Below are 116,612 nucleotides of genomic sequence, written 5' to 3' on the forward strand. Positions count from 1 at the left end.
ACCTGTGACTCCTTAAATGTGCTATGGTGTGGGGGAAGACTTAAGTATCCTTCTCTAATATGTATTCTGTGCTCTGTGAATGACAAATTCCACAGTTTGAGGGGCCTAAACTTGCTAATTTTACTAAGTATATGAAACACACTGGTCAGCAAATTAAATTGACAGTTGAACTGCTTAAAACCAGGGACTTTCCCACACAGCCCTATTTAACACTGGAGATCTTTACAGATGTCAATTACTTGGGTTTTAAAAAGTGATTGGGCAGGTTTGTGGAAGTAAAAAACAATGAAGGGCCATTGACTACTGAGACAATACTTTTTGCTTAAGAAGGTCCTGAGCTGCAAATCAGTGGAGAACGGGGAAGGACTGAAAGTTTGATACCTGCTGGCGCAGCTCTTCCATCTCTTCCGCAGGTATCCACTAGTGGCTGCTATTCCCCGCCGTCGGAAAAGCGCAAACACAGCGCCACCACCCCGCTCCCGGCCATGCAGTGATACAGAAGCATTTCTTGCTTTGTGGGAAATAGCGGAGGGCGGCTCACCCCCAGGGCTCTGGACAGGAAAGTGCCTGTCTTCATCAGGATGTCACCCTTGCCACATAATAGGAGAGGGGTTCTGTTAGCAGGACTTTGGGGGAAGTCCTGGCATGGCTGTGTTCGCTTTGTGAAGGTCACACTTCATACTCACCTGGCCATACCAGCAGGTAAGACCTGAGCAGGCGTAACTTTATTATAAACCCTGCACCTGGAATGAAAGGGGGGAGTAGTGCTAAACTTGGTGCTCATTTTGCCATAGAATTAATGAGAATGACCATAAGCATCAAATGCCGCAAGGAGGGGTAATTCCCAAACTCCATCTCTCCCTCAGTGGCCACCCACCAGACTTTCCACTGCTATGGCAAAGACATGGTAGGTGGCAGAACCATGTCTGCCACCTTTACCTCTTGCACCTTCCTAGGCATGTGCACAACACTAACTGTAAATCTGAGCTGGGAAAGCACAGCACAGATTCTGTAAATACCAAGTAGGCTTTTTCCTGGAAAACATCTTCTGTCTTATGATAGTGCATTTACTTTCGCTTTCTTAAACCGTCACAAAGGCGATATTATGATATGTCTCATAAACCCATTTCTATTGTTTATTAGGTAATCAGTTAATAACATGAGAAGTACATTCCCAAGGAGGTGGACAGCTCTTTCCATTCAGAAGTACACCTTGCTAGTTACAAAATCCAATTGCTTCTCACTGACTTGTTAGGCATCATGATGCATTGGCTACCAGCAGTCTTGTGCAGAAGGTGCCCCACATCCGTTGGAAGGCCAACAGCAGGATTTGGTAAGTCATGTTGGAATTTCTTGCCTGTTAGAATTTCTTCTAATGCTGTAAGCAAAAACATAACATTGATAAAAGAACAAGCAGCAGGATCCTTGTGAAATGATATAAACATTGCAAATGGAACCCCAGATGGGCTCTTGGGAGGTATCAGGTCTATTTTTTTGTTCTGTACGGGGAATGCTAGAACAGTGAAAGGTGACAGTGTCTTTTACGAGCAATTAGATCTGTCAGAAAACACAGTGAGTAGTCTCTGCCTCCCCTGTTAGCAAGTCTTCTGTTTCCAGCTAGCCACTCAGCAGTGAAACTCAATGCCTAGCAGCATAAAAGGATCATTTAGCTTGAAACAATAATCCAGTGCAGGTTTAACCTTTTATGTGTTGTTGGTTGTTTGTTGGGTTTTGTTTCTCTTTTAATTTGGCCCAGCTCAGCAGCGTTGTTTCTAAGCAACAGGAGAAATCTACAGTCTGGTGTGAAGCCATAGTGTAATTACCCTGGCATACAAACTGAGTGGCAGAGGGAAGAAAGGAACAGCAATATCAAGAGGGAATTCCTCCTCATAGATACCTGAAGTCAGAGGCTCCAAACCGCGATCCTGAGGCCTTTTCTGAGAGTTGACACAGGTATTGTGTGATTTCATGTATACATGTATGAGAGAGATAGTAGGGGAACAATATCCAGTAACACAGAGATCTTACTAGATATGTTATTACTTTGTGCATAATGGAGCAAAGGAGTGAAGCCTGCACTTTAATACTACAATAAATTGACGGGTCAGGTGCTTCTCTCTTTGCTGTGTTCTGTCAGGCCAGCTGTTATATCTTCCACTCTTTCCTCTTTCCAGTTCATCCCTTCTTTTTACCATATAGATTTCATTAATACACATACAGCATCAAGAGCAAGCCATGTGCTAAGAAGCTCAGAAGCAGCAGCAGATTTATAGATTGCATTATATGTGAGTATATACATGACTGTTGCAATGACATGAATATACCTGACATGTTGCAAGCAACCTGCAAGTTGACACTCAGATCAATGTTTATTTTAAATGGGCTTATTCTGCCCATTTCCCATTACCAAACTCCTTACCCTCAGTTTCAGTATTTTGCGTGTTGTCTTCTCTTTCTTGACTAGATTTTCCTCATCCTCTATTGTAATCCGACCTGGGAAATGGGTTTAACTGGATTTTTGTAGGGGGTCTCCAAGTGTCCCATACTCTTTATCTATGATTCCTGTTCACTTACTGACAGATATTTTGGTAGGATACACTTTCCTCTCTCCTAGATCCCATTGAGTTGAGTATCTGCTACAGGAGCTAGAGTATGGAAAGAAAACACCTGAAGAAAGAGGTTGAAAAACTCCTGTAAGTAGCAACTGCCCACAACTGCCTTCATTGCATTTGAGATGGACTTGGTTTTGTGTCAAAGTGTTGCATGACCTAGCTGGATGACAACTCTAAAACCGTAGTCTTTTCTTGCTGGGAGGTAGGAACAGACATCCTTTGAGACGTTTTCATTTTCTCAAATGCGGTCAGCAGTGTGACACTTGACTGTATATGTGACAGTAGAGATGTCACAGCCTAGAACTTGCTCTGTGTCAGTGGGAGTGACCAGGGAGGTGCAGAGTTCTTCCCTTGCCATGCAGCCAGTGCAGCTGCTGTAAGGTGTCTCCTTGTTCACACATCAGGATCTCATGCTCTCAATTCAGACGCACCCAGCAGACAACTCCTAGAGGATGAAAGCAATGTCGCATCTAATCCATACAAGTCCTGTGCCCATCTTCTCTAGGACTGCTTGGATGGATCAGTAGTATTTAGTCTAAGGACAAATTGCAGAATCAGACCTCCCCTGAATGAGAAGAACAAGCACCAGGAAAGCATCTCTTTCAGTCTCTTTGCCACATAGTGAAATCCTTCTGTGAGTCCCCAGACTTTAAATACTTAATTAATATTTGTACTTATTCCTGTACTTTGGAGCCTTTGTGGAAGACAGCAGTGTGGTTGAGTGAAGTTAATATTAGCAGTGATGCAGAAAATGAACAGCTTTCCAACTTAGGAGGTGTCTGTGAGAAATCCTGCAGCAGATTCCTAGCCCTGAATCATAGCAAATTTAGCCCCAGTCTTGCACTAGGTTTAATCTATTGCATTTCTTATGCAGTGGATTGCTTAGAACCAGTTGTAATTTTGAGTTTTCTTGCTTTAAGGGGAGATTATGTTGGCATCAGACTGCAAGAAAATAAATTTGATCCAAGAGGACAAAGGCAGCCCACTTTTCTAGATGACATGGTAATCACCAGACTTCTTCTTATCCTTTTTAACTGCATGGCTACTGAGAACTCTGAAGGATGGCTGTTTGGTACAGCTAAATAATCTGTTCCTACAATCATCAGTAAAAGCCTATCACTGAAATGAGTATCAAAAGAGACTGGCTGTGAATAGCATCCAGGTGTAATGTATCCAATATAATTCAAGCTTTTGCTGATTTTTCGGCAAGGCTGAACTTATCCACAGGGAACATTCAAGTCAGCTAACCAAAGGGAATTCTTCACAAACTAAAGCTGTCTACGTATAACCAAATGTCTTTCAGCTAAGATGAGAAAACCTTCCTGGTATGTTTAAAACCCCTCAAACTTCAGCAAGTGTCTTACAACTGCTGAGGTACCCAATGTAGTTGAGACAATACTGGCCTTCAGCTCACATTTCCCTGCATTTCTCTGGTCTTTCTGTCATCCCTAGTTAAGCAATTACAGTAAAACAAAACACATAAGGTTATTCTGCCTTTCCAGGTCCATTACAACTTAGCCCTCAGCATTGCTTTGCTGTGGCTATCTGACTTGGGTGTTCAAACTGCACTGACAAGAGAGAAAACGTGAGTATTGCAAAGCTAAGGTCCTGCTGTTGCGGTGGGTTACACCAGTGTGAAAATGGAGTAAAAGCAGCAGTGAATCAGGCTCAGGACTAGTTTTTGGATGTATAACACCAGGCTAATAATCTTCTTGTTTAAAACACCGTACAGGAATTTTGCAGCTCACAACCGATACGCATATCCCAACCGAATTGAGAGAGAAGCTATGATATTATCTTCGTATGCTGGAATATTAATGGTAAGCAGGCAAGAAAGATATAAATACCTTTTGCTCTATGCCATCTGTTTAGGAACACTCCTTGTATTCTGAATGACTGTGTTCATTGAAAGCACAGTATACAGACAGTGCTGATATTACAAATCTGTCTCATTTTTATCAGGTAGCCATTAACTTTTGCTCAGTCTTAGAAAAAAGAAAAAATAGGCAGTTTTGGTAGGTGATCTGTGTGCGTTTATAGGCTACTTACCTTTTTTCACCCAAGTCCAGAACAGTGAGCAAGTTTCAGAACCAGATCTCAATAGATTTGTACTAGCAGCATGGAACAATACTAGGAGCTCACATGAAGGAGATGAAATGAAAGGGATATAAGCTGGATTTCATACATTCACTTTAAAGAATGCTTCTTCTGAGAGCTGAGCCTCCTTACCTGCCTTTCACAGAACAGCATTCCTGTTGAAGAGATCTTTGAGATTTACAGGCCCTCAGCAACACACTGTCAAAGCTCTGCAAAGGTGAGTGATTTATCAGTTTTTCCTCATGCTCGCAGGCCCTTGTTCTCATGGGTGACTTCAACCACCCTGACATCTGTTGGAAGGACGGTACGGCCCGGCACAAGCAATCCAGGAGGTTCCTTGATTGTGTAGAAGACAACTTCCTTCTGCAAGTAATAGAGGAGCCGACAAGGAGAGGTGCCATGCTTGACCTCGTGCTCACCATCAGGGAAGGGCTCGTTGGAAATGTGACGCTCCAGGGCAGCCTTGGATGCAGCGATCATGAGATGCTCGAATTTGAGATCCTCAGGACAGTGAGAAGAGCGTGCAGCAAGCTCACTGCCCTGGACTTCAAAAGAGCAGACTCTGGCCTCTTCAGGAACCTGCTTAGGAAGGTTCCATGGGATACAGCCCTAGAGGGCAGAGGGGCCCAAGACTGTTGGTTGATATTCAAGGATCACCTGCTGCAAGCTCAGGAGTGTTGCATCCCAACCAGAAGGAAGTGCAGCAGGAGGGTCAGGAGACCTCCTTGGATGGATAAGGAGCTTCTGAGGAAAATCCAATTGAAGAAAGAGGCTTATAATAAGTGGAAGCAAGGACAGGTGGCATGGAAGAGTACAGGGATGTTATCTGAGAAGCTAGGGACCAGGTTAGGAAAGCTAAGGCTCAGTTAGAATTAAACTTAGCTAGAGGTATTAAAGGTAACAGGAAGGGATTCTACAGGTACATAGCAAATGAAAAACAGACTAGGGAGAATGTAGGCCCCCTCAGGAAGCTCTCGAGAGAACTGGCTACGCAGGATTTGGAGAAGGCTGAGGTTCTGAATGACTTCTTTGCTTCGGTCTTCACTGCCAAAGGCTCTGACCAAACCACCCAAGTCTTGGAAGGCAGATGTAGGGACTGTGAGAATGAAGACCTTGCACCCACTGTAGGAGAGGAACTGGTTCGAGACCATCTTAAAAATCTGAATGTGCACAAGTCCATGGGTCCTGATGAGATTCATCCGCGATCCTGAAGGAGCTGGAGAATGAAGTTGCGAAGCCGCTGGCCATCATATTTGAGAAATCATGGCAGTCAGGTGAAGTTCCCAATGACTGGAAAAAGGGAAATATAACCCCCATTTTCAAGAAGGATGACCGGGGGAATTACAGAGCAGTCAGTCTCACTTCTGTGCCTGGCAAAATCTTGGAGCAGATTCTCCTGGAAGGCATGCTAAGGCACATGAAAATCAACAAGGTGCTTGGTGACAGCCAGCATGGCTTCACTAAGGGGAAATCCTGCCTAACCAATTTGGTGGCTTTCTGTGATGGGGCTACAGAACTGATGGACAGGCATAGAGCAGTTGATGTCATCTACCTGGACTTGTGCAAAGCGTTTGACACTGTCCCACACAACATCCTTGTCTCTAAATTGGAGAGACATCAATTTGATGGATGGATCACTCGGTGGATAAAGAACTGGCTGGATGGCTGCACACAAAGAGTTGTGGTCAATGGCTCAATGTCTGGCTGGAGACAAGTAACGAGTGGTGTCCCTCAGGGATCGGTGTTGGGACCGGTCTTGTTTAACATCTTTGTTGCTGACATGGACAGTGGGATTGAGTGCACCCTCAGCAAGTTTGCTGATGACACCAAGCTGTGTGGTTCGGTTGATACCCTGGAGGGAAGGAATGCCATCCAGAGGGACCTTGACACACTCGTGAGGTGGGCTGATGCCAACCTCATGAGGTTTAACCATGGCAAGTGCAAGGTCCTACACCTGGGTCGGAGCAATCCCAGGCACAGCTACAGGCTGGGCAGAGAAGAGATTCAGAGCAGCCCTGTGGAGAAGGACTTGGGGGTGTTGGTCGATGAGAAAATGAACATGAGCTGGCAGTGTGCGCTTGCAGCCCAGAAAGCCAACCATATCCTGGGCTGCATCAAAAGGAGCGTGACCAGCAAGTCGAAGGAGGTGATCCTGCCCCTCTACTCTGCTCTTGTGAGACCTCACCTGGAGTATTGTGTGCAGTTCTGGTGTCCTCAACATAAAAAGGACATGGAACTGTTGGAACAAGTCCAGAGAAGGGCCATGAAGATGATCAGGGGACTGGAGCACCTCCCGTATGAAGACAGGCTGAGGAAGTTGGAGCTGTTCATCCTGGAGAAGAGAAGGCTGCGTGGAGACCTCATAGCAGCCTACCAGTATCTGAAGGGGGGCTATAGGGATGCTGGAGAGGGACTCTTCATTAGAGACTGTAGTGACAGGACAAGGGGTAATGGGTTAAAACTTAAACAGGAGAAGTTTAGGTTGGATATAAGAAGGAAATTCTTTCCTGTTAGGGTGGTGAGGCACTGGAATAGGTTGCCCAGGGAGGTTGCGAATGCTCCATCCCTGGCAGTGTTCAAGGCCAGGTTGGAGGAGGCCTTGGGTGATATGATTTAGCGTAAGGTGTCCCTGCCCACAGCAGGGGGTTGGAACTAGATGATCTTAAGGTCCTTTCCAACCCTAACAATTCTATGATTCTATGATTCTATAAAAGTGTAACTGAGCAACCAGATGGATACAAAAAAAAAAAAAAAAAGGCCTTCAGTAGACAAAAAGGAGATACTTTGTCCAGCCTTAATAATCAGGTCTCATCCCTGCAGAAATTTCACCAGTTAAAGCTTTTCAGTTATACTCTGCCCAGGAACTAATTCTTACCTTAGCCCCAAGTCTTAGCCCCTTAGTCTTCAAGTGGTATCCCATTCCCAAACATACTTAAAAGGCTTTCATCATTGCCAGTGTCACACATTGTAGAATCTATCCCACACTTTTTGACATCTTCTGCCCTTTAGGTCCACATTTGGTGGTACTAGTGACTCTTAGCTTTGGCCATAGCAATGATACACTCTTGGTTTCTTTTCCCACCAGCCTACTGCCTAGACTGGTGGGCTACAAGCAATGAAGTGGAAGGAAGCTCCTGCTGCACAAAGGCCTAATGCAATTGGATCCTATAATATCTTGTGCCTTTAAAAGATGTTACATTTTAAGTCATTTGCTCCTTTTGCCCCATTAGTAATAACAAACTAGCTCCAGCTTTCTCTCTTTGAACAGAGCAAAAAGCTGAACTAAACCTCCTCCTCTACCTCACAGTGTGCCAGGCAAGAAAAGGGCAGCCCAATTATTCACAATCACACTAAGATGTAACCCAGCTCCTGGGCCTTTGGCATAGTGCTTTACAGAGCAGCATTCCCACTAGCATGCTCTGATTACCGCTAATGTGGAATGGACAAGAGGCTATGAAGATCCAAGGAGATACAGCCTGCTTCAAAAGGGCTTTGCCTGTGTTCAGAGCAAGTTTCTCTAGCAGAAGAGCTTTAGTCATGTAAGTGTAATTGCCCTTAAAAAAAAAACACCAAAAACACAGGGGAGGTATTATACTCTTTAATTCATGACTCAAATCAAAAGAAAGTATTCTATATGGCCCAGCTATTTAATGAAAGAGCATTTGTAGCAGGAATATATAGGTTTCATTTCCAGTAACACAGACTTTATTGATGTTTCCCAAGCAACCATTAAAAGTTGCTGTGGAATTGTAATCAGAGTACAAAAGATGATTCACATGTAATTCACAGTGGTTCTCGTGCACTTAGTTTATTTTTTGTTTACTTTAGTCATGCTTAGCCATAATATTAAAAACAGACTGCCACCCGATGTCCAGAAAGGGCTAGAGCACACTCCAACTCACAGTTACATGCGTCAGAACAGCCTTGGGCGTAACCTCTTAGTTGAATTTTCCCATGTCAAGAACTAGAAATGCCACTAGATGCCATGTAGGGGCATTTCACATGTTAGGTTGAAGGAGGAATCTTCCACTCTGCTCCTGAGATAAGTGGGTGGATCAGCTTTCCCTCTTTTTCTGTGGACATTACATTGTGCATTTTTATTGTCATGCTTCTTATGGGCAAGAATCCTTTTCTCTAGGAATTCCCAACCCAGGATATTTTTTGAAGTCTCCATGTTGAGTGCACAGCATACAGTGGAGAGGAGTGGTGTTTTCTTGAAGGTGTTCCACCTACTCATGCTGCTTCCCATGGTGGTTTGTGGGGTTTGTTTGTCAGTTTGGGTTGGTTTGGGTTTTTTTCATGGTTGGGTTTTGTTTTTTTTTCAGTTTTGTTTGGTTTCTCTTTTGGTTTGGATTTGGGGGTATTGGGGGGGGGGGGTTCTTGTGTTTTTTGTTGCTTGGGGTTTTGGCTTTTATTGGGGGGGGAGGAGGTAGTGGGGTGTTTACCTTTGATTTATATTCTGATGTTATGCAATCAGAGACAAAGAAAGAACAGAAACAGTCTTTCTGTTCATCTCATATTACGGTGCACTTGCCTAGATCCTGTCCCTAGTGGACTTCTGGATACTTCCCTGCTGCTCATAAGATAGCTGTCCTGGGTTCAGCTGTAACAGGGTTTTTTCTCCTTTGTAGTAGCTGATGCAGTACTGTGTTTCAGCTTTAGCCTTGGAACAATGCTGATAACACACCAATGTTTTAGTTGTTGCTAAAAAATTATTACTCTGATCAAGGACTTTTCAGCCTCATGCTCTGCCAGTAAGGTACAGGAAGCTGGGGGGAAGCAGTGACAGGACACCTGACCCAGGCTAGCCAAAGGGGTATTCCATACCACAGCACATCATGCCAAGTATATACACTGGAGGGAGTTACACAGAAGGCCCAGATTGCTGCTCAGGTTGAGCTAGGTATCGGTTGGCGGGTGATGAGCAATTGTATTCTCTCCCCTTGTTATTTCCCTTATCATTATAGGCGGTAGTAGTATTATATTTTACTTTAGTTATTGGACTGTTCTTATCTCAACCCATGGTATTTCCATTCTTTCAGTTCTCCTCCCTAACCCGCCTGGAGCAGGGAAAAAGGAAGGGCGTGAGTGAACAGCTGTGTGGTACTTTGCTACCAGCTGGACTTAAACCATGACAACAGCAGAGTTACAAAATTTTCTAAAGAGGAAGATAAACCATTGCTATCAGGATCTCCAGTTTCTATTTCAGACAACAGCACTGCTTAGTTTTAATCATGGGCATAAGATCATTTCCACTTTGGGAAAGGAATGGAAATGCTTTGCTGAATTTGGGAACTGAGGGTAATTTATTTTGCAAAGCCTTAATTAGTTTAAGAGGTTAAATCTACTGTTTTCATTAACTGTAACTTTGGAGCACAGCTTGTGCCTCTTTAAGAATCCTAGACTCAAAGAGCTGGAATCCAGCCCATCTCAAAATTCAGTTTCTGTGGCTCTCTAGTTACCTTTTTTTTTTTGTTCCCTGTTTCCCACCAAAGTAAATTGGTGGAGAATCTCCATCAATTCTGAAGCCTTGGCTTAGCTCTCCTTGAAAATCAAGCACTAGCTACACAAAGATATGTAGATACTTAGATATGTCATATCCTAGTGGGATTCTGATTCATAAGAAGGCACATCCTGACCTGAAATGGATGTAATGGTTGCTATCCTGACTGCCTGTCACTTCTCAGTTTCCTATTCTGTTGTCTGGCTATTTCAGGAGCTGCTATATGAACAGCTGAGGAGCTGCAGGCTGCTGCCAGGATGCTATTCCAGACCACAATCCCCAGGCTGCACCAGCACACACATGGCTATAAAATGCAGCAGCTCAGCTACTATGCGGATAACTGAAATGTCTGGCCAGTGGGGATGGGCACTTCAAGAAGCTGGGTGGATCAAGCAGCCAGGACAAAAACTGTCAGCAAAGCTGTCCTTATTTATCTACCAGGACCTCTTAAGCAGTTATTCTGTTTTCTGCTGACTCCAACAGAGACTGCCCATTTGGCTAGGCACATAGTTTCTGCAGATATACTAATCCATGAATTGTTGTCTTTCCAGAACCACTCGATTCAGCCTTTCAAGCTCTCCCTGCATCCGTTTGCCATGCTGACTGCCCCTGAAGCTGCACAGTATGCCTGCAAGCAAAGTGAGCACATTTTACCCCAACTCCCAAAAGACCAGGGCAGGGGTATGTGGGACAGCAGTGCCTGGCCCAGCAGAGCCACCAAGTTACAGCCTGCTGAACTGCAACAGATGCCTTTGTGCCTATCCTCTTGCAGGGAGGGAAGGTACAGGCATTTTCTCATTGTATCCTAGAAATAGTGTCTAGCTCAGGCTCCTAAAGCTTATGGCAGTTGCAAAGGGAGCATTTTCCTCAAGTTGAGGTAAACAGTAAGACTACATGTTTCTAGTAGAATCAGCCTTTATGTCTGACAGTCACTTGTTCTTAAGCTTCAGTTAATAGCAGGAATTTTGCAAACGTCAGTTATGTTACTGGCCAGTGAAAGAGCCGCCCTTCCCTTCCCTGCTTCATTTCCAAGTGCAGCAAAAATGAGAGTAACTTCAGGAGCATTAGAGAATTTGAAGCTGGGACCCCTTACCTCCAACCACGTATTGCAGCTGATCCCATGCAGTAGGTCTGTAAACCAGTCTCATGGTACTGTATAAGCCCAAGGTGATGCGAGACTCTTTCTCTCTCACAAGGCACCAAGTTCAAGACAGCAGCAGCATATCAAAAGACCAGCCCTGGTTCAAGGAGAGCTAAAAAGAACAGCAAGCAACTGGACTCACTGACCAAAGGAAAACAACAGGTTGGCAAAGCAGGTCTGAAGAATTCACACAAGCCAGTGAAACTATTTTTGCAACGCTAGCACTGACTGTCACAGCTAGAGCACACCTCAGGCCACCCAGAGCCCACAAAACCTTTTTTGTCTCATGCTAAAACATGCTGAGAAGTGCAGACATTTCATACTAGTACTAATTTATAACAGTCAATCCTAAATTGTACTTTAAAGGCAGCTGTATAACAACTTGTCAGGAGGTGTCACTCATGAGCTGGAAAATCAATTCCAGTAATATTAAACAAAGACATGGAAGCCACTCTTCTGGCTTATGTCCCTGCAAAACACATTCACTACTATTATTTTTAGGTTTAAAAGAAAAAAAAAAACAAACCCAAACCAAAAAGTTGAAACTATATTTTCTTTAAATAACAAAGAATGATTGCATAAAGAAGCCAATAATATCAGATGAGCCTAACATGCACATGAATTGGGCTCTCCCTTTCCCTTTGTCCACGATCTGCTAAAGCCTATTTGATGTAGCTTCCCCTGAGCTAGAATGCTAACATTCCAGCAGCAGGGCTGGATTTTACCAAGTAAAGGGGCTCCCCCACAACCCTGAGTTCAATGTGTATCACATGTTGCACAGCAGGGGGGAAGCTGATCTGCCAGGCAGTCCTCATCTCTCCTGATGGATTCAGCCATGCATGCTGTGCTTGCATTTATTAACATTTGCATCCAGCAGGGAGTTACAGAAGCAAAACAAGGAATCCCTCTGGAGAAGCCTGGAACTGATTCAAAAGCAAGGAATGCAAAGGAAACAAAGACATAAAGACCCAGACTTCATGTACCTCACTTAGCTGTAGGTGAGCTAATGGATGTTTGCTGCCTTAGCTTTGGTAATACATTTGCAACTCATATTTTGTTGTTTTTTTTTTGTTTTGTTTTGTATTTAAATCTTAGCAGTCATTCCTTCCTTCCCGCCTCTTATAACTTATATCCAAGACTGATATTCACTCTTCTTCCCTTAGCCACCTCTTTTCTGCTTCCCTGACAGTGTGTTGGGAGCTTACATTTTCCCAATACACCCCTACTGCTTCTCAACACACCATGCTATTTTTATGGAGCCAAAGAGAGGATCCAGCACTTCAGAGACAGGGAGTACACACTTCCCGTTGTCCACAGTGCTGTGCAGCTCCCACGTATGATCCAGAGTGGGGCAGGAATGAGCTTCCCTGCATGTGACACAAGAGTTGTGCCTCTCAGGATGATCCCATTTTCTTCAGCTGTCCTCTAATCACCCTGCTTTCTTATTTCCTTAGAGGCCTCAGCTAAAGAAAAAGCCTCTCTCCGTAGTGCCAGTGTAGCACTGAAGCCTGTCTTCCATTCCCTGCTTGCTGGTCTCGCTATGCTCGTGCTGTGTTGCCCGAGAACACTCTCTGTTTCCTAAATGGACTGTCACAACCCTCATCCTTGTACTTATTCTACCTTGGGTTACGAGTTGGGTGCATGCAGTTCTGCTTCCACATCCCTCTCCTCCTCTGCCTGGAAGCCTAGGCACACAGCTTGGGGTGTTTCTATAGGATTCTTTATACTTAGTTCCATACAAGTTTCAGGACTCAGTGGAGTCGTAGAAGTGTTCACTGCTGAGAAGCGTGTTTAACTCCATTAGATATCTTTACGTATGAAAATGATAGAAATAAAGATTCCCAGCTACATCTAGCCATGAAATAGATATTAATCCAAAGTATGGTCTCATTGTACAGCTGCATTAACCCATGCCCTGGAGATGGTCCTGTACTCTAATGCAAAATATCTGCTTAAGGAAAAAAAGACAATAAACACTTGTGAAGCAATACTATTTTTCTTCTTCTGCCTGCTGATTCTTAGTCAGTCACTGAGCTGATATATGGAGATGCCAAAAGACAGCACTACACAAGAAAGAATGGTTATACTTAGTGACTCAAAGGGTCTTTTAGAAGTCATCATGGACTCAAAGCTTGTTTTCAGTTTACCATATTCACAGCTATTTATTTTAACATATCACATATTTCCTGTTTAAAATCAGTCTAAAATAAAATGTAGTTGCTGCAAACACTTGGCCTTCCAATTTTGAGCTCTCCATAGGGAAAGACCTATTATTGGTACATTCCAAACCAACTGAAATCCACATATTGGTACATTCCAAAAAATTACAGATTAACTGGTGAGTCTTTGTGCTGATATTGATGGGTCTTCTTGGCCATATAGTGCATCCCCCACTTGCCTTTCAAGCCATGTGAGCCAAAGTTGAAGGTCTTAAGGGTGTCAGATGAGAAGGCTAGAGGGGTCTTAAGATCAACAGCAACATCACTCTCACACAGGAACTTTTCAGCCATGGATTTGTTAAGCATCACCTGTTTTGCCCTGGCTAGTTCACTCTGCAGGAGCAGGATTACTGCAACACACTATCCAATCCCATTTAGCAGCTCCTACCTCTCCTTCCAGGCCCTGTGTCACAGTCAGCACAGGATCATTCCTAGAGCTTAGACCACCCATCACTTCTAAACAGTCTTCTCTTCTTGCAAACAAATTCAGTAGAGCAGTGCCAGGACCTGACCAAATTTAATTTCGACTCAAACAGCATCAGTGTGACCTCTTTAAGCCAAAGCAGAGAGAAACTTTACTTTGAAATGAGGTCATTACAAGAGGGGAAGAGGTGTTATTGCTGCTAAGCACATGAGGAGAACAATGGTGAGGGGGTGGTTAAGATTAAACAGCTAGAGAGATTAACATCTCATGACTGCTTTTTGTTCACTGACCGGCAATAAACAGTAAGACTCTAACAAATAGGTGATTAGCCACGTTACTCCAATGCTGCTTTTGTTATTACAGTGCTGCCATGGTCTTCACTTTTCATTGGCTAATACTTCCGGGATTTTAGATAAGGCTGGTAGAGTTAAGACAAGTAAGCAACTGAAATGTTGCTGTGCTAATAAGCACAAAAACAGTGTTTCATTTTCAGGGTGCATATACCTGCCCCTTTTGCCACTCCCTCTCCTGCTGGCTGGCTTGTGTCAAGCCCAGCAGATCAGGTGGTTTGCTGTTCACGTTTTCAGACAGCCAAAATCAGGAACCTGAAAGGTGCTTGCAGATGTGTGCACAGTGAGATTGATAGCCTTCTGTCACCTTGGCTGAAGTTTCCTCTTTTCCTGAGGAAAGGCTTTGCTGTGACCAGCCCAATTAGCCAGGACGCTTCAGACTCTCTTCTTGGCTATGCAAAAAAGCAGTGTACATAGTTCAGAGCTCAGATGAGATGCCAAGTCATGAATTTGTTCTACAGGACCCAGAAGAGACCTCTGATTATATGTGCACACTTATCATCTGTCACATGCATACAGTTTGTGCCTACCACTGCACTGTAATACTATCCAGAGTAGGAAAGATAAGAAACCATTTTGGGTCTGTTCTTTCCAAACGCCTAAAATCATGGTACTGAGGTCTTGTGCAGCAAGTGGGGAACTGAACGGGGTATCATCCACTTTCCTTCTGGCAATTTAAGAGCTGCCCATTGTACCCCAGAGACTGACTCCAGTAGCAGAACTCATGGTGGCAACTTGGTGCTGCAATTCACAGCCCAGTTTATGACACTGAAATCAGAGAGTTTCAGCTAATGCTCTCGACTGTGAACAACACAGTAGCTGAGGCACAGGCATACTGCCTGAAGGACCAGAGGTGCTGACTTTTTGAACTTCCCAACACAAGCTTATGATTCAGTTTCTAGACCTTAGCTAGAGTTACTAGAGCTCTGTGATACAAGCAACCCCTATTTCTGCTACAGTAATCCTGACTTTAGACATGTCACTACTGATTCTCTAGCTATTCCTGAAATTCTCACTCATTTTGGTGAAGAGTTTTTTCCTAGGCAAATGTTGGGTGGAAACATTTAGCATCCATCTTGGAATGGCAAAACACCCTTTGTGTGCAAGAGATCAGTTTATCTGTAGGAGAAAAGTATAACCAAACTGTTAGGAAAATAATCAATTTTGTCAGGATGGAATGTAATTGTCTGAAGACTTAATCTATTAAGTTCATAGGACCATATATCTTCAAGAGGCAGCCAGCAGCAAGAGCAAATACCAGAGTCAACAAAATGAGAAATTCACTTTTACTCAATCTTTCTAAAACAATGTAAAGGATGGTGGCTCCATGAGGGGTGTTCTGATTTACAATCAAGCATCTCTGCTGCATTTTCTACATCTTAGAATGGCTTCAGGTGCTCAGAGCAGGAACTAGCCCAGGCTGGCTCCAAAAAGGAATTTGTCTGCAGCAAGGCTGAGTCAGAGAGAACACCAACTGCCAAATCTTGCAGACTGTCACCAGGTTGGGTGCTGTTATGGAAGTGATCTGCCAGGTTCTTGCACACAGGTATTTGCACTGCCAGAGACAAACACATAGTCCATTTATGTGAAGCAAGTATGTGATGTTGTCGCCAAAGACATCCAGGGCTAGACTTCATGGCCTTTTGTGGGGACTTGCATTAACATCTGTTGTTCAAAGAACTCGTGTGCAATCTATGCAGCATATAACCATTTCTCTAGACCATTCAACATCCCAAAGATCCACCATCAGTTTACCATATGGCTGGACTCAGTCATAAGGGTCTTTTCCAACCTAGATGATTCTATACACAAGGGTTTACACTTTGAAATAGAGGCGGATGTGACACTAGAGCACTGTGACAACTTGGCACTAATTTTTGGTGTTAGGTATTTCTTGCATGCTCACACTGCTTGTTGCCAGTTCCATCAAGTCCAGGTCAGCAACCCCTCCAGCAAACAAAAATAAAGCCCTGAAGAGTGTACTTGCAGTGACAGCAACAATAAATCTAGTACAACAGTCAAGCAAACATCATGACAAACAAATCCATCGGGATGAACACAAGTGGTCTGAGGTAACCAAGAAAGCCTGGAAGAAAGGGTCTGAATATAAAGAGGAAAGGAGAGTATCTGTTTGGAAATGGTGAGCGCACATTAGCCTCTGTCATCTAATAAGGATACAGTTGGAAACAGCATTAGTGAAGTGGCTTGTGATGGAAGGACAGGAAAGCAGAGGTTTCATATTCTCCCTATCCATTTCCCCAGAAGACACTCTTGTCTTTACTTCCCTGCTACAGTACTGAAAGCCCTTTTCTTTGGCCAGAAATCTTGTAAGCAAAGCTGTGCTTCACTAAGTCTCCCAAACCTTGCTCTGCTCTCCCTTCTTATGTCACAAACACTCATTTGTTCCACTGAGTGGAGTCTATGTAGTTGCAAATAGAGAACTCTGAAATAAATTAGATCTGCAAAGGTGTTCAGCTGCATGCCAAGTTAACTGATGAATCATATTGACAAGGTCTTTACATGCTTGAAAGAGTTTCCCCAAATACAGAAGATTATAAATCTCTGTTTTGGAGTGCTGTAATTTCTTTTGATCTGAAGCCTCACCTACTGGCGATATAAGACCTTTGTATAACCAGCTTTGCAAATTCCATGAAGCGCTTTGTTTTTAAGAGCCTAAGATTTAGGTGTGAGAAAATGATAATTAGAATAGAACAAGTCACAGTTTGTTCCAGTTCTGCACCAAACAAGGGAAAAATAACAGACAAGAAGTTCCAAAACAGAGGAACACAGTTTTCCATAACCTGCTAGCTGGGCTTTAGTATTAAAGCACTCTACTTTAGCACTAAAAACCAATCCTTCGTTGCTTCAGATAGAGAGTAAATTAAGTTCTGCTTGCTCCCTTTGACTTTTTAAAACAGACTTTCAAAGAGAGAGAAATAAACCAACTGACCCAAACTGATTTACAATGTTAGCCAGTAATTTGGATACGCTGATAAACATCTAATAAAGAACCACTTGACTGCTAGCCTTCAGGAATGCAATAGTTAACCACACACCAGGAAGAGACTGAAACTTTTAGTCACTGTTTCCTCCTATCATGTCTGTGCTAAAATCTGTACATAATAGAGGGGATTAGTAAGGAAAAGCTAACAATACCACATGACAGGGAGACTTTTCCTGTTTCCAGGATAAAGCTGGTGACAAAGAGTTGAAACCAAAGCAAAGTTCATCTGCTCTCAAAAAAGGAAAGATTACTATAGGGCAAAATTAGGTAAGAGGTAATCAACACAGTGGGAGAGGAAGAGACCTATGTGAGAAATTGCTCAGGTCCGCTGAGTTTGAGAGCTTTCAGGCAAAGGAGGTTGTGTAAAGAACTGTGCTTATACATATATCCACCACTGGGTCAGGTGCACCACATGAAACTGCTGATACCAGATGAAAATATAGTGCACTCCACAGCTGCACAGTATTTCACCTGCACATAGCACCAGCAAATGCAGCCCAAACCCCAGAAAAATAAGAATCTTACATGGTAAATGCAAATAATGCCATAACTACAATAAAGACTGTCCTGGTTTCAGCAGTAGCAGTCATGTTTCTCCTTCATAGTAGCTGGGGCAGTGCTGTGTTTTGACTTCCAGCCTGGGAACAGTGCTGGTGATACCGATGTTTTCAGTTGTTGCTAAGTGATGTTTACCCTGACCAAGGACTTTGCGAAGCTTATGCTCTGCCAGGGAGGAGGGGAAGCCGTGAGGAAGCAGAGACGGGGCGCCTGACCCGGGCTAGCCAAAGAGGTATTCCATACCACAGCACGTCATGCCCAGGGTGGGGGGTAACTGGGAGTTACCCAGAAGGACAGGGGCTTCCGGGTAGGACTCGTTTCTTGGCCGGTGGTATTGTATTCTCTTCCCTTGTTATTTTCTCTTATCATTGTTGTCGTTGGTGGTAGCGGTGGTGATTTGTGTTGTACATTGGTTGCTGGACTGTTCTTGTCCCAACCCATGGGAGTTGCACCCTTTTGATCCTCCTCCCCGTTCCTCCGGGAGCGGGGTAGGGGAGAGCCCTGGGGGGTGGGTGGGGGGGGTGGTCCTCGATTGCTCTCAGCCCGGCACCACTCACTGGGAGTGGCTGAACAAGCTGTCTGGCTAGGGTTTAAACCACGACAAAGACAAAACATAGATCTCCGCACAGCTTACAACGTGCCTTTTTGTATTACTTTTTACAGGTGCAGCATTAGGACTATGGTATATAAAAGCAACTACAGTGTTTGCTCATAGCTCTCAGCTTTCACCTCAGCAAACTGCCAAAAATGGGAAAGGTAAGTAGAAGCCCCAGTATGCCAGTACCCTGTTCTGACATAGACACTTGGATGGATTATGAATCTTTGCAAATGTTTATATTGGAGATCATTTTTTTTTATGAAGACAAGAGCTTCTAGGGTCACTGCTATGAATGTGGCAGTGATCACCTTGATTCGTGGTCATATGTGAAAAAATACGATTCCATCCAAGTAGAAAAAGGCAGCTGAACAATTTCTGAGAACCCCAATTACTGAGAACACCAGTACTGTAAAAAGGAAAGACTGTACTAACTTTGAGAAGTTGTTCATTATCTATGACTCCATCAGGTCTTGCCATGTAATCCTACAAATAATTTCTACTTCACAGTGTATCACAGTTTAAGAAGTTTGGTATAGTTTATCCTTTAAGAATATAGGTATACAGTCTCTTCAAGTTACTTGAGAAACAGGCAAAGTTCGGCAAGGCAATGCAAAGTTTCACTGGAAATGAAGGAAATAATCTGTTTAATATCAGTGCTATTTCCAGGGCCTGTTCGTAACTTGGAGATGCTAAAAGAATGCTGAGTGACTATTTCTAGGTAGAAAAGTTTTTGACACTATGCAGGGAAGGTCTAGCAGGGCCAGCTGATAAAGTTCTGCTATAGGTTGATGTATGCAACTTGCTCATGACCATACTATGTTATGATTCAGTGACACAAGAACATGTTAAATCAGGTTTGCAATCAATACAGCTTTCCTGACACAAAAATTGTGTTGGTTAAAGTCAGGCAAAGAACTAATACTTGCTGAAATACTTCTCTGGTTAGTAAGGTATACCAGACTGTGTAAGCTATAGCAGCAGGAACACTCCCATGCTTCACACTGCTTAGCAGTTTGCCACATGGTAATTGCCTGTGCACCAGTGTATAATCGGAGCATATGGAATAACATGTTTAATGTTTTTTAATAGCGTAATTCTGAAAAGGCCACAATATTCATGACTGGTTATGAGTAAGCACCACAGATCATCTCAAAGTCACCTGAATACATTTGCTCCTATTACCACAAAATAGAGTCCTTACAAAATCTATAAATCATAAAGCATCCTCCATTTACTTCCTACCACACGTGATCATACCCATTTGCTGGCACACCTGAGCTCCTCCATATGGGTGAGAGCTTCAAAAGACTGAACCTCTTCACAATCCCATCTCCAGAACACAGTTTCTCAGAAATGCTCCTAGCAGCTCTTTATGTATGTCTTGTTCAGTAATGTCAGAATCAGTTAAATTTCTGTCTTTCCTATATTTTTACTGTGCTTGGCACTGCAGAAATCTGTTTCCTACAGGATTCAGCTCTTTGAAAGAGAGAAGCTGCAAGGCCAAAAGTTGGAGCTCACTAATGATTGCCTATCAGTCCCAGGCTACATCCATCTCCCTAAGATCTGCTCTCAATATTTTAGGTGGTTCTTGGATCTTGTATGAAATACCCACCCTCAGGAGCCAATAGTGTTTACTGAAGCCCAGGGAATACAGAAGATTGCTTGACCAGGGTGTAGTAAACACCAAAATTGTCTCTTTGCAGAGGCTGGCTGACTTGCACTGAGTTTTTGCTCACACAATAAACAAATAGTGAATGCATTTCAAAATCCTTGTTCAAATGAATCTTCCTTCAGTACTACAAACAAATTAAAACTGTGCAGTCCAGAGGGAAATCCAATTTCTCTCACACTTTAGGGGGAGATGGGATATACTTTAAAAAAATATTCACATTTATCCAGCTGTTGCAAAGTTACATGATAATTTAAATAATTGTTAAAGGTCCAGCTGCATATTTCTAGCCCTGGTAAGTGTAGGAGGAGGTCTGATTCTTTCATCAAAGTTTTCTCCAGTTTTACAGGTTTTGATCTAGGAATAGATTACAGTTCTGCACTTACCAGGTTAACAGTATGCAGTTGGACCTTTAACATTTAAATTATCATGTACTGTGGAATAGGAAAATAAGTCCCATTAATAGTTATATCCAGCGAAGTACTGACTGAGGAGGAAAAGGACAGAAAGATGCAGACAAACTCAGAACAAGGTGAATGCTGCATTTGGCATCAAATTCTTCATGGAAACAAGCTGCTCCATGCTACCACTGTTCCAGCAAAACTTTCCAGTCTTATCCCAGTTGATTCCTCCAGAAATACTTTTTCCAGATCCTTAAAAATCACACCACCTTTATATAGCACGTTTCAGTGAATCTCTACTTCATGAACTAAATGTTCAGCTGGTGTCAGTTGCCCTGCCCCTGCTAACTTCAGAGCTGCACTGATCTGCTGCAGCAGTTAGAGATCGAGCTAAATCCCTCAATTGCCAGGCTATTCTGCATGCAAAAGGAACTAAATAAGCACACCAGTGTGGATTAGAAACAGGACAACATCTTCTTGTGCTCAAAAAATCCTATTGCAGCATTAATTATCATTGAAATAATTATGTATATGCCTACTAATCATCACTGAATCCTATGCCAGCAGGCACTCTGTGCAATAATGAATGAGAGCCATAATAAAATACAAAACAGTTAAAGGATCTTACATCTTAACATAGATCTCATTTAGGTAGTGGAGTCTAGAATTTTTTTCCCAGGCATAGTTAGGCAAATATACTACTGCTCTTCAGCAAGGTGCTGGAGACTTTTGGAAAGAGAAAGCAGTAGAGAGAGCATAGAAATACTAGAACACTCTGCAGCCTTATCTAGTGCATGTTTAATTTTAAGTCCTTCCATCTGAGCTTTAAATGTTAGGCTGTGATTTGGTTTTGCCTAATAAACATCCTGATAATGGAGTCCTAGAATAAAACTCAGCAACTTCTATCGCAGTGAGGTAGACTTCTTAAAATTCAACATCTCTACTTGCTAATGTCAGAGACCTCATTTAGCCATTATTTCATGCTCACGTGACCCATCAATAATAGCCTGCTAGTGATCCTCTCCAGCCTTTCCCTGACAACACTGGAGAGGAAAATAGAACCCTTCTTTGCCCTTCTTATCTTTTTTTTTTTGTACATGGGACACTTTGTGCCCTCCCACCTGTGCTTTACTGCACAAAGTAGGTTGTTGAACTGCTGCAAATGTCTGGTGTGCATAAGAACACCATGCTTCAGCCAGAGAGAAATGGAGCATGAACAATTTAGCTCTCAAGGCAGAAGTGTACAAAAGCATGTTTCCTCTTTTTCACAAATGCTTAATATTTGCATCTATAGGAACTGCATCGTGTAAGTAATATGTGTGTTAGCATGCTTAGGTTAGCGTGCTAACCAAAGTTTGCAAAATAATACAGCACTTCAAGTGCAGTATCCACTTGCCTGCTTAGAACAGGGAACCAAAATATTTCATTTGCCTTCAGTAAGAAAAAACAGACCAGCCCCCAAACAGCAATTAACATATGCATATGTACTTCAACAAAGTAGCTAGTTCAATTAGTGCAATTGAGAAATATGTGATGTATAGTACTGATGTGTAGGTTACATGCTGGCATTCCTTTGGTCAAAGGCAAGAATGAACAGAAATATACTACAGTGATCAGAGCAATATTTAGGATGTCTGGATTCTTGTATCTGCTGCATCCGAGAGTTTGGGGATGGCCAAACCTCTCCAATTTTTTCCACCCGAGACAGGAATGTTTGGAATCCCTAGTTTTCAAGGAGCACCAGAAGGTTTTAGTTGCTTTTGCTTGCAAATGCTCAGAGAACCTCAAACATACAGTAAGCACAAGGGTGTCAGAGGAGAGGAACACTGGAAATCCACAGAGAGCATCCAAGTTTCTGCTGACATGTCTTCCAGGTTCCTGTGGATTGTTTTATGGTTGGTAGCAGGCACTCCAGTTGCTGGCATGCAGGGTAGGTTTCTCTACATAAACACTCGCTGCTATTTACAGAGTATCCCTATGCTTGAGTTTTTCCGGGGTGCAGAATCAGGCAATCTCCATGTAAAAGCAGCTGTTCTAGCAGCATCGTAGATGAGAGCAGTTGAAACAGGCATGAATAACCTGACTCCTCAGATCACGGATACCATTTGGCTAACAAGATATTTTGGCTCTAGAGTTTAAAAATCAAACTGAAGCCCTTCCTGCAGTGCCCAGCCCATCTGTGTCATAGGTTCCTGGAAGGGGAAAGTCTACAGGATTCATGGAGAAGCTGGATGAGTACTTGTAAGACAAATCCACTGAGGATTATTAACCAGAAGCAGCCTCATGACCAGGAAACCTCTTGAGCTAAAATTACTGCAGTCTTGAAGTCTGAAGAAAGTATCATATGTATTTGCTTCATATCTACCCTTCCCATGATGGCTACTCATGGTCACAGCTGCTGCCAAGTTACTTGATTAGCTGAACCACTGATCTGACTCATGATGGCTGCTCTACATTTGTAGCTATAAGAAGGAATTCATGTATCACTGCCCCTACTCTCATCTCTCAAACTCCAGGCTTCATAACCAAGCCCTGTGCCCACTGTATTAACTATGAAGGACCATTCAGGACCCAAAAGGAAAACTGGCTCCACAAAGCAGGCATGACCACAGAAAGAACCAAAAGAGTCTAACACTTCTGAGCCTGTCAAAGACCTGTGAGAAATGCAAGCACAGGCCTGCACATAGTTGTTCCTGTAAGTTAATTCAATTTGCTTAGCGTTAACCATCAGGAAGAAGTTATTTTTGCTCCAAACAAAGCATGGAGGTATTCAAAAGCAACTGCCAGACTTTAATTCACGTTCTTCCTTCATTCTGCTTCCAGTGTTAAAGGCTACAATTTCCTGCCTGAGGAAGCACCTCCAAGAGAGAGGCTGGCAGGAGTGATACCATTTACAACACCCATCAGGAGCACAACTAGAGTACAAAACCAGACCAGCTAAAGATTCACCCCTAAAGTTTTGTAGCTTCATGAAATCACCATACAAGACTCATAATGAAAGACTTAAGCAAGAAAGTACAACCATGTTGCTTTTTGTTTGAACAAGAAGCCAGTGAGACAAAAAGATCTACTGTTGCTCCATGCAGTATGAGCAGGAAATATGAAAACGCACTTTTTTTTGGGTTACCTCCCATTACTCAAATGAGACAAACTAAGAAAAAAGTTCCTGCTAGAACCCAAAGATGGCCATCAGCAGAATACCTGCATAGCCCCAAAGTACATCAGCTTCAGCCTGCCCTTCAAATAAATTCAAACCAGCTCTGACTTTGAGGCTACCTATTGCCCAGGCTTCTAAAGACAACTACAATGTTTTGAATTGAATGAGAATTGTACTACACCTCACCAAGCAAAGGCCCAGAATGAACAGCCCTGAGCATCTTTGGGATTAATCAGATCAGACTGAAAACTTAGAGCATTCTTCCTAAACAGCTTTTTCTTTATTTACGTTCAACTGCAATTAAAGTTTCTTCAGCTGAAGAAATTAATGTGCTGTTGCATTTCACCTCAGTGACTAAGATATCGGTACATCTCTCAAGTAAAACAGAGGAGAGTAAAAACAGTGACATGAAACAATTCTGCTGAAGCACTTCCAGCACTATCACTTGCACGTCTTCCATCAGTAAAATAACTAAAAGAAATATTACTTGACCTCCCCTTTAGTCTGATTCTCTGCTTACTGACAGTACCAATAAAGTGTGTACCCCCCAGACTACTGCTATTGACTTTTGTTTAGAGAATGATAATGGAGAAAGGGAAGGGAAAAAACATCCATTCTCTTTGCTGATCAAAAAATTACCTTTCATCCAATTCCTGTGGATGTAGCACTGTGTACAAAGGACTGCTGCAACTCCTGCATGCTGAGAGCTCACAATTAAATCATAATAAAAACTGCAAAAGTAAGAAAGGCTGAATGATTAGAGCACTGACAACCAACCTAGCACCTGCATAGCTCCTTATAGGCAAGTATGTTTGCAAACATAGCTTGGTGATCTACCAACAAATTACCTGTGGGGAAACCTCAAGTGGTGGTTTTATTATCTAGGTCTTTGATAAGTTTCCTAAAGAAAGCCTATATTGTCCTTGGAAACTTTCAAATGCCAAAACATTTACGCATAAGAAATCTTTTGGCTTTATTTTTCTGTCTTTCTAGTTTCCCTTTGAGTTTGTCAGATGCTGAAAGAGACCTAAAATTTATATAATCTTAGACTAAGATGTACAGGAAAATAAGTTTTAAGTACTCTATCCCCCAAAATGTAACAAATATCACCAAACAATGCCACTGAATTTAAGTTTTTCTTACTCAGTTTTACTGCTGTTAAGATACAGCTGCCCAACATGACCCAGAGTGCTTAATGATTAACTTGGGTTATGCATAACAGTCTTGTTTTGTTGCTGTATCATTAAGAGAGGTGAAAGCTTCAGTGTAATCCAGCTGTAGGAAAATTATTTCTTCCCTTTTCTGCGTTCTACATTACAGAAGATTCCTAGGAGCCCAGGACAGGGTGCAGGAGATGGGCAAAATTTGAATGGCTGTGTGATACACAGAAGTCATCCATGAAGCTTTCAGTCAAAGAGCAATTTGGGTTTCACTTTCTCCAAATGCTAAAAAAACTTGTCATAAAACTGCTGACAGGCTATTTCCAGCATGAAATCATCATGATGAGAGATGCCCCCCACTTCCCAGAGTCCCAAAGGGATATCCACCTGTCATTTGTAGTAATAGACAAATGAAAACACCACTGACTGTCTGTTCATCCTATAGAAAATGAACATAAAGGCTTTGCTAGTCTTTGGGCCTGGTACAAGTGTCCCTATGGATCTTTCAGGTCTTTGGATTGTTTTGTACAATCTATGCAAACAAAGCCAGCTTTCAAATACTTTCCAGTGTGACAGGGCTACTTTTGTTTTATTGCAGATCACTTTCTTTGATGACAGAGACTTTCAGGGCTGCTCCTGTGAAGCCCCACAGTCCAGCCACACCTGCGTGCCCACCTCAACCATTGCAACTCTACCGCAATGGAAAATGGCTGCTGGATGATGCATGCATGTCCCAGCTACATAGGCCACCTGTACTTCTGAGACGATGGGATGGGCTTCAATGACTCCATTAAGTCTTGTATCATTACAGGAGTTCTCCATGCCATCTCCATGTATGCTACTGCCTATATTGGAATCAGAGCACTACACGCCATTTTGACAACTCTGGCACAAGTAACAACTTCCCCAGACACCTCTGTGTTAGAAGGAGGGCAATAGAAAGGACACTTACAAAGTTCACCTAATGGGGTTTAGATTCCCAAAGAGGTAAATAAATCAGTTAGGATTCCCAATCAAATGATGGCTGATTAGTGCTTGCTAGGGAGCAGATGAGGAGTATATCTATTATCTTATATATATAAAACCACTTTGGCTATACATGATCTAAACAAAGAAGTTTAGTACAGAGTTGAGAACTAAGCATCTCCATACCCCAGTCAACGTTTTTCTTTCAAGGTAGGCAAAGATAGTGACTATACTACTGCAGAGGCAACTTGACACATCCCATTGTAGAAACACCACCATGTATTTGAGATGCAAATGAATGCATGTTTGCCTCATGATAGATTTTTCTGAAGAATTCAGCACAGAATAAATCTGTGTTTTTTCTTCTAGACTCATTCCTTGGAAAAGTTTTACTAAGAGGGAAAAGGTTGCCAAGATGTGAAATATTTCAGTACTCTCACATAAGGCTAAGGGTCTGAGATTTGGCCCAGGAATAGCCTTCATGCTGGAATGAATCCTTCCAATATTCATGCAAAATTAAGTTCACCCATGTTGTAACCTTTATGTACAACTCAGTTTGCTTGTCCAGTAGAAGCTTCATAAACCATCACAGCAAGTTTCCAAATACATTCCATCTGCATAAGATAATGCAGCTATTGTTTTCACTGACATGCAGTTCTGGGTTTCACTTAGTTAAGCCAAGTTCTGGATCGAAGTGCTGAAAGCTAGTGCAAGCACTTGTGTCCTTTCAAGCTATAGAGGGAAAGAAGTCAAAGATGATGAGGGTGAGAACAAGATGAACTGAAGGGAAGTTGACTTGGGAGGCTTCTGGGAAGAGACTAAGGAGCTATTTACCACAATTTTCTGGGCGCAGAGACCACTCATCAAGGCCATAAAGTGTTAGTTTCTCTAGGAGGAGGCTGTGGGAAACTATCAAAAGCCTTGGAAAGATCCAGGTAGACAATGTCCGCTACGCACCTCACATCAAAAAAGCAGGCTACTTGGTCATAGAAAGTGACACTAAAGTGGTGTTGGGCTCAGTTGTGGTAGGTTTTTGTTTGGTTGGGGTTTTTTGTTTGCTTTTTTAAAGCAATTAAGGTGTTGGTCTTTGTACAGCAGCAGTAATCTTGTGTCTATACAACTGCACTTGAACACCGGCAGAAACTGTGTTGAGCATTAGCAAGAAGTATTTTTCTACATCAGATCTTAGCTGTGCTACATACAAGAGTCAGAGACAGTCTTCAAACAGTTTATCATCTTAGAGGAAAAGCAGAGAAAAACCTGCCACCTAAGGCTCCCTTTTCTTGCAATGCTTTTAGCTTTTGATTTAAAATCCACCAGTCAGTCCTGACTATAGTGGGCTTCAGAGCCTGTATGCTTGCTTTACTGGTAGGACTAATTCCCCAGAAGTCAGAGGAAATGAGCTGGTAACACCCAAGCTCAGAGAAAACCTGCATCTAAATTTCCAAACTGAATTTTTATTTGCAGTCTCAGATAATTTAAAAATAGCATCTTTGAAGGTAAGTATTATTTCAGACCTTAGAGGAAAAAATGGAAACCATTCATTTATGATAACAAAAATCCAAAAATCCACCTGTCACTGATTCCATGGGACAAATCCTACACTTTAATTTATTATAGGGTGTACCCTGCATCTTGAATGTCCCCCTGAAAGCAATGTCCTTCTCCAAAGTAGTTCTCCTGTGAATAGGCTGGTAAGCTCACAGTCACAGTATCCTCATGGAGGTATTGCATACCAAACCTGCATCTGTGACACTAGATGACTTAAGAAAAAGCAAAGCATTTACAGTATTTACCATGTTTATTAATTAGAATTATCTCTGTCAACTACTATTTGTAGTGTTACAGATATCAAAATAAATCTCTCAATAGCTTGTTCACTTTGTGATAATAGAGTCCTGGGGTCCAGTAGTTCCTGTTGCCACTTAGCATTAAGTCCAGAGTCCTGCACAGGATTGAATGGCTCCTATTTCCAGCTCACGGCCTACACTATGCTCTTTTGTTTAGCCAGGACCTCACACTGTCTGTAGTCATGAACTCATGTTGACCCACAGCAGCACAGAGAAGTAGGAGCTTTCTCTAATGTCTGGGGTTAAAAACCAGAAGAGAGACCCATTATGTTAAAGAGTCTACAATTCATTCAGTGTGCAAGTGGCCCCCGCCCAAATCTCACACATACTTTTAAGGGCACACTGTTGTTGACATAACTTTGCAGGATCTTTAAAACTCTGTTTTCATGTCTCACAACACTAGCCATCATTCAGGTCTCTATACTTTGCCTGTGTCAGGACTAAGCTAGCAGAGTCCCTGTAGGATTCACAAGGACACAGGGAATGGCACACCCTCAGTTTCACATCCCACTCAAAAGCAGGCACTGTGCTGCAACCAACATCTAACTTCTGGGAGGTCACAGTTCTAACATTTTGCAAGAGCCCCAGCAAGGTCGGAACAGTCTAGCAGTGGTCGGAGCTTTCTTAAGCCCAATTCCCTTCAGTTATTTCCCTTCATTTGCATTCTTCCCCACACAAAGAGGAGTTAGGCCCCAAGTTGCTATAGCATCCATTCTCAGGACATGCTTACCATGTCAGCTGAGAGGGAATTAAGTACAGACAGCTCATCAGAGACTACCAACACCTACACATCTTTAAACCTTGCTTGCTGCCATGTTAGTTTTTTTTTCTCTCCTGATACAGATTGCTTTGAGGAGTCATGCTGTAGATCCAAATCTGCTGAGCTCTGCAACATAATGAAAGCATTTGTTAAACAGCTTCTTAACTAAAGCACTATCATTTGAAGTCCAAGTACAGTAACTTCACTGATCACTGGCCATAAAACAGTGACGAGTAAGGGCTTACTTTGAGTGAAAAGTGAGTTTGGTGAAGGAAGGAGAACACTTTCACAACGCAAATTTGTGCACTAACAATTGATATCTTTGAGAATCTGCAAAACAAAGACAGCTATACCATGAGGTTGGAACTAGACGATCTTAAAGTCCTTTCCAAGCCTAACTATTCTATGATTCTATGATTCTATAGCGTGAGTCTACACATGCTAGCTCTAGCATAGATAACCTAAATGACAGCAGAGGAGAGGGGAAGTTCTAAGCCTTAACACCCATCCATGAATCTTTACTGGCTATTACAGCCTGTAAGAACCTAAGCAGACAAAAGCATATTATTTAATTAGGCTGTAAGAATCTTTAATATGTACCTTAAACAAGAACATTCCTAGCACAGCTGCAAACCTAAAGCCTCTGCTAAGGGAGCCTATGTTATAGAAAAGCAGCATAAGAGATCCTGGGCCTTTTACAGCAGGGGATTCATTATCATGAAGGCCCCCCTTGGAAACAAGCTGAAAGGACAAAGAACAACAAAAACACTCACCATGGTCCCAGGCTACCCTGGGCTAAATTCCTTCCTGAATTTGAGTCTGGTTAATGGTTTAACCCTGCATATATGAAACAGAGCAGCCAGGGGCCAAAGGGGCTTAATGCTATTAGAGAGACCATCACCTCCCAGCTTTAGCTCTGGCCAATCTCCAACACTTTGAAAGAAAGCAACTAAAATGCCTAGATATCAGCTTATGTGTCAAGGGGCAAACAAATTCCTTCCCATTTCCAAATTTTGCAAGCAGCTAACAAGCCCTGAGCTGCCCAGGGTACAATGTGAATATGGTGACAGAACAAAGAATAAACACCAATTAAGTGTGCTGCCTTACCTAATAGAATAATTGCACACTCATTTTGTGCAATCACAGTCAGAGAAACTCAAGGCAAGCTGATCCTGTGCTACCCTCTGCAAAACACCATCTCAGAGGCTGTAGCATCTTGCAAGGGCCAACTTCCTCCTTTCTAGTAGCCCACCAAATGCAGTCTCAGGTTAATTAGGTTTGAATGGCTAGAAACTCGTATATACAAAGCCCTACTTCTTTACATACCCAAGAGGTATTTTGATAGTGGGAGTTTTAAACACAGCTGCGAAGGCCACTTGCTTACTTGGAATGTACAGACTACACCTTGCTTCTGTACAAGGGTCTGTTTGTATAGGAAGGTGGAAGAATTGAGAGGCAGGTTCAATTCTAAGCATAATTCAGGTCTTCATTGTTAGTAAACAAAGCATTAGCCCCAAGACATCAAGAAAAACCTCAGATAAAAGCTTTGCCATTGATGTACCCCAGCATGATTTTTGCTGCTCCTGGGCATGATCTCAGTAGAAGCCTTACAGTCAAACAACATGTTTCAGAGTATCTGAAAGTCAGATACAGATTTGTATCTGTTTCATTACCTCCTATGAAAAATAAGTATAACTTAACAAAAGCTTTACTATAAAGTGTGGGTTTTTTCCTGCCACTTCAGAGGTCCCTGATCTCAAAGCTGCAATCCAATGCAGTCCACTCCTCTATTGTCTTTCCTTAACGTCAAACTCATGCTTCCTCCCTATTCACACCCTTCTCTGTAACCTTTCTGTTACCTGAACTTGCTGACTGACAAGTTCATAGCAAGATTAAATTACTAATATGCAGCCACTGAAAAGAGATAAAGTACAAAACCACAAATAATGTACAACATATGAAAAACAACCAGTGCTGTAAACAGACAGCTACCACAAGACAGCAGCTAAGGGACAATGAAATACAAATGAACACTGCCTACCTGGCTATTTAAGATCCATGAAACAACTGATACATAGTTATGGAAGAAAAGATGATGAAAAGTCAGGTAATTAGTTTTCATTGCTAGACCAGTTCATACACAGTCACACTTTAAAGTACCCATACATAGCTAGTAATGCTTTTTTTTACATCCTCCTTCCATTCTTTGACTCCCGCATCCTTAGCTGAATCTTTATCACAGTAAGCATATGGAATTATAATTTCACTCTGAGTTATACTACACCTGTAGGGACAGAGCTGTAGTTCACCTTTCCCCACTAACCTCTCTTTGTTGCTCATATTTACATACAAGAAAGAACTCAATGAATACTGCCTGTTTATCTATACTGACAGGGAAATATTAAACTTGTCCTATACCTGGCAACACAGACATCTAAAAGTCATCATAACAATTCTACAGTGAGCAAGCTGTTTAAAGAAATACCTTTGGAAGATCAGATCAGTGGACTACTCACCCTGGATGCTGCTGGAACAGGCTATACATGTTTTACTCTCCCCCCAGAGCACCTATAAAAGGCAAGAACTATCTACACAAGCAGCAGCAATTGTTTAAGCCCACTAGGATAACTACAATTCATTACAATTCCAGCAGAGTAGGAAATGGCTGGTTTATACTCTGTGAGCATCCCAATTAGGTAGGCAGCAGCACTTAAGAAGGAAGGAGTCTCCCATCTCTATCAGTAGGTGGTTTTTGTTGTTTTAGTGGAGTCTACTGTAGGACTTCTTTATGTGGGAGCACCTCCTAGCGCTGGTAAAAGCTAATAATGCAAGAATACTGAGCTGTATTTCAAGGAAGGATTGGTGGTTTTGCATGGTTTTGATTGGGCCTGACTTTTTCAATGGGAGCAAATTGTAAGAGAAGTTTGAAATAAGACTGTTGTTTAGCATAGGAAAGGCTATAAGAAGGTGTGATAGGTAAAATATAACTCAAAAAGTATGGTACAAAGAGTGTCCTTTTTCCATATTACTATGGAGAGGACAAATAATATTTGAATTTGCTTCAAAGGTGATACAGGCTGGCTGTTAGGGAGAACCTCCTAGCAGTTAACTTGAGCCCTGAGATAAGTCCCTCAAGAACGAGGCAGAATCTTTTCTGTTCCTGGAGGAACAGGGTGCTTTAAGCTTAGCAGGTCCTGCCCTGGGACTGAGCTTGTCTCTGAGCTCCTATTTTTTTCTTAATGGAAAACATCATGTTGCAGCCTTAAGCCAGGAGACCATGGTGGCTAGCAGTAAGTACCACAGCACGTGTCTCACACAACTAAAAATATTACAGACTCCTTTTTGTCAGTGTCTCTCCATTCGTGCTAGGAATTATGTTTAGACACTGCAGTAAAAGATATTTCTCCCACTATCACAATACTGATCTAGATCATACAACACCAAGCACACATTAGCCCTTAAATTTCTCCAGGGAAAGTTCACTCATCTAAAAACAAAGCGATATCGCAGGGACCAATATCAGACTATCTCTGGGCTTTTGGTGACATTTCTCCATCCCTAGCAATTTTTCATACAGCAGGCAGTACAATGACATTGCACAGTCAATGCCTTTGCAAAGGACTTTCAAAACTCACGTGAAATCATTGCAGTGGTGCGGAAATCCCCTGCAAAGGAATCAACAGTGCAATGAATGCTTCATCACCTGATGCGGAGCAGGGCTGTGTTCAGAGGTTGCAGGGCCTCACAGCAACCTGGAGGAGAAGGCCCAGGCCTCCTTAAATCTCCTTCTCCCTTCATTGGAGCCTGACACAGCATTAATTTCCCTCCCCACTTTCCGAGGGAGGCCTGTTCCCTGGCAAGCCGTGCTAGAATGATCCTACTATTGAGTGAGCAGAGCAGGAGGAAAAGTCCCTTGCTGGAGCACTGTGCCTTCGGGAGGGTCAGTGCACTACCCACACGTTTGGGAAGAGCAACACCAGCAAGCTGAAGAATCTTTTCACATTCCTCCTTTAGAAATCTGACTTTATTTTAGGAGTGTTTTCTTAGTTCTACTCAAGCTCTGCATATGAGCTACAGACTTTAAAGCAGTAGCAGGTTGTATGTGCATACATGTCCACACTCTGGCTACGGAGGCAGGCCTCTCTGGACTGTGTGTAAAACACATGTACGTGCTTCCTCAGCTTTACTGCCTACAAAGCAACGCGGACGTTTCCTGAGGTGTTCGGTCTCGCAAGGACTGGGAATGCCGATCCTTTTACAGGCAAGGAGACCCCTCGGGCAGGAGAGGGTCGCGTCACCTTACGGGGACCGCCTGCTCCTCGGGTGAAGTGGCGTGTGCTGAGTATGGCTCTGCCAACACAGCTATCGCAGCTTCCACAGCGGCCCCAGTCCACCCCACAGGCCTCCCCCTGTCCAGCCAGCGGCCCCGGCCTTCGGCGCTCCGCCGGCACTGGCGGTACTGCCCCTGCCCGAAGCCAAGATGGCGCTCGCGGCCTCCCCGCCCCTCGGCAGCGGCCCGGGGCGTGTGCCGGAATGCGGGCGGGGCGGGCGATGTGGCGACGTCCGGCCCCCTCCGCCGTCCGGCTGCCGCGCGGCATTGCCCGGCCGCCGCCCGCAGTGGCCCGGGAAGGCTGCGGGGAGAGAGGCCGCGGTAGCGCGGTGGGAGCTGCGGGAGGCTGAGGGCGCGGTAGGTGGCGGCACGGGGCAGCTGCTTTCGCTCGGGAGCGGGCGGCGGGGCAGCACGGGGCCCTGCGGGGAGCGGAGAGGCCGCGGGCAGCGTCTCTTCCTAGGCATCCCTCGGGCTGCGGGAGACCACTCTGCCTGGGCCCGCCGGGCTCCGAGGCCGCTGCGGAGTCCGGGCCTGGGGCGAGCAGGGCAGCGGTTGTCACTGACGGGCTGGGGCTCAGGCGTGCAGGCGGCTTCCGTCCCCTCCGGGTATTACCATAGCCACCTCAGAGCTCCGCCGGGACAGCTGCCCTGCTGCTTCCCTGCAGGAAAGGAGAAAGCGTCACGGAGATCAGAAACCAGAGTTCTCCGTCGTAGGGGTGGTAATGTCAGACACGAAAACGATGCGAACTGCCGCCGCGTAATTCCCGAGGTCGTCTGTGGGCTTTAAGTGCGGATTTGTTATTTCCTTCCTCCGCCAAAGGCCTGAAGGGTATGTTTTCACTTTCAGAGATTAAAACCGAAGAGGCGCTGGCGAAGAACGGACATGCTTGACCCTTGCCTGCAGTTGCCTGTGTTGTGCTACGTTTTTTACCCGATAAGGAGAGACTGAGACGCTGTTATTTTCATCTTTGACTCTTCGGGTTATGATATAACTGTAATAATAAAGTAAAGTCTACGGAAAAAGCACCTGGGAACCGAGCATGGTAGGATCTTGAACAAAAGTAGCTGCTATCGCGAAAAGAGCAAGGGAAGGAATGGCATCCCGAGAGAGGCTGTATGAGCTTTGGATGCTTTATTGCAATAAGGTAAATATTTGGGGGAGGGTTGTTTGTCTATTTCTTCTTCTGTTTGGAAGTCAGGTATTTAAAATGTGTCTGTAACATTTTTTAGCCTGTTATTATTTTTTTTTTTTTCCTCACAAATTGCATAGACTTGTCTGGTTTCTGTAAGGATATAACTGCAGACTATATCCAGCTAATATTCTTAGACTGCATCTAACCTTATCTCTTATTTGCCCTTAAGGTTGGGCTTTTTTGTGTGTGCGGTGTGAATTGCACAGTGTTTGCGGCTCAGTTTAAGCAGTTATTCTAGGTATATCTTTTAACTATGTGAATGCATATGTTCACATAATTCTTTGTACGGCCGTGGCATTAAAATGTATTCATTCAGTGCTGTCTGGTACTTAGCTTTATACTTTTTGTGTGAAGCTCCAGTTTCTTTTAAACTATATTAGTGAAAGCCATCCCAAAGAGCAGATTTATCAAGTTACTTGCAAGTCTTCCTTTGCTGGTTATCATCAGAACATTTAAGTATTCCATTAATAATAATGAATTTCCTTCATCTGGCAAGACTGTTATTAAAATACTGTCCTGTTTCCATTTGCATTTTATAGTGTAAAGCAATTGATATGTTTAAAGAACAGAGCCTAATTGCTTCTGGGTTGCCGAGTATGTACACAAATTGGATTGCAGATGATCTGAATAGATATCTGTAAAATAAAAACAAAAAAAAAAATGACTAAAGGCAGGGGAAAGGACTGGCCTACTGTCATATAGACACTCAGTGGCAAGGCTAGCTTTTGGTGGCCTTAATCATTGGGTTTGTTTTGCTTTTTCTCTTCGCAGTCTCATGCTTCATAGGTATCTCAGTTCCTTTAACTTTTCAAACCAGTAGGACACCAAGGGTAAAACAGACATTCTCTTGTTCTTCTTCCCAGTTCATTTCTACAGAAGGCCTATCTTGAGAGCATAAAATGTTAGAATTTAAGTACATGCAGTCTGAACAAGTGCATAAAGCAGTGGATGGAGATTGCACAAAGCAGTTTTAATTGTAGCTTTTCTTAATTTTTGTGTGTGAGTTTGCAACCCTAATGCTCTAGATGTTAAAAATAAAACTAGTGCAAACATAATAGCATGGTATGACTTCTTGCTGCTACCAGCGTGGGTGATCTGTTGGGTTGAAACATATTTGCATAGGCGTTTGCCTTTTAAACTAATGTAGTACTGCCAATGGTAGTAGGAAATAGCCTAGCACTGGAGGACATGGATGTTTTGCCAGTGAGTTCATCGATGTGAGAAGAGCAAAGACACTTGGAACAGACTCCCAAGAATCCAGGCTTTCCTCTGCTTTGGGAGACAGGGCTGCAGAAATGAGCCAAATGAGCCAAGCTCTGAATTTCTTTACCCAGCCGGTCTATGTCTCTTTCCTCCCTAGTTCTTTATAAAATTTTTGTTTGTCTTACACCTTCTCATCCTTTGCCGGAACCTTTCATTCAGATTGTATGCTTTCCATCTTCATATTGTCCTCTTACTAGCAGGAAGCTTGCATAAATAAAGGAGTACTAGTTAAAGTGTGTGCTTTGTGTGCTTTGTGTGCTTTAGATCACTTAGAGGACGTTCAGTTTCTCTATGGGAATGCTGTGTACTGACTCAGTCAGCTCTTGGGTAATGGAGAATGGCATATTAAAAGTATCTTTTTATATACTTATCCTATATGAGCTGTTGGTGATGTTTTTTTAGCCTTTTTTTCCCAGAGCCGTATGTTAAAGGCACAGTTAATGGGTTCATATGTTGATAAGGACTAGGTTTTAAGTAGCAAAGTGTGTATGTATATATATATAAATATATATATATATATAAACCCTAACTGTCAAAATTTGAAGGCAACTAGAGTAACTCTGAAAGAGGAATCTTCACTTCTTCAAAACATGCTGGACACAAAACTGGTTTTTCTTTCTCTCTCTCAACTGGTTTACCTCATTCTGCTTGGGGCAGGCATCCAGCATAAGTGTTTTATCTTGGATTAAGTTTGCTGAAGTTAGGAGCAACTGAAGAAGCTAGGTCTGAGGATGTAAAATGTTGTAAAGCCTTAATGTAAATTAGATTGTTCAGTTATATATTGAAAACATCTGTGTGCTATACTTTGTTCTCCGTGGAGCATCTAGCGTAAGATGACAGGATATAGTGGTTTAAGAAGTTCCTTATACCTGGGACTGCCCAGTGAAGCATATCCTGTATGTTGCACTGTCGTGGCTTTGTGGCTGACATCCTGGGAAGGAAGAAAGCTAGGCAGTTCCTCCCAACTACAATAACTGCTGGAGAGTCACAGTTGAGTAAGGTGGGAATTTGTTGTGCCACAAATACCAAGTATGTGGTTTTAGCTTTTGCAGCCTTGCTAGCTAAAGAAACTGTGAAATCCAACCTCCTTTTTTTTTGTGATGCTTCACGTTGTTGCTAAAAAAATAGACTTGTTTGCTTTGCCTTTTTTAGATAGGTGGGTCCTTCATGGTAGTATGTTAAATATAGCACTCTGTGCTACAGCAGCAGGGTTTTTCATGACTTCAGAGTGATGGGTAATTCTGTGTTACTATCTAACTTTCTATCCGAGGTCACGACTCTTGTTCTTTGTGATCACCTAACATCTCTGGCAGCATCAGGTGTCAGCCACACCTATTAATTTTGTGCAAAGTAACATTAGGAGGGCATTTCTCTGTTTTCGTTGCCTCTTCTGCAGTTCAGCTCGTTTGGGCAGACAGCAGCATGTAGCTGGGATCTCTGCAGAAGCGGTCTTTGGATGACACTGTGTATGAGGTGGTTTCTTTTTCTTTTTTTTTTTTTTTTAAGATCATGTTTGTGTGGCTGAAAAAGTTCATTTTTAGTTGGTATTCACTTGTGTTTCTTCTGGCGGTTTCTCATCTAAGGTTGAGGTTTGGTTTTGGATTTATATTTTTTAGCTTTTGTTCCCCTAAAAGCTATCCTGTAGGGCAGTTGCTGCAAAGTGGCATATTACAATCTGCTGTTTAAGGTGTTTAATCATGCTACACATGATTTATGCATGGAAGCAGTTTAAAAATTCATTAAACTTAGTGAAATTGTGATACAACTGGGGTTGTATCACAGCACTGTATTGTTGATAGTCTGAGCTGTTAATGCTTTAGTTTTGTTTGGTTTGTTTGTTTTTTCTTTTAAATGGTGATGTCGAATTTTTTGCAAAGAAAGCATTGTTAAGGATGCAACTTGCATGTTTTTTGATGCTTTTCAAACGTTTTTTGTTCTATTTTTCCTGTTCAATTATCTGTTAAGGTACAATGCTGTTACTTGAATATTGATGTGGATGTAAGCTACTCTCCCCTCATCCAAATGTAGGAGTGTGGTGTCTTTTAAGATAATTGAATTATATGTAGAGCACGTAACACGGGTCCTTTCTAGAAGGACTAGACTAAAAGGACTAAAACTTTTCCTAGTGGTAGAAGTCACTAGAAAAAGTTTTCTGCAGTAGGCTAGGTAGACGATAGTAATATCAAGCATATTGACTGTCAGTTGAAAGCCTTCAATAATCTACACAGAAGCCTGAAACATTTCTCATGAAAGTGCATACGCAGCAGATACCTGAAAAGGCTTTACTAACATAAATGTACAGCAGAAGAGCTCTCTTAGTGGAACTGAAGTAGTCTGGGGAAAGGACATGCTTTCGTGTGTATCTGTGACCTTTTCATGTTCATGTGACTGAAGTGATCTCTACCAGTTTTGCCGTGTAGCCTTAGACCAGCATAGCTGTAACAATATTACTATTGTAATATTAGTTGATTAAGCTTTTCTTAGATGTTAAGTATGTATCCGTATACCAAAATAATCTGTGTTTTATAATCCTTTGAAGTAACCATTACTGCAGATTTAAATTAAAGAGGTTCAATTTCTATTTTATCTGTAAGATTTTTAACTGTGTGTATTTCATCTGCAGTTGTTCCGGTAGGTGTTTCAGACTCTTGGGCATAAAGCATGTCAGGATTTCTGATATTAATTATTTTACTTGGAAAGTGATCAGATACCCTTTTGTATGGAAAGAGATTTTCTCCTCAATCAAAAAAGAAGGAAAGAAAAAAAATCCCCAATTGCCTTAAAAGTGGGGTTTCAAAGGTGTAAGGGGGAAGGGGTGGTTCATCAGTTTATATTAAATAATGTGAGTTTTTGCTTGTAAGGGGTTTTTAACTTTTGTCCCTGTATAAAATTGGAGAGTATTTGTAAATAAGCTAAAAAAGCTTATGATCAGATCAGCTTATAGACATGATTATTGTAGGGCTGCTTCAAGTAATATGATTGAACTGAATTTGTTCACCTAAATGATATAGTAGTTGTGTTTCTCAAAGAAATGTGGTTTTAGCAAAATTAGGCTCAGTTATGGTGAAGCACATGTAATTCAACAAGAATATAATCTTTGACATGAAACTGTGAGCCTCGTGTGAAACACTGACCTTTGCATCCCAAATATGATCTCATCTTGACTTGGCTTGCGCTTGTTTTCTTTCTTGTGCAACTGCTAATTTGTCAACAATTCATCTTGCATAACTATATATTGCCTTTGTTATGCTAGATAAAGAAGTATTCAATTTACAGCTAGATGAATACTTGAGCAAACAAAGTGTTCAGTAAAAGTGGTTTCTTGTTAAGTCACAATTATCATGTAAATTCATGCCTCTGTTAAAACTTGTGAATGAAGATTTATTAAACAATTGCTGTGTTAAAATAACTTTTCTGCCCATAGTTTTAAATAAATCTCTGTATTCTGAGGGAGTGTAATTTGTAAAAGAGCATGTCACAAGTCACAGGTGGCCATGTGTTGGTGAAATATCTTAGTCTTTATTTACTAGATGCTGAACTAAGAATGGATATAGGTAAACAAGAACAGTTGGACTTCAGTTCTGAATTTACTGTCTGCTATTTACAGAGCTGTTTCATAGCCCAAGAACTAATACAATTCTGATATCTACAAATATAGAACTTTTCATATAAATAACTGATGTATATATGAGACATCAGCCTCTTAACTTGTAGTAGCCACTACGTTCCTTAATTGTGGACAAGGGACGACCTTGTGCTGATGGTTGTTCAGAGACAGAACAGCAACTCTGCCACAAAGAATGCAGACTTCAGGTTGAAATGAGACAGCAGATAAATCTAAGAGACAGAGATGTAAGAAAACCATCATATTCTGAAAGCTACATAGAAACTATATTTTATTCTTACCATCCTATAGCATCTTTGGCAATACCTATATGTAGCTGCTACTTTTAGATAAAGAAGTATCTGAGGTTTGTCCAGGCTTTGTTTCTTAAGATTTGGGGTTTTACTGGTGTTCAGCATGAGACTGAAATTCCTACATGTCCACAGGTTTGTGGATTAGTGAGAAACTAAGTGGAATTAATGAGAAACTAAGTGGAATTAATGAGAAACATCAGTTCTGAACATACCAACACATGTATTCCAGATCAAGTTTTTACAGAAGTGAAAGAATCTAATGTCTGTTAAATGGAATGATTTATCGCAAAGCTAGAAACACAGGCTGTTGGTTCTGAGTGTTGATGTACTAATATTAGAGTGAATTTAACAAACACAAGGCTGTTGTGTGGTATCTGAGCTGTGGCACTTTTAATTTGGTCATGTGGTTCAGATCCAGGGATAGCATGTGTTCTGATAAAAAAATGTTGGCGAACCAACTCAAATGTGCAGTATGTTTGTGCTGTAATATGGAAACGGGAGAAAGGCTTGCCAGCTGCCTGTTGAACAGCATTGTAGTTTAATGCCTGAATCCCAATTTGTCAGTAGGTACTGTTAAAATATTTACAGGCTTCAGAAAGGTTAACCAGCTGTTACTGAAGAGAGAAGAGCTTCTTTAATTACTGAGCTTTTCTTGATGAAAGAAATATACGTAATGAAAACCACCAAAACATGCACATGTCTCAACAGTACAGATAAACATCTTATTTTTAAAAGAAATCATTTGTTCTGCTAACTTTTCCAATTTATCTTCTAGTAAATGTGAGGCTGCAATAGAGGATGGGAGATATGATGGAAACACCAAGAAATTAAAACTATATCTTAGTGATTTTTTTTTTTCTCTCACCATAAATGCTGTTTTAAGTTGGACATCTCACTAAGGCTCCCCTGTGCATCTGTAAATCTAAACATTAGCTCTTAGATTTATGTACTGATAAATATTTGTGTGTTGATGTTTCCTCTGATATTTAGGGCATTTATGGCAATCTGTTTCTCTGATTTATGGTTGAGGATTGCATGTATAGTAAGCATTAGGAGTAAGTGGCATTAAATAATTGTTTGACCATTAAGTAACATGGCTAACTATGGCTAAGTAAAATTAGGAATTAAATTTAAGTGTAAGAATAGCTAGTTATACCAGTATCTAAAACCAGAGCATATTTTAAAACAGTCAGGATATTTAAGAGGTTAAATACCAAAGGCTTTAAAGGCTTTTGATTGCTTCAGATAAAGGATATTTGAGGAAGGCACAAACAAGACCTTAAAATAAATTAATGGCTAAGTACTACTTTTACATAGTACAGAGAGAGCGTAAAATCAAAGCAGATGCTAAACCTTTAATTATTCAATAGATAGCACTTAGGCATAGGAAATACACTTTAAATAACTATTTTGAGTAATTTTGGCTTTTAAACTGAAGTTGTGGGGGGAATAGGGATGAATCCAAATATTTGAGGGCATATTCCTGAAATCGGAATTAAAACAGTGAATGAATTTGCATTTAATTATTAATGTAGGGAGAATTGGTACTCTTTGTCTTGTCAATTGTCATTCACCAGAACCTGACTGAGAGCCTGAAGGAGTATCACTAAAAAAAATAATAAAGAAGTGAAATCAGAGGTTGGAAAGGTTTGGAAAAAAGGATTTAACATTAATGCCAGAAATATCTATTAAAAGCAAAGTAAAAATGAAGTGGTTTGAGTCAGACTCCTTCAATAAGATAGCATGATTATTCTGTTAGTAATAAATAATAATTCTAGGAAAACATTGCACCTTCATATGGCTTACGGCCAGTTTTCACTTCAATATGGAAGGAGAATTTAGGAACCAAAACAATTTTAAAAGTTATTGACACTGCTTTTCCTAAAAGCATCATGCAGTAAGAGTAAATGCTTGGCTTCTGTGAAGAGTGGTGGAAATGTTAACTGACAGTATATGTGGGGTATCAGCTCAGAGTTTCCAGTGACATAATCTTAGTTTTGTAGAAAGTGGTTATGTTAGGTGCAGGCTGCTTGTAAGTCGCCTTACCAGCTCTGTCAATGAATGATTGTGTAATGCACTTACCTATGCGAAAGCTGGTATTCATTTACATGTGCTTTTGCTGAATTTAGGACTAGCTGGAATGGACAGTTTTCTTGATAAATGGCTGAAGCTTCATGGGGTGTGTAGGCTAAATGTTTGAGCATGTTCTGAGAAGCAAGGAGAGAAAAGGTTTTATTTGATGTTCCATAATTTAATTAAAAAACAAACCAAACCAAACCAGTTTTTGTTTAGATATGTAATGTTCACATGCTTTCAAGGGCAAACTTGGAATTGGGGAGAGAAAATACCATGATGAGAAGAATAGTCCTTTAATAGCTGTTGTGTATAAATTAAAGCTCTTGGAAATAAAGCAGGATATAAAGACAGTGGTGTTATTTGCCAAAATCTGACCTCAATATCTATGTGTCCTAATCATTTAAATCTGTACTGACAGAAGTGCAAGGGATACTAAACAGCAGTTGAACAAGTAACACAAATTCTGCTATGCCCAGTTTTGGAGTCTGATTTTTTTATTTTTTTTTTTTAAGGGGCTTTTGAAAAGTGTGTTTAGGTGAGGTGTTTTATACCTTCACAGTACAGTTCAGCTGCCTGGTGAGGCTGAGAAGACAAAACCAGTGAAATTAATAGCTAAAGAAAGAAAAACTTGCTTTAGTTAAATTTGGTGTATGGTCATAACACTTTGAAACAAATACAGATGACTTTTTGGCAAGCTGTACGCAAATTCTCAGCCTTTATCTGCTGAAACACTTGACAATATTTGGCTGTTGGTTGGGTGAAATAATATTCTGGTTTTACTGTTGTAGCACCATTCCACTTCCTTTCAGTTTGTGTTAAGCTTCTACATCACACAAAGTTAGAAACTTGATGGTGCATAAGCAGTCTTCGTGTGTGTTGTAGCTAAAACTTGGCCCATTTCTCATGTAAAACAGCAACATAACCGAGTTTCAAAGCAATCAAGTGTTAAACTCTAAACCTTCCCTAAACTATAGTTTGAATTTTCATTAAGTTTAGGTTGTTCTTGGCACTGTAGACTTTTGACATCATGTGATTTTAGTTTTCTTGGAGTTGTTTAAGATGCTTCTTGTTCCCTTAGGCATAAAATTCAGCTTCCAGATTTTACTACTGTTGGTTTGTTATTTCAACTTTGATGGAAAAAGTGAATGTTAATAGAATATAATATTCCTGGTAAGTGCCCTGTGCAGTAGCCTTTAAAAGGCTGAAATACTATGTATCAGGTTGTACCTGGAACTTGCCAAGTGGTACTTTATATCAAATGTGAAGACATTGAAATTAGATTAACTAGATTCATCCTATGGATGGCCTCAGTCACATGCCAGTTCCAAGCTACAAGGCTGTAATTGTGTTGTCATTAAAAACAACAGCAAAAAAGGAGCAAGAGAGAAAAATAGAGGCTTTCCTTCCATTTTAGTAATAAAACTAGTTTTGTTTTCCCTGTTTTGTTGGGGAGTTGAAGTAGAAAGGAAATCAAATAACAGCTCTCACATAATGGGCTTTTTCTTTAACCTAGGGCCTTAATGGAAGATTAGGGGAAATTATAATTATTTTCCTCGCTTTGAAAAGAGAGAAAGTATATTGATTTTGACTTCTGATGTTTGTGAGTTAAATTTTATAGTGATTGACAGCTGTAGGCTTTTTTTTGGTATAAATCTGTATGCCAAATGGAGATTTTAAACTTGCCCCAAAATAGTTGTTTCTATTGTTGTTTCACTGCAACTCGCACTTACAAAGCAAAACACATCCCCCTTTTTCTTTTAATTCCAGAAATGGAGCAGAAGGCTTGTGTGAATTTTGGAAAAGGATGTTTATAATGACTTGCTGGGAGCCTTCCTTCTTTTGGATCAACAGCTGATTCAGAAATTAGTATTGCGGTCAAAGGGAAAAGTTGTGCCCAAAGGTGTTTCCCTTGACAATTAGAATTGATTGAATTTGTCAAGGCAATTCAGCCAGTTTCAGGCAGTTTATCATGAAAGCTTTTATTAATTCTAACTCTGTTGTTGCTATAATGAGGCTTTTCAGGTTTTATTTTGGCATTTTACAGATTTTAAAGGTTCATGAAAAGTATAAACACTTTGGCATATTTTGGAACAAAGGCTCCTAGGAGATTTTATGCTGAAAATGTTGCTTTTTATGTCTGAAAACATGAAGAGGAAAAAGCTCCCTTAAAGGAAACCTTGTAATCCCTCAACGAAGAGTTTATTTCAAACAGTGTTGAGAAATGATCAACCGTTCTGTATTATGCAGACTATTTCAGTTAGTTTTAATACTATTAAACTCACTGGTGATCTAAGTAGTATTTGATGTTTAATTTCCTGATGTCATTTTTGATAGGTCTAATTCAGCCTTAACACCAAGGAATTGTTCTTATTTTAAAGATAATGCTTGGGGGTGGGGAATTAGTTACCGGAATACTAGTGCCAGTGAGATTTCATGGTAGTGCTTCTAAACTGAAATCCACTTTGAAGGTTGACTGACTGCTATGCACAGTAGTCAGACCAGGCTGGCTTTTTGATGTTAAATTTAACGACTTCAAACAACTGTCTTGTCAAACAAGTCGATCTTGTCTCCCTGTCTGACTCTGAACTGCTCTGCAGGGAATTTTTGCCTTTGGAGCATGGAATGTGATGCTGCAAATAGCCTCGGGTGGGTCCAGCTTTTGTTTTAACAACTAATACTTCCTGGATGTGGCTATAAAAATTGTATTGAGCTTTGCTCTTCCAGTTGTGTCTGTTTGCTTGGAGTGTTAGTAGGGCTGGAAGTTATGGTTAAATCTAAAAGCAGCACTTATACTGATTTGAAACCTTGGGTGAATGTGCTGCCTGTATTCCACAGGTGTGGGTCTAAACACTTTCAGTGGGAGGATTTCAATGCCAGTTTTGTGTAAGATGTTTTTGTTTAACTTAGCTGTAAGAATTAAAAACTATCTGGCTTGTTACGAGTTTTAAAAATGTGATTATTGGTGCAAAAAATTCCTGTTGACCTTCTTGTATAAGCAAATAGTTACTGGGGGGGGGGGGGGGGGGGGACAGGACATTTCTTTGTGAATCATTTCATTCGTCTTCATAAAGAGTAGAGAAAGCTATTATAATTTCTAGATAATTTAGTACATCAAAGACAAGAGCCTGTCCAAAGTTAATGTAGTTTTTGCTTATAGTTTCTTTTTACTTCATTGCCTTAGAGAATGTTGTATCTTTCAGAAAGGTGTCTTTCAGAAAGACTAAACTTCTCCGCTATTGGCTTTGGTTCAGTGTAGCTAAACTTAAAGTTGGTGTTAGCATTGAGAGCTCGTTTCTCAGTTCCACCAAGTCTAAGGGTAGCCTTGCTAGAGTTTATATATTGCAACTGTTAAAATGTAGACTTCCTGGAAAATTTGATAATGTTTGGCAGTGTTTAGCCACAGTATTGCTATCCATACTGTACACTAAGAGACGGATTTTATTTAGCAATTTTTTTTTTTAACTTTCTAGTGTAGTATTAACTGTGTTAAAAAAAAAACAAACAAATGAACCAGCCTCTCCTGGATGTATTTTATGACGATTTTTAGGTTTGGTTTTTCTTTTTTTCATGTTGTTGTGCTTTTTTGAGTGTGGGGGTTTTTTTTGTTTGGTTGCTTTTTTGGGGGGAGGTAGGGGGAAAGGGGTGTTCCTATTAGGAGCGCAATACTAATTGGGCCTGGCAGCCTTTCCAAATGTAAAGGACTATGACACCTATTATGGTGCCAAGATGTTATAAAAATGGAGGCTTAAAGGCTGGTAGTTCGGGGTTTTTTGTTTGGTTTTGGGTGTGTTTTGTTTAAGAAAACCAGAAGTATTTAAGGAAAGGCAGAACAAGGAAGTATTTTCACTTTTAGGTGCTCTGATCAACATTTGATTTAATAGGCTTAAAATATTTTTTTCTTTCATTACTGCAGGTGAATAACTGTTGCTATGGCAGTTTCACAGACATTTATTACAATGTGTTGAGCTCGGATGCCTAAGCTTAGGCTCTTCAGACTTGTGTATATCAATTACAGGACTGTTTACCTTTTAAATTATTTATTTATTTATTTTAGATTTGCACGTATCCTTACAACGACACTCTCTTAAAATAGCCCTGTCAAAACTCTGGTTGTTTCAGTTTATTGTTTTGAAGAGAAATAGTGAAATGGCTAAACTAAGTTGGAGTTTTAGCTTCTTGGAATTTTAATCCTTGTGGAAATTATCTTCCAGAAGTATTAAGGCATGCAGTCTCCATATATGAATTATTATTCAAATAAGATAAAGAAATTTGTTTTGCATTTACCAAATGGCATAAGGCAAGTTTCACATAAAATAAATGAAAAGTTTAGGCTTGTGGCTTAGAAGGCAGCAAGGTTTAGAAAATCAACATTTTCTTATCTTCTTCTAGTGCTTGGAAAGCTGTAACTGGTGACAGGTGTTTTATTACCACATTTAGCTTCTTTCTGCTTTTACTGCTTTGCACAAATCAAATGTTTCCTTTGCATTTCTTGCTGATCTCATAAGGCATGTCTGCAGACTGTGTGTGGAAGGGCTGGGAAAGAGCACCAACCTAAAATTGGTTTATCCCAGTTTATCCTTGTGGTGTATTATAAAAACGTATATTGGTTTGTAAACTGTGCTTTGAAAGGATGGTATGTCTTCAACCAGCACTACAGAAAACACCTTGGACCTGTTGTCTGGGGTATGGGCTGCAGCTACTAGTCTGCAGAATGACAACAAAGGGAAATTATGAAAGTGGGGAATCAGGTTTCCATAGGTTTCATGGCTTTTACTGATAATAAGGCATCTGAGCATTTAAGATGCCTTACTATGGTCTGGCTAAGTTATTGCTTCCTTAGTAGGATTTCAGATACAATGGAGTAGCTAACAATTTATAGAGTATCAATTGGAGCTGGGGTTGCTGTTCAGACATCTGTTAGTAGCAACATAGATCTGTAGTATTGCGGTACACATGGAATGCTATCTTCTGCCATGTGGTAACACAGATACTTGTTGGATTGCAGCATATACTGGCTCGGAAAATTGATCTGGCATTGAAGAACACAAATATGTTCATGTTGAAATTAGGTCAATTTGTGTTCTGCTGTTAATGTGCTTTACCATTTCTGTCATGGGAAAAAAGAGAATAGTTGAAAAAGTGGGTAGGGAGGGAACTCGGTTGATTCTAAAATCCACTGAACGTAAACTTCATATTAGATGGCAGCAGCTGACCTCAAAAAAAAGTTCAGTTCAAGATAAAGGTGCTGGGTAGGATAATTGCGGTGTACATGGTGCAGGAAGCAGCTGATACCCATTACTACTGTCTGGTTTAATTCTGAAATTATAAATGTAAACCAATATAAAAAGTCAGTTTTTATCCTCAACCAACGCTCTTCTGGTTTAGGAAAGTATAAGATGCATCTGAAACACTCTAGGCTGGTCTTCAGAAAGGTGTGTGTTTAGCTATGTTTTAGGAATCAACATATTTGTATACTCTGCCATGGGTAACATGTACCATTGTAAGTTTCCTTTCTTAAAACTGCTTCAGTAAAATTTAAATTTCTTGTAGCTTTCCACAGGTGACTGGTGCATCGGATCTGGGCTGATTGCTGCTAATAAAGAAAACAGAAAACCTGGGCCAGATTCAAAGTTTGAAAGCTGATTTTAACTGAAGTTTCTAACATCTTTGAAATAATTTATGTGTCTGTAGCAAACCTGTTGAATATTGGGTCATTTTTTCCTGGAATGATGTACTCTTAGTTTGTAAGTCTCCATATTTGTTTCTGGAAAGGTGGCATTCTTCTATTAGGTGGTTTATAATGGAGATTTATTTATTAGTGTTTCTTAATGTTGCTAAGTGATCTTGTTTGCTTTTTCACCTTGATAATTTTGTTATTCTTTTTTTTTTTCCCCAAGTGCTATTGCCTGGATGTGCCTCCCTAGATTTGACTCAGAATGAGTCAACTGTTGTGTAAGCAATTTGCTACTGGCACATTCCAGTAGTTTTACCTTGTAATTTGATATCAAAGCTTGATTATTTTAATAGCTCGGAATAATATGTATTTAATAGGCTGGCAGGGGATTGAGGTACAAGGGAGTTAAATACTGTGCTGCAAGTAATGATCAAACAATACTACAGTTCTTGGTTTTTACCAGAATTGGGAGGAGTTCAGTGGTAAAGTGAATTGAGTAGTATGTGCGCTACAGGTGAGCAAAAACATTTAGCCTTTTATAACATCAGTGCCCTGTTCTTGCCATCTACATAATTGCTTTCTATTGCATATTTTGTCTGCCAGTCTTCTCTCTTGCACTAATAGTCTTGCAAAGGCATTATAGTTTAAGGGTAAGGAGGCTTAATTTAATCTTAAACTTGAAGTTGATTTAGGCTATATTGTTAAAAATGAGCAAGCAGGCATTTAATCTAATTTTGTCTTTTGTCCTCCCATTCCTCTCCTCTCATTCACAGTCTTTTGTTAATGCAATTTTAAGTCTCATAATGACATTATTTGCACAACTTCCTTCATGATACGCGACCAAGAAAATCTGACATTTCCTACAAAAGTTTATTGTCAACAGCTAGTTGCGAGCCTTACCTGTGGTAACAAATTTAGTTTGGGAATATGAATAGGATCAATTTAGTAATTCATGTTACATTTCAAGGAGAACTTGCTCATGCCAAGAAAAAGCTGTTTGTTCAACAGGTAAAAGTCAAATATGTTCAGTTTTGCACATTATCATTAGGGACATGAACCATGCATATGGCAAAATTGCTGTTGGTTACTTTGCTATGGGTGGTATTGTTTTGTCCTCTGTAGCCTGAGCTATACTGTAATTGGTAAAATCATATCCTGGTTTTCCTCATCTTTATGATGCTGTGAAATAGTTTGTATGTGGCTAAAGTAACTTGCTGTGAATTACAAGAATGCTAAAGCTTTAAATATGAAACAGTTTTTTAAAAGCTTTAGTGTCGGCAGACAACATCTGCTACTTTGAGCCCATTCTTTTTAGGTATTAGTAAGTCTTACCTCTTGCCCATTTTTTAGTTTGATTTTCAAGGTGTTTTATCTCTGAACCTTTGAAATGAATATTCTGTACTCACCTGATTGAAATAATCTGTCTAATTCTGTGGAGGTGACTTGGAAGCATTGAATTTATACTCTATCTCAAAGCTTGCTTCATTCTGTAGGTTGTGGTTGCATCCTGAAGGCAGTTACTAGGTGTGTGTCTAAGATAACTGTTTGGTAGTTCTATACCTATTAAGCATGAGGACAAGGCTACACTACACTTACAGGGCATAATACTTTTTTGACAAATTTTTAACAGAAAAGGAGTGGTGACTTAAAAAAACGAAAGGGAATAAAGTGGAGATGAGGAAGAAAGAATATGAATGAGGGAGAAACTGGGACTAATGTGGAAGAAGGAAAAATAAGACAATTAGAAAAAATAAACAAGAATATGCGTTAAAGGCAGTGAAAGCAAATAGGTATGTATCTAGCTGAGGGTTTTATTTGACAGCTGTTGTCACAGTATCTGAACACATTTCATATATAATTAATAGTGATAGTGAGGTAAATTGTGTCAGGGTATTTTTGACACTTCTTGCTTGAGTTAGGAGTGATTTTTGAGAGTATGGGGAAGGGTGAAGTCTAGAATGAGAAAGGGATTCCCATGTCTTCAAAGATGTGGGAAGATGCTCTGAGAAGAATTTTGCAGCACTTCAGATTCTGGATTCCCATTTTTATTTTATTCTGCGTGCCCTCCCCTCCAGAGGCTCCTTTGTACTGCCAATTTTGCACTGACAGTACTCTGTCGGACAGTCTGTCTTGGCAACTCTTTCTGTTAGCTTGATATAGCCCCAGAATACTGTGTGTGTTAATTATTCAGAGGTTAATCTTTGGTCTTAACACTGAAGGGAAATAATTGGCTATTAGGGAATATCTGTGGTAACATAAAGGCAACAAGCAAAAAGAAGGAGATACAGAAAAGGGAAACGAGAAGGATGAACAAAAAGGTTGAAGCCTCTTGCAAATTCGTATAAAATTTGGAGCATATCAGAAGCAATTTAAAATCTGTAATGCTTCAGGCAAATATTTGAAAGTTATTTTGAAGATTATTTATAACATAGAATGTGGGACTGCATGGTGTGTATTAATGGCTGTGACTGTACAGTCCTTGAGGACGAATACGTTGCCTATGGTCTGGCAGCTTGCTTTTGAAAATTAAGCAGCTTGACTTCAAAAATGACACTATCTCAAATGGCATGTTTTGACAGAGTTTTCCTGTGGTGACTTGCCGTGGTCTAGTATCTACCCTCCCTTCTGTCAATGGTGCCCAGCCCTGAGGAACTGCTGGTCATGAACAGAGTCTGTGTACTCTACAAAGAACAACTAGGAAGTCTAAATTTAAATTCTTATCTTGTTTTGTAGATATTTGGTATACAAGTCACAAGTTCTGCTTTGTCTCTTGGAACACTCAGTCTGGCTCTGATCTGCTGCTAGCTGCCATATTGATCAATGACTGAAGCAAAAAGCAAATTATTTTGTGATTAGGATTGTCATTGGAGTTCTTAATTTTATAAATGATAAAGAATGTGGTGTACTAACATTTATGCTATCTAGACTAGAATATACTAGTAGTTTTGTAAACCTGATATGTATTACTCTGGAGAGTATGTAAAGATTGGCTGTGTGTAGGGGAGAAGCTAAAATGCTTTGGTTGGCACTGGTACCAGGAAGTAGAAACACATGAACTAATGAATACATTAAAATGTCACATCAGCACCACATGGCTGAGAATTTAAAAGGACACTGGGTTTTAAATTTTAATTCTAAAAATCTGCATATTCCCTCCTTTCTCCCATTGAAATGCATTAAAGGAAAGCTTTCCATTCAAGTTAGTTTTTCAGAGTTGTTGACAGATTTTCCTGAGGGCAATATTGCTTAACATTCTCTTCTTATTTGCAGAAAGATCCAGATTACCTGAAGCTGTGGCTGGATAGCTTTGTTTCTAGCTATGAACAGTTTCTGGATGTGGACTTCGAGAAGCTGCCAACTCGGTATGTAGAATTACAGACCCATTCATCTTTGATACCTGAAACAGACCTGGCTGAGAGCCCAGTCTTGTTCAATGTCAATACTACCTTTAAACAAAAGAAAGACTTTTCAGTTGTTGAGTGGCACTCCCATTCTTTTGAAGGTCAAATCGGGAAGGGAATGATGAAACTAGGCAAATACTGGTATTTGCATTATATCAGGAGATGGCATGAGTATTCACTTGCTCTTGCTCATAGAAATATTGTTCCTTGTGCATGTTTTTAAATAAGTATTCGTTAAATGTTGCATATAAAATACTATTAGTCAGTGTTAGTGCTTGGTACAGCAGTGACTGAAGAGAAGTAAAATGTAGGCAAAGGGTTTGTAATTTTATTTCAGGGATTGCTTTAAAAGTAAGGATGAGATGAAATGCTTAGCTAAGATATCAGAATCTTTCATTGAAAACCTTTTAAATATGTACAGATGATACGCTTTAAAGTGGTTTCTTTATAATCATGAAGACTTCAGTTCAGGGCAAGAATATTGCTGACTTCAGTCATGTTGCTTACCACAAGTTCTCAGAGATAATCGTGAGGTGGTATTGAAGTCTAATTTCTGAGTTCCATATTTAGTATTTTGAATTCACTCTGTTCTGAGGGTTGTGTTTTGAAGACTAACTTTGCAAATGAGGAATAGAAACTTAGGCACTGGATGTTTTCTCTTTGCTTTTGAGATGCTTGCATGAACTAAGGGTTTTAAGGAAGAACAAAAGCTGTGGAATTCAGAAATCATGAGAAGTGGTGTCAGTATTATAGCTGATACAGCTACTGGTGTTTGAACGCAAAGAATGGCTCTCCCTGCATGATGGCTGCTGTCCAAGCCCTGTTGAAATCAATGGAAATTCTTTAATGGACTTTGGATCAGATCCTGTTTGAAGTGTGATAGCCTCTACTGTTAACAAGGAAATAAAGAATGTTGCATCTGGATCTTGGTGAATAAAAACTGGGCTTATTGGGTTTTTGTATTAAAATTTTCTGCATAATGCCTATACGGATGTAAAATATATAGTGCAATTACCAAGAAGCAAGACTTTCGACTTAATTCTGTACTCTTTCTTAAAATCTGTTTTGTTTGCAGTGTCAAAAATGCATCTTACTGTGTTAAAGAAAAAGCTTTATCCTTTGGCACAGGTTATCTTTAACATACTACTTAATGTTGGAATCTGAACAATGGAAGAGAAGAATGCCTTGGTACTTTAAAGCTCTCAAGAGTTCTTTTGTTTCTCTCTGTTGATGTTTTTTGAGTTTTGGGTTTTGTTTTTTTTAGTGATGGTTTTTTACAGCAACTTAAAAACACATGAAGCTTAGTTGTGCAGAACAATAGCAGCATCTTTGTTGTGCTAAATGATGGCTTAGTGAGCATAAAAATAGTGTATTTTTCTGAGGTTAATGACAGGATTAGTGATTTAGGCTGGAAGAATAGGCCCATGTGGATTTAGACTCATTTGTGTAACAAATGTAGAGAAGGCCTATCAAAACAATACAGGGATGAAGGCAGATCAGTCCTGTGCTTTTATGGCTGTAATAAGAATTACACTTTTTGAGAGCAGATATTAGGATTAACAAATAATTGCAGTTTCTGCCCTTATTGGCATTTATGAGATAACCAGGTGTGTGAGAAGTGGCATCTTTCTGGAGTTTGTCAATTTATATTGCAGGCATTTGCATTGTGGAACTGATATTACTAAGCCCACAGAAAAGAAGTAGGTCAGTGTGGAGCCAACAAATACTGATTTCCAGTGAGTCTTTTCTTTGGGTCATAGGAACCTGTACACTCGAGCAACTCCAGTAAAACCCAGTTATTGAATAAGTAGTTCTGTCTTTTGATATTGGAAATAATGCATAATGCTTGTAAATGAGAAACTGAGTGGACTAATACTTGGGGTTTTTTTCTCCCTAGATGAATCTTAGTATGCTTTACAGCTGCATGTCTGAATGACCTGATGTACTGAAGGGCAAATGCCAGGAAATAATGAGAAACTGTGTAGGGAGAAGAAAGCTTGTACAGATTGCTGGACAAAACTAACCTTTTGGAAGACAGGCATGAAGTTCTGTGTCAATGTAAAACATATGTGGTTTTTGTAGCATACAAGAAAACACCACTTAAGAATTGTAATGAAACTATTAGTGGTTTTGTGTTTTTTTTTTTTTTTTTTTCCTTCTTGAAAGAAGGACTCTTTGATTGGCACTGTCAGATGCTGGTTTAACTGCTAAGAGTATTTCTTCTACAAATTAAACTATATAATTTCCTGAAATCTGCTTTGGATATCTGAAAGATGCTACATAGTGCAGAATTGGGAAATCTCTAAATATAGAGGATGAGTGTATCCAGTGGTATGATTTGACTGTATAAGTAGAGCTTATACAGTTATGCAGCTTATAGGCTTATACAGCTCCATCCATACCCTGTATTTTTAAATGTAATGGTTCATTAATGGTATTCTTGATGATTTTACTGAAAAGGTGAGGTGATTTTACTGAAAATGTAAAAATAGGTATGCTGATGGCTTTGAGCATTGAGCATGAAAGATTAATAGTGCCTATTCTTTCTCTACTATTCATTTTATATGTGTTTACTGTGAAAAGGATAAAACCTTTGCCAGCTGGTGGGAGGGTTTTTTTTTTCCCCTCATTGAAGGTGAGGAATTGTCATTTGGGTTAATGCTTTTAGAAACAACAAAGGCCTCCAGAGTATTCTCATGCTCTTTTTCTGCTTTTGGTTTGCATGATCTCAAGTAAAGCAGCTTAAAGGCAGCTCATGCAAAGTACCATAGAAACCAATTTATTGACTTCAAACCCATATAAAAATGATGCAGGAATCATGATGGGAATGCTGATTACATGGTTTCGTGGTGGTTGAAAAGTAAAGCCTGGTTTTCTACAGCCCTTTGTTCCAAAGGGCTTAACACTGGTGGAGGAGCGGTTGAAAGTGCCAGTGTGAGTTTGAGCTGCAATAGGTGAATACAGTTCAGAGAGTAATTTAACTTCCTTTCAGACACCTGAGATGGCAGTTTACATTGCTGCAAAATGTTAATGTAATGCAAGGAAATGATAAACAAAAAGAGCCCAAATGTGTCAAGGTCTTCCTCATATGTGAGGTAGAGTACCAGCAGTTGAATGTCCGTTAAGATATGTTTTTTTGAGATTTATGGGGGTTTTAAGCTTGCCTGCTTTTGGAATACTTAGTTCACACAAGTAGCCTTGCTGGGAAAAATTAGAACTACATGTCCACAAATGTAACTTCCTCATTTTTGTGGTGATAGAGTGGTAATTTGCTCCAAGATGAAAAAAAGTTTGATTATTTATGAACATTTATAATTTTTTGTATACTCTGTAGTATATTCAATTTTAGTATTTCTTGTGTCAGTCTTGCATAAGGCAGTAAATGCTCATGGGTTGTGCAATAGCACAGTCAGGCAGCTACTGCAGAGAAAACATTCTCTGGGACATGAGGCATGAAGGGTATGCAGTTTGCTCTCTTGTAAAGCATTTTATGATCTTACTGAAAAAGACTTGATGGCCATTTTAGGGAAATTACTTCTGCATATATAATTTCAGCTGTCAAAAAGTATGGTTTTCCTAATACAGAGATATGGTGAATTAGCAGATTATGAGGAGCCATGTTCATAGTCCCAGAGGGTATGGATCTGCTGGCATTTTGAGGGATGAAGCTGCTGTCACAGAAATTGAGATTTCTTTCTTGGCAGTTGTGTTGGAAAAAAGCAGTTGCTTTTAATTTTGTGGTTAGTGTCTCTATCAGTTTAAAGCTGAGGCCCTGTAAATAATTCAGAAATTTTTAACACAAATTTGAAGATTCTGAATCTCAGGATCTGAAAAGCAAATTGCACAACTTTGTGAAGAGGCAAAGGAATCAACAGTATTTGATCCTTTGTATATTTATGGGTTGCACTTGTTTTCTAGGATGTGGGAGCTTGCTGTCACACCTGTCTAGTTTTACTAAATTTGGTGTCAGTTCTTCCCTTCTGCATAAGCTTCCTTTTCAACTTAAGATCTAAATGACGTATTGTTCCCCATTTCCTGCAAATAAGTGGTATCACAGTATTTAGCGTCATTCATTGCATTTCCCCACACTTTTTGATGCTGCTTCTTACAGGGATATACATATGCAAGTGTCATTAGCAAGTTTTTGAGCTAGCTGAATTTTTGTTGTAATTTTCCCCAACTTTAGCCATGTGTAAGGCTTTTGTAAGCTGTAAGGCTTCTGCTTGTGTTTTCATTTTCCTATGTAGACTTCATAGAGAATGTGTCGATTACACAGCTGATGCTAGAGGCAAACTCTTTAGCATGTACAACAGTAGATAAACAATATTCACCCAAGAGAATGTTCTAACACTCCTACATATTTCCATACTGTTGATGAAAGTGGGTTTCTATGTGGCTGTAACTGGGTTAGTGGCTTAAATACTGGTTTTGTGATTTTCTTCTTTCTTTCCTTTGGTTCTCACTAGTGTATTTCTAAAAGATGTTTCAGTTTAGTAAAAATATTAGGCAAGAATACCTCATGTTCTTCAGGGCCATGTCTGGCCTTGGGAGAGTTGTTACTTTTAACAGCAATGCAACAGTCTTTTTGACTCCTAAAAATAATTAAATAGCAGAAAAAAATCCCTATTTCCTGGGTTAATGATATCCAGAAACTAATAAGGATGGGTGATTTTTTTTCATGCAAAATCGGTGTGCCAAGACTCGGATTTTTGAGAGCTCCCTCTCTTGCACATTCAGACCCTGGTTTTCACATCTTCCTTTGTTCAATCTTATTGTGAACATCTTTCTTTTTGTATTTAATCTTAGCTTTTATGGCTTTTTAATGCATGCGAGGAAGACACGAAGCTCACTGTGGATGTCTACCAACTGGGCTTCATTAACTATTTAATAATTGGTATCTCATTTATTTGGGCACCTAATCTTCAGTAGAAAGTTGAAAATACTCCCTTTGAGTTTAGTTTTCATGTGTCATTCCATTGTGGCCATCCCTTTCCTTATTTAGGGATTTCCCAGGCCACCCATTTACCTGATGAAAATCATGCAATTTCTCCATGGCAATTAAGGCAGATCATTGCATGGAGGAGCACTGAGGAATCCAGTTAATGAATTTTTAACACCTTTTTATTCAGTGGAGTTTGTTGCTGGGGAAGAGGAAGCTCAAGGTGGCATATTGCCACCAGGCTTTTCCTTTTGGTTCATTAGGAAGTGTTTGTGAACCATCCGTTCAGCAACCTTTCTTTTAGAGGCTTATTGGAACATTACATAAGCACCTTAAATTGATTGGTAGCATATCATTTGCATGATTAACGGTTTTGTATGTGGTTTTTCTCTTTAGGGTGGATGACATTCCTCCAGGAATATCACTGCTTCCTGATAACATTCTTCAGGTCCTCAGGCTCCAGCTGCTACAGTGTGTCCAGAAAATGTCAGATGGACTAGAAGAGCAGCAGCAGGCTCTCTCACTTTTACTTGTGAAATTCTTTATCATCCTTTGCAGGTATTTGTTCTTATTGTTACCTCAGCAGCGCTACTGTTTTGTTAAAGAAATTGTGGTACAGCCAATAAATAGAAGTTGTAATGACGCAAACAATGTGATTTGACACTTTCCAGGAGAAATGGAGAAATTTCACTTCTCACAGTCTTCAAAGTAAAGGGAGAGGGAATAAAAAAGAGAAGGAAGCAAGGGAGTCATCTTGGCAGTAATGGTTGCCATGAGAAATAGAATGGATATCCTTGTAGTCACATAAGATATATCTAAGGGAATTCAAGATATGGTGTACCTGGTATAAGAAGTACTTTTAAAAGAAATTACAGACTCTTAACAAGTGTCGGGTGTGAAGTAACTTGAGAGAGAATTGTACAGGAAGAACTGTTTCACATTCTTGACGTGCTTGTAATTCCATAAACAGCTTAAGAAACTGACTGATTACACTATTAATGCAACTGGATTCCTTCTGAAACTTGTGCCTTATTTTGTAATTCTGTTGAAGCAGGTGAATAAACTGGTTTTAGGGATCTAGTCCTCCCTTTCTTCAGTCTTCTATTATAAACTGCATTAAGAGAGGAAGGGGATCTCCTTTTCTGAGGAATATTAGAAGCAGCTTTGAAGACCACTGTCTCTCCTTCCCATGAAACAATATAAAAGCTGTAGGGCAGTGTTTGTTTCCTGGAATATTAAATATAAGCTGAGTAGGTGGTGGTAATGCCTCTGAAGTACAAGCTATTGTCAGTCTTTAATTGCTGTCAAGTTCTCCTTATGTCATCACTTCAGTATCTGATCTTTGTGACTTATTCTCAAGACTGAGAAATAACGTGTATGCTGTTTCCTTATTGCTCTTGATTTATTTATGTTCTAAAATAATTTATTAGATATTTGTTTTCATTGGGAGACTTTAAAGTGAATAAATGCTTCTGGGTAATGTGTTTGCTAAAGTTTTAGAAAGTCTATGCACAAGTAATGTGGGAGAAGTGGAAGTTGCTGTCTTTATTTTCAGATACCATTTCAGAGCTTTCTATTTAGAGTGTCCTGGGAATCTGCTTAACCTTTGAAACCCCAAATTCCAGATAGAATTGGCCTACAGCAGAGTGACTGGGGCCTTTCTTTTCCTTCCAGTAGAAGAAAACTTGTGGGCTCTGTTCTTACTGTGACAGAAATAAACAATTGAGTACATTCAGTACACGACAAGTATTTTTGAAATGCTGTTATACTTTTTTTATAGTTATAGACAGAATGCTAAAACAGACATCGTTTGAACTAGCCTCAAATGGTACACTGTGTACATTTCTGTGGTTTTTATGTTGTCTTCATAGAAATTTGGCTAATGTGGAAGAGATTGGGATGTGTTCATACATTAACCATGTTATCACCATGACTACGTTATACATTCAACAGGTATGTGATTAACAGTTCTCAATTTTTGCCATCCAATACTTCCTGCTCCTGTTAATATGATCCACTTTTTCAATACTAGTGTTGTGTGGGAAACAATGTATGGGCTCAGAACTGTTCTGAAGGTGATCAAGATGAATTTTCAACTTCTGACCACAGCTTGCTTTTTTTTTTTTCCTCAGTTAAAAAGCAAAACAAAAGAAAAAGAACTGGCAGATCAGACCCCTATAGAAGAATTTGTGCGACATGCATTGGCTTTTTGTGAAAGCCTCTACGATCCATATCGAAACTGGAGGCAGCGAATTGCAGGGTATATGTGGATTGGAACAGGGTTATAAATACTGTGGTTGATGATAACTTTAGATGAACAATATGTCAAGTTTCTGACAGAACTACTGCCTGATATCAAACTAAAAAAGTTGTTACCTCTATATTACTACATTTTACAACTGTTAAAATTGATAGCCTTGAGCACTTGATAGTATGTTTAAGGATTCTTTTCCCTCAAAGACACACTCTTTAGAATAGCATTAATGAAATAATTTTTTTACCTAAACTAACATCCTGAAGCAGGCATGCTAGGAACTGAACTTCATTGCCACCAAAGGTGTCAGAGTAATATATCCTAAGAGTACCAGTAAATCCTGTTTAATTTAGTGGAAAGCTGAGTTGTGATGCTTTTTGTAAGGTGGAAAGTGTAGAGAGCCAGGAAATGGGCTTTTGGCGATGCCTAATTTCTGTCATTCTAGGTACAGGGCCTGGCCGTTGAACCTTCTAGTGATTCACTTTATATCCTATAACTGAGGATCAGAGATCTCTTACAAATTTCTGAGAGATCTTTTTCTTGCACAGTTCTCCCTTATTAGCCCCAAACTGATGGCAATAATGTTAAATGTACATAGTTTTGTATAGTTAACATGTTTTTCTGCAGTGTTGTCATGGGCTGAAGTTGTTGCTTGCCCCTTGCTGCTGTTATTCAGAGCTGCTTTTCCTTTAGGTCCTCAGTTTTATTTCCATCAGGACCATTTTGACATGCATCAGATATTAGACCTGTGCATACAAATAACTAAAAGGATAGAGAGATCATATTTCATGTTACCTAGTCTTGTAAAACATCAGGTCCATTCTCACAACATACATTTGGTGACTTGCATTTGTGCAGCAAGTCACTTGCGTGCAACATCATGCAAACAGAATGGAAATGATATGAGCTGTCTACCTTGGCTGCTGGAGTTTCTTTGTAGCTTGAAACCGGCAGTATGCCATAATACTGCACGGACTGCAGGTTTTATGAGGCTGTTATGGAAACAGAGGATAGTATTCTCAATAACAGCTTGAATTATTGTGCACAAAATTTTAAGGAGCATGTAGGGATCACAACTTCTGGTATTAATGTGCAACATGAGAATTCCCCTTTTCTAGGACAGAGCATGAATTGATACCAGTTCTCACATATGGCATGCCAGCATACTGCTAAACTGATTTCAGATGTCATGTAGGCAGTACCAACACATTTCATGGTATCTTAGGTAGAGAACAGGTACCCAAAATAAGTAAATTTACAACCAGTGAAGGTGTAGATTTTGGCAATGAATCAATATAATCACACCACAGAAAAGTATTATGCTTTCTGAAACTGGATATGACTTAAATACCTTTCTAAAGTTATATTTACTAGCAGTCTAGGAGTTAAAACAAAATTAAATTCAAGGATATACTAAGAGGTCGTTGGCTGTAACTGACCAACATGAAGGTCCTTCTATTGCTTTCTTCTTTCAGAAACAGGCCCATTTTTGTAAACTGGTGGAACAGGGATGCCAGAAGGGATGGGGAGGCAGACCTGGTTGAATTAGGGCAAAAGAAAATATTGAAGATCACAGTATATATGTGTTACACTTATAACCTTTTCAAAAATGTATCAGTAGAATTAAACCCCTTTAATTTGATGGTGTTGTCATGTCATTCTGCTCCCTCCTCCTCCAATGAACCCATAATAATGATTTGTGTCCATTTCAAATTGCATGCTTAAGAAATTTGGCAGTCTAGCTGGTAGCTTAGTTACAGTAAGCAAGGACTAAATAACAGCTTGCTGGCATCTTAACCATATAGAGCTAAGGTATTTCTAGCAGTAGAACAGTAAATATGGGATTAGCTATGATTAATTTTTTCAGGATAAAATATTACTATGCTATTTTTCTTGATCCTGTAGGTGAAAGGTAACTCCTGATTTTTGGTAGTGTTTGGTAGTGTTTTTTATAGTATCATATAATATGGTATATGATACCATATACCCATGGTCTCATATTTGATTTCTGTATCTTTTTTGAATGTACTTGCAGACGTTTCCTTAGTACGGTTGAGAAGAGCAGACAGAAGTATAAACCAGCTTCTCTCACTGTTGAGTTTGTCCCTTTTTTTTACCGTAAGTATCATTCACAGCATGTTTAAAAATAGTTATTGTTAAAGGAATCAACTTAGTGATTCCAAGTTCCTTTCCCCTAAGAATGCCTGATAGATGTGAAAGCACCTTGCTTGCTTTCTGAGGCTGAATGAAGTGGGTTGCTTTGTCTGTTTGTTTCATGCTCTGAGCATCACCTTGCCATTCTTGCTCATCTTGGAAAGCTTGGATGTTTTCAGACTTTCTTTCATTGCCTAATGTAATTGAAGAGGGTTGGTTCTCTAAATTGCCAACTTCTGTATTTATTAGGGTACATACAGCGATTGAATGTAAGATCCCTGTAGCAACTGTAATGATAACTCACATGGAAAAATAATCTCAGGGAAATGTTCATGCATTTTGTATGTTAATATGATTTAATAGCTAGAAAGAAGGCACCTCTGTGCCATCCAGTGAGTAAGTGTTCCTTGGACTAAAAGTTTGGGAAACTTCTTTGTTTTTTTTTTTTCTGGTTAAGCCATTGAATATCATGATGGCTACTTTGGAATTCATGTGTTCTCACCATTACAGATTGGCTGTGTGGAAAAGGAGGACTTACGTGGCATGCTCTGTACTTAAATCTTGGGAAAGTGGGGTACCCAGCTAGTTTCCCAGTTTAGCACACCAAATTTCTGGTGACAACAGAGTTGAAGCAGCTAAGTGCCAATAGAATTGAGGTGGCAGGAATATGCTGAAGTTGGGGTATAAGTGAAATTGATCTGTTTTGCAGCTATCAACTCAGCTTTAATTGGAAATAAAAAAGGAAGGCTCTGTTCTTGTTTGTGAATTTGGTTTCTCTAGGTTCGAGTCACATACTCGTCCTGTTCCTTGAGATTCTCTCTCTATGTACATAAAATAGGCTAGTTGCCAAAAGACCGAAGAGCAGATGCCAGTAAAATGCCATTATCTTAGTGCCAGAGTACTGGAAACCCTCTCTAAAGGTTGTTTCTGAGGAATATCATCTGCAGGTTCTTTCTTCCCCATTCAGTGCATTGCACCCTGGTTCTTCCTATATCCCTTAAATATTATATACTGTGGCTGAGCTACAAGTGTGCTAATTAGCTGGCAGATACAGCTCTGCTGGTTGGCCAACTGGCAGGAGAGTCAGAACAAGAAATTGCAAAGCATGTGCTTTAGGCATTCTGCTGTGGCAGCACTCATGAGGCTTTTTTTTTTTTTTTTTGGTCTACCCACCCTAACAATTTACTCACAATCTGCTGGGTGCTGCTCTTTTGAATTTGTCCGAGTTTCCCCAAAAGATTCAGAGACTGTAAGTCATGGGAATGGTGGGACTACCATTATAACTGTGATCATCTAAGCATTGTTTCCTTGGAAGACCAGATTTAAAAAATAATTGTGCAATTTTCTTCTCAAACAGGCTTACTAATTCAGTATATAGTTAGAAATCTTACTTGCCAGTAATTGGTAATTGCCTTAAAGGTTATATTATTATTTTAATGAATATAAAATTCTTGCATTTTCAGTTTCTATTGTTTGTGTAAAATCTCACTGTTTTGCAAACCCAAGTCATTATTGGTTCTACCTCATGAAGTTATTGGAAGTTTCGGTTAATTTGGTTAATTCCAAATAAAATAATCCTTTGTACTTTGTTGCAGCTACTTTGAATCTAGCGTTACTGCTATAGCAACAATATCCAGGTTACATCTCTTTCTAAGAAGAGTTACTGAGGCTGTTTATAATTGATTTATATCAGATATGGCTTGAGAAGAGATGCAGGATAATGGCCTTTAAAAAGACTACTGCTAGAAAGGTTACAGGCCTGCATAGGCTTCCCCGGGAAGTTTGGTATAAAGGGAACAAGCTCAGAGACTGTTTTTATTGAGCTACCTGCACTGCATATAGCATTAGATATTCTGTGCCAAAATTGCTCTAGCTTTTGTCATGCTTGCTAGCTGCTTGCATTTTAACATGTCCTCCTATTTCCCATTAGTATGGACAAAATGGGATCATGTTACATTATGGATCAGCTCAACAGCTGTTCTGTCTATAGTTCTGCCAGCCAGCGTGAAAAGTTTTATGCAACCTGAAGGTCTGGCTCTGTGAATTCGTGATAAGTGTGGTCTTGTTGTTACTTTGATAATGCTGGAATTGATGTATTTGTGTCTGATTTATGTGAAAGAAGGTGGAGATTATATAGTTGAAAACTTTTTAAATAAAACTTTACATGATGGCAGGGAGTGGAGATGCTTTTTGTTGTTATTTTGTTTGGTGTTCTTTTTTTGAGAGGAAAAACTTTCTATAACTTATATGACCAAAGTAAGGAGTCCTCCTCCTTTTTATATACTCCAATCAGAATGCTTTCAAGAAAGTGAACATCTCAAGGAAAGCCTAAAATGTTGCCTGCTGCATCTTTTTGGAGCTATTGTGGCTGGTGGTCAGGTAAGGACGCTTTGAACTCTTTTCAGGTGCTGAAGCCTCCAAATGCATGTTTATTAAGGCTTATAAATACTCCATAACCCACAAATGAGAAAAATTTATTATTAACTATGAATTGTCTGTTTGTCTTATGAAGTTTAGGGTAATTCTGTGTTCAATAGTATCTAAATGCGAAAAGCTAGGTCCTGCTTTCAGATAACAGTAGGAATTTGCTGTCTATGATAACCATGCATTCGTATGAGCTTATTGTAATAATTTCGTATCATAAAGAAAAAAATGTGAATAACTAGATTAGGAGTTTCTGTCTGCAGAGATACAAGTATTGTATCAACATGTGAAATTCATCTAGCCTGCTTCCCAATGGTAGAAGCTGTTTCAGTAAGAGGCGTGGGGCCTTTATAGCTTGGAAGCTGTTTAAAGTCTTTGAAAGAATGTGAAGATGTGAAGAAAAGAGAATGTTCGTTATCAGCAAAGCCAACATCCACTCTCTTGGCTGACTTCTGTAATGTGCTACTTAGTCAGGTCACAAGCAAACAATGATCCAGAAGAGAGGGAGCAGCAAAGCCAGGCACAGGTCCACCAGAGAAGGCAGCATGTGACTGAGCATGATGACCAGGCACGTAGAGGCAGTTGACCTCACTGGCAAAAGGTGCAGTCTCACTGTAGTTGAACAGGGGGATATGAGTAGGTCTGGAGGTGGTAACCAGGATCAGCCAGCCTAGATCACTAAACAACTCTGTAGTGATGAAGCCTGAGATCAAGTCAGGAAATCTGGTCAGCACATCAGGGTGGGGATTTGGTCTCGTGATGGTGACTAGGGTCAGTTAAGTCAGTGGTTGCCAGCCCATCCATATTGATGAGGCAGGTCTAAGGTCAATCTGAGCAGTCAAGGTTCAACACACTAGGTCGGGTTCAAGACAGTATGTGGCCTGGCATAGGCCCAGCTGCAGCATAGCTCAGGCAAATAAAAGGTTGGGAACCACAGCTTGAATGAAGCTCCTTAAGGCAGGGAGCGCCTTAAGTGCCAAAGCGCTCTCTAGAAGGCTGGGCTCCTGCCGCAGCTTTAAGGTAGCCTTCAGGTTATGCAGTCAGACCCCCAGGAAGAGAGGTTAGGAAAATGCATTTGGGGCCTGGACAAGTGTTTGCAAATTACTATGTTCTTTTCAAAGCTTTTAAAGTATCATGAATCTCATGATCTAGAATGAAATTTCAAGTGCAGCTTTACCTAGAATTAGAATTTTATCAAGGCTGCTTTATAAGAATTTTTAACATGCATTTAAATTATATATCTTTTTCCCTTTATGCATTCTCTTCGAAAAAGTGAACAAGATGGGATGCATTTCGTCTGTAGCTGTCGATACAATCCAAGTTGACTGTTTAATATTTAACAATTACAGGGCATTAAGAGGCATAATAATGCATGTTGAATGATTCAACTTGGAAACTGCTGGTTTGAAGAGGTTTGATTTTTATTTATTACTAGTTCCTTAATCACTTCTGTACCCCATGGGTTTCAGAGGAATGCTCTTCAAGCAGTATCTCCTGCCACCATGGAAGTCTTGATGCGTGTTTTAGCAGACTGTGACAACTGGGACGACAGGAACCCTGAGGAAGTGAGCAGGAAGGCAGAGCTGACTCTGAAGTGCCTGACAGAAGTTGTCCATATCCTTCTAACAAGCAGTTCTGACCAGCGGCAAGTGGAAACAAGTACAATATTGGAGAACTATTTCAAGTTGCTTAATTCAGACCATTCAGCTTTACCTAATCCAAGGCGATGCAGGCAGTGGGAGAGCAGGTTCATAGCACTACAGATCCAAATGCTGAGTGAGTAGTCAATTGTTCAGCTCCTTTAAGTATCTCTTCATAATAACTCTAAAGCAAGTAATGATTAAACCGTGATAGTAGTATAACTGAATGTCTACCAAAAAACGTTCACTTGGGTGAGCAATCCAAAAATTGCAAACATTTCTTCATTGTCATCACTTTAGGTGTGTTCTTGTTTAATCATTCACTACCAAAAAAAACCCAAAACAACAGAAGAGACTATCAGATGGCTACCATTTAACCAGAGTGTCAAGGTTCATGTACTGCCAGTCTCCATTTGAAAAACAAACAAACAAAAACAACAAAAAAACCCCACAAAATCTTCCCACTCCAAAAAAAAAAACAAAAAAAAAAACCCAAAACCCTTTTGCTAGGCAACAGCTGACATCAGCCTATAATTGCATAGTAAAGTGGGTCTGTGGTGGCTGTTTGGTGATTGTTCACTTTTCAAATGGCATTGTTGTAAATATTGGCTGAAAGTGATGGTCTGAAACGGTGGGTTTAAGTCACTGGATAAGAATTCAGGATTTGGGATTTTTTTCTACTTTGATGTACAAAATGGGAAATATAAATGAAGGTATTTCTTTTCCCAAACTTCCAGAGTAATTGCTTCATGAGGAAGCAAGTATTCGTGTGCTTTAAATAAAAGACAGGCTGCTTATGTACTCACAAGTAGCAATGACTTTAAACAGAGCCCTGGAGCAATCAAAGATACTTGGTAGCTGAATTTTTCTTCAGAAATAGTGGGTTACATGATAATTTTTATAGCATCAAAATGTTTAGCTTTAGGCCTAGTGCTTTGTATTTAACATGTGCATTATCCTTGATCAAAGAATTCACAAAACATAGTTTGTTGTATAATTTTCCCCCATGTTTATTATGTAATGTGCTGAAAAAAAAATTTGTTGGGAAATGTTTTGTCTTTGATGCCAGTTCTGTTTTAATTTTATAGATACCGTCACAGCCATGTTAGACTGCACAGATAGGCCTGTTCTGCAGGCAATTTTCCTTAACAGTAACTGCTTTGAGCATCTCATTCGACTGTTGCAGAACTGCAAGGTAAATTTTTCCTTATCAGCATATTTTTAACAAAACTTGTCTTGTAATACTGCAGGTATATTTATTAACTTTATGTTTTCTTTCTGAATTAAATGCAATTTTATAGTGTCTGCATACTGGAACTAAAACTTGGAATGGTTAGAGCCACTAATGCTATGAAAGATCTGAAAGTTTCAAGTCACTCTAGAATATTTATTCTTAATTAAATAATGGTGTTTGTTGTTTGTCTTGTGGTTAAAACAATGAATGCTTATTTTGAGTCTCTTCACAGACACCTCTTGGTCTCTAAAATCTATTGAGGTTCTTACTGGAACCAACCTCCATAAAGAATCTTTCGGGTTGGCATTTTTTTTTTGTTTTGGTATTGTTTTCTATATTCTGTCACTGGATTGCTAGGAAGTCACAACTGCTGCCAGATGGAGGTGTGAATTCTAATTTTGGAAGCATATTTTTCCATTAGAAAAAACTGAAACCCTTGCTGGTCTGCCTGGTAATTTTTTCAAAATATTAGTTTTGTGTAGCTGACATAAAACACAAGCTCAAGCTGTTACAAATGTACTTCAATTGTTCTTCTCCTTCTACATAGGACTTAGTGTTTACATAGATGTTGTGTTTTCATCTCAGTCCCAGATGGTGATAATTTGCAAGATAGTGTCTTCCACTGATTGCTTTGTAGATTTCATTTTTCCCTGTGCAGAAGAACATAGATATGATGTAACTTTGTGGACTATTGTATTTCTGTCTGTGATACATTGGTAGCGTAGCTATTTTGAGCTCATTTAATGCTAGCTATAGTATGCAATTTGATTCAAATCCATTTAGATTTTTTTATTAGATCATACTTCAGAGCAGTGATTAATTAAAAATAAATGTGTTTGGATTGTGTTATAACTGTAACTATAATCAATGGCAGAATGCCAGGTGACTTGAAGTGTTCAAATGTGTTTGTAGTGTTTTTTTTTTTATCTCCTCGTGAAGATAAATGACCTTTCCATTCTCCTCCTTCTGTTTGGGAATCTGCGCTTATTTTTATACTGACCTTGTACTCTATAAGAAATTTCTCTTTTGGTTTCTCCTTAAATCATTAAGCAGTGTGATGTTTACCTATTCATGGAGGCTCTAGCCATGTTTCTGTTCTTATATAAACAAGTGGTGGAATTTGAGAAGGCAGGAACAGCTATTCTATTTTTACAACCTGCTCCTTTTATTTTTATTCTGCTTCTGGGTTTTTTTTTTTAATTTTTATTTTTTTTTTCCTGTGATAGTCACTCAGTGCTGCCAGTTTGCTATGTGGTGGGAATTTTTTATCCTTTCACAATTAGAATATCCTAAAGATGAGAAGTGGGGAGAGGATGGACGCTGAGAAGGTGTTGTATGTTTATTTTCCAATATACTCTGTCTCTATTCTTTTTCAAAGCCAGAAAGCAAAGATGAATTTAGCTGTGGAATTAGGATTTCTTCTTATTAGCTGGGGTGGAGACTCTATTTCTAGATTTTTTTTCTTTACCTATGAAAATCTTGCTATTGGATTCAACAGCAAGCTGTGTGAAAAATGTTCTTCACATAGTGGGAGAGTCCATACACACACCTGAAACTCGGGAAGCTATTGGATCTTCAGCAAATTTGAAGTGCAAAAAATTTCCATGGAAAGAAGGGGTAAAGGAAATCCATGCCACTATTTCTGCTATGGATATCCCAAAGAACTCAGGATATTCAAGGCCAGACTTCTAGTCATACTTCTTAGTCATTTGCAATTCAACAATCTTCCAAAATGTAAATCTCCCTTATATTTACAGGTTATAATACTTATGGGCAAACTGTCTTCCCTTAACTATGCTCTAGGGTTAGAGATCTGCAGAAAACTTAAGTGTTTAGTTAAGTTTTGATGGTCTGAATGTTGCTTTTTGTCACACATCTGGAAGAGGGACTGTATTTTAGAGGTATCAGGAGGTGCTTGTTCTACACAAAATCACTTAACAAGCTGTGTTATTGGCCCTGAATCTTTTTTCATCTGTCAAATTCTCTTGGAGAGGTCAGACTAAGCAAAGCACAATGACCACTAGCAGTATGCCTGGTTAAAAAAAAATAGTTTCTAAACAGCTTTTAAATAGAAGAATTAATACCTTATGGACATTGTAATGAAAATATATTTTTTCTACTTGACATGTATTATCAGAACTGAAGTAACCCATATGAAAAATCTAATGAGGGTTGTTTTTTTTTTTTTGCATGTCTGCATTTGCTTCTGTTTAATGTTCTTATTTCTACTTGTTAATGTTATTACCCTCTGAGGCATGTTACAGTTATTCTGCAATGCTAAGTTCTTTTGACTGTAATGTACCTTTCAAAATGACATGTGTTTCTATGTGCTTTCACACCTATGTAAGTCAAAATAATATCTTGAGTGTTGTCCTTCTGTTTTACCTTAATTTATGCAAGTTGATTTCTCAGGTTGTTCCTTTTCAGAGAGACTACCCAGCAGAGAATAAAACAAAATGTCTGAGGAAAAAAAATGACAAATGCTGAATTCTTACCCGTTCAGGGCAACTATTGTTAAATTTTTTTTTTTTCTTTTTTTCCCCTAAGTGACTTTTAAAACATTTTGATCAGGGATCAGTAGAATCTAAAACCAGAAAAAGATAATATATAGTTCTGACTAGGTTATGGCTAAACTTTGCACACAAAGTGACTGTAATTGATTATGAATTTGAGCTTTAAACTTATAAATTCAGGAACTGCTCGGGAATCTAGCTACTATACTCAGAGCAGTTTCTTAGCAGAAGATGCAGGATAGGTGTATGTTTGATGTAAGGCTATTTACAACCTCTCTGATTCTTAGGATGATGACAGAGGTATTTTACTCGTCCTAAAGACTATGTGCCCCACAAATTCTGTTCCTCTTGCTGTTTGAAGATAAAAAAATTCTGTGTATCTTCAGTCTTCACCTAGGATGAAACATGAGTGCAAAAATGGTGAAACTTCAGCACCAATTTCTTTGCTAATGCCCCACTGTTGGGTTTATTTCTTACAAGTAAATGTTTGAGAACCTCCTGTCATGTTGCATACCTTAAATGAAAACCCAGTTGCTAAGCCGGTGACCAGTATGAATTCCAGATAGATCTGTTTCCTTGTCTCAGCCATTACAAATCTTCATTTAATTCTGGGGGGAAAAAAAAAGGCAATTACTATTCAGGAAAAATATCATGTAATCTTTGGTATTGTAAGACCAACAGAAGACTGATAGTAATGGAGGATTGTGTCTCACCAGTGGGAGAATTTTTATTATATTTTCTATTTTTTAATTGTGAAATTCAAATCCAAGGCAGCCTCCACAGGTTTGGCTGCAGGCAACTGTTTAATGCAATTATTTCCATTGTTCTTGTCTCTGTTTCTAACAGCTGTTTTTAAATGCTAACAATAAAGTGGCAGACAAGAGTGAGAAAGACCTTGCCAACAAATTACTGACAGAAATGAATGAGGACCAGGTACCTACCTAACCTCTATTTTGCTTCAGTTGAAGTCAAGACACAATCACAGGAAAGTTGATTCCTGTGCTTCACCTTAACCATCCTCTTTAAGCCTTCTGCAGCAAGATGAACATAGGCTGCTGCACACACCAATATTCCCTGCCTCTAGAAAATAATTTTTCCGATAAACTTATTGAATTCAATGTCAGTTTTATTCATCTGCTTCAAATTACAGATATTTGCAATACTGAGCAACAGTTACGTTTCCTTTAAGGAAAAGGTGAAGTACATGAATGGAATCCAAGTAAATTCTGTCAACCTGGTGGTGATTTTCCCCCCTCCCTTTCCTCTTTTTTGCTTCTTTGTCTCAGCACTGTGGTGTTTTGGATTCTGGGGCCTTGTTTGTGAATCTCAGTGGTTGTATTTGTCCTGATTTTTTGCTTGTTATCAAGAGCAGATGTTAACAAAACAATGGACAGGCTGAATCAGGGAGGTAGGAATAGCCTGTTGCTTTAATTTTTCCCAAAATACTGTGTAAAGTTTCAAATGCAAATTGTTGTATTAATTTTATAGTAGAATGATTTTGTTCTGATTTAAAATGTAAAGAAATGCTAAATTCAAGGTATGGTAATTACAAATTGTGATTCTAACTAATAGCTTTGGCTTTTGTGGAAACTCAGTGCAGCACTCTAACCGCATGTAAATGTTTCTTCACATCTGACACTGTCTTTGATTCTTGATGCTTCATGTTCAGAATAAGTCTGATATGCATATAATATTTCAGGGATGATGAAACAGAGTATGTTTGTTTGCAGTTTTGCTAATTAGATTTACTGATGGATGTGAAATAGTGTTCCAACATTTTTGTCCGTACAACCACCATAGAAATACCAATATAAGCAAGAATTACAGGGTAAAAAAAAAACACCAGACCTCAAAAGATGGCTTAATTTGGAAAAAGAGATGTTGATCCATGCAATGAGGCTATGAGTGAGGCAGCCACATTACTGTGCTGGTGTAATTTCTCTCTTATGTTTTGTTTGTGTGTGTGTGCTGTATTGGTGTGTAGGGGCTTGGATGGAAAAAGAAACACTTTGTATGAACTGACTGTCCAGCAACACACACAGGTGCCTGACTGTCCAGCAGCACACACACACATACTGCAAGAGGTTTCTAATTTGTTTTCCTCCCTCCCTCTTGAGGTTGTCCATTAGACGCATGAGGAAAACCTGTTTGTCCATCAGAATATTTGAAGTGCAATGTGTGTTGTGAGTGCTTCTCTCCTCTTGAAGTATGTGGCTAGTTGTCTCCTGTCATGTAATTACCGTAGGCCATGGGATGATGAAATCTTGCCTAGTGGGGAAATGATTTTTGAAGCATGTTAACAAACTCTTGGTTTCCCTCCTAGCAGGAGGGCACAGTATAGATTTTGGAGCTGAACTGTCTTTGTATATTAGTATATAACTTCTGTACCTGCTACTTTCAGGTGTTTCAGGGGCACCTAGACCGCTTGGCAGTTTCAACCATTCAAGCCCTCACTGCAGTAATGCACAATTCTCCGGCTGCTAAGGTAACAGTTTATGCAGAGGTCTGTTTGCAGTAGGTTTCTTGGTCTTGTGTCCAGTTAGTGTTTTTATCACAGTATCTTGATGAATCTTGCTAGTGAAGATGAGCAGGTTGTGGTCACACATTCTTGCCACATAGGAATAGCGATTAGCATCCTTTATCCATTTATATGCATTTAATGGGTGGACAATGACCCATCTTTCTAACAAAACTGGAAGATTGAAGTATTAATAGCAGTTGGAACCTTTGTAAAGGAAGTACATCATTATTTGCTGCATGAATATTTGGGGTAGAATTCATGGATGTTTGCAGGAGTTTTCAGGTAGGGGTCTGTGTTGTAGTTTTATTATGGCTTTAAACTAACCCAGGATAGTACTGCTGTCCAAATGGTGGTTTTGCCATTCCCCTGACTTTTGCAGAATCATAGAATGGTTGAGGTTGGAAGAGACCACTGGGTGTCATCTAGTCAAATGTTCCTGCTCAGCAGGGTCACCTAGAGCACTCTGCTCATGATTGTGTCCAGGTGGCTCTTGAATATCTCCAAGGAAGGAGATTCCACAACCTCTCTGGCAATTTCCTTTGTAGTTATTCTTGTGATTTGATAAATGGATAGGCTGTGGCTGGTTTGTGAATCTGACTGGAAGGTAAGCCCACAGAAAACCAGTGTATTTATTCTTAGACTGCTGAGTTCATTAGATTCACACCATGGTTGAATGATTCTCTAGTCTTGGCATAGGGAAAGGGATGTGGCTGCACAGTGGAGAGTGGGAGTCATCTGTTTTGGTTGCTATTTGCAGTACAGTCAGAGTGATAGTTATGCTCCTCCAGAGCATTACTCAGAGTGCTTGTTTCTCCACTGACTCTGGAAAGCCTGGGAAGAGTTGAATGTTGGAGGTGGGGACTGGCTGTGATTCACAAAGGGTCAGTAAAGTTTTCAGTTGTACTTCCACTGCAACATAAGTTTATTTCTTTCTGCATTTACCTGAGAAACCACCTCACTTCTGACAGATTCGTCCTTTTGCATCTTGATATTTTTTGTAAAATCAGTTCATTTTCAGAAAAGCTTCCCTGGAAAACTCTAATTTTTTGAAGTGTTCAGAATGGGTGGTTTTTCATCAAGCTAGTCTAGGAAAGTGTTTCACTCAGAAATTAATATCTGAATACTTCTAATTCTCAGTGTAACCATTTCATGCTGTAGTTTGCATTAAAAAATGAAGCTATTAGTATTTTGTGACAGAACTAACATTTTTATTATACCAAATCAATTATATTCTTATACAGGTAATTATTAAAGTATAACTTTTAGTCTTTATCTGCATGCTGCAGTGAAATACTTCTCATCTGCAGCATGCTAGAGATTACACATTTGACATAGCGAAAAGAGACTTCTAGCCTGCATTATTCTTGCATTCTAATTCTTCTGTGTCTAATATTGTGTTAAATTAAAACCTCCTGCAGTAGACGAGCAATTTTTGTCCATTTTATTTGTTAGTGAGACTGGGATTTTTATCCTCAGGAGGTCTTCAAAGAGAGGATTGGTTATGCACATATCTATGAGGTACTGAAATCGCTGGGTCAGCCCTCAAGGGAATTGCTGGAAGAACTCATGAATATGGTGAGATGTGCTTTTTTGAATACTAAAATGCTTACATCTTTTCAACAGTACTTCTAGCTCTATTTTATTGTATTTCATGTCTGCTGTTTTTTCAGGCTGTTGAAGGTGACCACATGGCTGTTGGGATACTAGGCATTAGTAATGTCCAGCCCTTATTGCTGCTTATCCAGTGGCTTCCAGAACTAGAATCACATGACCTGCAGATTTTCATCTCAAATTGGTTGAGGCGAATCTGCTGTATTAACAGACAGAGTCGTGCCACGTGTGTCAATGCGAACATGGTCATCCGTATCATTGAGACACTGAAGTCCTACTCTGCACTCCACTCTACTTGTGCAGAGAACCTCATTGCCCTTCTGGGCTCTTTGGGGAGCCAGTCAATGGGCTCAGAAGAACTGCTTCAACTAATACGGCTCCTGAGGACTGAGGAACCAAAACAAGCTCACCCTTACGTTGTTCCAGTGATGCGAGCCATCCTGGCAATGGCCCGAAAGCAGGGCATGGCTAGTGCTTTGCAATATTTCAACTTGTACCACAGCATGGCTGGAATTGCTGTTCCATCAATTCACAAGTGGCCAGGCTCTGCGTTTTCTTTCAATGCTTGGCTCTGCCTTGACCAGGACCGGGTGGACCCTAGCACAACTAGCAAAAGCGGCAAGAGGAAGCAACTCTATAGGTATAGTTACTGTAACTACATCAACAGCACAAATCTTGGTAATCTGTTCCCTGTGCACATGATACCCTATCTGTTTATCTTTATAGAATGCAATATATAGTGTTTAGTTTGTGAAAGGGATCAGTTTTACCTGTCACCTGAGCCAGGCTGTGTTGCAGAAGCAAGCATGTAGTTTCTCCATTATAATGGTTTCTTGTCTACAGTTTCAATATCCATAATACCAAGTTTTGTTAAGGTTCATAGCTTAAACAAAACAAGATAAAAAACCACCTCAGAACAGCCTTTTCACTGTTTCCTGTAAAAGTGGCTTGCTATGAGACCACAATGAAAAGGACACTTTTCAAATAGTAAATGTTGGACCAACGACAAGTGGATAAATTGGTTCTCTCCTTAATGTACTGTTAGGTGATTTCCAGTAATTTTGATGAAGTAAGTCCTTGATTGTGTGTTTTGTTGTCTTTTTCTGTAGCTTTTTTACAGGAAGCGGTATGGGTTTTGAAGCGTTTATTACGTACTCTGGGGTATTGGTGGTTGCAGTTTGCACGAAGAGGGAATATGCGACAGTGATGCTACCTGACCATTGTTTTTTTGACTCTCTCTGGGTAAGATCTGATACTAAAAACCATTTTGATTAGGATAGTTCTGTTAGCTCAGGAGTCAAATTCCGATTTTTTTGGTTGTTTTACAAATGGTCTATTATATTTAAATAATTCATGGCATAAGAACAGATCTGATCTCAAATAATGCAAGCAATTCCCATGTAGATTAGTGTTTGATTGAGCTAAATTATGCCTATGTTAATAAGCATTTGTTACCGCACAATGCTGTAACCAGCTTATATTTGAGATTCTTTTAAACATGCAGATTTTTATATATTAAGTTAAAACAAGTATAGGTGGCTGTGGTTGCTATGTGAATGAATTAAGTGTGCTATTGTGTTTCTGCCTTGGTTTTTTCTATTCACATACTTAAGGACTGATGTGCATTATCATGAAACCTGTTTAAAACAGCTTATTTTATTGTTGTTTAGGATTAATTTTCTTAAGTGGTTTCCTCACCAGTTTAGTGGGGATGAAGTTAAATATTTCTGTACAGTCATTTCGCTGCTTTTTAATAATGACCCAATTATTTTATATTGCTTAACCAGCACAACATAACTATTGTTCACATGCCTGGAAAGAGGCCCTTTGGTCAGAGCCTTGTGTACATCTATGTCAATGGGCAGCAGAAGGTCTCTGCCCCACTTCGATTCCCTGCCATGAATGAAGTAAGTTCACCTTCTGAATCATACTCCTGTTGTATTGAGCTCTTACAGAACAATGAGAGCGGAGTTGGCTTTTTTCAATTTAGAAACTACATAGGAGTATAGGATACCTTAGCCTATTGCTGTAGGCTTCTGTTCAACTTTGGACAGTGTCCAGAGTATCAGTTTGGAATATAACTAACCATTCATTAATGCTTGCTTAGTCATCTCAATTTAAGAACCAAACAGAAACTCCCAGTGAGATTAGTTTAGATTGTGAGGTTTTCCTCAAAATAATCATCTGATCATACTGACATAATTTTAGTAAATCATAATAAATCACAACTCTGCTAGTAGGATTGATGTGTCAGTCCTCAATGAGGAATATTACCTGTTGTTTTCAGCAGTAACTTTTTTAACTTGTATTTTATGGATGTTCCCTTAATATGCTTAATCTCTCATCTGTGTGCTAATCTCTCATCTGGGTTAGCTGGATAAGCAGTTTACATGCAGATAATCTAACTATTTTGAATATTTCACATTTAGCCTAAAAAAACATACTAGCCATCAAAATAAGTATATGTCATGTTTAGCTTTTTTTGTCAGTTTTGTCCATTCCTTTTGTGGAACAAATCCATTTTAAGATGGGCTACAGCACTAAGCATTCTTCCCTCTTTTGTAAATCCTAATTTTTTATTTGTTAAATATGTGGATCAAACACTTAATTTGGACACAGTCCACTTAACACTGAAAAATGAGAGTAAATAATTGCTGTTGCAGGATAAAACTCTGGATAATGGCTCATCTGTAGAATAAGCACTATAAACAAACTAGCTAAAAGCAGGGCAAGTAAGCCTCTCATGAGAGCATCTATTTGAGTGGAATAGCTGATATGAGAAATGTAAGTAAGCAGATATGCTGTGCTAGTATGTGGGAATATAATCCAGAAAAGGAACATTTATCAGGGTATTTGGAGCACAATAATTCTTGGCTCTGCTGCCACTAGAGGTTGGCAGGAGGTCAGACAATGATTGAGGTGATCAAATGGCTCTTAATTGGAAAAGGGGCACTCTGCTGTTGTGCAAAGCGTATGCTTTTTTTTTGGCCTAGTGCTGGATTGGTGCTTTTCCGGGGCATGCCAGAACTTGTTGGCATGTAACAAGTTGGCATGCAACAAGTTTAGTAAATTAAAGTCTTGGTTTAATTTATTTAGTTGAAGTTTGCTAGAGATAGTCTAAAGATTTATTTTGGAAACTGTGGAAAGGAGCAGGTTAGATTTACAGTATGTGTTGTGTTTTGTTTTCTTCCATGTATGACTCTCCAGTCTTTTACATCTTGCTGCATTGGTTCAGCTGGTCAAAGGACAACAACTCCTCCTCCATCTCAGATACCAGATCCGCCTTTTTCCTCCCCCATTATGCCCCATCGGACATCACTTGGGGGCATTCTCTCTACGGGAAGTTGGAGTGGGGTGCTTGGAAAACCAGAGCTCATCACCAAGATGATCTCAGCAGGGACTCAGGACAGTGAATGGGGATGTCCAACATCTTTGGAGGGCCAACTTGGGTCAGTTATCATATTTCATGAAGCACTGCAACCTCCTCAGGTGAAAGCATTATATTTAGCAGGTAAGTGGTGATTATACTGGTTTTTAGTGGAATAAAGGTATGAGTTATGACAAGATCCCACTGAGCTTTGCTCTACACAGATGCAAAATGAAGTTATAACCCAGAAGAACTGCAGAGCTGACCTAAGTGAGAGGGCCTTAAAACAAGCTTAAAATGGAATTATAAGTACTTTATGAAGTTTATATTTAAAATGTATTTGCATTAGCTCCTCTGTCATATGTACAGACCTGTCTAAATCAAAATGTTAAGTAGTATTTTCACTTGCAAGTTCTTAATTTTTGCTCAAAGTATTGCTCTTGTTTTGATAGGCCAGTTAAAGGTAATTTATGCTTGAGGATTTTTCCACAAGAATCAATTAGTAAATAAGGGGTCATTTAAAAAAAAAATAAATCTGATGAAATATGTCTTACAGTTCAAGGTATTAAGGTGTTAAGTTCCATAATGACTTGAGGTTGTTAGAGATTAGCATAAAAGCACTTCCATCATTTAAAAGAAATATTTTGTGTTACTAAAAAAAACCTCTCTTAAAGTTTACTTGTTTTGTGGACATTTGGGCTTGATGACAGATTTGTGAGAGATATGAGGCAGGTATTTCAAAGACAGAAACATTAGATCTGTTTGAAACACCCCTTCTTTGTATAGTTTAGCTTTTGTCAAGAATGTGTTTCTTTTTAAACAGACCCTGTGGAATGATTATTTAAGTCATAGAGACCGCTTCAAAGCGTATCTCAAATAGGTATGGTTCAGAGTGTCCTCTTTGTTGCTGCAGTAAAGCATAATAGTATAAAATTTGTGAAGGTTGCAATCAATATCCAGTGGACTCTTAACACATATAAGGAAGAGTGACCAGCAGGTCGAAGGAGGTGATCCTGTCCCCCTACTCTGCTCTCGTGAGACCTCACTTGGAGCATTGTGTGCAGTTCTGGTGTCCTCAACATAAAAAGGACATGGAACTGTTGGAACAAGTCCAGAGGAGGGCCACGAGGATGATGAGGGGGCTGGAGCACCTCCCGTATGAGGACAGGCTGAAGAGAAGGCTGCATGGAGACCTCATAGGAGCCTTCCAGTATCTGAAGAGGGCTTATAAGGATTCTGGGGAGAGACACTTCATTAGGGACTGTAGTGCAGGACAAGGGGTAATGCGTTCAAACTTAAACAGGAGAAATTTAGGTTAGATGTAAGGAAGAAGTTCTTTACTTTAAGGGTAGTGGGGCACTGGAATGGGTTGCCCAGGGAAATTGTGAATGAGAACCAGGTTGGACAGAGCCTTGGGTGACATGGTTTAGTGTGAGGTGTCCCTGCCCATGGCAGGGGGGTTGGAACTTGGGGATCTTAAGGTCCTTTCCAATCCTAACTTTTCCATGCTTCTATGATTCTATATATATGTATATAATTTTAATATATTTTTTAATAGGTCCAAACTGTTTAACTCCATGGAAGTCTCAAGAGGCTGAAGTAGCAGATCTCCCCAGTAAGGTGTTGCTCCATTATACACCAAAGGTATGAAACAATACGTAACTTCTCTTTGATTACACAGTGTGCATTGATTTAAAAATATGTTCTAGATGGTCTGTTTTGCTTTGTGATTGTTGTTTCATAGAACAGGTGAGCTTACTATCTTTACGCTGTGGTGGTTATGGGAAGGTAACGATCATTGAGAGCTTTCTTAAAGTATAGCCTTGCACAGGGTTTTGTTTTTGTGTGGCAAAAGGACAGAATTACCTTGTACAATTTTGAATGTCAAATCTAAGATAACATGTATGATATTCCAGGAATTCCAAATTGTTAAAATACTTCAGTATCAACACAATGGCACAAACTTCTTGAAACGTGTTACGCATCATTTATAAATCTTGTGTTCACGTATCTGTAACTTGTTTCCTAAATGATATTGTAGCCTCTTCATTTGTTTAACAGGCCTGCAGAAACCCAATTTGTCTTGACCTGTCTGCAAATCTTTTACATGGAAGGCTAACTGGAAACAAAGTAGTGAACTGGGACATAAAGGTAAATTCATTCCGAAGAAGCAGAACCAGCTGTGAATATGACAGTGGTTGCATAAGTTCAATTAATTTTTGGGATGTGGAGGTCATTATCATAATGCAGATACAGCATGATTTTGTAATGAGAATTAATGGGTTAATGCTGAAGCTGGAGTAGTATTACATTACATTTACTGATAATTTAAAAGGGCTATTGCTCTTATCATAGATAATGCATTGAGATATTTTGTGGTGGCTATCTATTTTTCATAATCTGTTCGATACATGTTTTGTATTGAAAGCATTTTATCATTTCTAGGGAGTTCTGTCGTGGTAGTCTTAAATTCTGATTTAGATTAAGAGTAGTAGGGTTAACACGTGTGACTTTTGCTGTGTTAGTCATAAAGAATACTTTTGAATTGCAGACTAACTCCAGCAGAAAGCAAGTTCTAGAATTCAAATATCACAAGCACCCATCATTTATTTTAAGCAATAAGTTAGTCATCTTATTTATTTGGGTTGGCAGGGCTAGATGATCTCACAGTCCAAAAGCCTCATTTCAGAGGAAAAAACCAAATATTCACTATAGTTTTCTGCACTCAAAGTCTGAGTGTAGAAAACTTGTCAGTGAATTACCCTATCTTTTTTGTCTTGAGAAAAAATATACAAACAAGTAAATATGAGCTGCTTTTTATGTTTAAGAACAGTGCACAATCAACTGTTCTAGCAAACTAATAAGGAATACTGTTGAAGCTATACTGTGAGTATGCTGACTTGTGAAGATGAATGTTAAGAAAATTCAGATACTTGCTAGTTAATTTTGCTACGATATGAATAGTTTGAAAATACTGCAATTTGTTCTCTTCATCCAGTAGTGGGAAGAGGGTTGAGTGAGGAGTATTTATATCTCTGGCTTTTTAGGAAAGCATATTGTGAGTACAAGCCTTAGGAGAATCATTCATTAAAAAACATGATGGCGTTTAGCACCCTCTTGAGGAGGATTAGAGTGTGGAAAAACCCCTGAGAGCTGATGAGGATCTCGCGAAGAGATAGGGACAGCCTAGAAGAAGCGACAGTTACTGCTGTCTTCTGGTTCAAATTCTCTTTTTGAACCTTAAGTCGGTTTCTGTATCCAAAAGCTGCAGGTCTGTCATGCCTCTTGTTTTGCTCAACCATCCCAGAAGTCTTCACCCATGAGATAAATTTTGCAGATATAAAGAACCTTCTTAATATAATTGTTCACTTTTGTTAAATTCACCTTAATAAACATAGGCTGGAGAGGGAGCACCACAAAGGCACATGGAGCAACTGAAAAAATACAAAAAAATGAAGATTAAAATGATTTTTTTTCTTTACTTCTCCCCAGTATTTCTGACTGGGACAGGAGAATAATATCTAACATTAATAAATTGGTTTACAGGATATTGGGGGTTTTGGGCTGTTAAAATTTTACTACGCAATAGTTTTCATTTGATTAAGCTGGGCAAATTAATAGGTGTGTCCAGCTAGTTTGCTGAGACCCTAATTTTCTAAGTGGCATTGTGAATCACTTCTAGAAATCTGATTTGAGTATCTTATACCTCACCACAAGAAGTGAAATCTCATGCTATCCCTGCTTGAGGGGGGAGGAAAAAAGGGGGATTAGGATACCTGAATTTTAAAGAGACTTAGAACTGAAGTATGTGCAAAGTTACTTGTGGAAATCAAATTTTATTATTTATTAACTGTCTGAAGTTGAAATCTTGCAGGAATGCGATTAAAGCATGTACAGTGTTTTCTTACCGCTTGCTGCGAGTATCTGAGAAATAGGAGAAATGTTTTTCCTAGTTTTCAAATATACTTATCAGAAGATTCTTTTTAAGATTTGTATCTTTCACTTCCCATGTTTATATGGGGAGAGGGGGAAGGAAATGTGAAAATGCAATTTCAAAACAAGAGCTGACAGGAAGGTACGTATATAATTGCAGTGTCTGAAACTTGGGGAGTTCTGTTAAACAGTGTTTAAAACCAGTTTCAAAGTGGTATGTGAAACATTCTGATTAATTTGTGAGTGTGTAAGGTTTCTTGTATTTGAAGTAAATTTATGTTATGTAGATTAGGGGATTTTAGTTATGGTGATGTTTTTTCCTGCTTTTTTTCTCTTGATTTAGGATATGATCAACTGCATTGGTGGAATAAATGTGCTGTTTCCATTGCTGGAGCAGATCAGTTTTCTTGGTGGAAGGGTGCCCCAGAAGCCTGAAGGGGAAACTCTACCTCCAGAGCTAGTTACTCCTGTAGAGGGAGACTGGGTGGTGTTGTCATCCACGAAGGCGTCAGGTAGGAAATTACAGTTGAACTGAAGTCATTTTTAAGCTTGTTTATTAAAAATCTCCCTGTAATGACAGAAAGCCATTTCATTATGTGCTAGCTTTTGCAGAGTACCTATGTAAAGCTGAAAGGTTTTTTATGTTCCTTGATACCTGACATAGGTACTCAGGACGAACTGTTTCGCAGTCTGTAAAATTAACTTATGTATTTCAAATATAGCTATGTTTAATAGTATTATGTTTCTTTTCATGATTTACTATTACGTTAGTGTAATTCTGAAAGGTTTGTTCTGATCTTTTTGAGAAATTGTTTGATGCAAAGCCTACTAATGTCAATAGGAAGAGCTTTCCTATATCTTGAGTGCTGGATCAGCCAGCCACACAAATAATTTGCAGCATCAAAGCAGTATTGTTTAGCCTTTAGCCAAACTTTTAGTAAGAAAATGTTCAGACTCCTACCTATTCCATACAGTCAGATTTTCAGGTTTTAGTATTAAAATTTAAAACATATGGGAAGGAAGCCTTAAGGATAGATTTTATTTTTTTTTTTTAAACTGTGCTAATACCCCTGAAAATGAATTTTGATCTTAACAGAAAACTGGGGGAAATGAGACCTTGCAATGGAAAAGGTTGGTTTTTTTTTGTTTGTTTGTTTTTTTTCAGATGACATGAAGTAAATAATTTTCAAATTAAAATCTTAAATTTTTGCATAGCATGGCTAGAAAGTGTCAGTTTTCTACTAGAGAGGGGGAATACAGCATCTTATGTGAAAGATTGTAATTGAAAGAGAATGTCCAGTGTACAGCCAGATGGATAAAGCAACTGAAGTCAGGTTCTGAAGAGACGTGGGACAACTATGATGCTGCACTGGAAAAATCTGAAGACAGCCTTCAGCTAGGGAGCAAACAGAAAAGAAGTTGGGAAGGTCAGGAAATAGCGAGGAATCTGAACACTTGATTTTACTTCTTCCCTCTGCTTTTGTGCAGTGGTCCAACAATAAACCATGAGGCTTTTGCTACTGCTGTTCTGTTTTGCAGAAGCCCGCCTGGAGAAGAACATTGTTGCAACTTTTATCTTGATGATAAAACACTTTATTCAGAGACACCATGTTAACCAAGAAAATCTCATTCACTCCCATGGAGTTGCCACGCTCGGAGCCTTGTTACAGAAGGTGGGGAAGTTAGAGGAACATTCTTTAGTAATGAATGTTATGGATGAGGTCCTGATTACTTTAGAACTCTTAGTTTAGCCAGTATGCTAAGGTCTTCTTAGTATGTGCTTTCCTTTCTCATGTTTCTGAAAACAAAAAAAGTGTGAGGAGTTGATCTTGATTTGTGAAGTGAAACACTGTGTTTTGGCTTTTTTTTTATGTTCTACTTTTTTGGTTATACATACTGTGTTTGTATGATTATTCAAACTGGACTGGTTTCGTGTTTCTTGTATTGCTTTAATGTAAGCAAACATTGCTGTAGAAGATAAAAGAATCTCAAAATTTGATTAAAAAAATGGTAGTTTTTTAGGACATTCAATATTTTTAGTGCTAACACCTGTTGTTATTTTGAAAGGTGCCAAGCATCTTAATGGACGTGAATGTCCTGATGGCTGTGCAGTTGTTGATAGAACAAGTCTCTGTAGAAAAGAACATGCAACTTTTGCAACAGATGTATCAACACTTACTTTTTGACTTCAGTATCTGGAACAGTGGGGACTTCCCCTTCAGAATTGGTGAGCTCTTGGACTTGGGCAACTGTGCAAAGACACAGTATACTTCACTTGACATAAACCTGTATGTCGGTTCTAATAGAAAACTTTGCTTTTTAGGGCACATACAATATCTTTCTACAATCATCAAAGACAGCAGAAGACTCTTCAGAAAGAAATATGGTGTGCAGTTTCTTCTAGATACACTCAGGATTTATTATGGGTATGAGTTTTACCTCTTCTAATTCCTCATTTATTGTATGTGGCTGTTAGTTTGTTTTGTTTTTTTACCCATCATCCTAGTGAGAAAATTAAAAAATAAAGCTGCAGGTTGGTTTTTGGTGGTTGATTTAATTTTCAAAATAGCACTGTTTTTTTTTCCATTTGACTTAATACTTCTCCTTGACTTTAATTTTTACGATAGTGTCATGGTTTAACCCCACCCCACAACAAACCCGCTTGCTAACTTTCCCCAAGTTGGTTAGGAGTGAGAACTGAAAGAGTAAAAGTGAGAAAACTCATGGGTTGAGATAAAGACAGTTTAAAGGGTAAAGCAAAAGCCATTGAATGCAAGCAAAGCAAAATAAGGCATTCATTCACTACTTATCATCAGCAGGTGGGTGTTCAGCCATCTCCAGGAAAGCAGAGCTCCATCACACCTGATGGTTACTTGGGAATATAAAAGGCATCACTCTGAATGTCCCCTCCACCCCCACTTCCTCCTTCTCCCAGTTTTATATGCTGAGCATGACATCATGTGGAATGGAATATTCCTTGGGTTGGTTTTATGAGGGGTAGCAAAGGCCTTGATTCAGTGTGAGCATGGCTCAGCAGTAATGAAAGCATCCCTGTGTTATCGTTTCCAGCACGATTCCAGAACACAGTCTCATACTAACTACTATGAAGAAAATTATCTCTACCCCAGCCAAAACCTGCACAGATAGGATTATGTAAAATTCAAGTCAGTTATACTAGAAATGCTTGGAAGTCATTAAAATTACAAAAGTGAAGAACTTGTTATCAACAATGCAAGTTAAGTCATCATTACCATTATAAAAAGAGAGGGTGACTATCATTTTAAGTTCTTTTATATTCTTGTAGAATTTTAAGTAGGACTTTTTTAGGAATATAACATTTTGGCTTTCAGTCTCAGTGATTTATATCTGCTTACGAGTATAGTTATGTCCCTGATGAAGATTGGCTCTTTCATTTAGAGGGTGGGAGGGGAACCTGAAATCCTGACCTATATCCTGATCAGTACAAGTCTACATTTCAGGGCTTTTTTCAGACTTGGTAGGTCTGGTCTCCTATTGCTTATTACTATCCAGTTGCCTTACTTCAGTAAAAATTGATAGCTTGTGCCATGCTATCTGGGTAGATGAAAAATTACAAAACTAGTACAGTCTAGCTGCTATTAATGAGTCATGAAGAACTTTCTTAGGTTGCCTTCCTGTCTATTGGTGTATAGGAGTAGCTGTAAAGACAGTGATTTGGCTCCTGATGACCTCAGAACAATACGGACATCTCTCTATGGATTGATCAAATATTTCCTGAGCAAAGGTGGAACACATGAAGAAATACAGAGCATTGTAGGATACATTGCTGCCACCAGTGAAGAGGAGCAGGTATCCAAGATGGGATAAATTAGTAGTTTAAACTGTACATGTTTTTGATTTGGCTTCTTGGTGCTTGGAAATCTTGTGTGCTTAAAATGGGGGGGGGGGGGAACAAAAAGGAAAAGACAATGAGCAAAGCGTTCTATGTGGTTCTCTTTATTTGTAGCTAAGGCAGGTTATGGAAGGAGTCTGGGTGCTTGACAAAGTGCTCTGCAGATGGCCATATTTTTACTGGTTTTCTTTTCCCCTAAAGAGAGCAGAAAGCACATGTTTTGTAATACTGTCATTAGAAAAGTTCTCTTAGTTTACAAACCCAAATGAATTTGACTTAAACTGCTCAAAAGCTGTAATGATGTAGTTTCTATTTAGTAGACATCAAGAGAACTTGAACTTCCTTTGTAGCTCTGATTAGAGTTTGATAAGGTGTTCTGTATATGAAAAAACTATCAAAATTTTAAATGCATAATATACAGCAGCTAATATGTCTATAACAAGCGAAGGGTAAAATTTAAAAGCCAAGAATTTTTTTCCTAAACAGAGCACAAAGCCTGAATGAACTGTGGATTAATGCAATTGTCTTAATTTTGTAGCTCTGTGGAATTCTGGATGTTCTCTTCAGCCTACTTCATTCCAGCCCAACCCCAGACCAACTTTTTCTATTGCTTTTTGAACCAGGGAATGCTGATATTCTTTATGCTCTGTTATTGCATCAAAGGTACTCTGACAGGCTTAGAGAACTTGTGTTCAAGGTAATGAATTGAATTCTATGATTTTAAAATAATCAGTTGAATATAAATTTGCATTTTTTTCAATGGTCTGACTGCAGAAGTGTATTGCAAAGATACTAAGCCTCCAAGTTCTATCAATTTTTTCTTCTCTCATGTTAGCTAGATGTTATTGTTTGTTAAAATAGTCATGGTGGAGTTAGTATTTTCTTGAAATAAAGTATTGGGATCTGGAAAAAAAGAAGTCCATGTTGTTTGAGTTGACATACAAAGTAAACTTTAAAAACAGTGCATCAGCCTGTTACATACGATTAACTTTAAGAGATCTGGATGCTCGCTTGTGTTTATTTTGCATTCTTGCGGACTTTTTATTGCAGATTGTGGAAGAGATGCTGAAATGTACTAAAGTTTATGAACGTAGTAAGCACCGTATGAGACTCAGAGAAGTGGGATACTCTGGACTGGGGCTCCTTCTGAATGAATCGCCAGTTACTGTTTCTCTTATTAAAAACCTTCTTAACCAAGTTCTGTATGCAGGTAATTAGCAAGTGTTGTGCTTAGCATTAGTAAATTGCTGCTGCTGGAAGGCAAATATATTTGAGTTTTTACTCAGGAAAACTAGAGCTCTTACCTTATGGGGCTGTTCTATTTGAAGTTCTCATTAGTCTCCACTAATGTTTTCTTAGTTCCTTTAAGTTTGTTCCCTTACTACGCCTGAATGTAGAAGTGAGCTCTAAGGCAATTTTTAATATTTGTCTCTTACATTCTCTTACATGATACTGTGTTTGTTTTTTCTCCCCTACAGATCCTGTTGTGAATTATAAAGATCTATTAGCTGTAGTGCATCTGGCTCACAGATCGGATATAAATGTGAGAGTGGTTATCTGTAGAAAGGTTAGTCATCTCCTTTAAAACTGAAATACTGTCCTTTAAGCCTATAAGTTGCATAGTGTGGTATCTTAATTATTTGAGACACAGGAGTGATATTTGTCACTGCTGCTCTCCTAAGCAATGATTTATGTTAAAAATGAAGCTCATCTGTCATTTAATGTTGAATTTTATGTATTCAAGTCCTTTTAAAAAACAAAAGGAAAAACAAAATGTCTATCATGATTCTCAAATAGCTTGCATTTTTAATATGTTATTTTCATAGGTCATATTGTGGTTCATGAGAGTGGTCAGGGATTCAGAGAAATGATAGGGAAAAAATGGTGACTTAACAGTGATTTCTTCCTAAACTAAACCCTGTCTGGTTGTATCACTGGAATTGATAGTACTGAATGTAGCTGTGAGGCACTATATTGTCTATTAAGGTTTCTCAAAGTGAAAGAAGTGAAATGATAATGTGTATTATCAGTAAGCTATTAATACTGCAGCTTTCTTAATTTTATCTATTTAATGGTTCCTAATCATCCATATTTTCTGTTCTAGGTTTTCTTTCCTTGTAGAGTAGTGGCTGAATAGGATTATTTGTTGTGATAACTGGCTTTAGCTGGAATTGTTGCAGAAAAGTGGCTGAAATCTTTGATATGCTTTTCTCCACTACTCCTCAGATTTTTTCTATTTTTTCTCAAATATATTTTTCTAATGAGAAAAATTAATTTACGGCATGTTTGCTTCTTATTAACCACAAAAAAACCCACTGTGAGATCATAAAATGATTATTGAAAATCCAGAATTAATGCAGTTACAAGCAAAAAGTAATGTGTAGGTGTGGGATATCTTCTGTCCTTAGGTTTTGCACCTTTTGCATTCCCAGTTGGATGCAGCACAACAGATTTCTCAGCAGCTGGGCTGGCAGGACACTTTTATTAGACTGTTCCTGAAAGAAAACTCAGACATTCGGATTGTCTTTAAAGAGAACAGGGCTGATTCCATAAGGGAAGAGGAAAAAAAGCCTCCTGCTGAAGAGCTTCAGAAACATCAATCTGATAAGGCAGAGGGAGACGAAACTGGCAGCTTTGCATCTGTTAATGGTCTGTTTGATCAATGGAGTTTAGAAGACAACAAATCCCTGAACGTCCCTGCTCATTTCTCTGTTATGCCATTGGAGGATGCATCCACAGCAGAGATGTCTTTTAGGTTGGAGGACCGAGAAGAACTGTGGCACAGTAACCCTTCACATTTAAGTTTAGATCTGTCCAGTGTGGACTCCTATGAATTGGCTGACATTGTGAATCAGATGACAGATAGCCAGCCCAGCACACCATCACCTACAGAGAACAGGAAACCATTCTCTGGGCAGCCTGACAAAGAGCTGGGAGTTATAAATGATGTGGCCTTCCCCGCTGATCTTTCTTTATTTGAAAACCAAGGAGTAAGTAGTTCACTCTGTGTGGTTAGTTTTTATAAGTGTCTGCAATTCCTTTATTTTCAGTCATCTCTCTGATGGATAATTATTGTCAATTTTTTTTTTTTCCTCCCATCTTCCAACAGAAAAGCAAACAATATATCTCTATTACAGCAATTAGGGGTATTTTGTTTTGTAATGTCTTTTTTGTTGAGTAGTTGGAATAGCTTTGATGTTAAAAGAATAACAACAACAACATAAAGAATATGAGATTCTGTCCCTCCCCCCTCCCCCAAATAAAAAAACCTACCAGCTCCCCCACCCCTCTATATTTCAACATTCTGTATCATCCAGAGGAGGCAGGGAGCAGGCTTGCTGTGAAGAATTCAAGAGTAGCTAAAGGTCAGGTTGAAATAACAGTGTTGAAGTCAAGTCAATATCTATTGCAACATACAAGCAAGCCACAGTCTCTGGTATTTGCATGTTCATGTATTTGGCAATTGGACTTCAGACTGCAGAATTTTCAAAAATGCTGAAACATGCAAGCATAAGGACTGTGATGAACAAGAAATGTTTTGAAAGTGTTCTAGAAGGGCTGTAAACATTTATCTTCTTTTGTAGGGGGGTGATAATGAACTCATACAGTTACTTACAGACATCCTACTGTGTATAATGTGGAAAGGCATTGAGAAATCTGATGATGCTGCTTGGATTGAGAGAGGACAGGTGTTTTCTGCACTGACCAAACTGGGGATATCCAATGAGTTGCTGCGGCCTTCTGATGAAATAAAACTCAAGTGAGTGTACAGTTCAAGGACAGATTCTTTCATCCCTTTTGAAGAAAAACAGAAAAATAAGGGGCAATAGTGATACTGGGAAGAGGTGGCTGTTTCCCAACAAGGTGTATTTTTTGTTGCTCTCTCATCACCTACTGTCAGAAGTATATTCTGCTACCTATTTAGTAGTGTCATGTGGCAATGAGATTTTGAAACTGTATTGCTGGTTTCATGAGCCTCTCAAAGTCTCTTGTACCTCTTTGGCTTATTGAGGAGATGGCAGTTATGTCACTACAGACTAGGCAGTTCAATTAAATACTTAATTGGATTTTTTTTAAAGCCACTTACATTTAAAACATATAATAATTACTTTGGGATTTTGTTTTCTATGCAGCTTGCTGGAGAAGATGTTAGAATGGTCAGTCACTGATAACAGAGATTCAAAAGCTCTCCCTACACATGTTGAAAATGCCTTCAAGCTCTTGCTAATTGTACAGGATTTCCTGCAGGCAGAAGGACTGGTTAATTCAAATTTGTGGACTGAAAAGGTATAGTAATGGCATGATAGAAACACTGTGTTTACATTGAAATAGTTATGAAAATGTTGTCAGCTTAGATACTCTCATCCCTTCTAGGCATATGCTTTTAAACTATAGCTATTAAAGGGTTCATAGTGGAACGGATTGCCCCTTAATGAGTAAAAAAGAATGAATACTTACTACAGGGAATATAGTTAATTTTGTAAGTTAAATAGGACTTTAAATGGTACAATTTATTGAAAATCCAGGTCTCTTCAGACTGGAGAAATATTTAGAAAATGTAGGAGCTAAGGAAACCATGTCAGTTGTAGCCTAAACAGATTTTGCACCATTAATCAGCCTGTGTTGCATGTTACATTGTATATGTCCTGAATAAAAGACTAGCCAAAACTCTGCTCTTACTTGCAAGCGGAGAAATGTCACTTCTGGGCTTTGACCCATATTGGAGTTTAAATGTGATTTTGTGCATATATATTCAAATAGCTCAATTTTATGTATCAGAGCCAGAAACATGAGGTCTGAGGAAGAAAGTGACTAGCAAACACAGTAGCTAGTAAGGTAAAGAAGCTTTCCGTCATCTATCTTCTTCTCTTGCCTTCTTGACATTTATGTTGTAGACACCCGTAATTTGCCTCAACATTCATGTAATTTCTGGCAGTGGTCTTGCTTCCTTCACTGGCTGAGTTGCTATTGATTTTTCTATTTTTCAAGGCCGAAGGGGAGAGGTGTTATATGTAAACCATCACTGTCGTGATAAATCCTTAAAGAAAAATCAGGTGGTTTAAGCCTACTTTTGAAGTAAAAGAAAGTAACGTTAAGAGTCATCAACGTTGTAAAATGCCTGCTTATAAGTAAACATGGCTTAATCTTATAGCTTTTGCTTGGTTTTGAACAGTGTCTTGGTAAAACCTTTGCTTTCTGTTATGGTCTAGAATTCTGAAATCTAATTAGAAATGAGATCGGAGGTTTGGAGCAATGAGGGTTGTGCTAATTGCCAATTCTGAATTGAAAATAACAGGAAAATTTAAATCACCGTAATATTCTAAGCAGGACAGCTTTCAGGTTGCCACAGAAGCATTCATGTGATTCCATGGCTTAACAAAAGCATGATTTTACATTTGAAGAATTTACTAGAGGATGTATCAAGTATATTAGTTTTAATCTAACACATCTGGATAGCGAAACATGTCATTTGCCCTGGGAGTACCTACCTTTCAGAAAGTTTGCAGCACTTCTAGTATGGAATTACTGACAGAAAGGAGTATCTCCTGATTTATTTATTTTGAAGTATTTTTTGAAATAGATTAATATTTTCTTCGAAGACATTATGAAGTTTCAAGCATTTCATTAAATCAGATATTCATAAAAGAAGCCTTGTTTTCCTTCCTGGGGGACTGTGCCGATTGCCTCTTTGGCTGTTTGAAATTGTTGTGTCTCCAGCTGGAGTATCTGTTGCTAATTTTATTTCATGCAAATCTTCTTGTTTTTACAATAGCTCTTGGAAGAACTAGTGACTCTCATGGATAGCCTGTCAGTCTGGTACTCTGCTGGCCTAGAAGCAAGTAGGCTTTCACAAGTACAAGTCCAGTTGCTCCTTGGATTCATTGCACGAGATAACTTACAGGTTTGTTATAAATGCCTGCAGGTGGTACTGTGTTCTAAGTACATGTTTGATGAAACTGCTTTGACTTAACGGGGGAGCTGCTCATACCAGTGAGCAAACTGATGGCAGTCCTTCACCCTTCTATAGGGAAGATATTTTATTGGTTCTTACCATTGACAAATTTCCTCTACAGTCCTGTCAATGGGCACTTCATGAGCCTGAGAAAGAGGTAGAGGACAAGCTGTTTGAAGATGGGAATATAAAGGCACTAGTGGCAGTAAGATTTTGGTTCTACCATAAAATATATTTATTAGCTGTTCCAGGTTTACATACATTAGGTGCGTATGAACCTGGACTGTTGTGACAAAGTTAGTCTGGAATATGAGCCCTTCAATAAAGCCAGAATTATTAGTTTAAGTATGTGATTGTCTCAGTGCAGCTGTGTGACTTTAAAGTTGCAGCTGACTCAGGTTTGGTCATCATAGGACGAGTAAGTGATCAGTGCCCATGCAGAACCATAGAATAGTTAAGGTTGGAAAGGACCTTAAGATCATCTAGTTCCCCCCGCCTTGCCATGGGGAGGGACACCTCGCAGTAAACCATCTGATGCAGGTGTGCCTTCAGGCTACTTGGTATACAGTTAGAATACGTACATACTTCTGTGATAAATAGATAGGTGCTCAGAATTACTATTTTGAGAATTGCATTCATTTTTTGTTGTTTCTGTATAGGTCTGTGCTATGGCAGCAGCCAAGCTAAACACCCTTCTCCAGACCAAGGTAATTGAGAGTCAGCCTGAAGCATGCTACCTCTTGGGGAAGCTGGAAGGCATCTTGAGTAGATCAATTGAAGAGAAGACAGAAACTTACTCATTTTTGATTCCCCTTGTTCGGACATTGGTATCCAAGATTTATGAACTTCTGTTCATGAACCTGCATCTTCCTTCGCTGCCTCCTACGAATGGCAGCCCATCTTTCTTTGAGGACTTTCAAGAATACTGCGGCTCTGATGAGTGGCAAATTTATATTGACAAATATGTAAGTAGTAGATTCTTTTTGTATCATTTTTCCCCTCTTAGCCACGAAAGCAGAAGGACTCCTTCAGAAATCACATAGTGCTTTTTGTTTTGGTGAGACCAGATTATTCCAAATATGAAGCAGTATGAAGAGAATTCATTCAGACATGATCACGAGCAGATGGCACTTTACTGGAAAGATTGTTATGAAGCATTTATGGTGAACATGCACAAGCGAGACCGTGAGAGAGGAGAAAGTAAGCTTAAATTTCAGGTAAGGTTTTGAGTGAGTTCAAGTTTGTCTTAGACGGCAACTCCTGAGACAGTTCTTCTCAGAGATGGAGAAACTGAATTCCAGGATGATCCAATTCAAGTGATTGCAGCAGGCAGGTTAATTGTTCTAAGGTTTTTGTGAGCAGTGTGACTCTATGCACTTCTAAGATATGCTTTTTGATTCTGCTCTTTCTATTTAAGAGTCTTATCTGTAAGCAGAGTTATTTCAGGAGAGCAGGCCTTTCTCATAGTACAGCAACCTAAAATTATGCTTAGCTATAAGCTACCTCTTCTTTTATTCTGATTTCTATTTTGTAGTATTAAAACATTCTCCATTATGAGATGAGTCGGAGGGTTTTCACAATGAAAACATTTGAAACTTAATAGTTCCTATTTAATGTGTGGAGAAATTGTTTTTTGAACTGATCTTTCTATGTAAGGCTCAGACTCAGCTAAGCATTAGAATTAACTGGTAATTACAGCAAATATTATAGCTAAGTTAAATTTTTCTTATATTCCCTTTGTCATCTTAGCAAGGATCCTTGTAGTAAGTTGTTGACTCACATTCTAGAATATCAGAATATATTAAAGAAAAATCTTACCTATTATAATAAGATTTCAGATAATGACAACTATACTCATCATGAAAAATTGCTTTGGTATGGATTCAGCATTGATAACTCTTAGTTTGTATCTTTAAGGAGAAATTTAACTCCATTTCTTCCAGTACTAAGCATTTTAAAATTTCTCTCATAGTCATTAACTTAAATTTTCAGAAGTCTTTACTGCTAAACTTTTGTTCCTTCTTAATTTATGAGAATTCCTGGAAGCCCTAAAACTGTGTTTTCAAAGGTCAGAGTTGTTTCAGTGATAGATATATTTTTAATGGTCTTTCAGGAGCATTTTGTGGAACCATTCAGCAGAAAGGCTCGACAGGAAAATCTGCGGTACAACAGTATGCTAAGGCAACTTAACAGTCAACACACAGCTACTCTGAGACAGTGGAGAGCAGCACAGCTTTACTTGCTCTCTGAATGTGGTCCTTGGTCTGAAATGTAAGGCTGAAGTTCTTAAGTCAAACCATAAATGATGCTTAAGCCCTATTTTTTCACATGGCTGACCTACTCTTTCATATGGTCAGTTTGACAAGGATCACACGAAAACTTGTCAAATTGACTTTGATAGCCATTCTTGAGATGCGAAGTTAATATTGAATTCATCTTTTATAATGTTTTCTGCCTTTAATTACCAAAATGCAAACTTTGAAGTGTAATGCTGAGCTGTTCACCTGAAAACTAAATTTTCTTGCGACAAATAAAAAGTATTTATCAATGGAGTGTTGCAAAAACTTCTTGAGAGCTCCTATGTATTGATGGTTCTGTTGGAAAACAGAGACCAGGCTTGATAATAAAGATGAGGTTTTTATGCATATAGGTAATTTCAACTTAAAAGAATACATTTTGTCTGTCTTAGCTTTTTGGGGAAATTCTGGATAAAGTTCTGGAAGTGTAAGCAATTTGATACATTTCAGTAGAAAATGAATAGTGTTTACAAAGTGCTTTAGGATGGTAAGAGCTGCAGTGTAAAATATGAAATTAAAATGCAGTTTGTTGCTTTTATATTTTACAATGTACAAGTGGATAACCAGTATTTTTCTAAATGGGTACTCTTTTGTAATCAGTTCATTCATATAGGTCTTTAGCTTTTTGAGTGTTTTTATGAATATTCTCATTTTCTTAGGAAACGGCATCCTATTCACTGGAAACTATCAAACGTGGAAAATTTTTCACGTATGAGACTAAAACTAGTACAGAATTACAACTTCAACTCTCACCAGGATGCTAGTGACCTGAGAGATAATTTAGGTAAAGTTGTATTTGATCTTTTACTTGGTATTCTTCAATCTGAAAAAAGATACATGCCTTACTCTTTGTCTTTAAGAATCTGTGATGGTAGATACCTAAATCTTGATTTTTCTCTATTTTCTCTTTAGTAAAATACGTAACATGAGAGTGGTGCTTTGACCCGAAACAGCATCTTCCTACTGAATTCATTTCCCCTTGTTCATTGAAATGTGTATTTGGGGGGAGGGGGGGGAGAACAAAGCAACAACAACAAAACCCAAACCAAAACATAAAACCAAAACAAGCCACCGAACCTGCCAAACTCCTTTGTTATATAAAAATAAGCAGTCACATAGATTTCTTTCCTAAGGCATTTTTCAAGAAAAGGAAACAATGAGATCAGAGGAAGTAGGCCGTATTTGTTTAAAACCTGTTGGAGCTTGCTATTAACATGTGTAGATATGACGTACTTTGTTTAAACAGCCGAGTTTAACCTACTTGAGTGGTCCTTTAAGTAGGTGTATTGGATATTAAGACTCAAACAAATAACCTTCACTCCTGTAAACCCAAGTAAGCAAAACCAAATGCAGTCTGTTTCCATGAAGTTTGCATGATTTAAGTGTCTGGCAGAACACTGAAAAGTGTTTTTATTGAAAATGTCCGCATCAGGATTCAGTTTAAAATTTTCTTACATGTTTATGACTTCCCTTTATACTGTTAAAACTTGACATATATTTCAGTGCAGTTTGGGTGTATTTTTAGTTCTGCTTGCCCCCGAAAGTATTTAAGAAGTCTGGTTGCTTCTTAATTCAGTTAAAACCAACATTCCGCAGTAGAAAATACACTTGGTAGTTTAGCTTTCCAAAGCATTGTATCAAAAAATTTTCTGAGCTCAAATGTCTACTTATGATAGGTGTGCATCAGACACAGCCCTCTAGTGAGTCTCTGCTTCTGGAGGTGGTGAAGCAGGTGAAAGTGAGTGACTTGGAAGATGATGTTCTTGAACTACCTGAAGAAGACACAGCAGCCGGTTCCAACTTGTAAGTACAACAGAAGAGTTGAAATCTGTTTCTGTGCTAGGGATAAGGAGAAAGGAACAACTTTGGGAGTTGATTAGCGTGCAAAGCTTCCCTCTTTCTTCTCTGGCCTTAACAATATAATCCAGGGCTTTGTTGTAATTTTGAATAGCAGAATAGTTGCTGTTGGATTTATCATTGTGAACAGAGAGAGCCCCAGGGATTATAAGGCAGAGCAGATGCTTGTGGTTTGTGAGGATCTTTTAGTGGTTCATTCCTCATAGCTGGCCTGAAGCTGCAGCTACAGAATTGAGGCTTTCCATAATGTACATTTGCTATAATTCTCAAGAAGTGGCCTGCATGGTAGGGGCACAGACAAAACTGGAACTGTCTCTTGTTCATAGATGCCAGGGGCATTTGCTATACTGTCATCTGCATAGTTGCTTAGTTGGTATTAATCTGCTGGAGTCCTCTCTGTTTAAGAGCATTCCAGAGAGAAGACTTGCTGTGCTTCCTTCATGTGCTTTCGTTGAAGGCAGGGAGAGATACCAGATGCTTTGCTTCAGTAACTGGACATATGATTTTGTGCATGCATTCATGTGTTCAAGTCCAGTAGTGTTGACGTGGGAGTCACAGACAACGCAGAGATGATCAATGTGATCAAGTGATTGCCAAATTTATTACAAAGCCTTAATTCCTTATATACTATTTCTTACATGCACTTACAGTGATTTGGCATATTATAATTGGATACATGTCTTGGAGACCCTTAGTGACTAACATATAATTGGTTAAGCACAGGTGTGAGAACTTGACCTCGAAAGCTTGCCAACAGTCCACAGTTCTCATTAACTCGGTGAATTCCAGCTGCTTCTTATCTTGCTTGCTTAAGCTTCCTCGGGCCTCTCATGGCCTTGCTGTATCTTTCAGGATTATTCAGAGTTTATGTACCAATTATGCATTCTCCTGTGAGAACACTGTCTCCACACAGTAGAGATGTGGCACTTCTTTGAGTGATACTAATATGTTTTCTTATATCTTAAAGGTTATTAAATGCTTGCTTGTGATGTGTCATGTCTGTAGACTTCTGAGCAAGCATTTCTTCAAATGCTTCTGAAGATAACTTTAGTCACATGAACCAGGACTCAACTGTGCTCTGGGTCAGAGCATTTAAGCACCTAGCAATTAAATAAGAGAAATGCAGCCTCATGTTTTCATATCTCAAAGAAGGTCAAGTCCATTGTGCCTGAGACTGAAATATCAAACCTGAAGAGTGATGCTATTAAATGATGTTAGGTAGTCTAGTCTGAAACATCCAAGACCTCTCATAGAAGTAGCTTCATATAATAATTTATGTTGTACTTTTAATGCCATTCAAATTTGATTATTTTCTGAACTGTACTCTTTACCCAAGCACCTAAGCAACTGTATTATCTACCCAGCTGTGTAATGCTTGGTGGTATTTTTGTAGGGATGACAAGGACGAGCAAAGTCAGAAAGAAAAGCTAATACTGTCTGAAGACTGCGAACTCATTACAGTAATTGATGTGATACCTGGCAGGCTGGAGATCACTACCCAGCACATCTATTTCTTTGATGGTAGCATTGAAAAAGAGGAAGGTGAGCACAATACGTTATTTCTTTCTTTTCAGTGCAGTTCAGCATTCTGTTTTTAGTAGGATGAGTGTCAAACTAATTGCAAAGAGACAAGTTGTGAATCTGTACCTAAAATTAATGTTGTACTTGATGATCAGTGTCTGGCTCATCCCTTCAGAATCAGGAATCTGGAAATGTACTTGCTGAGCTGTTAAACTGATTCACTATTCTTAGTATTTCTTAAAAAAAAAAAATTAAGCTGGATTAAAAAATTATTAACTCTAATTTGCTGCTTAAATGGCACCTCTCTCCTCTTTTTGTCAGCATTATACATTTAAAATGTGTTTTTGATCAGAAGGCAAAACCAAATTCTGTACTTGATCAGCTATTTCCTGCTGCCTCTTTCTTTCAGCAGAGCAGTAGCTGAAGTTAGTAATATTTTCCTAGCAAAATGATTGGAAATGAGACTGCATTATGTCTATGAAAAGTTTTTGATATATCCTCGGCCACTAATCAAAGTGCTGTTCTTAGGGGTAGGTTTTGATTTCAAATGGCACCTTTCTCAGATTCGAGAGATACATTTGCGTCGGTACAACCTGAGGAGGTCAGCTTTGGAGATCTTCCTTACAGATCAAACCAACTATTTCCTCAACTTCAATAAGGAGGTATGGGTTTCCTATATTTTCTTGATTTATATAATTAGCACAAATATCAAGTTTAAGTTCACTGATCATGTCTAATTTGAAGCTGATGTCTTTCATACTGCAATGCCAGTAGCAAAAGGTTTGCTAGGTGTAGCCATTATGGAAAACTAGACTGTGAAAAGTCTGGCATCTAGAAACTGATTAATTATGAAAAGATGGATAAAACGAGATTCTTCTTTTACCTATCTTTCTCTCTCTCTGATACACAACAATTATTTAACTAGAATTACATGAATAGTAATCTAAATATCTTGAAGCCCACACTTAACCAATCTTAAGTATTCTGAGCAAATTAATTACAACACAAAAGAGACTTTCTATTTTACCACAATACTGGAAATTGTTGCTATGTCTACATTCCATGGTTTAGGATAAGTGAATCATTCTCGTTCACTCCCTCTCCTCTCACATCCGTCCCAGCAACGTCACTGTCAGTGACCCTTTGTATGAGGGACTAATGTATTAGAATTTAGGATGAGTTATATACTAGTAGGTGAGTTTATGAATAACTCCTATAAAATGTGTGTGTTTAAGTAAATAAATCTTTGCAATAGTTTTGTAGGGAAAACATTGGTGTAATTTTATTTGAACAGCAGCAGTGTTTCCCAGACAAATTCTCTGGCAATAATGATTTTCTGTGTAGCATCTACACACACAAAAACATTACATATATTGCCTTTATAACATGTAACCGAAGGATGTCACATCCATCCATATCCTAAATGTTTTATGCAGCAAGAGATAAAGAGTTTAAAAGTGTAACTATGCTCTGTTTATTGCACATTTTAATTAGCAGGGAAGCTGTTTACTTGTAAGCTTCAATCTCCAGAATAATGTTTTTATTAATGCTATTTTCTAACAGGTGCGAAACAAAGTATATAGTAGAATACTGTCGCTGCATTCTCCAAATATTTCTGGGACCAGATCTCCACAGGAACTTTTTAAAGCTTCAGGTCTGATGCAGGTATGGGCCATCTAGAGCATTCCTCTGCTTCTTGAAGGAGTCCTGGAAGGTCCTGGACTACTGATTTTAGGTTGTTTTTTTCTCTCAGTGTTTAGATGACAACTGCCAACTTCTGTACCTCAATCTGATCCCTGAACTTTCACATGCATACTTTTTAGAACTGCTGTGTTTTGTCTTTGCAGTCAGTGAGGTAAATGGACTCAGGCTCTGTTGATGTGATTATGACAAATGTTCCAACAAGAATGGAAAACCTGCTTCTATTTTTAGTGCATGATCTTGAGTGCACATTTTTGGAACTTTTTTCACTATCTTTGCAAATAATTTTCCATGCTACCTTTTCTTGATGGGGCTTTCCTCAAAGTGCATGTGAAGATTAAGCGGGAAATACAGTCTTTAAAGGAACTAATAATATTGGTATAAAAGGACAAAGTCAAAATGTTTGTATTACACTAAACATGGACAAACTTTTAAACGTAGTAAATGTATTTTTATCTTCTGAGGGAGATCATTTAGGCTTCTCTGAGAAAGGTTTGCAATTTACTTTTAAAACATGGCAAATACCTTTTCTTTTTTTTCCTTAACAATAAAAGCTACCATGTTTTTTATTTACATGGAGAAAATATCTTCTGTAATGAAATGTCTCCATCACGTTACAGAGAGATACTGAGATCTTCTGAACAGAGCTCTGTTGTTTGGTTTGAAATACAATAGTGGAGCAAAGGTGCAACGGCAGTGTTAGTTTACAAATTCCTGGTTTTCTTCTTTTCTTATTTTGAACCTGCTAATTTTCTGCTGCCCTGTATTTAAAACAGTACTGGCATCAATCAGGGACATTATTTCAGTGAAATACAGGTAGCACAGTCAATGAATCAGTGGAAAAATTAACTTTATTAGGAGAAAATAAATTTAGACTTTCATACCATTCTTACAGTCTTGTGCCTTTCACTTCCCAGTACTACCCCCTGGCAGATGAATGTAATTTGCAATAGTGGTATCTTTGCTATAGTAACTTCCATTGTATCTTTTTTTTCTTTTGTTCTTTAGAAATGGGTGAATAGAGAAATATCCAACTTTGACTACCTTATTCAGCTGAACACAATGGCAGGACGAACTTACAATGACCTCGCTCAATACCCTGTGGTAATGAAAAGAAAAATTATGAAAAAAATTTTTTTTTTAAGATTTTTTTACCAAAGAGATGTATTTTTCTATCTTGAAAGATGTATTTTTAATCTCAGTTTGATGTTTGACTCTTTTTGGTTTTAGTTCCCCTGGATTTTACGAGATTATACTTCAGAAGAATTGGACCTGAATAATCCTGAAGTCTTTAGGGATCTGTCCAAACCCATAGGGGTGGTAAATGAAAAGAATGCTAAGGCTGTGAAAGAGAAGTATGTGTTTGACCTCTCAATTATATTTGTTAGTCTTTTCTGAATCTCCAGGCCAATAACACGTTAGAAAAGTAAAGTTGTAACAGTGAAATTCTTAAAGCTAGTTTTATAACATCACAGATATATTTGCAAAGGTTGTTGTTCCTGCTGCATTCAGCTTAGTTAGCTTATCTGGCAGTGAAAGGACAAAACTTGTCGTTGTAAATTTTCAATTGTTTCTTAGAGGTGGAGAATAAAAACAAAAAGGCTGTAGAAACACTTAATTTAATGGCCCAGCACCTTAAAGAAACGTACTGTGTCCATGTCTGATTCAAGATCATACCGATTACTTGAGCTGCTTGCGCTGAGAGGTAGCACTGTTCCTAAATCTGTGCTTCCTGCTCTTCTTTTTGAGCATAGATTATTAGCTTTAAAACAAAATATAACTCAATGACTTTTGGCAAATCCTCTGCAGGTAGGAATGACAAGTGCTTACACCTACACATCAGTGTAGTGATCCTTCCTTTTTTGCTAGTGTGGAAAGTGAGCATGCTGTTGTACCAAATTACGCTTATCAGGCATCCTCCAAAACCAGCTTTCTTCTGAATACTTGGAGGAACATAAGAGAATTTTCTTTGCATTATTAGGCTCTATGCCTGACTGTAATGAAATTGGTTCCAGCAGTATGCTTAGCTATCATTTCTCTTACTAGCCTTGTGACACTGAGGAATATATCAGCCAGATGGTGGCATAGTACTGTAGAGTATGTTTACCAGTAGAAAAGGAAATGGACATGAGTGTTATGGAAATCTTCCTGCATCCTGATACAGTCACACACACACTTCCCCCGTCACACACCACCAGCCCCTTAAATCTTGCAGGAAACTGTTGCAAGTCCTTTCAATAATAAATGTTCAGCTTAGTGATGTGGGGGGGGTTGCCTGTGGTTATAAAGGCATGCTAAATCAGTCCTGTCTTGCCCTTTATCCAGTTTCTTAAAGATGATAGCAAATGCCTAAGGAATAGTATAAGAATAGGTATGTAAAGGCTTCATTTGGTGGATGTTTCTATCTTTCAGCAGCCTTGCTTAGGGACTAAGTCATATTTGGAATCCTCATATTTAACAGAATTTAATGTATTGTTCTTTTATAGATTGCTGTGCTTGTTTCTTTTGAATCCTAGCCTCCGCTAAGCATAAGCCACATGTGAATCAGCTGTATGGCTCAGCTGTATTCACAAATATTTATTTCTTTAGATATGAGAATTTTGAGGATCCCCTTGGGATGATTGACAAATTTCACTATGGGACACATTACTCAAATGCTGCTGGTGTCATGCATTACCTCATTCGGGTAGAACCTTTCACAACACTTCATATCCAACTCCAAAGTGGCAGGTATGATGTGAGCAAATAAGCAGCACGTCTTTTTTTTCTCTTTCATATCATTTTATTGAGAGAATGATTAAAGTCTGACCTGAGTTTTCTAATCCACAGATTCGACTGTGCTGACAGGCAGTTCCACTCTATTCCTGCTGCCTGGCAAGCACTCATGGACAACCCCAATGATGTCAAGGAACTTATCCCAGAGTTCTTCTACTTTCCAGAGTTCCTGGAGAATCAGAATGGTAAACTGACTGCTCAGAATATTTCCATAGAAAAGTGTTCCTGTATTCTTCAGAATATTTATTTACCACGATTTGTGAACACTGTGGAACACTTCTTGTTTAAGCTTTATAGTATGCTTGTAGAAATTACTTTACTCATGTTGGCTTCAGACTGTTTAACAAAGACACCAGCTGTGCAAAGCAGCAGCCTAAACGTTGTTTAAAATTCAGACTGGGGGCTAAGGAATGGCTAAAAGTAGTGTTTACCTAGTGTAAAATATCAGAGATGCTCATTTGGATGTTTGGTAAAGAAAAAGTTAGCAAGAGTTAATACTGACTAAATGGTTAGCAGAAGTTAATACAGATTAATTAGTATTCTTTTTACTAGGCTGATTGGATGATAGAGTTTGGACATCTTGAAACATGTGAGGTCTTCTATTTGTTCCAGGCAACAAACATGCTTTCTGCTTGTTACTGTTGTCTTCCAATGCAGTGTTGAAAGTCACCTGATTTTAGAGCCATGTAAGGTTTCAGTACCCATCAGAAGAAGGAAAAAAAGAAAGCTGTTTCACTCAAATATAATGCTGATTGAAAAGGCAGCATCCTGCATTCTGATGTGAATGAAAAAATGGCATCTCGTATTTGTTGCATAGGGAATTCATTCTCTACCTATTACGCAATTCAATTTAAAAACGGTTTTGTATTTTTGTGCTGCTGATGATTTAGTCTGCTCACAACAATCTGCTAGAGTTCTAAACTATAAAAATGGAAAACATCCAAGTCATGCTTTCAAAAGTCATTGAAGTAGAGTTTTTCCAATTAAAGTTAGTGGTATTTAAGATTTACTGAAAGCCTTGATTATACAATCATTTAAACCTGTAAGTAACCTAATTCTTATGGATAACCTCATTGAAATGTGTTAAAGCAAATGCAGATACGTTTACAGATAGATGTGTAAAATATTTCTACTACTTTAAAGGTTGGGACTTTAGCTTCAAAATGACTTGGGATCTTTGGATGTTTGTCATCCTGTATCATGTCACATTTTAAACACTCAGAGCAGACCCTAGCCTCCTATGTCAGTGGTGGGGTTATTGGAGATCTGCGTTAGAATTTTTCATTATCCTTCATTGAGAAAAGAATGCTTTTTAATCTTTATTAAGAAATCAAGATAATATTTTGTAGTAATCCATGTATTTTTCCAAATAATTCACTAGGTTTTAACTTAGGTCAGCTTCAAATATCCAAAGAGGTGGTAAATGATGTTGTTCTCCCCAAATGGGCCCATTCCCCAGAAGACTTCATTTATAAACACAGGAAGGCTCTGGTAAGATGATGTTTGTATGTGTGAAGAGATGGTAAAGAAAGCTCATTTATACATTATCACTGTGTAAAATACTGGGACTACATTCAAACTAGAGTTGTGGTTGCATTTGACTTAAAGATAGCATTAGAACTTTCAGTTAAAAGCACTGTGCATGTCAATAAAATGTTCAAAAATAAAAAAGGAAAGATCCTGAAGATACCAATAATTTGGGAATTTGCTGCCCTAGGAGATAGCATACAGAATTGGGTGGGTTTAGATAATAAGACTTCCCTTGTTTTTTGAAGACTGTTCTGTGTGCTGCTAGGGAACTAGCAGCTTACCTTTCCTTGCATAGTTGTGTTTCAGTAGTCTAAATGTGCTGCTTCACTGTATTTATTTTCCTTCTTACCTGGCAGTTACTGCCCTTAACACACATGGATATTCTTATGCTTCTGCCCTGTACATTGGTATATACCTGGTTGTGGACACTCTGAGTTTAGTAATTATATCTCTTCCACAGAAAATACTTCAAGAGGGGAGCAGTACTTACCTTACTCTTACAAGAGGATTTTTTCCTTCTAGGAATCTGAGTATGTTTCTGCTCATCTTCATGAATGGATAGATTTGATTTTTGGCTACAAGCAGAGGGGACCAGCTGCAGTGGAGGCGCTCAATGTGTTCTATTATTGTACTTATGAAGGTACTAAGCAGTATGCTCTCTTGTCATTATCATCAGACTTGTGGGTTTTCAGTATTAAAAACACTTGATTTTTGAGCATGCCATACAGTAGCATATGGTAAGGTAGCAGAATTATAGATGAAATATGGCAGCATAACTTGCAATTTATCATCCCATAAACAGAATATTTGATGCTTTGATCAGCAGTTATAAACCTAAAATATTAATAAAGATGTTTTGGTTTTGTTTGGGTTTTTTTTTCTTTAAGGGGGTGGTTCCAGTTGCTTGTATTTTTATTTCTAAAGGTGCTTGGGGTTTTTTGTTAGTTTCTCGTTTGCTTGCTTAAAAGCGTTTTGTGGGAAGAAGCTTCTTGTGGTTTAGGAGTCAAGGCAAGTTACTTAAAACCAACAAATACTTAAGACAGATGTTAGTCTGTTAATTCTTTGGAATTTTGGGTGGTTTGTGTGCAACTTACTGCATGCATGAAATATATTAAATTCATTTGATAAGACAAAAGCCTGCAATTCTTGCACTTACGTATACTTAAAATGCAGACTGGAGTTTTCAGATCATATTTTATACAGAGGCATTGTTTGGAGGCTTTTCTTGGGTAACAGATGATAATGGTGCAATTAAGTTCTGCAACATTTGTTGACCATATTAATTCTCGGTAAATTGTTTGGATTATGTTGTTTTTCCTTTTTGCTACTCTTCATCATTCTGGTTGTGATCCAGGGGCTGTGGATTTGGATGCTTTAACAGATGATAAAGAAAGGAAAGCTTTAGAAGGGATGATAAACAATTTTGGGCAAACTCCCTGTCAGCTGTTAAAGGTAATGCTCTTTGTTGCATTTCAGTCAGACCTTTGTGGTTAAATCCAATTGAGTTACACAGGACTTCTGAGAAAGTGAAAAAGTAACGGTTTTTAAGATAATAGTTGTGAATTTTAGGAATGTTAAGTCTTTGCCACATTACCATTTGTAAAGGTCACACTGATGGAAATGTAGCATACAATTTTCAGAAGAAATTAATTAACTTTAAGAAGGAAAATTAGGCATTTAAAAATCATCTTTCCCATTGATTGCCATACAACAGCTTGTTAAATTTGACTAATTTGATATTTCTTCAAATATTGTCTCCTAGGAGCCCCATCCACAAAGGCTGTCAGCAGAAGAAGTAGTACAAAGACTAACTAAAAGTGATACCTCTACTTTGAATCTCTTCCAACACCTCACTGAACTAAAGTCATTCTTCATAGAGGTATATGTGCTACTTGAAACTGTTTTAAATCTAATCTCAAACTTCTGTTATACTTGAAACAAAAGATCACAACCTAGATGACAATAAACTTGTTTCCTATTTATAGAAATATTTTAAAATGCAGTGTATATAAAATGAACCAAAACCATGTCCTTTCTTGTAGGGAATCAGTGATGGTGTGCCCATTGTCAAAGCTGTTGTCCCCAGGACCCAGTCACGTTCTTTTATTTCTCAGGGAAGCCCAGAGATTTTGGTGAGTTGTGTGTGTCAATGCTATTCTTAAATTGCAGTCAAATAGGTGTATTTTTTTCCATACAGCTCGTAAAGAAGCACTTCTTAAGTGTCCCTGTTCAAATGTGTTTCCTTAATCTCTAATGAATGTCGGCTGTAAGTTAAATATTTGTCTTCTGAAGGGAAGCCAGGCTGATTTGTCGAATGACATTTAAGAGCTGATGATGATACATGAGCGTAAGTTGTAGTGAGGTGTGTTGTAAGTTGCCCACTTGATCTGCTTCCCTGGTAGTAATTTCCTAATGCAATGCAGCCCAGCTTTAAAATGACAGGATTGAGTTATTAATAGTATCATTATGCTTATCATTACTTTCCAAATCATATATTAACCTATACCATATGTGGCATATATATTCTCTAGAGGCCTGCACTGTTCATAAAGTTAACTTTTGCACTGACTAGTAAAGATGCTGGTACTATAACAGATGGCTAAATGATGAGAGGAGGAGAGTGGTTTTGTGATTACATCTGTATGTATGGTCTGCATACTGGCCCCTGTGCAATAATATATGTTGCAGGAGAGAATATTCTTTTTCAATACTTCTATTTTGTAGGTCAAACTTATTGTCCTGGCACAATGTCATATGTGCATGTGACATTTGGAATTTGGACATGTCTAAAATGCTCATTGAAAATATACCTCAACTATTTGGATTCTTTTCTTAGTTTCTCAGAAATAGAAGTGTAGCGTAACTTTTTTAAAACCTCCCGTGTTAGTATGTTAACTGTTAGTGATTACTGTTTCAAAACAAAGCAGCAGCTTAAACTAAATGACTCAACTTTAATTAAATGTTTAGGAGGGGTTCGTTGGCTGAGATTTTTGTTTTGTTTCGTATTTTTTTCTCTCTGCCCTCTTCCCCCATTCAACTTCTCTGACCTATCTAAAATATTCACTATTCTAACTCAATAATATATACTACACGTGGATTAACTCACCTGAGTGAGATTATTTTATTTACTTGTTTAGAAAATTTGTGCTTGAGGGGGTGTGTGTTTTATTTTTTTTTCTTTTGTGGTAAATTCTCAAGAAGCCTATACTGGATTTTATGCAAGCTCTGTTACCATCAAAGCAAGAAGAGAATATACCACTGAGTTTCACCGATGTTTCTATCAAACCATTTTTAGGTAACGGCAAGCCTCAACTGCATTATTGGAACTCATGGTTGGCTGCCTTATGATAAAAATATCTCCAACTACTTTACATTCATAAGGGATACCACAGTGACAAATCCCAAGTAAGCAAATGATGAGGAGGGGTACAGATGAATGTATGTACAGTAATAAAATACAGTAATTGTTCAACAGTTAGTGGATTCTACTGTTATCATTGGCTGAATTTTCACCTAAGAATGCATCTGCCAGTGTTCAGGAACATTGTCTCTAATCTGTAACACTGTGAAGAGTTACGCAAGTGGCATTTTAAGGTTCTGCATTCTTAGAGCTATTTCTAATTTTTTTTCTAATAATCGTAAAAACTCATCTTGGAATCTGAGATGGGCAATCTTTATACTTTGTTACACTATAGTGCAGGTATATGTGGTGGTTTTGTTTCTCTGTTTTTAATTCAATGTTACAATACTTAGTAGCCACGAGTTATTAAATTGCATGAAAGATTGAAAAGATCTAAGGTGAAATCTTGCTTCAGCTTGCCAATGGCGGTGAGTTTTGCTGTGGTTCTTGTGAGGCAGGATTTCACCTTTCTTCTCTTTTTTTTTTAAATATAGCCTTTTTTATAGATGGAATTTCATAATTTTTAAGGTTTTTTAATTTTAAAGTGCAAAATGCGTAAAATATATTGATTTGGACTAAGGTTACTCTTATTTAGCTTCTCATCATTTCCCTACAGAACACAACGCAACGTGAGCGGTCCTTTTGCACCGGGGCTGGAGATCACCTCTAAGTTGTTTGCAGTATCCCATGATGCAAAACTGCTCTTTAGTGGAGGACACTGGGACAATAGCATCAGAGTAACGTCGCTTACAAAAGGCAAGCTGATTGGACAGCACATCAGGCATATGGGTTAGTAACTAACTCTTTATATTGTGAAATTAAAGGTTTTATGTATTGTACCTTGATTTTGGTCTTTTTGGAAAGAACTATAGCCAGGGCACTTGGGCAGACAAACATAGCAGGTATAAAGAAATGGCAGTGTTAAGAAGAGAAGAATGCTGACTGCAAACCAGCATACATTGTTGATACGTTGCATGCACATTGTGTCTCTGTGGGAAAACAGTCTTAAATATGTATGTGATAACTTTGTTTTCATTCCTTCATCTAGATATTGTGACCTGCTTGGCAATAGACTACTGTGGAATTCATTTAATTTCGGGCTCTAGAGATACTACCTGTATGATATGGCACATAATTCATCAGGTATGTTATTTAGGCATACTCAAAGAAGCAGTTCCGGAATGTTGTTTGTTTTTTTTTGTGCTTCTCTGTTTTGGTGTGATCATTTATTGATTTTCTTTTTTTTTCAGGATTGCAGGGAAGAAAGTCCACTGAAATTGATTAGCTTAGTAATTTTGTTACTCCCATTGTGTTCTGTGTTTGAAATGTTCACTACACACATTAGTTACTATATAGCTGAAGTACAGTATTTTAGAGTCACTCTCAAAGGTTTCATAGATTATTTTCAGTATGGGCAAATACTACCCTTCATTATACAGATGAGAGAATGGAAGGAGAGAAACACTGCTTGAGACTACCAGAATTAGTCAGAACAATGCTTGTAGTTGACTATTTTTACATTTCTAGACTGCTGTTCACTCCAGTAGTTGCATTTTAGCGTTGCATTTCCTCTGTGGCTAGTACTGATGACTACACTAGGAGTTAGCAGTGACATTAGTCTGTTTCCTGGATTTACACTTGTGTTTTTGAATTCTTTAGTATTAGTCTTGTGCTTTCACGTAATGAAAGTGCTTGTGCAATGTATGTCTGTGCTTACACCCAACAATGGGAGACAGTTTCCATCCGTATGCGTGTTAAATGTTCACTTCTGATTGCTGCTTCAAGCAACTTCAGATATACAGGTAGGAATAACTACAGGCAGGAACTGTCATGTTATGGACAGTGCGACTCCTTAGTGCAGTATTTGTTTTTCTCAAGCAAGGATAAATGTTGGAACTTTAAAATTTATTTCTTTGCAATTTGTGAGTTAAATCATCCTCTGGTGATTAACTTTGTTTAGAATTGCTTTTTAAAAGACTTTTAATGTATTTTTCTATTTTATTTAACATATGTATAAGTGATGCTGTATGTATTGTAAATTCTTCTTATGAGACTTTTATCTTGGTCTTTACAATGTGGCAGCAATGGGACTGTATACTGTCACTTCTGCTCTGCTTGTCTGTTCTGCATTGTCACCCTCTATCCCAGCTCTGTATTTTGACACTTGTTCTGCATTCCTGCATGCTTCAGGCTTTCAGGGTTTGGTTGGCAGTCAAATTTTTATCACAGAAATGAGAATAAATAGTGCTCTGCAGAACTATTTTCTGTACCTTCTCTTTAAGTACAGGTCTTGCCTTTGAAGTGGTTTGTGAGAATAAGTCTGTATAGGCTGACAGTACACTCCCTGGAACAAAGTACTAAATAATTTTGACACCCTGCAGTCATGTGGGGAAATTACTCTTTTCAATGAACATTATTGCAAGATTTCCTTTGCATATTACTCTAGTGGTAGTCACTGAGAGGGATTGTTTCCTTACTTTTTCCTTAGAAAATAGAATTTAAAATAGAAAATAGAGTTGCTGTAACTTTAAGTGAAATAGCTTTCAGTTTCTTTAAGCTTAGCTGTGATGGTAGTGCTTAATTCTCTTGCACACCTGGACATCTGAAGGGATAGAAGTCAGCTAAGTAAATCTGTCTTTCACATCCACATATTAACTATGTTCATTCGTTCTTGTGACTTCAGTAAATAGGGCTGCTGACATAAAAGGCAAAAAATTGAAATTGGAATGTGTGAGTTGTACCTTTGGTTTTGGCCTATGTCAAATATACATCTCACACAACCGATACTAAAGATACCAGAAACTTATTTTTTGTTTGTCCTTCAGCTGCAAGAGAATGTGTCATTGCACTTTTTGTTACTCTCAGGGAGGAGTGCCTGTAGGCCTGGCACCTAAACCATTACAGATCCTTTATGGGCATACTGATGAAGTTTCGAGTGTTGGCATCAGCACCGAACTGGATATGGCAGTATCAGGATCCCGGGTAAGCGTCCTCATACCTTCCCCTTCTTTGCCCTCTTCTCTACTTATACCATAGAGCGTGTCTGAAGTTGATTGAGTACAATAAAATGTGACTATTTCACAATTATTTTTTTCTTCAGCCTTGCAGAAGATACGTGCCATCTCCCTTGCTGCCTGCTTAAACCAGGCTCTCTCAAACTGCACAGCATAGGCCTCGGCTACCATGCTTTGTTATTCTGCACAGATGAGCTTTAATTTGTGTGGACTTACTTGGAGATCTCAGGTTTCTCATAGAAACAATTCTGTGACAGTTTCTTCCCTGATTTCCTTAACCTTGAAGGTTCTGTGCAGCTTACTCATGCTCTACTACATACTGTACTCTAATATAGGCAAGCTGCCGAACTCTGACTCTGTAACGCACATAATGTTCACTCATAAATATGGCATATGAAATACCTGATTTGCTGTCTGCTCTTCCCATCTTGCCCTGTTTGCATTTGTTTTTTCGTATGCCTACAGTACATGGCCTTCAGGAGAATGCCTCTTTGTTTAGAATTCCTAATGCTCAGGAGTCTTGATCTCCGGTTAAGGATTTAAGTGCTTTCAAAGTATTCTCTCTGTATTTAAATACTCTTTCTGCATGCTGTGGTAATGTGTCTGCTGAGTAGCAACTTAACTGAATTTGGTCACTGCAGGATGGGACTGTTATTGTCCGCACTGTTCGGAAAGGTCAGTATGTGAGGACTTTGCGACCGCCTTGTGAGAGTTCTCTCCTGCTGACTGTTCCAAACCTGGCTGTGTCTTGGGAAGGCCATATAGTTGTCCACACCAGCATAGAAGGAAAGACTACTCTTAAGGTATTTAGTTTCATGGAGTACCTCTCTTTCACTGAAGACTTTAATAATAAATGTACCTCACTTTATCCTTATTTCGTAAAGTAATGAGGCTTTTTAAGCATGCTGTGTCTGTTTCCCCTTTTTCTTTTTAATTTTGCTAGCCATTTTGAGTGCAATTTGATTAAAAGATAAATCACAGGTATACTGTGCTCCTGTGAGCTTCATGAAAATCTTCAAACAGCTGCAAGGAAGATGCCCAAGCATGCACTAATGAGTCTTCCTGGGGGAGCTGCTTTGAAATGTAAAACTAGGGGAAACGAGTTCCACTGTGCACAGATACAGAGGCTTGTAAGGGGAGCATTAAGCTCCGAGTGCAAGATGCCCAGTGACTATACTGATGTTTCTTAGCTTTGGATTGGAGGTATAGCTGAAAGGTTCACAGTTTACCTTATCCTATCTATTGAGTAGCTGTGTAGTTGGTTTAGTAAGTGTAGAGCTGTTATTTCTATGAGCATAGGAAATCTCTTGGAAGACAATTTTATTGGAGATAAGCATGCTAGCTGCATGGGGAAGATGGGGAGAGAAGTGACCAAGGAAGGTATTGTCAAGCTGGAAGAGCTTAGTATGTTCATGTTAGCTGTATCTTTAATTCATCAAGAATTCATTGCCTTGTCCAGAAAATGCTTCTGTATCTAGCTCTGTGGAAATATACCCATTTCCTTCTGCTTTTCAGACTGGGGGAAAGGGTAGCAGCAGGGCATAAGATGAGTGCTCTTTTCCCTTCTTCTCTCTTAACAAAAACCCATATAAAATAGACCTGTCCATTAAATCCATGGATGTGTCCAGAAAATTTGGGATTGATTAGATAGATAGGTAAGATGTTACCATGTTGCATCATGAGGTAATGAGCAATAACTTCAAAAATTCCCATAGAGGACCTGGTATACATACACATTGCATATAGGCTTGGTACTCTTTTATCGTTCAGCAAGGAGGCTGTTGTCAGTAATATTATCTGTGGATTATTGTCCAAGTAAGTTCCTGTTAGAGAGCTAAAGATACAGATAATACAATCTTAATCCATTCAGTCCTCTGTGACAGATTTATTTTTGATCTATTCAGGATAAGAATGCATTACATCTCTATTCTGTCAATGGAAAATATCTGGGTTCTGAGACTCTGAAGGAGGAAGTGTCAGATATGTGTGTGACTGGCGAGTATATTGTGATGGGCAGCTTACAAGGATTTCTTTCCATACGGGATCTCTACAGGTAATGTACCAACACCATCAGTGATTTATTACTGAGATGTAAATATAAAGGCTTACTGAGAAAAGCTGTGATTGTCCCCATCTCTCATTGGTTACTGGGAAGGCAGCAACTGCAGGTTCAAGCCTCATGTAGTTCTGCGTGGAGTTTTGAAGTCCATGTACTGCTATGCCCTGTAGGGCTCCATTGCTCCCCAGAATGGGAGTTATTATAGAATCATAGAATGGTTTGGGTTGGAAAGGACCTCAGGATCATCTAGTTCCAACCCCCTGCTATCGACAGGGACAGCTCACACTAGGCTATGTCGCCCAAGGCTCTTCCCAAGCTGGCCTTGAGCACTGTCAGTGATGGAGCAGCCACAGTTTCCTTGGGCAACCCATTCCAGTCCCTGATCTTTGTCTCTTAGGCAGTTGTGGTACTAATGTTACAGTTCTTCAGTGAAATGGCTTAACTTACCCATCCATGCCTTTTCTTGTTATTTGAGCTTTATTCTGGGGTGCGGTTAGATCATTCCTTAGAAGTTTACAATAATTGAAATCACTAACTGGATCCTTGAGAAGCTGTTCTATAATGCATCCTGTGGACAGCAGTTTCAAATGCAGTGTGATTCTTTGCAATACGTGCAAATACACAATATACTATATGTGGTTTTTGTTCATTTCAGCTTGGGTTTGACCATCTCCCCCTTAGCCATGCGACTGCCAATTCATTGCATTTCTGTCACAAAAGAATATAGCCACATCCTTGTTGGCTTGGAGGATGGCAAGTTGATTATCGTTGGTGTTGGCAAGCCAGCAGAGGTAAAACCCACCATCAAGAACTTTTTCTACCGAACAATGGGAAACTCACTTATTTCTGCTTTCCAGTTGAGCAAGAGGTCTCCTCTATGGCAGGGTAAATTTAAGAGCAAGTTTCAGTTTTCAGTGGGAAAGAAATAACTTTTGAGACTGCTCTACTGAAATTTCTCATTAAGAATCAAAGGTATAATAGGGATCGCAGATGGGAAGCTCATCTGGACTAACTTGCAGACTTCTATCACACCTGAATGGGCAAAGTCATAATAGCTAATCTTTTCTGAACATGATAGTGTTCTCAAATGCTTCTTGATGAGATAATTTTCCAGAAGAAAATTGGAAATGAAAGAGAGCAAGATACTTTATTTTTTATGGTTTCTGTTAGATATCTTTTAATACGCATTGTATGACATTGGGGGGTAAAAAAAAAAGTATTACTTCTTTCTGTAATTGCAGTGCACAAAGAATCACTTGTGTAGGTTCCCAATATGCTCTGTGCTCCATATGGTGAATATAAACTTGTTGGTACTGCATATGCAGTATCAAATACAGAGCATCCATCTGTCGAATAGCTATGCCCAACTTTTCTTGTGCAAAATGTAGATTTTGCTTTAAGTACTACTTCTCATGACTTTCAAAGTACTTGAGTTAGCTTATTCTCTTTATAACCCGATCTCCATTGTGCTGCAGTATATTTATTTGAAAATGTGGTTATCACTTTTGCATGACCTTAGTAAACGGCAGAGAAGATGTATCATTTGATTTTGTACTTTAATTGTGAAAACTGCAACTTTATTTGCCAGCATTTTAAAATGTTTTAGCTAGGAGATATATAGTTTAATACAGTACTCTGATTTTGCTTGCAGCAGATGGGGAGGGGAGGTTTACACTGAGTTCCAGTTGGACAGCTTTTTCCTACTGTAGAATTGACAAAGAGCTGTTTATGATATGGTTAAACATATGTTTGTAACAGCAGCTTTAAAGTCTCTGTCATTTCTAAGCTTCCTATTGCATAGAAAAGATTTTTTTGTAGGCTGAAATTTATGTATCTTATTAGACTGAAGGCTTTTTCTTTTTTTTTTTTTTTTTTTCCCAGTTCTTTCTAACATCTATTTTTCTAACTATGGAAAAAGCGTTGTTTCAAATACTGGGTTCCTTTTATGAATGTAGAGACTTTCCAATGATTTTCCAGGATTTTCTGTTTATAATTCAGATGATCTGCAAGGTTAATATCCATGTACATAGATATTTCTAAAAAGCACAAACAGGAAAAATGTTATATCCCAGATTTTCTAGTTTTCTATAATGGCATCCATATATTTGAAAAGTATGTGTATGTGGGTTATTTATTTGTTTATTTGTAGTTTGGAAGAAATATATTCGTTACTAGAACTTCATCCTTATGCAGAAGACAGTGTTGTAGTTCGGGATTTCGATGATACTGATCCTTAGGATAAAGGGAGAGACTGACCTTTAATGTGCAAAATGCTGCTTGGTATTAAGATTGGCCTATAGTGTTTCCGCATTGACAGTATCCAGCATGACGTGAAGTATAATAAATGTCTTTGTATTTTTAACAATTACTTTAGCTGTTTGGGATATTGCAGAGCTCTGAGGAATTATCACCTGTTAGCATTAATCCTGGTCAGCACTGTGCCTTTCCTAGGACGTTGCTGCTGTAGTGATAAGAGTTCCTAAGCATGCTGCATTTGTTGTATTAACTGCTGGGAACTACTCTAAACTTGTGCTATTAAGGCATGCATCCTGTTTATTAACTGCAAGGGATTTCTTAATCTAATCAGCTGCAAGGCTGATCACTGCTGGCCAATCATAAATGTTGTACTTGAGGAGTAAATTAAAACAGTTTCTTACAAATTATTGTCAGATTGCAGACCTACCAGATGCTGGATTTAATACAGCCTCTGGTTGCTTGTTACCTGTCTTGACTTATGCAATATTCAGTATGAGTTATTTCTGGTTTAAATTTCACTCTGAGCACTGCACACAGGATCTTTGGAAGACTGTATAAATTTGACACCAGGAGATAACCTTTCTCTCTTACCTTCCTTCTGCCATCACTGCCCTGCATTTTGGTTATCTTTTCCTTTTCACTTCTAGCAATTTTTGTTTGAAATCTCGAAAATAAAATGTCCTTTCTTCTAATTTAGTTCATTTTTGCTTGACATTTACCTCATATTTCTTTTTTTCCTTCCTAACACTGCTTCTAAGCTGTTTGAAGTAGGTTAAGTATTAAATACTCATGATTTGGCATTATCCCTTTAACTGTTCAATATCAGAGAAGACTGTGATTAGTGTTTTGTCTGATGTTTTTTTGTCAGTCCCAAATATCATCCCTAAATGTAGCTTTTGGTTTGTTTTCAAATAATTTTTGTTGGTGTGATTTTGTTTATGCAGTACATTGTAGTGTCTTCATTTCACCAAAATCAGTGTCTGAATTCCTTTTTAATTTATCCACCTTATCCCTTCCCCCTCCTTTTGTTTCTCTGAATTACTTTTAAACAGATGCGCTCAGGTCAGCTTTCCCGAAAGCTGTGGGGATCAAGCAAACGGCTCAGCCAGATTTCATCAGGAGAGACTGAATATAACACTCAAGATTCCAAGTGATTGCTGCTTCTACCTTCTCTCATGGATTCCAGAAACATGTTTAATCTTTTGGTCACTTTAAATGTGTATCTCACCTTTCAGAGCCTTAATTCTTAAGTCTGTTGATGATGAAGCTATGGTAGAGGTATAGTAATAAGCATATGTAATCAGGCAACTTAGCCTGCTTGCATATTTTTCCTTAACTGTGTCGATGTGGTCACAGCAGAATCCCTCTCTAAATAGCAGCTAAAAGTGTGTTTCAGAAAAAAAAAAAAAAAAATTGAATTTAAGATAAACAGCATTTGATTTAAAGCTGAAGGTCCTCCTTCATCGCAAAGAAGCTATTTGGCTTTGCTTTGACAGCATTGTAATTCTCCATCAGTAAATGAAAATTCTGGCAGTCTCAGTGGTCAGATTCAGAATTGAGATAGCTGGCAGTTATGACCTTTTCCATGGTGTTTTTTTTTTTTTTTAGCCCAATGAACAATCTGTTGCAATTTGTGTCTGTAAATGGCTATTGCTATCTTCTTTTGTGTAGTTTCAGTTTTAGGCTGTTCTGCACGAAACATCTGTGTTGCACTACTTGATTATCAGAAATTTTTTTAAGTACAGACATGACTAACTTCAAAGGAGTTGAAGGTGGTGAAGGAGCTAAAGGAGGTAGGAAATACTTGCTGCTGAAAATTTATGTTGTTAGGTAGACTAAGCCACACACCAAGAAATCCCATAATATATTTAATATCTTTAAGAAATACAGAGGAAGAATCAGTATCTATGTATTGGTCAAAGATCAGTCTGCTTCATTAGTGAGCTAACTCCTACAAATAAAACAAGATTTCCACTGCAAAATCATTTAAACAATTTAGACAGAACATAATTTAATTATGTGCAGCATAATTTAATTAAGTAGCATCTATTTGTTTCTTGGCTTGGTGTTCACCAAACCACTTGTTAGCCTTTTTTTTCTTGTTTGCCCTCTGTAAGCAAGCAAGGAAACAGATAAAGTATCCATTTTCAAGATGTGTTTAAGACATGGGATGAGAAAATGTCAGATCCTTACCTGTGCTATATCCAACAAAATAGTTATGGATTATGTGCTGTATTTTAGAGAAGCCATTACTGATTTTTTTTTTTGTTTTGTTTAGCAATACATGATGATAGAAGGGCGTGTGTTTTCCTATCATTCTGACATTTTTATAATGTTACTGATTTAAATGATAAACCCTATACTGTTAGAAAAGCCTGGTGCTGAGGGAATAAGACAGGTTTTTGGATTGGCATGCAAAGGTATGTGTGCATATGTATTATATGCGTGTATGTTTGTATATATATGTATATTCATGTATGTATGTCTATTAGAAGGAGAAAATACAATGGGGTAAGAGGAATTACAGGTATAAGGCAGAGCTCTAAGTGACTGTTAGCTAGTATGTTCCCCTTTGACTACCCCTTTCTTCCCTCTGCCATGACTTTTCTTGTTATTTTTATTTATTTATGGAAATGAATGTGTGTTGTATCTCTTATAAATGTTATCAGATATTCCCTGTGGCTGGGGAGCTGTTGAACTACCTGAGGAACTCCATAATGTATAATCTTATTTCATTAACTTTTAGCACAATATTTATTAACTTTGTAGAAAAACTATCTCCTTACCCCACAAAAGGATAATCTTAACAAGTTCTGTTAGTCTCATTTAAACTGTTTTCACTGCCTCAATTTCTTTACTGGAAAAAAACCAAACAGCCCTCCTAGTGACTGATTAATGTGCTGTTCAAAGAAAGTTACGCTGCTTTTTCTCAACTTTTGTAAATGAAATAATAAATCAGACTAGTGAACAAGTGGGTCTATGCATAGTTGCAATGTTCTAGCTAATCACTGTGACAGACTGGATTGTCTGGAAAGTTAGGAGAAATAAGAATTATTTCCCTGAGTCACTTGCCAAGAGAACATTAAATTTCCAAAAGTAGAGCAGTGTGGTTTTTCCAGCCTCCATGTATGTAAAGAAATTACCCAAATGCACCTGTACTTTCAAGTAAGCTATAGAGACGTGAAAACACTATTTTGTAATCAATTGCTTATCTAGTAAGAATACTAAGGATACTCTGGAAGTATTGTGTTCATGAGAATGTGAAGTATGTTTGTCCATTATGATTTCATGAAGGAGGGATTCCAGGGGAGCTCCTCCGAGAGTAGTTTCGAAGAACTTCAGCTCAGAATGTGAGATCTTTCTGTGTTATGGGAAGTTGGAAAATTCATTTGGGACATTGAGTTAATAGTTTTTGTAAGTTTGCATATATGTTCTGTCTAAATGCATGTATGAGGTTAAGTGTTTACTTGCAGGGAAAGAGGGCAGGAAATGATGTTTTGGGCTAGCAGAATCAAGCGGAAAAATTGAAGAGAGAGGTCTTTTGTAGTGTTTGGTGAAAGCATAGTTCATTTTTTTGTCACCTCCACAGAGGGGTTCAAATAAGGGTTTGAAAACATCCTACTCTGGGTTGGGTAAATTTATACAACGGTTGAATAAATGGTTGTTTGTAGTTTAGTATTAAAGAATACTGAATACACTGCATCAGTTTAAGTAAAATATAATGTTGCTGCAATAATTTGGGATGAAAGTCTATGGTGAAAAGCTTTGACATTGAGTACCATCATTTCATTACGTTACAAGCATTATGTGTTGTCACAAGCATCTGGGATCAGTCTAATTGTGGGCATTTCCTGAGCTCTGAAACTTAAAGCTACTTTGTGCTCAGGACAAAACAGCAGCAAGAATGAAGAGGGGCAGAGGTGAGCCCTAGGCTGCTTTATGCACTGTGTGTAATGGCAACATCCATTGCCTTTTGATCTTTTATCTGGTCCTTGAGGATGGGAGGTAAACACCACTGCATGCTTAGCGTTGTTGCTAGAGGCCCTCTAGAAAGGCCCCCATAGACTTGAAGGTCTGCACTTTATCTAAACCAGCTTTAAATAAAAGATACAGGACACAAGTGTAAGCGTTAGGTGGTACGTTGTTTCTTTTGGCTTTAACTTATTTGTATAAATCTTTTTTAAAAGTAGAAAATATTTTTTTCTTATCAGCTATTTAGGGTGGTTGAATTGAGGTCTGTTATGCAGTGCACTGTGAATTAGCAAACTGACTTTGATTTCCTCAAGTTTGGTGGTATCTTCTTTTAATTTTTTTGGAACAACCCTTATGATATGTATCAGAGTTTAAGATATTCTTATCTTTGAAGCTGAGTAAGTAGTAAGTAGTAAGAAAATGAAACCCAACTCTCTTTCCATACTTATATATAAATGAGATCGAGTAGTTAGCAGTATTAACTTCTCCATACCAAGGGATGATATTTAGAAGACATTTCTCCTTTATTTCAAGTAAAATGTTTGTTAAACTTCTCTATCAATTTACTTGTTCTTTATAGTCCTTTACTTGTCTTTATCTATAGTGAGGAATCTCATCTAGTCTGTGCAGGTTTTGTACTGTACAAGCATTCAGAAAGTGAAATGCTTGCTGTTCAAGTTAGCATCTGACACAAGTTACTTGATATCAATATATTTGTTACCTAATAATCATAGATTATTTAGAAACTACATCTCTGTCATCCATGTACTTTAACAACACCAGCACAAAATACTGATCTTAAACTAACTGCACTTCTTCTGGTGGTTAACAGGCATTGTGGAAATTAGGGCCTGATTGATTAAAAAGGAAACAAACAAACAAAATTATCAAAAAAACCCCCACCTGCACCTGCACATTACAATTGTTTTGCTAATCTGCAATTGAAATAAACAAGCTTTCTCCCCCCCAGTGTACCTTAGATCATGACTTATCTCAAAACAGGTTAATCAAAGTCTTCACAGGCTTTAAATAAGTCTAGTCAATCAGCTGTTTTGTAAGGATCCTCTTAAGGGTTGTATTTTTGTGTCCTTTAAATGAGGTGCAAGGAACTAAGCTACTGCACTGTAAAAATGCTGTGTGGGACTGGTAACAGTCCTACATCAGCCTGCTTTAAGACAGTCCTGCAGGAGTGGTAAATTCATTTTTATTTGTAATGCACAGTAATTAGCTAGGTCTTGCAACTCTTGCCTTAGTCAAGCAAGGGAGCTGTATACCTCGCTTCCCTAGACCATGTCTCCCTCCTCCCTGTTTCCTCTGCAAGTCTTTCCCGATCTCAATTAACAAAATCATTGCAAGTGTACGTACAGCAACCAAATGCTTAACAAAGTTTTTAGTGTGTGTGTGTATATTTAGTTGAAAATGTGTATCTATATACAGATTATGGTAGGGAGCTTTAGAGCTGGGGAGGGAAGTAGAGGAGGTGTCCACCTCCA

General features: G+C 38.8%; 3 protein-coding genes and 1 long non-coding RNA gene across 9 annotated transcripts; 3 read left to right on the plus strand and 1 right to left on the minus strand.

The window, feature by feature from the left end:
* Window positions 1-2,339: 2,339 nt before the first annotated feature.
* CUNH2orf80 (chromosome unknown C2orf80 homolog) lies at window positions 2,340-12,884 on the plus strand. The gene is made up of 8 exons (XM_061455316.1): window positions 2,340-2,693; window positions 3,533-3,614; window positions 4,115-4,197; window positions 4,345-4,432; window positions 4,855-4,926; window positions 10,764-10,851; window positions 11,409-11,524; window positions 12,228-12,884. Exons 1-8 carry the CDS (start codon window positions 2,653-2,655, stop codon window positions 12,315-12,317), a joined length of 660 nt encoding a protein of 219 aa, XP_061311300.1. The 5' UTR covers window positions 2,340-2,652; the 3' UTR covers window positions 12,318-12,884.
* Window positions 12,885-18,682: 5,798 nt separating this feature from the next.
* On the plus strand, window positions 18,683-26,706 carry CRYGA (crystallin gamma A). Its single transcript, XM_061453557.1, is given in 4 exon segments — window positions 18,683-18,866; window positions 19,916-21,815; window positions 25,492-25,706; window positions 26,229-26,706. Coding segments are annotated over 2 exon segments (378 nt in total). The 3' UTR covers window positions 20,110-21,815; window positions 25,492-25,706; window positions 26,229-26,706.
* Window positions 26,707-28,170: 1,464 nt separating this feature from the next.
* On the minus strand, window positions 28,171-32,135 carry LOC133270285 (uncharacterized). The gene is made up of 3 exons (XR_009743719.1): window positions 30,511-32,135; window positions 30,031-30,105; window positions 28,171-28,595 (listed from the first exon to the last, which is right to left on the minus strand). It is a non-coding gene; the product is annotated as an uncharacterized LOC133270285 (long non-coding RNA).
* Window positions 32,136-33,063: 928 nt separating this feature from the next.
* On the plus strand, window positions 33,064-113,134 carry NBEAL1 (neurobeachin like 1). 6 transcript variants are annotated; one of them, XM_061454902.1, is made up of 55 exons: window positions 33,064-33,156; window positions 33,646-33,943; window positions 50,193-50,284; window positions 55,659-55,820; window positions 57,134-57,215; window positions 57,395-57,522; window positions 59,552-59,634; window positions 61,964-62,049; window positions 63,564-63,870; window positions 64,823-64,929; window positions 68,328-68,414; window positions 69,883-69,966; window positions 71,479-71,577; window positions 71,673-72,253; window positions 72,723-72,855; window positions 73,401-73,520; window positions 74,821-75,124; window positions 76,539-76,624; window positions 77,042-77,131; window positions 79,257-79,425; window positions 80,453-80,586; window positions 80,981-81,140; window positions 81,237-81,339; window positions 82,585-82,741; window positions 83,323-83,481; window positions 83,835-83,994; window positions 84,263-84,351; window positions 85,193-85,774; window positions 86,369-86,544; window positions 86,918-87,071; window positions 88,558-88,686; window positions 89,397-89,702; window positions 89,805-89,954; window positions 90,851-91,008; window positions 91,694-91,818; window positions 92,711-92,837; window positions 94,285-94,433; window positions 94,941-95,074; window positions 95,976-96,077; window positions 97,122-97,217; window positions 97,344-97,468; window positions 98,703-98,843; window positions 98,943-99,073; window positions 100,270-100,379; window positions 100,941-101,058; window positions 101,773-101,870; window positions 102,181-102,297; window positions 102,461-102,550; window positions 103,714-103,823; window positions 104,435-104,607; window positions 104,867-104,961; window positions 106,684-106,800; window positions 107,474-107,635; window positions 108,737-108,885; window positions 109,547-110,110. In XM_061454902.1, the coding sequence occupies exons 2-55, from the start codon at window positions 33,893-33,895 to the stop codon at window positions 109,818-109,820; spliced, it is 8,211 nt and encodes a 2,736-aa protein (XP_061310886.1). In that variant the 5' UTR covers window positions 33,064-33,156; window positions 33,646-33,892; the 3' UTR covers window positions 109,821-110,110. The 6 variants fall into 6 exon arrangements, 5 of the variants coding, with proteins under 5 accessions (XP_061310886.1, XP_061310877.1, XP_061310903.1 ...); XM_061454911.1 differs by lacking the exon at window positions 33,064-33,156 and adding an exon at window positions 112,200-113,134 and having other exon boundaries at window positions 33,458-33,943; window positions 109,547-109,682; XM_061454893.1 differs by lacking the exon at window positions 33,064-33,156 and having other exon boundaries at window positions 33,457-33,943.
* The last annotated feature ends 3,478 nt before the right edge of the window (window positions 113,135-116,612 follow it).

Source organism: Pezoporus flaviventris, unplaced genomic scaffold (assembly GCF_033815535.1).
Source record: "Pezoporus flaviventris isolate CSIRO_AGI_PZ_B2104156 unplaced genomic scaffold, CSIRO_AGI_Pfla_v1 ptg000001l, whole genome shotgun sequence".
NCBI lineage: Eukaryota > Metazoa > Chordata > Aves > Psittaciformes > Psittacidae > Pezoporus > Pezoporus flaviventris.

What these genes read in the sequence shown, in the direction of transcription:
- CUNH2orf80 (XM_061455316.1), top strand. Translation starts at nt 2,653, where the DNA reads ATGGAAAGAAAACACCTGAAGAAAGAGGTTGAAAAACTCCT. An exon ending in CGTATGCTGGAATATTAATG is followed by an intron (nt 4,433 to 4,854) that starts GTAAGCAGGCAA and finishes TGCCTTTCACAG; the next exon opens with AACAGCATTCCTGTTGAAGA. An exon ending in GAAAACAACAGGTTGGCAAA is followed by an intron (nt 11,525 to 12,227) that starts GCAGGTCTGAAG and finishes ATTTGCATCCAG; the next exon opens with CAGGGAGTTACAGAAGCAAA.
- NBEAL1 (XM_061454902.1), top strand. Translation starts at nt 33,893, where the DNA reads ATGGCATCCCGAGAGAGGCTGTATGAGCTTTGGATGCTTTATTGCAAT. An exon ending in ACAATTCTCCGGCTGCTAAG is followed by an intron (nt 69,967 to 71,478) that starts GTAACAGTTTAT and finishes TTTTATCCTCAG; the next exon opens with GAGGTCTTCAAAGAGAGGAT. An exon ending in ATCCAACTCCAAAGTGGCAG is followed by an intron (nt 98,844 to 98,942) that starts GTATGATGTGAG and finishes TCTAATCCACAG; the next exon opens with ATTCGACTGTGCTGACAGGC.